General features: G+C 39.6%; 9 protein-coding genes across 25 annotated transcripts in view; 4 read left to right on the top strand and 5 right to left on the bottom strand.

Moving 5' to 3' along the window:
• The window catches only part of caln2 (calneuron 2), a 42,352-nt gene extending 39,030 nt beyond the window's left edge, over window positions 1-3,322 (top strand). Inside the window, exons 5-6 of one of the 3 annotated variants that reach the window (XM_079587247.1) lie at window positions 1-110; window positions 1,398-3,322. The exon at window positions 1-110 is cut by the window's left edge and continues 47 nt beyond it. In XM_079587247.1, the coding sequence (XP_079443373.1) occupies window positions 1-110; window positions 1,398-1,525 (238 nt within the window). In that variant the 3' untranslated portion in view covers window positions 1,526-3,322. The remainder of the gene's footprint in view (window positions 111-1,397) is intronic. The other 2 variants (XM_079587248.1, XM_079587246.1) reach the window with 2 other exon arrangements.
• A 3,885-nt stretch (window positions 3,323-7,207) lies between these two features.
• On the bottom strand, window positions 7,208-9,385 carry sdf2 (stromal cell-derived factor 2). Its single transcript, XM_079587251.1, has 3 exons — window positions 8,871-9,385; window positions 8,110-8,306; window positions 7,208-7,997 (listed from the first exon to the last, which is right to left on the bottom strand). The coding sequence occupies exons 1-3, from the start codon at window positions 9,043-9,045 to the stop codon at window positions 7,701-7,703; spliced, it is 669 nt and encodes a 222-aa protein (XP_079443377.1). The 5' UTR covers window positions 9,046-9,385; the 3' UTR covers window positions 7,208-7,700.
• Window positions 9,373-26,907, top strand: supt6h (SPT6 homolog, histone chaperone and transcription elongation factor). Of its 6 annotated transcripts, none has more exons than XM_079587239.1 (37): window positions 9,373-9,496; window positions 10,210-10,320; window positions 10,423-10,584; window positions 12,010-12,083; window positions 12,197-12,377; window positions 12,477-12,558; window positions 12,689-12,944; window positions 13,031-13,132; window positions 13,221-13,334; window positions 13,994-14,083; window positions 14,182-14,324; window positions 14,404-14,552; window positions 14,631-14,741; window positions 15,066-15,195; window positions 15,345-15,495; window positions 15,851-16,005; window positions 16,124-16,316; window positions 16,415-16,554; window positions 16,751-16,868; window positions 16,971-17,047; window positions 17,131-17,266; window positions 17,365-17,502; window positions 19,303-19,470; window positions 19,607-19,734; window positions 19,837-20,044; window positions 20,211-20,358; window positions 20,476-20,618; window positions 20,720-20,860; window positions 20,999-21,194; window positions 21,278-21,516; window positions 23,474-23,587; window positions 23,709-23,833; window positions 23,920-24,032; window positions 24,106-24,180; window positions 24,294-24,472; window positions 24,568-24,764; window positions 25,504-26,907. In XM_079587239.1, the coding sequence occupies exons 2-37, from the start codon at window positions 10,221-10,223 to the stop codon at window positions 25,691-25,693; spliced, it is 5,166 nt and encodes a 1,721-aa protein (XP_079443365.1). In that variant the 5' UTR covers window positions 9,373-9,496; window positions 10,210-10,220; the 3' UTR covers window positions 25,694-26,907. The 6 variants fall into 6 exon arrangements, with proteins under 6 accessions (XP_079443365.1, XP_079443362.1, XP_079443367.1 ...); XM_079587236.1 differs by having other exon boundaries at window positions 10,420-10,584; XM_079587241.1 differs by having other exon boundaries at window positions 9,491-9,725.
• On the bottom strand, window positions 26,867-31,703 carry rab34b (RAB34, member RAS oncogene family b). 4 transcript variants are annotated; one of them, XM_079587244.1, is made up of 11 exons: window positions 31,458-31,703; window positions 31,273-31,385; window positions 30,905-30,987; window positions 30,599-30,664; window positions 30,339-30,440; window positions 30,200-30,264; window positions 30,076-30,127; window positions 29,906-29,987; window positions 29,620-29,710; window positions 28,555-28,662; window positions 26,867-28,046 (listed from the first exon to the last, which is right to left on the bottom strand). In XM_079587244.1, the coding sequence occupies exons 2-11, from the start codon at window positions 31,327-31,329 to the stop codon at window positions 27,991-27,993; spliced, it is 762 nt and encodes a 253-aa protein (XP_079443370.1). In that variant the 5' UTR covers window positions 31,330-31,385; window positions 31,458-31,703; the 3' UTR covers window positions 26,867-27,990. The 4 variants fall into 4 exon arrangements, with proteins under 4 accessions (XP_079443370.1, XP_079443371.1, XP_079443368.1 ...); XM_079587245.1 differs by having other exon boundaries at window positions 27,152-28,046; window positions 31,273-31,336; window positions 31,458-31,671; XM_079587242.1 differs by having other exon boundaries at window positions 27,152-28,046; window positions 30,076-30,264.
• A 53-nt stretch (window positions 31,704-31,756) lies between these two features.
• rpl23a (ribosomal protein L23a) lies at window positions 31,757-34,021 on the top strand. Its single transcript, XM_079587252.1, has 5 exons — window positions 31,757-31,845; window positions 32,537-32,717; window positions 32,993-33,169; window positions 33,659-33,728; window positions 33,960-34,021. The coding sequence occupies exons 1-5, from the start codon at window positions 31,821-31,823 to the stop codon at window positions 33,972-33,974; spliced, it is 468 nt and encodes a 155-aa protein (XP_079443378.1). The 5' UTR covers window positions 31,757-31,820; the 3' UTR covers window positions 33,975-34,021.
• A 1,220-nt stretch (window positions 34,022-35,241) lies between these two features.
• tlcd1 (TLC domain containing 1) lies at window positions 35,242-40,528 on the bottom strand. The gene is made up of 4 exons (XM_079585420.1): window positions 39,881-40,528; window positions 38,983-39,065; window positions 37,503-37,585; window positions 35,242-36,628 (listed from the first exon to the last, which is right to left on the bottom strand). The coding sequence occupies exons 1-4, from the start codon at window positions 40,084-40,086 to the stop codon at window positions 36,245-36,247; spliced, it is 756 nt and encodes a 251-aa protein (XP_079441546.1). The 5' UTR covers window positions 40,087-40,528; the 3' UTR covers window positions 35,242-36,244.
• Window positions 40,529-42,811: 2,283 nt separating this feature from the next.
• On the bottom strand, window positions 42,812-48,681 carry nipal4 (NIPA like domain containing 4). Its single transcript, XM_079585150.1, has 6 exons — window positions 48,401-48,681; window positions 46,239-46,502; window positions 45,900-45,956; window positions 45,724-45,814; window positions 44,411-44,571; window positions 42,812-44,328 (listed from the first exon to the last, which is right to left on the bottom strand). Exons 1-6 carry the CDS (start codon window positions 48,450-48,452, stop codon window positions 43,730-43,732), a joined length of 1,224 nt encoding a protein of 407 aa, XP_079441276.1. The 5' UTR covers window positions 48,453-48,681; the 3' UTR covers window positions 42,812-43,729.
• Window positions 48,682-53,068: 4,387 nt separating this feature from the next.
• On the bottom strand, window positions 53,069-116,579 carry gria1b (glutamate receptor, ionotropic, AMPA 1b). Of its 7 annotated transcripts, XR_013794719.1 has the most exons (18): window positions 115,966-116,430; window positions 115,680-115,814; window positions 106,184-106,423; window positions 99,625-99,809; window positions 97,603-97,656; window positions 96,458-96,616; window positions 96,022-96,189; window positions 85,996-86,100; window positions 85,528-85,638; window positions 82,745-82,951; window positions 81,217-81,683; window positions 70,336-70,534; window positions 68,961-69,208; window positions 66,769-66,883; window positions 57,992-58,126; window positions 56,153-56,408; window positions 54,776-54,877; window positions 53,069-54,020 (listed from the first exon to the last, which is right to left on the bottom strand). XR_013794719.1 is itself a non-coding variant. In XM_079586830.1 (16 exons), the coding sequence occupies exons 1-16, from the start codon at window positions 116,045-116,047 to the stop codon at window positions 56,250-56,252; spliced, it is 2,769 nt and encodes a 922-aa protein (XP_079442956.1). In that variant the 5' UTR covers window positions 116,048-116,579; the 3' UTR covers window positions 56,152-56,249. The 7 variants fall into 7 exon arrangements, 3 of the variants coding, with proteins under 3 accessions (XP_079442956.1, XP_079442957.1, XP_079442958.1); XR_013794718.1 differs by having other exon boundaries at window positions 53,069-54,877; XM_079586830.1 differs by lacking the exons at window positions 53,069-54,020; window positions 54,776-54,877 and having other exon boundaries at window positions 56,152-56,408; window positions 115,966-116,579.
• Window positions 116,580-139,365: 22,786 nt separating this feature from the next.
• The window catches only part of LOC306984464 (complement factor B-like), a 16,578-nt gene continuing 12,162 nt past the window's right edge, over window positions 139,366-143,781 (top strand). Inside the window, exons 1-7 of the mRNA XM_079585882.1 lie at window positions 139,366-139,509; window positions 139,769-139,984; window positions 140,476-140,661; window positions 140,959-141,132; window positions 141,276-141,371; window positions 141,519-141,652; window positions 143,584-143,734. Coding sequence (XP_079442008.1) covers window positions 139,449-139,509; window positions 139,769-139,984; window positions 140,476-140,661; window positions 140,959-141,132; window positions 141,276-141,371; window positions 141,519-141,652; window positions 143,584-143,734 — 1,018 coding nt within the window. The 5' untranslated portion in view covers window positions 139,366-139,448. The remainder of the gene's footprint in view (window positions 139,510-139,768; window positions 139,985-140,475; window positions 140,662-140,958; window positions 141,133-141,275; window positions 141,372-141,518; window positions 141,653-143,583; window positions 143,735-143,781) is intronic.

The raw sequence follows: 143,781 nt of genomic DNA, 5'->3' as shown, positions 1-143,781 counted from the left end.
CCACGCCTTCAGAGACCATCTCACCATGAAGGACATCGAGAATATTATCGTCACAGAGGAAGAGAGCTTGAAGGAGAACTCAGGAAACTGCCAGGCCGAATATCAGGGAGGTAAATAGCAAAGAGAACAATTTCATTTATTGATGGATCATGCAACAGTTGTTCACAGACACTGGAAATTTTGCGAAGCTTCAATGAGGTGATGCTTAACTCTGACGGTACTCGAGAATTCAGATCTGTATGAATGCCATTGAAAATGCTGTATTTCCACCTTCACATGACAGTAGAGCACAGCATTGAATGGCCAGTTTTTCAGAAGCCTATAGATGCATTTTTTTTATTCAATTAAATTACAAAGCTGTCTACTTAATGTATTAGGCAATGAAGTACTCCTCCCACGACACATTCGGAATGAATTGGGAAAAAAATTATGGTACAATATAAAATTATTGGTTAATCATTTAGTCATGGTAACAACAACAATCGGTGTATCCAACTAGATGCTTGTTTTTTAAATGAAGCTGAAACCACATTGACTTTTGGCTTCTGCAGGAGCATATATCATCGCTTCACAATCTCAGAGCTCATTGCAGGTCTATGTTATCATTAAAAATCCATTTCTTTATGGATTTTTACTTCCGGACCCAGACTATTGAGATCTATAGGCTGCTGTGTTTGCCTAGAAACTGCCTATTTAATGAGATGAGAGGTCTGTGCTATCCGTGCCTTATAAGTTTTTAATATTTTCTTTACTCCCAGTAAGACATTCCCATTCAACCCATTCTTCACAGGTAAATTTCACCCCCTTTTGAGACATTATTGAACCAGATGTTTTCATCGGCCAACAAAAGTAAAGGGAATGAATGGAATTCAGAAACGGGGATATTATCGTAACGGTTCGTATCCAATTATGTTTCAGCAGTTCAATATTTAATCTCAATATGCAGCAAAGAATAACAACACAAATTGAATGGAATTGAATCTGCTGGGCTGAGAAAAAGGTGAATAAAACATAACAATTTCATGCTTCAAAATCCAATTAGTTTGTCACATTGTTTTAAAATATATCCTTTTTTGGCCCACACTGTGCCCTTAAACAGTTCCACCCGAATATTTTATGCCATTTGTGCGTGTGTGTGTTTGTGTGTGATCATTAGTGTGCGACGTGTGTCGAGTCCAGTAAGGCAGCTCAGCAAAGCGACACGTTTTGTTTCACTTTTGTGCATATTCAAAGCCCCATTATGCACAGAGATCAACAGCACTGCTGGATTATTGTTCGGATGGCTTATGCTCATTGTGTGCTGTCATCTCTTCTCATTGATGTCTAATGCTCCATAGCAGTAACCGCTAGCATCTCCTCTATGTGTCTTTCATATATGCTCTGTTCTACTCCACCAGTGCATTCGAAAAAGAAGAATCGTCAGACGTGTGTCCGCAAGAGCCTCATCTGTGCTTTTGCAATGGCCTTCATCATCAGCGTCATGCTCATCGCAGCCAATCAGATGTTGCGGAATGGCATGGAGTAGCCCCGCCCACTGTGAACCCCCATTGATCTGACCTCTGCTTGAGAAACATGCATTATAAACTCCACTTTCTTTTAGTTTTGAAGAGTGTTGGGGAGCCCACAGTGCAGAGGATGTGAATCCCAAGCGAGTTTTTTCTTTTATATTTATTATGTCGATTGTGATTGTGACTGACTGTGAAACAACAGTGAGGAATGTCCTCCATCAGCAGCTTGACAGGGACATGCAAGGGCTCCTCACTGAATACCATTTAATGCAATAACATCCAGTGTCCCTCTGCACTGCGCGTTTTTCTCATTCCGTGTCTTTAAAAGGCGACGACTTTGTACTTGATCCATTTCAAGCTATGTCAGATGGGAACGATGAGGAGTGACTGGCAGCCTGTCCAACAGAGCCACCGCAGGATGTCTGGCATGAAGAGTGTGTGCATGTTCATCTCAAATGCACTGTCCGATTTGTTTTGAGCCTTACTGTGTTGAAGCTCATTTCTGGAAATCTTTGAAGATATTGTTTATTGTTGAAGGGACTGTTGGGTATTTCCGAATAGCGTACGACCATACTATTAATTTTACCATATGCAGTATACTGTGTACAGTATGCAAAGAAAACCCCTATTACCAAAAAATGCAGGATACAACCTGCATGGAATACTGTATCCCACAATGCATCTGATGAATCTGATATGACGAATGAGCCAGAAGCTATTTCAGCTGATTTTTAACATCTCCTCTGTCATCCAGACTGTCAATACTAAAGACATTTTATATTGGATTAAAAATGCAACATAATAGGCCTACACCTCATTTCCAAGGTGAGGCAAGTTTATTTGTATTGCAACTAATGTTAATTTAAAGTGCTTTACATTAGCATAATTTAGAGAGGGGGAGAGGAGACATTTAAAACAAGTAAAACTAAATATTTATTGAAAGAAACAAAAAATCAAAGTTTGAAATTATAATTGGATAGCAGTCGCTGAACTAAACATGAAGTGTGGTAAAATTAAATGATAACAGCATAAAAAAAATAGTAAGACGTACACAACTGCTCAAAAGTTTGGGGTCAATAAGTTTTGTTTTGGAAAGAAATTAATACTTTGTGGCTCTGTAGTTGAATACTATTATGCGCGTCTCGTGTTTTAAGAGTAAAAGCGCGTTCTTATGCCTTTCACGTCAGACGTCAAAATGTTGTCAAATGGAACAGATAGTGAAACTAAAGTGCTTCTCCTCATGCGGGCGCAGCGTTTAAAGATCATTTCGGATGACTGACATCACAGAATTTACCGGTATTTTGGTGCTGATGCGTGAATGGTCTCTTGCCGGTAAAAAGCCAGAACGCCGTTTGTCGGCAAACAATTTTTTTCCGTGTATTAACTTGCACGGATTAATTGTTCACCACAAGACTAGTAATATCCGCTAACAAAGTAATTAGGGTCAATTTTGATTTCATGCCGACTTTAATGCTGCTCCTAAAGCTCTTGCCTGATCATAACCCTTCTTTTTCCAATTATATTCTTCTGAGTTTTTCTGTCTCTCAGCCGCCCCTTTTTTTTACAGTCTTTTAAATCTCCCTCTTGTTCACTCTCTCTCCTCCCCTATCATGAGTGGACACGCCCCCCACTGCTGATTGGCTACTAGTTTGTTGTGGTGCTGCTCACTGCTCAGTCTACTACCTTTCAACAGCGTTTTTCAGAAATCAAGTCATACGTTGTGATCAAAAGTGGCAGTAAAAACATTTGTTACAAAACATTTCTCTTTCAAATAAATGCTGTTCTGTTGAACTTTCTTTTGTCAATGAATCCTGAAAAAAAAAAATCACAATTTCGACAAAAATATGAAGCATCACAACTGTTTTTAACATTAATAATAGGAAATGTTTCGTGAATCAGCAAATTAGAACGAAGGATCAGTGACACTGAAGAAGACTGGAGCAATGGCTGATGAAAATTTAAGAATAAATTCTAAAATTTAATAAAACAGTTATTTTAAATGATTATAATATATCACAATATTGCTGTTTTACTCTATTTCTGATCAAATAAATGCACCTTGGTGACCAGAAGAGACTTCTTTCAAAAACATCTTCGACCCCAAACTTTTGAATGGTAGTTTATAGTACCGTACTCGTGAGGAGAAGCAGCCTGATTTCTCATTGTTTGCTTCATAATTAGAGTTGCAATGCAAATTATGAGTTATGCTTTGTGGCTGTACATTAACAGGGTTCACATTCTGCAAAGCAAGTGGGATTAATTAAATTCCACACTACTCCATTATGTGGTGCGCCTTGTGTATTATGTGTAAACAGAATTGTCTTTTTAGAAGTCTGTTTCGTTCATTTCATATAATCTCTCGTTTTGTGTCTACACGGAAGAAGAGAGTATAATACTCTCTTTGATATATCAAGGTCTTCTCAATGTTTGCATAATATTGTCTGGTTTAACTATATGACACTGAACTTCTGCGGAAGTGTCTCCTACATAGTTGGACTTTTTGGTCCATTTTGAGTTTTTATTCACTCTCAGGTTCAGAGAGTCAATGAATGCAACATAAATTGCTCTGAATCAACCAGAAGTAAACTGGTCAATCTCTAAAATAGCGCTTTTTCTTTTACAGTTAGAGTCTATGTGTGTAATATAAGTATTTGTCTACCTGTTTGTCTATATATTTATAATGTGTGAGCACATCAGTCTCCCCTGTGTTCCTTATTATTGTGTATACTTACAGCTGTTTGTCACACTCCCCCTATATTGCATGTGTATTTATGCATATAGTGCCACACAAGAGTCGTCTGTTTGACTGTGTCATGTTTGCATGTTCAGAACACTAATGCAGCGCTTTTTCAAGGTCTGTACTGCTTATAGGCATTTGCGGAGAGCATCAGTCTATATGTCTGAACTCCCATTGTTTCCTTCTTGTGAGCAAATCTTATCTGAAACAGTACCAGCATTCTGTGCCAAAATACACTGCAAAGGAAAAGCGGATTATTGGGAAAAGTTTACTGGACAAAGTTCCTGTCAGTTTTCCAGAATTTCACAGCACGGCTTGCTTGATTAAAGACTGGTGCTTTGTATTCTGTCAGTATTTGCTTTGGAATGAGGAAACTTTTGAATCAATGGCTCCATCTAGTGGGCTACAAGATTTGAGGGAAATCCTTGTGATGGGACAGTGGTAAAGTAGGAAACTTTTACTTTTAGCATTGTGAAGTGACACTAGAAAACAAGAAAGAAACAAAGTAACTTTTACCAAAAATAAGTTGGAAACAGGAGTGTAATTCAGTGTAAATTCCATATATATACAGTACCTGTCAAAAGTTTCGAAACAAATAGTTTTAATGTTTTCGGAAGAAGTATCTTCTGCTCACCAAGACTGCATTTATTTCATCAAAAACATGGTAAAACCGTAATATTGTAAAAGAAAACTGCATCATTGAAAATAATTGTTTTCTATTTTAATCAATTTAAAAATTTAATTTATGACAAAGCTGAATTTTCTGAATCTTCAGTGTCACATGATCTTTCAAAAATCATTTTGATATACTGACTTGCTGCTCAATAAACAATTATTATCATTATTATTATTATTAATGTTTAAAACAGTTTTCGCTGCAACATTTTTACGGAAACAATGACACCATTCAAACATTTGTTGTACGATAAAAAGAAAAAACTTTTATCCATCAAGGATGCATTAAATTTATCAAAGGTGACGGTAAAGACATAGTGTTATGAAATAAAATTTAATAAATGCTTTAAAAATGTAATAAGTGTAAATAAATGCTGTTCATTGAACTTTTCCTGAAAAAAGAATCACCATTCCTACAAAAAATATTAAGCAGCAAAAATAGTTTTCAACATTGATAATAATAAAAAATGTTTCCTGAGCACTACATCAGCATATTTGAATGAGTTCTGAAGGATCATGTGACACTGAAGACTGGAGAAATGGCTGACGAAAATTCAGCTTTGCTATCACATAAATAATTTTTACTGAAATAAATCGTGTTTACTATATTTTTGATTAAATAAATGCAGCTTGATGAGCATAAGTGTCTTCTTTTTTAAAACGTTAAAAACATGACAGGTACGGTATCAATTTAAAGTGTTGCACCTTGTTATTTTATTATGTTATTAGAGTATTTGCTATTTCTTTCAATTATCACAAAGATAGATTGGTGGACTAAAGTTTAAAAATGTCCTGCATCATTTTTACTAGCCATTATGCTGCGTATTCCTCTGCTTGTTGCCATTTTGTTGTTAGAATATACAATCTAAAAATAAAAAACTCTAGTTTATGGGCATTTTGAAAATGTAAATCGGTCCAGGTTTTATTTGACACTGTATTTTATATTTTGTTGATTAATAATATTTATGTTTTATATTGGTATTTTATTTATTTTTTAATCTTGCAAAGGTTGATGGAATTTTTAAATTAATTTACTCTCAATCCAGATCCTAACTTCATCTGAATTTGAAGCATGCCAAATAAAATTTTATATGTATGTATTTTTATGGATTATATCAAAAGAAGGATTATTAATATGCAAATACATATACATATTGCATGCAGGATGTGGATTGACAGTCAGATTACAGCAATATGGTTTCTAAACGGGTCTAAAAAAAAAAGGTATTACATGTAAAGAATATGAATAAAAGAAAATTATTTATTGAACATGACAATAAACATATCTTTGCATCCAATTATTGTTATCATCATCATCATTTTTTTTATGTAGGGTTTTATGCCAGTAGGGTTCACAACTGGATTTTCTACAAATAAGACTAAAATAAATGAATTAAATAATTAAAAAAAATATGCACTTCTCTTCTCAAGCTGTGCATATCTACATATGATAAAAGGACCATGAATGAATAAGCCAGTCTTGATTTCTTTAATTTAAAGAATCTGCACAACCATCAAAGCACAGACATATTTATTTTAAAAAAGAATACTGTTTTCCGAGGTCTGACGTAGAATGTGATAGTCTGAGGTATTAAACTCTAGAGTCTGTTTAATGAGGAATACTTCCAAATGTGTTCTGGGATATTCTCAGATATACAGCTGTGACCCCAACCATGTAAACAAACAAACAAAAAAACATTTACAGATCACCTCAATTTAACATTCTCAAGAAATCTGCTTGTATCAATTGTTTAAATTGTTACTTAAATCTTACAGCATCTATATGTAATCCAGGTAAATTAATAAAAAGTACAAAGGCACTTGTTTCAAATGTACATTAGAATGAAATGAAGGATTTTAGATGGCACTTTAAAAATTATGTTACCTACTTGATGTAAACTTAGGAAATTGCCTTATTAGGAGAAAGATACTTGCTTTCCCAGAGTGGTAATGTTCAAATGTGCAAGTTTGATACGAATGGCTGTACAGGAGCTTTTATCAGAAGTGACTTATGGCTTCCTTTAGGAAAATACACATAACTGCAAGTCTCTCAATGAGATTAATGCTAATACTGTGGCAGTGTAATGTAGCACTGCTGTTGTAGTGTTTTCACTACGAGGTCAGCATCAAGCAATTCAAGTTTGTTCTGTGAGCAATTCATTTATATTTGATAGGTTGTTTTTTCTTGAGAACAGTTGTGGGCCAATTTTCTGATTTTCACATTTCTGATTGACGCCTTATACACTACCTTTCAAAAGTTTAAGGGGTCAGTAAGATTTATGATTTATTAAGTCTCTTATGCTCATCAAGGCTATACATTAAAAAAAATACAGTAAAAAAACATCATATTGTTCCTGTAATTGGAAAGCTGAATTTTCAGCATCATTACTCCAGTCTTCAGTCATGTGATCCTTCTGAAACCATTCTAATATGCTGATTTGATACACAAAAAACAGTTGAAAATAGTTGTGCTGCTTAGTATTTTTGTTAAAACCGGGGAATTTTTTTTTTTAGGATTATTTGATGAATTGATCTTACAATTAAATGTGTAATAAGCAATTCCTTACTGAAAAAAAAAGTATTGATTTCTTAAAGGACAAAAACTGACCCCAATCTTTTGAACAGTAGTGTACGCTGTGCAAAATAAAATGATATGCTTCAAGTGTTAAAAAATGAGCATGAGGCACAATTTAATTTATCAAACTGTTTTTTCAGAACAACTCAAGGTTCCTTTTCTGGGCCAGTTGGTAAATACAGGTCAGCTTGTATGAAGCATTTCTCTAAAACTCAGTGTGTAATGGACTGCTGAAATCCCTGGATCCAGTCTCACTGGGTTTCATGAAGATGCCCTCCATCGTTCTCCAATAGCTGTGCGAGCCGCTGATCATCATGCCGTGCACTTCTCTCTGGCCGTGGATGGGCCTGCCGTACTGCTCGCCCGTCACAGACAACAGAGCGTCAGTGGACGTGTGACGGAACCGAACGGACTCCTCGCGCTGCCACACGGAGCCTGCACACAGAACGGTCCACTCGTCCAGATGGTCACCCTCGCCGTTCTCGCCAAAGGCACTGACCTCCTAAACAGGAAGAGTTTTTAAGTAAACTTGCACTGTTGTAACATCAAACTCTACATACAGCACCTTTACATTACTGTGTGTACCGGTAATAAAAAAGATGACATATTAAAACCTGATTTGAAGAAAGCGGGGAAGTAAAGTAGTGGCTGTGTAGATTGCGGCCTGTGTTCACATGGGTCAATCGAATGTTCTGTCCACACTGTACCGGATTCCCTCGATGACATGCATCGTCACCGGTCCCCCGCACACTCCAGTAACTGTTACTGTCCTCCACTGCGGTCACACCGGTCACTGACTGCTGCCCACTACCTGGAATTAAATAATCACATTAACAGATCATAGAGAGAAGGTGCATCCCTATGTGTGTACTACTTATGCACTATTCTATGCCGTTTAGCAGTATGAATGTAGTAGCATGAATGTGTTCGCACTGGAAATTCACTGGAAGTGCACTAAAAAAGTGAGGTGTTGGACAGTTCATCCATTCAACTGTCTTAGCTTTAATTGCGTAGCCTAGGGCTATCAGACTCTTATGTTGGATTATGAAATAACCTTATAACCATATTCATATTCACGTTACATGGTTGAGAACATAGTGCATAAGTACCTGTAGTGTGTCAGTTGGACACAATTAACTAGAGTATGCTTTTAAATCCCCCAGAACATCTACAAACTTATGTTTTTATGTCAAATTTCAACACTATTAGCTTTATGAAGGCATAATTATATGTACTTAACAATAAAAATGCACCTCAAACTATAATTACATTAATATAATATCAGTGACGGTTGTTAAATAATATTCTACATCAAAGTTTAAATCACTTCCATATAGATAGAGACGAACAGCATTTCTGAATGAGAGTCACTCACCAGATCCATAGCGGACATCATGAGAGTGTAATCTGACGTTGTGCTTCACATTGAGCAGCTTCACCACCGACCCGCACGTTACAAAACTCATTTCACTGCCAGTGGACAGTGTACACATACATGACAATAACACTGATATGAACAACTGGACCATCGAGAACCCCAAACTCTCCATGGCTTATTGAACCCTATGGAAAAACCATAGAGGGAAAAACGAATCTTTAAAACCCCTAACTGACGTCACATGGAGCGCGTGAATCACTAAAAGTTAGCGCGCCGTCTTCAGGTTCGGAGAAACAATATTGTCGGCTAGAAACGAGATTTAGTTCGTTATGAATATGATAATAGATTATGTGGTAAACTTGAATTCAAATTGGTAAATATTTAAATTATAACTTTAAAAAAACGACAATAACATTTGGCTCATGCCATAAACGTTCACAACGATATCAGCAAAATAATTTATCCTGACCGGAAGTTAAATTTGTGTTTACCGGAACGAGAATCCCGACAGTAACCCTCAGCCGTTTTTTGTTGTCACTATCAGGCTTCTTCTAAATTGACGCTTCGTTCTTCACCTTGTCGAATATTTTCAAGTCTTTAATCGAGCTTCCTCGCAAGGGAAAGTAAGTGCTCGATGTTTAGTTTCAGTCATGTGTTTTTAAAAGCGGCGTATAATTCCTGGGGTTGTTTTTCTTCTCGCACAGTTTGAGTTTAGCTGTTAGCATGTGGGCCTTGATCTTCCCACAGCATCGCGGACAGTCGTTTCGTGATTATTTTTAAAAAAAAAGAAAGAAAAAAAGAACGTCGTTTATCGTTTACGCTTGATTCATCTTTCAGGGTATTTCTTAATAGGTATAAACTTGGTAATTATGCGTCCCATATTCATTGGCTAAGCTAAATTATCTATCTAGTTGCATGGATATATCGACATGTGTTTTGGTCTGGATTTACTCAATTTATATTCAAATGTTATGTCTTAACATATTTAACATAAACATTAGATTAGCATATAAAGTGCTGTTTTGAATTACTAGCGTAAGAATAATCAATGTAAGCCACTAGTGGAGATTATTTGTCATGCGATCCAGTCAGTCTTTTGTTTACTGCTGCAAGTGATGTGTCAGATTAGATGTATGACCTTTAAACTGTTTTATTCTTTGCAAATTTAAGGTTACTGGTTATGACAGAGGTATTATATCATATAATATTGTTTAAATTTAACATTTCATACTTTAATACTATCAATACCCTAAACCCATTGAATGCTATTCCATATTTATCATACTATATTTGTCTCATCCCTTGTAAAAAAAATCCTGTTTCGATTTTCACATAGGCCTTGCAAACATGTCTGACTTCATCGAGAGCGAGGCTGAGGAGTCAGAGGAGGAGTTCGAGGAGAAAGACCTGAAGCCAAAGAAGACGCAGCGATTTATGGAAGATGATGGTAAGATGTTTCCTACTTAAAGCCACATCCAGGGCAGGAATACTACTAGAAACCACATTTTAGTGTACGGCTGTTTAATTAATTGCTTCATTGCCCCAGAAGAGGAAGAAGAAGAAGAGAATACTGAAGATCAGGATGAGCATGGAAACCTGAGAGGACTCATCGATGATGGTGACGTAGAAGAGGAAGAAGTGCCAGAACCACCAAGTGGGAAAGAGGACAGTGACTCCGGTGAAGAGGTCCATCATCGCCGCAGGAAACGAAGTAGGTTACTCTGATAAAGCCACATTAGTAAATCCTTCTGTATATTTGTCAGTTCACTAGTGAATAATGTTGTTCTCATTAGGGCTGGGTGAATAAAATATTCTCTAGGCCTATATGATCACTGCTATTTTGCTGAAGATAACAAATTAAGCTATGTTGTGAATATTGCGATTCTTCTAAGTGTACAGTAAGTTTCCTAAAGAACATGTCATTATAATACTGTTGTGATTAGGGTTGGGGATCGAAAATCGATTCCAATTGTGGAATCGGATACTTAAAGGGTTAGTTCACCCAAAAATTAAGACCTTTTTAAGATATTTATGAATATCAATATCTTAATTTGTGTTCCGAAGATGAATGAAGGTCTTACAGGTTTGGAATGACATGAGGGTGAGTAATTACCGGTAATGACATAATTTAAATTTTTGCGTGAACCAACCCTTTAAGGTCAACAATCGGATACTTGTGTTAAAATAAAAATTTAGGTTCCACTTATCGATTCCTGTTTTCAAACCATTTTCAAGCACAAGACGACGCGAAAGAGAACTAAATTCGGCACTCGCACCATGCACTGTTTTCTTTGCACGCGCACAGAGAGCCGCCCCTCATATAGTGCATGATACTGTACACATCTTGTGCTTGAACGCACAAATACACAATTATGTCAAAACATTCTTATAGACACAGTCGGTTATGTATTATGTGAACTTAAACACTTGAGAAAGAAAATGCATATTGGATCCTGCATGGGGCCTTAAAGTGACAGAAGCCTAATAAACCTGCCGCAGTCTGTCATTAATGTTAAAGAACAAAAGAAAAAGAAAATCACTCACTGATCTTGCCCGAATACATTGTCTAACTTTAAGTAATCTATATTTTATTTATTAAAAAAACTATGCAGTGTTATTTTACATTTGATTACAATTTTGAACCTGAACTTTGTTCAGTTGTATTTATTTGTGCCATTGCTAATTTGTTTATTTGTTCTTATTTTATTACTCTTTGCTTGTCTTTAATAATGTTTGAAATGTATATTTTATTAGTTTGTACAGTGTTTTTTGCGCTGTGGTATTTTTTTGTTAAAAATGTTAGTGTTCTTTAGTCTGCAGATTTTTTTTTTTTTTTTTTTTTTCATGGAAATCAGCTGCAACAAAACGTTTTGCCAAAAGACACAGAATAAATATGGTTGATATAAATGTTTGACTAAATTTTTTTGCTTTACTAGAATCGGAATTGGAATCACTAAAATTCTAACGATACCCAACCCTAGTTGTGATGATTCCAAGTTGAGACTTGAGTATGAGCGCAATAAAACAGTAATGGTGTCTATGATTTATATTTCAGTAGCAAAAATCGTGCTCAAGTTGGTAATATAATATATAATATTTTGCTCAGTTCTCATTAAAGAGTGTGTGTGTCTGTCAGGTTATGATGACTATCTGGATGATGATGATCTGGACCTCATTGAGGAGAATTTAGGAGTGAAAGTGAAGAGGAGGGTGAGTCACCAAAGTTTCTGCTTGTTCTAGATAGCAAGTTTTTCACTAATTTAATTGATACCAGTTAACAACTTTTAAGTTAAAATTTTATTTCATAAAACGTGTGTGTTCAGAAAAAGAAGTACTCTCGTGTAAAAACCATGGATGATGAGGGGGAAGATGATGAGAAAGACATGATCGCTGATGAGATCTTCACTGGGGATGGAGACGGAGATGGAGAGGTGGAGGAAGGAGAGGCTGTGGACACACTTCACACAAGAGATGATGAAGAGGAGGAAGATGATGAGGAATCTGGTAGAAAAGACATTTACTCTATTCATCATGGATTTTCATTCTTGTGCTACTATTCTGTGGATTTTTAGTGATGTTTTTTTTTTTCTTCAATCTTTGCAGACATTGATGATTTCATTGTGGATGATGATGGACAGCCCATCACTAAAAAGAAGGGAAAGAAATTCTCTGGCTATACTGATGCGTAAGTTCTGTAAACGGTGGTTTGATTATGTAAATTTAGACTTCCATCCTTGGTATGATGGACTAAATCCCTGGCATTCAACCATATGACTTTCTTATCCCTAGCGTTACTCTCTTTTCTGACATTCTAGTGCTTTGCAAGAAGCTCAAGAGATTTTCGGGGGTGATTTTGACTTTGCTGAGTTCGACACTGAGGCGTATGATCATGCGGAAGAGGAAGAGGAGGATCAGGATGATGAGTCATGGGATCGACCGAAGAAGCAGACCAAGAGAAGAGTTGGCCGTCGTAGCATCTTTGAGATCTATGAGCCCAGTGAGCTGGAGAGCAGCCACATGACCGATCAGGACAATGAGATCCGCTCTACAGACATGCCAGAAAGATTCCAGGTCTGGATCAGCGTTAGGCTGTGTATAAAAGTGTTTCCTTTCCTGGGTGGGAATAAGGATATTTTATAACCTATTGTCATTTGCAGTTGAGGGCCATCCCTGTTAAGTCTGCTGAGGATGATGAGCTGGAGGAAGAAGCTGAATGGATTTACAGGAATGCCTTCTCTACACCAACCATCTCCATGCAGGTAGGAATTGAATGTTTGTATATCATGATTTTTATATCATGGCACTAAGCTAACTTCTATGCTTATTTTGTTTTGGTTTGCACTTCAGGAGAGCACAGACTACCTGGATCGTGGGACAACCACTAATTTCAGCAGAAAAGGTCCCAGTACTATTGCTAAAATCAAAGAAGCCCTGAACTTTATGAGGAATCAACACTTTGAGGTATATTCATGGGGGAAAATAGGGTGTATTAGAGCCGTGACACACCAAGCCGTCGGTCGGCCATCGGTGAATGTCTGTCCAGCTAATTTTTGCAGTGTTTTTCTCACGTCAGCGACAGTTTGCCCCATTCAGCATGTTGAATTGGCGTCGGGCCATTTGTGAGAGATCACTCTGATTGGCTGTTCAGTTTAGCTAGTCAGTGCACGAAAATAATAGCAAAAGTGATGAAAGGGACCAAAGAAGTCAAGACGGTACTGACAGAAGGCTGTTCTAATTTTTATGTCATCATACCTGAGTGTTCCAATATGCAAATATTTTCATAACAACATGAGCCACCTGGAATAAAGAAAGTGATCGATGATTGTTATTCAAAATAAGCTGGCACTGCTTTGTTTACGGTTTAGATGTCTGCGGTCCTAGTTTTGGTTTCTCTGTTTGCATGACAAATATACACACTTGATACCTGCTGATATAGCTGTTATTTCCTTACACGCACGCAGGTGTAGAATGCATATGCTAGTTGACAGTTACTTGTAGTCCTTTTGGTGTGTTCAAGCACAGATTTTTGTTCCAGATGCAGTCGACACAAGGCAACAACACAGTCGGCATTAGTTGATAGACAGATAATCTGGTATTAACTTGTCCCTTCTCTCCTACAGGTTCCCTTCATTGCATTCTACAGGAAGGAGTATGTGGAGCCAGAACTGAACATTAATGATCTGTGGAAGGTGTGGCAGTGGGATGAGAAGGTAAGGGCCCAATCAAAATGTTCTCAGAATCCACTGTAGTGGCTGCTTTTTGTTTCAATTTAACAGTTAAATGTGTGTGTATGCTGTCCTCTCTTCAGTGGACCCAGCTAAAGACCAGAAAGCAGAACCTGACACGTCTTTTCCAGCGAATGCAGTCTTATCAATTTGAGCAGATCTCAGCTGACCCTGACAAGCCACTGGCTGACTCGACTCGTCCCCTAGACACTGCTGATATGGAGAGGTATGAGTACCTACCTAACAAACCTTCTAACATATTATGCTGTATCCACAGCAATCACTTGTTTCTTCTGCTTTGACAGACTGAAAGATGTCCAGTCTCTTGATGAGCTGGGAGATGTCTACAACCACTTCCTGCTCTACTATGGCCGAGACATTCCTAAAATGCAGAATGCAACCAGGGTCCACAAAAAGAAACTGAAAAAGATCAAGGAAGTGTCAGAGGAAGATGGTACAGCTGTGTTTTCTTTGAATGAGCCAATTATGGTGTTCAACCATGCATTAGACTAACGCCTTTTTTTTCTGCTAGGGGAAGAAGTAGAGGTGGAAGAGGAAGAGGAAGAAGAGGAGCAGAAAGGGCCAGATCTGAAACAAGCCTCCCGTAGAGATATGTACAGCATCTGCCAGGGTGCAGGCCTTGGTGTGTACATCCTGCAAATATAAATAAGACTTAACAGTGAATGTATTTTTGAACAAAAGAAATTCCCTGACCTACTGCAAAAATAAGTGTGTGTGTGTGTGTGTATATATATATATATATATATATATATATATATATATATATTAATTTTTAACAAATGTAAAGCGACATATTTTATGTGTCAGAAATGTTATATAATATGATAGAATTATGTAAATTGGAAAAAAAAGTTAAGGTATTATTTATATTTTATGTAATTATATGCATATAATGACAATGCAACTCCTTGAAAGTTGTGAATTCATACACTTTTTTTTTAATTAGATGGTCTTGCCAAGAAGTTTGGTCTGACCCCAGAGCAGTTTGGAGAAAACTTGCGAGACAGTTATCAGAGGCATGAAACTGAGCAGTTCCCTGCAGAGCCTTTGGAGCTGGCCAAGGACTATGTGTGCAGGTAATTAATTGATCAATGAGAACTTGAAATTGTATCTTATTTAAAAAAAAATCTGTGATACTCAAGTCTTAAACCCGCTGCTTTCTGAATAATAAGATTGCAATTTGCATATTTATTCATAAATCATACATTTATGCATGTTTTCATAGCCAATTTAGCACCCCGGAGGCTGTTCTGGAAGGCGCTCGCTACATGGTGGCCATGCAGATTGCCCGTGAACCGCTGGTCAGGCACGTGCTCAGACAGACCTTCCAGGAGAGGGCCAAGATTAACATCAAGCCAACTAAGAAGGGAAAGAAGGTTGGTACTTCGGATTTACTGACCTAACTTACATTATGCAGAAAGTGTCAGTTTTCGACCATCATTTTATTAACTGTTGTATTTTTGTTTATCTTCTACTCTTTTGCTTAACCATATTCGTCAAGGAAAGGGTATTAGCAAAATAGCAACTTTCCCATCCCAGCAGAGTTCTGTTGTGGTAGAGCTTTAGCTAGAATGAATTCTGTTGATGTATGTAGGTATTGTTATTGCTTTGCTACAGTGTTACCGTAGTGAACTCCTATTCAAACCCAGACTGAACTGATGTGCCAGTGACTGCAGTGTTTGCTCTTTTGTTAGTAATTCCACATCAGCTAATGTATGTCATGTTTCCCAGGATGTGGATGAGGCGCACTATGCTTATTCCTTCAAGTACCTGAAGAACAAGCCTGTGAAAGAGCTCAGTGGAGATCAGTTCTTGAAGATGTGCCTGGCTGAGGAGGAAGGCCTGCTCGCCATAGACATCTGCATTGACCTTGTGGGAGTCAAAGGGTATAGATGTGTCCTGATAATTTTAGCTTTAATAAAAACCTGGAAACAATTCATGCGTTGTTAAGGATTATACACAAGAGGTACTCAATTTTGTATTTTATTTTTTTCATCTCTACAGGTATGGAGATCAGACATACTTTGATGAGATTAAGCAGTTCTACTACAGGGATGAGTTCAGTCACCAGGTGCAGGAATGGAACAAGCAGAGAACACTTGCCATTGAACGTTCCCTTCAGCAGTTCTTGTATCCACAGATGGCCAAGGAACTGAAAAATAAGCTTATTGCTGAAGCCAAGGAGAATATTGTTAAGGTGCCACATTGACATTTCCTTAAAAGCTTCCCAACAGTTTCTGTGCTGAATTGTGGCCTAAAGCATATTGATTTGTGTTTCTTGTGTCTGTGGTACAGTCTTGCTGCAAGAAGCTGTACAACTGCCTAAAGGTGGCTCCTTATCGGCCTGATCAGCAGGTAGAGGAGGACGATGACCTTATGGATGAGTCACAAGGAAAGGGTATCCGTGTACTCGGGGTGGCCTTTGCTACTGGCAGGTACATATTTGTACGAAGTGAGAGAATACTTCACTTGATTTTAAATAGGGATGCATCAGCACCATATCGGTTATTGGCAAATATTTGGTATTTAATTTGCGTTAAGGTTCACTAATTCTCGCTTAAAGTGAATCACACTTCAGTGAATAACACTAATCGTTTAATAATTTGTTGCTATGTTCTTGTGTTTCTATAGAGACACACCAGTTTTCTGCTCCCTCATCAATGGTGAAGGAGAGGTTGTGGACTTCCTCAGGCTACCTTATTTCCTTAAGAGGAGAAATGCGTGGAGAGAGGATGAAAGAGAGAAAAAGGTAAAGAAACAGAAGCCCTGCAAACCATTCACTAATTACCATTTATTAACTCGGAGTTGATTTCAATATTGTGGCTTTTAAACATATGTTGTGTTTCCATAGCTTCAAGACATTGAAAACCTCAAGAAATTCCTCCTTAGTAAGAAGCCACATGTTGTTGCAGTTGCTGGGGAGAATCGGTATGTTTATTGTTCCTCCTTTTGTTTTATGTGTATAAATGCCATAAACTTTTATTGTTAATTCTGTTTCTGGATGTGTGTAGTGATGCTCATATGGTGTTGGAGGACATCAAGCGCACCATCAGTGAGCTGGAGCAGGACTCCTCTCTGCCTGCGGTGGGTGTGGAGCTGGTGGACAACGAGCTGGCTATGCTTTATATGAACAGCAAGAAGTCTGAGGTCAGTGCAGTGCGATAAAAACTCATTTGACAGATAAACCGTTGTTGAAGGTTCTATACCTTTCCTAATGTTTCTTTCACATGCTGCTCTTCTCATAGGCGGACTTCAGAGACTACCCACCTCTGCTTCGGCAGGCTGTGTCTGTGGCTCGCAAGATTCAGGACCCCCTAGTGGAGTTTGCCCAAGTCTGCAGCTCCGATGAGGACATCCTGTGTTTGAAACTGCATCCCCTACAGGTATCAGCCCATTCTTTCATCTAATGACTTACTTTCTGCCATTTGTTTAAAAACATGACAGGGGATTAGACCGATGAATTATGTTGATGCGTCGTTCCACTTCCAGACCTATTAATTACTTCTGAATTCCTCGTTGTATTTGTGTAAAGCCTTGAAATGTCTGTCTGTGTTATTAAATTATTATTTTTACATTTCTATGTAGTTTTTAATGTATTTTTATTTTAGTTTAATTTTAGTACTTAACAACTTTTAGATTCTGGTTCTTATCAAACATTTATTTTCTGTTCATTTTTAAGGTCCCATATGGTTCATTCTCAGAGATATTGGGATCTTAATGCGACTCCATGTGCAAATTTTTGAACTTTACCCATTTTCAATGGTTGAAAACCAAATATGGGTAACTTTTCAAACAGCTGATACTTATTGTATTTAAAGGAACACTCCGACTTTTTGGGACTTTAGCCTATTCACCTTATCCCCCAGAGTTAGATAAGTCCATACATACCTTTTTCATCTCCGTGCGTGCTATAAGTCTGTTTGACGCACCCACCGCTAGCCTAGCTTAGCACAAAGACTGGATGTAAATGGTTGCAGCTAGCATACTAATCCAAATAAGTGACAAAATAACGCAAACATTTTCCTATTTATATGTTGTGATTTGTATAGTCACAGAATGTACAAAAAACAAAGTCACATGAGACACAGACATATTTTAACCGTATAAATACTGGGAACTATATTCTCTGAAGGCGAAGCACTGCTACTTGGGCGGAGTGATAACCGCAGCACCTGAGATGTCACGCTGGTTTTGTTGACCGGAGAAACAACGGCGTGTCTCAGGTGCTGCGGTTATCACTCCGCCCAAGTAGCAGTGCTTCGCCTTCAGAGAATATAGTTCCCAGTATTTATACGGTTAAAATATGTCTGTCTCATGTGACTTTATTTTTTGTACATTCTGTGACTATACAAATCACAACATATAAATAGGAAAATGTTTGCGTTATTTTGTCACTTATTTGGATTAGTATGCTAGCTGCAACCATTTACATCCAGTCTTTGTGCTAAGCTAGGCTAGCGGTGGGTGCGTCAAACAGACTTATAGCACGCATGGAGATGAAAAAGGTATGTATGGACTTATCTAACTCTGGGGGATAAGGTGAATAGGCTAAAGTCCCAAAAAGTCGGAGTGTTCCTTTAAGGAGGAATGTCTCAAGAACAGATCATGTTAAAATTAGAAATCTGTATTCTATCAAAACAACTGCATAGAACATACCAATTTTAACAATAATATTTTAGTGCCAAACATACACTGAAATGGTCAAGTTGAGGGGAATAGTTCAAGGGATTTTGTTTATTTTTACTGAATGTGATGAGCATAAGTGTCCATTGGCATATAATGCAACAAAGATTGCTAAAATCAACCGATTTTACTAATAGACCTATCAATCTCTGTGTAAAAATAAAATAATAATACTGCAATACTTTTGACTACAATGTCATTTTTTTCCCCCTGTAATTTGGTGTTACATTTTATGTGAAAATTGCCATTTTGAACCTCTACAAAGTAGTGGATTACTTAGTCTTTATCCATGGCATTTCATATTTTGGCTTTCATCACTGTTTATGGAAGTCTTTCTTCAGATTTCTTTTAAACAAAATAAAAAATTTGATTTTGGGTCTTCTGGTTGAATCGACAGAATTACCCTATATTTTGATTTTTCTTTCATCTTTTTCATCAGGTTTGAGATGAAGGCTATTTGTGAATCAATTCTCATGTATTATCATTGAAATGTTATTCAGGAGCATGTAGTGAAAGAGGAGCTGCTGGGCGCTCTCTACTGTGAGTTTATAAACCGGGTGAACGAGGTTGGTGTGGATGTGAACCGTGCCATTGCTCACCCATACACCCAGAGCCTAGTCCAGTACATCTGTGGCCTTGGATCTAGGAAAGGCTCACACCTGCTCAAGGTGAGACGTTCTTCAAAAATCTATATTCTCACTTTTGGTGTTCACGCTGTTCTCTATTTGTCTGGCTAAAGGGTTAAGATGTTTTGCTAGAACTAAATGTTGAAATTATCTTCTGCACCTTCCCAATGTTCCTCAGATTCTTAAACAGAACAACACTAGGTTAGAGAATCGTACCCAGTTGGTCACCATGTGCCATATGGGACCCAAAGTCTTTATAAACTGTGCTGGCTTTATCAAGATCGACACTGCCTCTCTTGGTGACAGGTAAGATGTTAAACATAATGTGTGTGAATGACCACCAGCTCACTCTGAATTATGCTGCATACTGCCAGACGAGATGAAAAAATGTCTTCTTTCACTCTGCAGCACTGACTCCTACATTGAGGTTCTGGACGGTTCCCGAGTGCACCCTGAAACGTATGAGTGGGCGCGTAAAATGGCAGTGGATGCTCTAGAGTACGACGAGTCGGCAGAAGATGCCAACCCAGCTGGAGCGCTAGAGGAGATCCTTGAGAACCCAGAGAGACTGAAGGACCTGGATCTGGATGCCTTTGCTGAGGAGCTGGAGAGACAGGTGAGCTTTTGGTCTTAATTTTGGATAGTATGCTTATGTTTGTTCTGTTAGCAGGCGCATTTTTCCAAAGCGACAATTGAGGAATACAGCATAAGCTGTTCAACCATATACTTGACTGAACTAAACCTTTTTCCTGTAACCATATCATTTCTTTTCTTTCTTTCAGGGTTACGGCAATAAGGGAATTACGCTGTATGACATCCGAGCAGAGCTCAGTTGTAGATATAAAGATTTGAGAGCCCCTTACAGACCTCCTAACACTGAAGAGGTCTATAACATGCTTACCAAGGAGACGCCTGAGACCTTCTATATTGGTAAATACTACCTGAATGTTTTGATCTTAGAGTAATATATAATTATAAACCTACAGATTTACATATATTATAGTTAATATAAGTTGGATATAAGTTTGAATCTTATTGCACATATAGGTAAACTCATCACCTGTGTGGTGACTGGCATCGCTCACAGAAGGCCACAGGGTGAGAGTTACGACCAGGCCATTCGTAATGATGAGACGGGACTCTGGCAGTGTCCTTTTTGCCAGCAGGACAACTTTCCTGAGCTCAGTGAGGTGGGAATCTTTTCTGTTACCTTTCAATGGAATGGTATCATGGAAATTTTAACTTTTGCACATTTTGCCAAATGTTCATGTCATGATGTTGTTTTTCTCAGGTGTGGAATCACTTTGACAGCGGCTCCTGTCCTGGTCAAGCCATCGGAGTGAGAACCAGGTTAGATAACGCCGTCATGGGCTTTATCCCAACCAAGTTTCTTAGTGACAAGGTGGTCAAACACCCTGAGGAGAGGGTCAAGGTGAGCTAATCTCATATTTCCTTTTGTTACTTTATCTGTCATTAATTTCTATGCAATATACATCAAATGTCGCCTTACAAAAGTCCTCGAAGTCTGAATCTCCTTTTGACATGCTTATGCCTGGATCTCCACTTATAGGTTGGCATGACTGTGCACTGCCGCATCATGAAGATTGACATCGAGAAGTTCAATGTGGACCTCACTTGTAGAACATCTGATCTGGGCGACAAGAACAATGAATGGAAGCTTCCCAAAGACACCTACTATGACTTTGATGCTGAGACAGATGATGTAAAACAGGAAGAGGAGCTTAAGAAGAAACAGCAGAGAACCAGTCAGTATTGCACAAAATCTCTTTTTGAGAGCATTTACCATATTTAAGTGATGCAGGTATGACTTTTGTTTTCTTTTCACTAGCTTACATTAAGCGTGTGATCGCTCACCCGTCCTTCCACAACATCAACTTCAAACAAGCGGAGAAGATGATGGAATCCATGGACCAGGGTGACGTAGTTATTCGACCCAGCAGTAAAGGGGAGAACCACCTGACGGTCACGTGGAAGGTGGCTGATGGGATCTATCAGCATGTGGATGTGCGTGAGGAGGGCAAAGAGAATGCCTTCAGCCTTGGACATACTCTCTGGATCAACAATGAGGTGAGCTGTTGCTACGTCTCGCACATACATCACCATTGAAAAGTTTGGGGTCTAAACTAGATTTTCAGGTACAGAAATAGTAATCAAATGTAAAATATCTGTATAAATATATAGATTAGGTCAAGAGCAGTGAGGTTTTTTTTTGGTCCCTGTCTGTTGTTTGAAAATATAAAAACAGACAGTGCGGATTAGCCTGCACGGATCAAATACACTATTACACATGCATTTTATTTCTCACGTGTTTGTTCACTTAAGATATAACCGACTATGTTTATGATAATACTCTACAAGACTAATTGTGAATAATTTTGTGTGAATATGTCTGTTTGAAAACTAAACTTTTTTTTAACATTGGTTTTAGGGTTGTGCCGATAGACGATAGTATCGTGTATCGACGATTGTCAGTGATATTGCCGATGGCAGATGCCTTTGACGATATCAATACGATAATGGGCTCGTTTTCTTAATGTATTCAATTATTTTTATTATTATTATTATAATAATAAAAATAGTATTGTTATTAAATTAATATTAGGAACTACAATTAATTTGCCTTGCCTAAATTTAACGACATCACCTCGTAGCCTAATACTTGCGACATCACCATCACGCGCGTATGACGACTCCAAGATTTTTTTTTTTTTTAAACAGACACAAAAAACTACATCCACATTAAAATTGAATTGCAAGGTGATCCATTCACAAATTGTCACAAGTGCTTGTTTTAACGGACGCATCATTCTTATACAGATCCAAGATGAAAACGGCATTGTTGTTCGTCAGTAGGCCTATTGTTTCCATAGCACATTATGGTTACACATTTGTTAGTTAACAAAACATTTAATGACATTAATAACACTAAAAACAATACAATTACAAAATATTAATAATAACATCACTAAAATAGCCGGCGGCCTAATAACATGTCTTTAGATCACGAACACAGCACAACTCTTTAAACACTTGTTTAACAATAAAAATTCTTCAAATTTTTTCACTGTCATTAATGTAGGTCCACAAGAGAAATATTAAGGCAGTAAATTAAGATAGTTGCTATACCGTTATATCCATCGTCGTCTCTGAGAGGAGAATGTGGCGTTGACAGATGCCAGCGAATGAGTGCGTTTACAAGCACATACTTAACCTGATCATGCTGAATAAACTGACAATCCATTAGGTCATATAAACGCATTAACTGTTTTCCTTTATCGGAGTCAAGTCAGAAGTTTGAGTATAAACCGATCGACTCTGTTTGCCCTTAACTCTGATTTCTCCCGGCATTTAAAACACATTAACCCGCGTTCGTTGCGCTTATTGAAGAGCGCATATATGTGAAGTGCATCCAGACAGAGAGAGCACTGGTAGGAGGACATAATCCCAAACTCCGATCTTTCCTGATCCAAGAAATTATTAAAACGTGTTCTAATCTCATGCAGAAATAGCCTACAGTCAGAATGCTGCATCTGTAACGGCATGAGAGGATGTGTGTCCGTAAATTTCCCGCTGACATTTTGAAATACTCTGAGTCAGATGAGTCAATGATTTTATCTTTTTTTTATCTCACTATACCGGGAAATAACCTGATTTAGCCTATTAATAAACACTCCACCTTTACCAGCAAAATAGAAAAAGATTCTCATATATAAAACGAAGTAATAAAACAAGCAAATTAATAAGTAAAAAAGCAAGTTAATAAGCCCCGCCCCCTCACGATAATATCATGTATCGCCGATCTCACAGGCTGACGAAAGGACGATATGAAGATGGAGCATATCGCCCAACACTAATTGGTTTCAGGATTATTTGATGCATTTGAAAGTTCAAAAGAACAGAAAACATTTGTAATATAAATAATAATATTATAATTCTAAACCCTGAACTTTTCAACTATAGTGGAGAAGCACAATTCGCTCATGCAGTATATCTGAAATCTAATGGTAGTCGTGGTTATCTGCAGGAGTTTGAGGATCTGGATGAAATAACAGCCAGATATGTCCAGCCTATGGCTGCGTTTGCACGAGATCTGCTCGGCCACAAGTACTTCCACGACTGCAATGGAGGTGATAGGAAGGTATGTTACAATTCTGAGGAACTACCATTTTTCTGTTCTCTTAATCTTGTTTTACAGTATGAAATGTCCTCTGCAAATTGTAGTTGAGTTGTGCATTTTATCCTTTCTTGCATTTGTACAGAAAATGGAGGAGTTTCTCATAAGGTCCAAAAAAGAGAAGCCGACATTTATCCCCTACTACGTTTCAGCTTGTAGAGACCTACCGGGCAAATTTCTCCTGGGTTACCAGCCTAGAGGGAAGCCGAGGTAACGCTCACTACCCAACCGCAACAGAGCTCTAGACGCGTAAAATAAAATTAATAGCGCTTTGCTTTTCTTGTTTTGTTTTGCAGGATAGAATATGTAACCATCACTCCAGATGGCTTTAGGTATCGGTCTCAGGTGTTCTCTACGGTCAATGGTCTCTTCCGCTGGTTCAAGGACCACTACCAGGATCCTGTGCCTGGTTAGTATTCTCTATCTAAACCCCAGCTCTGGCCTAGCATCAGTATTAATGCAGTGTTGTTGTCTTTCTAAAGGTGTCACACCAACCAGCAGCAGAACGCGAACACCAGCATCAGTGAACGCCACACCTGCCAACATTAACATTGCGGGTATGTCAGACATGCTGACTTCTCACCTGAAAATAACAGGGCTTTCTAAAGCTTCTCAAATGATTCTTCTCATGAATGTATTTTAAAACGCATACCTGTCCCCTCGCTCTCAGACTTGACTCGAGCCGTCAACGCTCTTCCACGAAACATGACATCCCAGATGTTCAGCGCCATAGCGGCGGTTACAGGGCAGGGCCAGAATCCCAACACAACGCCAGCCCAGTGGGCCTCCAGTCAGTATGGTTACAGCGGCGGCAGCAGTGGAGGAGGAGGCGGCAGCAGCAGCGCTTATGTACGAGACCTGCACCTATTTGCTGCTTTATCCAACCGAGTTAAAACGGGGCATGCTAATATTCAATATTCTTTCCTTGCCTTTCCATATTTAAGGTATTCGCAACCCCCCAGCAGCCAATGGCCACACCCTTGATGACGCCCAGCTACTCTTACACCACACCTGGCCAACAGCAGGCCATGACCACGCCCCAGTATCCCAGCAGTACACCACAGTCCTCACACGGACACCATCAGCATTCGTCCTCCACTCCATCGTCCTCGTCATCGAGAGTGCGGACACCACAGCCCAAGTGAGTGCTAATACACAGAACCATGTTAGCCACATCACACAAGTATCTCACACCAAGTTTATTTTATGGAGAGGTGTTCCAATCTCTCTTCCATCGCACTTCAAAGAAAATTGGCCAACCAATAAGATTCCGGCTTTGTCACATGACCAGAGCCGCTGCTGTTACTTGCAACTACAAGTTTGTGGCGCTCATGAGTATTTGGCTAAGTGATCGTGAATGACAGAGAAAGAATCTGGAACCGGCTCTCTTGTATTTGGTGTGGTTTGATAAACACCATATCGCAAACAAAAATCCGAATGGCATTTGAAAGCGTAAATACCGTTAGACTTCCGTTTTGAATCAAAGTTGCGCAATGCTTTGTGTACCAGATTAACTATATTTCTGCATTTCCATAACCACCATCTACTTTCAGAGTATGAATTAGCATTTTCTTTAAATCTGTGACATTTTTTACGCATTGGAAATTTAATCTCAATAGGAATCCGTGTGTTCTGGGTTTTTGCGCAAAAACGTTTCCCACACAGATTTAGCTAATGTTTAAGTTTGTCACGTCAATTTGCTGTGCTGACCAACCGAAAGCTCCTTGGTTTGAAAGAGACTTCTGTGTGAGCAGTGCTTCATACATTGCTATGCAATTGACAATGGGCATTTCGCAAGATTTTTTTTTACTTCTTTTTTTGTGTGTAATTATATTAATATGGGCTACTATGTACTAAAATTCCATCTGTGTTCCCTGCAGGACAAGTTCCCACACTGCCGTAGATTGGGGTAAGATGGCTGAACAGTGGCTGCAGGAGAAAGAAGCCGAGCGGCGAAAGCAAAAGACACCCCGCATGACACCCCGACCTTCGCCCAGTCCCATGATCGAAAGCACGCCCATGTCCATCGCCGGAGACGCCACTCCCCTCTTGGACGAGATGGACCGATAGGAGGAGAGAAGGAGGGTGCTCAGACATCTAAATATAAAACCCAATCCATCCACGTCCCATCTCTCACCCTACGTCTTGCTCTTTCGCTGCTAGAAGTATTTCTTTGAGTCATTCAGAGCTACTGATACTATGACAAACACTTGAAACATGATGACAAGCCGATTTAGGAAATGGACCTACAATATAAGTTTGTCACAAGGGTTTTCTTTTCTTTTTTTAAAGTGTGTGCAGAATGCACCCCCTTTTTCATTTTGTTTTTTAACTAAATTTAAAAGGAAAGGCTTAAAGCATGAGGCGCTGCATGATTGTGCCCATGGGAGTTGGTATGCAATTCATCGTAAGATCATTAGTTCAGGCCCACTCAGAGACCTTTTCTATTTGTATCTGGCTTAAACATCTAAATAAAACCCTGTTTCAGTATGAACCAGAGCACTGTAATGATTTAAAATCTGTGTTCTGTTGAGCTGTTACACAAAACTCTGAGAATAAAGCACTCAAGAGATTTGTAAAGCTGTTTAGCTACACGTTTATCTACTCTAAAATGAAGTATGTGACTTCAAAAGACATCTTGTAAATGCCATGTTTTTGTGGACCATTACAGTGATCAAAACGTATGCATTTTAAATTCTAAACGTTGAAAAATGATGTTTTTAAGGTTTGCCGAACCTATTAATTTTGCTGTTCATTTTTGAAGCTACAGAATCAGATGTCACTGCTAATAATGTGCTTATACAAGTAAACTGAACTATTGTGCTATAAGGTATTGAGCTTTTTCAGTTTGGATGCTGTTTGTGTGTATATGAATGCATCTTTGCTGGCCAGACTTCCTGAAGGTGTTTGCACACATGCTGTTTGCTTTGTCTTCTTTCCTTTATGTACAATCCTATGTATCACTATAGACAAAAAGTGTGACATTTAAGCAAAGAGAACTTTATGGACAGGCTCCTTATACTGTGACAATATTTTCACACACCAAACAGTTATTCGTATTATGACCTCCCAACCCCCACAACCCATTTAGTGAATCTTCCAAGCTCTGGGAAGAGTTTCTGACCTGATCATGTGTTCTTTTAGCACTGAGGCTGCACTATGCCTTTAGGTCAGGAAGTGAGCTCTAAGTGTCTGTTCTGTTCAGTGTATTTCACTGCTGACATCCATTTCATTTCTTTCTTTGATAAAGTTGTCAAAATTAAACTTCTGATTCGAGTGTTTTTATTGAAGTAGTCGGTTTCTTATCCTTCTATAATGATTTCAGTTAGTAAAGATGTTTGAGTGTTTGTTTGGGCTTAGATAATTCATTTCAGGCAGCTGTGATTTTAAGATATGGTTAAAGAGGCGGCATTATTCCCTTTTCATTGACATTTGTTGGGATTTTAATGCCTCTGATGCTTAAGAGACTACCAACAATTTCTAATTTATTTTGACAATCCATACTTAAAAAAATTCCTTTTTTATTTTTATGTTAGCTTTTATTGCCTCATGAATCAAGACTTCAGAACAGAATACAACACTGTATACATGTTTGTCGAGTTGCTCATTTTTGCTACGTCTAACAATCCTTCCATTTAGCTCACAGTGGGAGTCTTGTGTCCGAGCAGACGGCAGTAGAGCCTGTGGTCATGAGTCTTGGCATATGTATCATATTAGCCAAAGAAACGCATGATGCAATGAAAACAAGGGCTGCATTTACAAATAAAAAATCCATTCAGAACCACCAGGAGGGCGTTTAGTGACCTCTTAAGTACACTGCACTGTACACTGCTGTTTGCCTGCACAAAAATGATTACCTTCAAATCACAGGGATTTGCATCATTTAATCTAATACTGATAGACTGAATGTCAGTAAATGACACCGAGTATTTATAGATTCTAGATTAGATAAATTTCTATATGGCACTGCTTGGGTCAAAAAATTAACACATTTATAAACAAACTAATCCTCACTTAATCATGGTTAATTGAGAATCTATGAAAACTTACTGTGTATCCAAATAATCATGTAATACAACTATGATGCAGAAAATGTAGTAAAAGTAGTATTATTCATATTTAAACAAGTGAAACATCATTGCATTCATTAATACACATCTAAATACAGTCTAAACTTCACTTTCAGATGGATTCTTGTTGAGATTCCCTCATTATCTGACTGGCCAAGTCTTCTGATTGTATTATTTTCTTCTTTGACCCAGAGATTTGTGTCAGGGCATTATGGGACATCATCCCGAAGTCTGTATTCAAGGCTCACTTCAATTCCCATTTGTTCAGATCCATTAAAACATGTTCCATATGTTCAGTCAATGACAGCAGTTTGATTGCCTCTTCTTAAAATTTCCATCACAATTAGAAATTTCTGTGGAGTGAACAAATTATTTTCCACTGTAAGACAATATGACCATGGGGAAAGATTTTTATGGTAAAACTGAAATGAAATGTTTGAAATAAACCCGAATGTTGAATGTTAAAGGAATAGTCCACCCAAAAATGAAAATTCTGCCATAATTGACTCACCCTCATGCCTTTCCAAACATGTATGACTTTCTCACTTCTGTGGAAAAACAATAAATCATATTTTGAAGAATGCTGGTAAGCAAACAGTTTTGGCTCCAATTGAAGTCCATTATGGTCAAAAAACATAATGCAAGTCAATGAGAACCGAAAATGTTTGGTTACCAACATTATTCAAAATATCATCTCAGAAATATATATCAGAAAAAAGTAATAAATGTCATACATGTTTGAAATGACATGAGGCCCAGGGTGAGTAAATGATGACAGAATTTTAAAAAAAAATTGGAGGCAGGGAAGCATTTTAAGACATTTGTGATACATTACTTGGACTTTATTGAAAAGGAACTTACTGACAATATCACCAACTTGTCTAGAATTGTTCCTCTCCAGCTCAGATAATACAGTCGCCTCAAATGTAAGTGATGCAACCCGGAGGAAGAAGTCTCTCACACTTTCCCCTATGGAGGACGACAGAAATGATACATCTGATGTCATCAAAAGTATGGAATCATTTGGAATTGTTGAAAGAAAAAGTAGTCTCTTATGTTTACCAAGACTGCATTTATTTAATCAAAATACAATATTGTGAAATATTATTATAATTTAAAGTTAGTGTTTTCTATTTTAATAAAAAATTGAAATGTATATTGCCATATTCCTGTTATGGCAAAGCTAAATTTTCAGCATCATTACTCCAGTCTTCAGTGTCACATGATCCTTCAGAAATCATTATAATATGCTGATTTGCTGCTCAATTATCAATTATTGGTGCTCAGTTATTAATAATGGTCCTTATAATTATCAATGACGATTACAGTTTAGCTGGAAACCATGATAAATTTTTTTCTTATACACTGTAAATAAAGTTTAAAAGAACAGTATTACTGTCACTTTTGAACAATTTTGAACAATTTAAGTTTTAATTTATTTTACACACATACAAAAAAAAAACTTACCTAAACCTTTGAATCGTAGGGAACACGATTTCCCAAAAATATTTATATATATATTAACTGTTTTCAGCATTGATAATAATCAGAATTTTTTCTAGAGCAGCAAATCAGCATATCAGAATGATTTCTGAAGACTCACATGACACGTGACTGGACTAATGATGTAATGAGTAAAGACTGGAGTAAAAATTTAGCTTTGCCATCACAGAAATAAAGTACTGTTTTAAATATATTAAAACAGAAAACATAATATTGATGAACATCATATATAATATGATGACATATCCAAAAAAATCTCTTGGATTGAGCACTGCAGTGGTGGTTTTATACAGACAAAGATGTTTAGTGAGATTATTACATTTATTACAACACATATTTCTGGCATATTTCTGGCATCAGCTCACACATACCAACTAGTTTGATAGCATTCAAACCCCCTGCTGTTAAAAGTCTTTACTGTACCTGACAGCGCAGAGACGGCCCAATATTCTGCTCTGATCTCTTCAGAGAGTCTAACAGCCTCTTGCTCCATTTGGGCCAACTGATCTGGGTGCTATGGAGAGAAATACTCACCAAGACTAGTTATCTCAAGGAAACAATATTTTGGGATTATCAGTACAATTTCATGCATCCTTATCCATTTTTTTCGTAAAAAAGTTGATGATATCCCTCTAAGCCAACATCGTGTGAAAGTCGCAGTGTGGCCATGGCTTTTTAATATCTTACAGGTGATCATTTGATAACTCACACTAAGATCCTTCTTGGTTCCCACGAGGAAGAGGAGAACACTAGAAGGGTCATTGTCTCTCATGGCATCTTCAAGCCACTCTCTGAATAAACAGACATGTGAGAGAAAACAGACATGATTCATGACTATTCAGACAAGTGTTTCAAAGCAAATTAGTGATCATACCGTACCTCGCATTATCCAAAGAGTTATAATTGCTCAGGTCAAACACAACGATGATGGCTGGAAACAAAAGACAAATTGTTTTTGCACAATCCACAGAATGCGTATGCTTAATATAGTCTGTTTTATTACCTTGAGCTCCTCTGTAGTATGTGGATGCAATGCATCTAAATCTTTCTTGGCCCGCTGTGTCCCACCTGCAAATGGAAAGAGGATCGAAGGATGCAACCATACGAATGACTGTTCAACCTATAAAATTCACAAAACTCACAACTGCAAACTGAAGGGCACCCCGAGGACCTCAAATCTCTCCATCTCAAAATCCACTCCAATAGTCGCCTTGTACGTCTTGCCAAATGTGTCTTTGCAGAATCTTCAGGTCAGAAATATTAACAATTATAGTTAATCAAGCTGTTTGTAATTTATCTTTACACACTGTTGTTGGGATTCATTAAGTAAAATTGAAATGTTTCAATAAAAGCACTATGAGATCTGAATAGAGAATAGTACATTAACATTACAGACTCTTACCTATTTATTAAACAGGTCTTCCCAACTGCTACATCACCAACTACAATGACCTTGGCTACATTCAGTCTGAAAATATAGTGAACATTTACAGTCAAATAATGTTCGTTCATGCTGCACTGCACATTTGTATCACATATACAATCTGAACCAATCTCTAGAGGATTTGAGTGTGAGGTTTTGCCTACATTGTGGGGAAAAGGGCTTAATAAATGTTAATAGAAAATATCAAAACAACAGGGTTAATGGAAAGCCTCCACCATGATAGCAAAAAAGAATTGTGTGTGAAAGAGAAAAAGAGTATCTTACCCTGATTTCTGTCCTTGACATGCGTCTCTAACAGTAATATTAAAGCCATCTTTGGTGTGCACTGCAGCGTCCCTTGTAAAGTACTGAATAAATAAACCGATATATAAATTAGTTAACTTAGGTTAGGCTTTAAAAAATGTAAACAAAACAAAACAACAAAAAAGATCGTTTTACATAATAATCTGGTCCAGTTGAGTCTGGTTTATAGAATTACACACAGTAGGTAATTCAACACAATAATCCTCTACTTGTTAGCCTAAGTGTTGTAATTCTGAGAGAGAGAAAGAGAGAAAACTAGGGAGAAGTATAAAGATGTAAAAGTATATAGATTGAAATGTAAAACTAACTAAAAATACATAAAGTGTTACCAAAGGGAGTTCACAGATGATCCTGTCTTCTTTCACAGGGGGTAGAGAGCTCATCATGTGAGAGCTTTAACGAGACCACACCAATACAAACACTGAACCATTCTGTCCTGTGACTATAGTGGGATAAGCAAACATAAAACATAAACATATTAATAAATAAAAATAAATAAAAAATGTCAACTTACCTAAGGCAGATTATTTTTTTACATTCTACAAGTAGCCTATTTTAGACTTTTCTAAATTCGCATTAGGCTATTATTTAGTCGACACATTTTTGTTGTTAAGGCAACTATTATTTTGCGGCAAATGCATGAAATATATAAACAAGTAGGCTGGTCGTATTAAAGTTTTACTGCGTGACTGTGCTCTGCTAAACACAAGCACTCTCGCCCCTGTATACTGTGGCGGCGGCGGCGCACGACATTTACAGTGCGCAATTGAACTACAGAACCCATAATGCCTAGCGGTGTTCTCGCGATGACTGCATCTGTTAACGTGAACCCCTGTGATATACTGAAGGAAACCCTTCTCGTTCTTCCTTTCCCAACATGGCCCCGAAGGCGAAGAAGGAAGGTGCGTTCGTGTTATAGGTTTTACATGATAAAAATAAAGTTTATTCTGATATATACATCTACATTTACGCTTAGATGTAGTTGATATAGTTATGTTTGTGTCTAGTGGTTTTATTGGGCGAATGGAGTGAAGTAACATTGGTTTTAATTCAATAAGTGCCGGAGTGAGACGTCCTTAGTCGGCTTGGCGGTTAGCAAGCTAACATAATTGAGCTGCATGCGCTCTCACTGCGTCTTTCTGTCAGTTTGGCTGCGTGTTAAAACTATTTACCAGTTGGCATAAACTGGTTATTTACCGTACATTTGAATTGAACGGAGTAAAACACAAGTATGACACCTCATTAGCTTGTCATCGTTAGCAAGTAAACACACGTGGCTACCCATATCCATCTATTTCTTATTCATCATCTAGTCAGTTTAGTGATTTAAACAGTCATTAACTCAGCCTCGAAAACGAAATCATTGTTAAATATCAGCAACTTTGTTTGATGCATTTTATAGCTGCTAACGTTACCTTAATATTCATGTAACGTTACTGATGTGACTCTGGAAGTCCATTACCTTTAATAATAAAGCAATAAAATGCTTATAATGGATGTGAATGCAGGTTGGAATATTGTAATCATTCAAGGTGCGTCATGTAGACTGCTTTGGTAATATTGTATGGTCATATTTTGTATTTCTTTCTACAGCTGTCCCGGCCAAGACTGAGGCCAAGTCCAAGGCCCTTAAAGCCAAGAAAGCTGTGCTGAAGGGTGTCCACAGCCAGAGGAAGAAGAAGATCAGGACCACCCCAACCTTCCGCCGGCCCAAGACCCTGCGTCTGAGGAGGCAGCCTAAGTACCCTAGGAAGAGCGCTCCACGCAGAAACAAGTGAGACCCGCATACTATTTTGTGCTTTGTGACTCCCTTAAGTCCAGAGTCCATTTGTTACTTTGCTGTGTTGAATTGTAGTTGACGAATGTCAGATTGTCTTAAAACCCGATGTTTTAGGATGCAAATGATGGGAATTGCGATCAAAGCATGAAATTCTGTGATTACAATTTTTAAAAAGCTGATGCATCATTTCAACATTGGAAAAAGTTGAAACTGAAGCATAAATGCAATGCAGAGCTTGCATGAGTTTGACATCTCTCTCATTCTGCCAGGCTGGACCATTATGCCATCATCAAATTCCCCCTGACCACTGAGTCTGCCATGAAGAAGATTGAGGACAACAACACTCTGGTGTTCATTGTTGATGTCAAGGCTAACAAGCATCAGATTAAACACGCCGTCAAGAAACTGTACGACATCGATGTGGCTAAAGTCAACACACTGATCAGGTAGAACTTGGTTTGTTTTTTAAGTCTTTTAAAGCAGTGGTTCTCAACCAGGGGTGACCTCCGTGAACTTCCAAGGCAACCTTAAGATGACAAAAAAAATTACTAGCTTAAGCCTTTTCTGTGAAACCAGGGGTTAAAATATCAATGTTCCCAATTTCTGGGAATAAAGTTTTAAAAAACGAAAGAGTTCGGTAAATTACAGCAGAAATACTGGAAATAGCCAATATCTGGAAGCCTTTGAATATTGTTGCTAATAGAGGGGCTTTGAGTCAAAAAGTTTGAGAACCACTGTTTTAAATCGATGCTTTTCTAGCCAATGAAGTCAACTAGAATGATGGTCATTGTGGGAGAAGCCCTGCTGTGCAATGATGTAAAGATAATTTCTCTGAAATTTGATGTTATCAAAGGAACCTCTGATGCACAGGAAGAGCATTCACAGATTTGTGAAGATGCGATGAAATGTTCTAAATGCTGTATTGCTCCCTGCAGGCCTGATGGTGAAAAGAAGGCATACGTTCGTCTTGCACCAGATTACGATGCTTTGGATGTTGCAAACAAGGTGAATTTTAAAATGTGATGTTCACACATGTATCAAACAATAGATGTATTGTCAGTTTCATGTAGCTAGATTGGCTGCTGAGGGAACTGTCGATCTCTGCAACTGATGTAAACTTTGTTTTTGCCTGAATTATTCTGATGCATTCAAAGGAACCACTGATGCTTTGTCATCTTTCTTTTGTGAAATGTTTGTGCTCTGAACTGTGCTGATTGTCATCATCTTTTCTTACAGATCGGCATCATCTAAAGTGCTCTTGGTCAGATGTACAGAAGAATAAATGTTTGTAAAAACTATTTTTGTTGTGGCTTCATTTTTGCATAGAATTAATCTGTGGTGTGAGTGGGTGTTTTTTTTTCTTGTTTTTTTTTCAAAAATGTTCATGTAAGCTATATTATAAGCAGGTTAATATTCTCCTTATAATTTAATCATTAATTTAAGATGTATTAAATGTGAGAATTACTGTAATTTGTACATAAGAATTGAAGTTTGTGCCCATGGTTTATAGATTGATTTAATTCCATTAAATTTCCATTAATTCCATTCAAAGATTTAATTCCAGTTTCCTGTTCCATTCAACCTACCCAGTTAGGTTCAGAGTTTTTGGTGCAGCCTATTGAGTGCAGGGCAATGTTTTTAGGTTGATCTTTAGGGGAGATATTAAAAATGGCAGTGACTTACCTTAAGTTTTCCTTGATGTGAGGAGAAATGGAGAGGTTAAAATATATTTTCCAGTTATATAATAATAATATATTTTATTTATAATGCACTTTTACTGAATTTGACTGAATGAACATTATAGGAAAATGAAATGGTGCTCCATTTTTGCGATTTCTGCAGAACGGAGGTTGCTGTGTTTGCTGAGAGCTTCATGCCTAATACATAATTTATTATGACATACTTAATACTTTGTCATTTGATCATTTTCTTTGAAGAATGTGACACCCTACAGCTACCATTTTGGGAAAGTGCTTTAAACTGGCTAATTCAAATAATTTGTCGTTTAACAGTTTAAATTAAGATGACCCTTGCCTTGGATACACTACAAAAATATATTTTCTTAGTATTGTTTAGTTTCCGAATATAAACATCTAAACCATCTTAAAGCTTCAATATGTAAGATTTTTGTAATAAAATATCCAAAAATCACTTGCACAATGTGATAGATTTCCTGCAGTTTTGTACTTCCAACATCCCAAAAGTCCCCAAGATTTTTAATTTCAGAGAAATTCCAATTTTTAAAAATGGCTCGTCCATGTTCACTTGTCGCCTGTCAATGACGTAATATCCACGTTATCCCTGGTTTCCGCTGGTACTGCCATAGTAACCATGGCGACAGACGTGGACAACTGCATTAGGGGCACGCACACTGTTGTTGTTTCGTTCAAACATTATGGACTATGGCAAGCAGATTTTGTGACAAAAGGAGAACTAAAACGAGGATCAATATCAGCGTAGCGTTTTCGAGATGCCGAGACTCCACGTCCTTGACAAACTTCGACTTGACAGAGACGGTACTCTTGCATACATGTACTTTATTAGACAGGTTAGCAAATGTAACTTACATAAAACTAATCAATGTTATATAGCTCAATATGATGAAATGTTAGAATATGTTCAGTTATGTTATTCTAATGTTGATCTAGCTTACTGCTAGTCTCATACAGACAAACTAACACATAGAATAACATTATAACTTTCAACACACTCAAATGCAGTTTAGTGTGATAGTGTTAGACCAAGTGAAACAGCGCTGTGTTACCTCACAAGTTTCATTCGTCTAATAAACTGACCTGTGTGAGAATTATTTCAACACTTGCGGGTAGTTCGGTAGAATGAAATGTCCTTATTCCAGTTATCGCTCTCTCATTAGCAATCGCGACCTGCTTTATACCACAGTCATGTTAAAAACATCAATGTATTCACTCATCCATAAACATTAGATCCATCAGCATGAACCTAACGCCTTTGTTATTGTAAGAGGATAGCGATCCCTAGTGGCGAAGAAAATGACATTGTAGCTTTAAATAAAGATACATTAATTTGAGGAAAAAAAATGACATTAAGTCTTGTTTTCTGAAAAGAAATCTGCCTGTGGGGAAAGAAAAGAAGTTTATTTTTCTTAACACATTGGCATAATGTTTTTCTTGTTTTTTGCATAAACACACAATTTTGATTTTATTTTTAAAGAAAATATCACACTTGTCTCAACGTCATTTTGTTTCTCAAGTAAATGCTTCGTTTGCAATATTTATACTGGGTAAAAAAGGCAAAAGTAGTGTAAAACCCACCTGTAACAGATTCTTAAACAATTGGCTACCAAGAATCTTGTTGAGTTTAAAGTTGTTTATTGAGTTTTTTTTAAACATAAAAAATAAAATAAAAAATAAATATATGTTTTATTCTAACATGTTTTAAATGTCCCTGATTGGCAACAGACTGTCTGGTGAGGTCTGTCTGTTCAGTACAGATATCCTATGGATAAATTGATGGACCGATAGACATCAGCATCTGTTAGTTTAGTCCTCAGCAAATTTAGGAACGCTGTTGTGAGGACGCCTCTTGTTGAAGAAGTCTGTTCGGAGGAGGCGGTAGAAATAGATGAGAATCATAATGTTCATGAGCATCATGGTCATCAGGAAGTAGAGAGCATGATCCAGCGACGAGTAGTGATGCATGAGGTACCAGGTGAGGTAAAACTGTGCTCCAAGCCGGAAGGTCACGTAGGTCACCACATTCAACAGTTTGTTAACGGTGTAGATGAAAGAGTTTTGGGCCACCTTAGCCAGTTTGAGCAGTAAACGTGTGTGCAGGAACACGCTGTTCACCTCCACAAATAAAGCCACCACTGCACCCGCCACATACTGATGTGTGAACACGGCGTACAGGAAACACCAGATCACCTACAGGAAAACATACAAGAGACACCCCAGGTGAATAGGGGTGAAAATCAAAACAATATTTCCCCAGTTGCTTGATTACATTAAGAATTGTGAACATTTTATACGTTAATGGAAATGTTTAAATAAGCAATTATCGAATTAAATATATACTAATTTGAATATATTTCCACAGCAGAAATCTGAACATTGGATAAAACCATTTTGTGGTACTTATGTAGAGGGAGTGTATTTTAGGTGTTTGTTTTCTATTCCCCTGTCTAAAACAACACGTTGTGGAAAGCCAAATAGGCCAAAATGTACAAGTACATGAAAAACAATGTTTTTGCCTGTAGTGTCTTTCAACCTAGTTTGCTGTAGTAAATATATAGCTACACATGAATGAATTAAGCCAATCTTAGTGATAACTGAGTAACACTTTCCAAGTGTTTTAAACTCTTATTTGTTGTTTATGGTGTCTTTCTGGCAGGATTGTTTGTCATTATTAAACATGGTTTCAACTTGCTAGAACTGCATGGATTTATTTTTTCAGGATGAGGCCTTGCCAAATAAGGAATCAATTACAAAAAGTAAAAGAAACCCACACACACTTACTGTATGTACAAAGTACAAAAGGCCAATTTCCTTGGAGTATACTGGGAATGATGTGTAATCGATCATTGTGTCTGTGTGTGCACACACCACTTCAGGATTGAGTTTGAGCCCCCTCTAATCTGTGTTCAAAATCAATAACTCCATTGCTTTGTTCTGAATCTCAAGTTTTTTCTGGAACAAGTTGTGACATTATCCAGGTCTAAATAATAGACTTTTATGACTTTGCATAGCACTTCAAACATTTTTAATAGCCTTGTATGATAACCCGTGTGTATTGACTTACCATTACATGGTGAAGTAAAAACTCCCAAGATGCTTTTGCGTGCCCACTAAAAATAATGTCACCAGCATCCTGAATGAAGTACCCTGTTGAAAGAGATCAATGCTGAATTAATTGACAAAACCCTTGAAAAAAATTATTGTAAGAGGGTTGCATTTTACATTTCAATTGAATTTTACAATTTCCAGTCCCTGTGTGTGATTTAGGTTCACTGTATGTGTCCCTCCATCAGTGTCAACGTTTGGCACGGTTTCTATTCTCAGGTGAATATCTGGGGTTTCAGTCCTTTCAACGTTGTTTGTACAACACTTTTCTTTGACTATAATTATCTTTTAATTAATAAAAGTCTGGGGTCAGTTTGAAAGAAAGTAAAGCAATAAACTCCTTGAAGCTAGCCTGGCTCCGCCCCTGAAGCCGTGTTTACAGTGAATTTAGAACAGCTGAGGGGCGTTGTGGTACGACGTCGTAAGTAAAATAAGTCAAACCTTATTGCTTTTATAAAACGGTTACTCCATAAAAAAATTCATTTTAATATTTATTTTATTCATAAAATAAACACCAGCAACAAAAAAATATAACGTTAATAAGAAATAATTTATTTCTCCGCCAAGCAATGCCTAGTTCCAAAGACGTTGGCAAGCAACGCATGCAGCAACAAAGAATCACAAACGGCAGTTGCGCAGTAATACCTTATATAGGCTAGGCTACTGAGTAATACTAATGTAATGCGGTCACACAGGTGTGTGTTTGTTGAGGAATTTACAACGGCTTGAACGCGGCTGCAAACGAAGGAAACGAGTCAAGGACCGGAACTATCCGTTTTATAATACTTTTATTCAGCAAGGACAGGCCTACATCAAACAGATCAACAGTGTTAGTAAAGACCTGTTCTTTTAAACTTTCTATTCACCAAAAAATATGGGGGAAAATTGTTTCACATATTTCACAAAAATATTAATTAATTTTCAACACTTATAATAATAATAATAATAATACATGTTTCTTGAGCACCAAATCAGCATTTTATAATAATTTCTGAAGGATCATATGACACTGAAGACTGGATTATTTTTTTATATTTCACAATACTACTGTTTGTAGCCTACTGAAATTTACCCTTGGTGAACATGAGATATGTCTTTCAAAAACATAAAAAAAAACCTGACCCCAAATGATTGAATGGTTCTGTATAATATGCATACATACACATCTATTCTCAAATACTCACAGTATATATAATATAGGCCTACACATGTATATACTATATATAGGCCTATGCACAGCTTTAAGGTGTTAATTATTTTCTACAACATTATTCCAAAAACCTGAGTCGCAAAACAGCTTCAACTCATCATTAGATCACAGGCAGGACATGTTGTGTTCAAGCATATCGAAAATATGAGCATCAGATAAATAAGATGTGTGCAGCATTTTACTGTATGTTAGTGCAATGTGTTCCTGATATGATGACGTGTTTACTTACCAGATGAGACGATGACTAGCATGTAGGATGAAGGGGTGTAGGTTGAGTGGATTTCATGCACCATCACAGGATGCTGAATAACACTGTCGACACACACACACACACACACACACACACACACACACACACGAAACAACAGAAATGTGCTTAGTAACAGACAGATAATTTCACACAAATAATCAGATAGAGTAAAAGAGTGTGTATGTGGCGTGCTCTCCGAGGGGGGAATCCATTGCTGATAGAAACTCTTGCTTGGGTTGTGTTATGAAGTGATTCATACTCTGTACAAAAGTAATTGCAACAGCATCATAATTGTCTATCACTCGTTCTCTCAATCCATAATGCCGGTCCAGCAGGTTCTTCCTGTTTCTAAACCGAAATATCTGTAACTAAAGGTTACGTGCTGTTTATGAACATTCAATAACTTATGTTTATTCTTAGACGGTGCTATTAGTACAAACTAATTGCAATGTCTAACGATAAACAAGTTATTACGATTTCAACACAACTATAATATGCTTTGATTCTGTATGTACTGTGCTGAACCTGTGCCGTGTCTTATTCAATATTTTGCCTTGTAAAAATATTTAAACATCCTTAAAATACACTAAACGTAATTAGATATTTTAAAAAAGTCTAATTAAATTGTAAAAAATTCTAGATTCTAAACAATAAAACTTGTTTTGAAGAATATATAATTATATATATACATATATATATATATATATATATATATATGTAGAGAGAGAGAGAGAGAGAGAGTGAAGATTTATTGTCTTTTTTGCTTTACAGAGTTATTTAGATGCTAAAACTGCATTTAAATTGTGTGGTGCTTTGTTGCTCATATTGTAAAACAATTCAATGAGCAAAATGAATGAAAACTAAAAGTGCATCTCACCAGGCGACGGCCCAGATGCCGGTCAGCAGTGAGTGGACGAGTGACACTGAGAGGTTCCTCCATCTCCACGTCTTCCAGGGGTCTGCGTCCACTATGCCGGGGCAGGGCACAGTCTGCAGGAACCTGTGAAGAATCCTGAAGCTTACAGAACTGCACAAGACATACAGGGCTGGATGCTTCTGGACTTCATTCAGCCATGTGTCCATCCTCCACACTTAGTCCTGTGTCTCTCCCTTTCTCGGACAACGGGTCCTTGTTATGGTGTTCCCTTGCTGATCTAAACTTTCTGTGCCCTTTCCAACAGTGTCCACATGAATCGCAGTCAGATTCTTGAAGCAGCGCCTGTTTTCTCCCACTTTTCCTTTGAGTCTCAGGCTCTTTATGTCTATTCTCCACCTTCTCGCTCTTTTCTCCACGTGCCGGTGCCTGTCATAGGTGTGGTATCTGTCACTACCTGTTTGTTCAACACTGATTGGCTGATGATGAATATATCTATGGTACAGTTGCTACAGGAAATGATGGTTATGTCTCTTTCCCTAGAACTTTCTGTGTCCATCTCCCTGTATTCCACAATCCAGGAAAAATTCTCTGTGCTTGCAGTGATGCAGTTGTGTCAAGTGTGTGCGCGCGTGTGTGTGTGTGTGTGTGTGTGTGGGAACACAATAGAACAAAAGAAGCCATTTAAACTCACAGTCATACTGCTGTCCCTAATAAAAGAAATGGCCTCTGTCCTGCAGCTGAATCAAATGACTTCACTCACACTGTCACAACAAGGAGGAATGGCTTACAGAAAACACTTTGTTGTGTCAGTTGTGATGTGGGATATATTATCTCTCTACCATGACTCAATTCATGTTTACTGGCCAAACGTTTGATGTATTTGACTTAACATTGTGCTCAATGTCATATAAACTGGCCCCAAAAGCATTTGGACATCAATTGGGACACTTTAGTCCCACATAAATGTTTAAATGTCACCGCATTAGATGCAAAATGCCACAACCAAGTGGTATCTGAGAACAAATGATGCAAAAAAAAAAATGATCAGAGGTAACTTAAATGTATGTAAATTTATTAAAAACAGTTCAGACTGAGGCCTAACCTTAACCCTTAGGATTTAAAGGGATAGTTTACCCCAAAAGGAACATTATATAATTAGAACAGCATATATACTCAGCATATTTACACATATACTCGGTTCAAGTTGTTCCAAACCTGTATACATTAACCTGTATATATTTTGAAGAATGTCGGAAACCACCAGAGGTGGATAAAGTACACAACTTCCTTACTTGAGTGAAGTACAGATACTGGCCAAATATTACGCCGTTACAAGTAAAAGTAGTAAGGACCGATTTTTACTTGAGTAAAAGTACAGAAGTATTTGTTTTTTAAAAGAACTTGAGTGGCAAAAATAAAATGTCAATGCATTGTTTTATTATTGTTGCATTGTTGTAATACATACAGTACCTTATGCCTCTGAATCGATGCCTGCCTCATTTCAATATCAATTTTATTTTAGAACAGTTCCAGTAGTGGGATTGAATGTGAGATTGAATAAGTGCACTCAATAATGTCCACAATGGTTCCCTCAAATAGTGCCCTATTTAAAGTTGTTGGGCTTTTAGTATGATATGTTAGCCTTACTGTTATCTATAAACTAGTGTGTTCCAAAACAATGACAAACCCAACGTTGAAAATGAAAATCAGGTTGATGTCAGAATCCATGTCAGATTGACGTTAATCTCCAACGTTGGACAGATGTTGTATTTTTGTTGAAAATGAAAATTGAAAACCAACCAAAATCATCCTGACTGACTTTCTACTCAAGGACCTTGACATAAATGTAGTGGAGTAAAAAGTACAATATTTGTCTTTCAAATGTAGTGAAGTTAAAGTAAAAAGTTTCCAGAAAAAAATTATACTCAAGTAAAGTACAGATTTTGGTTGGAAAATAAAGTCAGATTGACGTCAACACCCAACGTCGGACAGACGTTGGATTCTGTTGGAAATTAAAGTCGGGTTGACGTCAGAACCCACAGTGGATTCTGACATCAACCTGATTTTCATTTTCAACGGTGGGTTTTGTCTTCTAAATGCGAATTTTGTCATTGTTTTGGAGCACACTAGCTTATAACAGTAAGGCTAACATACTAAAAGCAAAAAAACTTTTCATAGACTTTAAATAGGGCACTATTTGAGGGAACACCCATTTGGGTGTCCGAAACCATTGTGGACGTTATTGAGTGCACTTATTCAATCTCACATTCAATCCCACTACTGAAACTGGGTTCTAGAAGGAAAAAAAAATATGTATATGGGCGATTTCGGACACAACCAATATCTGATTAACGTGAATATTATTATATCTTCTCGACTAGATGTCATCCTTTTTTTTCTACCTTGTAGGATGTTACAAAAGAAGTCCCTGTCAGAAGAAAGAAATGTATACAGGTTTGGAACAACTTGAGCTGAGTATATTTCTTTTTTGGGTGAACTATCACTTTAAGCATCTTTGTATTAACCCACCATTTTAGCATAGAGAGCAATTTGATTGGCTAAAAGAGGCAAACTTTCAGGCACACCTATGCAAAGCTCTGTGCAATAGGTTGTTTAGGCAGATTGGAGACCTGAATGCCAGGGTGATGATGTGGGACTGGTGTGTAGAGTTTGCCATCTACTGGTGAAACTGAGAAAGACATTTTTGCACTATGAGCTGTTGTTCTTGCAATGACCTCTGGGAGATTAAGATTTTGTGTGGGAAATCTGCCTGTGTTCTGCTCCAACTCCTTTGACTGTGAATGAATACTAGAGCACAGAGAGAAAATAATATGAATTTTGTATACTTTACTTTTAAAATATATTTCTTTAGCATTATTCGATATTTTTCTTAATGTTTTTCTTGAGTATATAATAATAACCTGAACTTTAAATTCTAATATGCAAATTGATTTTAATGCATTTGACAAGGATTTCTCAGAGAAATGTCATTGTAATGATTAATTCAGTGATCACTAAGTGTAAAGGTTTTTAAAAAAGAAATAAAAATAAAAACTTAAAAAATCGTTATCTAAAAGACTTTGATCTTTTCAGTTCAAACCAAATGTTACTTTAGAGATACAGACGGTCACACAGGCTCCAGTTCTGTTGACAGAGTCATTGGACCCAATGCTCTTCAGGTCAATGATTTAAAAGGTAAATACAGTCTTCTCAACTTGTCTCTCTTGCTGGCAACACAGTCTCAAATAACCCACAATGCAGAGGATGTCTGTTTTCAAATCTGAAAAAATATAATATGGAAAGTCAGGCGCTGAATGTGATACTGCTTTATAGTAGAAGCAAAAAAGCATTATCAAATTACCCAACATTCAATATTAGTTTTTTAAAAATGTTTTGAACTTTACACTTTCTTTCAAGCCAAGCTACAATAAAATCTTGTGAAATGTTTTTTTTTTTTTTTTTACATTCTTACATTCTACATTCTTTTTTACATTTTATGTAAATAAATATATTTTAGTTGTTTCACTGCTGGTCAACTTCAAGATATTTATCTGGAAAGATTACCTACACAGATCCAAGAGAAAAAAAAAAATAATCAAATGATTAAAAGCAAGATTTGAAGTCCTGCTGCCTCATGTTCTGTATATGCTGTTTCAATCTTTAAATATTTCCAAGTTCGTTCAATCGCAACAGAAACAAAGAACAAAGAAAATGTCTGCGTCATCACTGTACTCGGCAGCAGCCAATCCAAACTACTGTGTCATATAACAGCCTTCAGCAGAGGAAACGAACGATTAAAACCGTGAGGATATTACTAAACTGCATATTCCAAATGTATTTGATGCAATCTCAGCTGATGATGAAGACTCTGGGCCCTTCCTCTCTCATGGGCGGCAGGATGTCTATGTTCTCTATGAGGATGTGCTTGTCCTCCCTCTTCGACGGGCTCGGCTGACAGAGATTGCTTCTCAGATCTTCAAAACATACGTTCAAGTCTTTGAAGAGGTGCAGCATGCTCACCCCGACCACGATCACCAAGAAGCCCCCGATGGTGCCCACCACGTCCACTCCTGACATGGCTCCCCACTCTTTAAACAGAATCACAGAGGTGCTCAGGACCACGGTGGTGAAGAACACGTAGTAGATGGGGTACACCAAGAGCGTATTGAAGGTGTCTAGCGACTTATTCAGATAGTTGATCTGGATGATGACGGATCCGATTAAAGTCAGCAAAAGAATCCAGGTGAGAGGGTGACGGACCACCGAAAGGTCGGTGAACATGGTGCGGATCGCAATGCCGAGGCCCTTGACCGAGGACACGGTAAACGCTCCGAGCAGAGAGCAGATGCTGATGTAGACTAATATGTTGGATTGACCGAAGCGAGGAGAGACGTAGAAGATCAGGATCGTGCAGGCGACCAGCAGGATGCTGGCAAACACCAGAAACCCTTCAGGAGAAGCAGAAAAAAGCCGTTGTTATACGTGACAACGTGCGTTTGGTTCAGTAACTAAAGGTGTCGTAACACTAACCAGGATCTAGCAGTTTCTCTGTCATTTCTTTAAGCGTCGTCACTTCTTCTTCTTCGGGTGCATGTATAACCATTAAAGTGCTTCCCAGTATGCTGAGCAGGCAGCCAAGTTTTCCGAGCAGATTCATGGTTTCTCCGAACAAGTGGGAGGACAGCACTGCACTGAAGAGAGTAAATAAACATTAACATTAATACCTTTCCATTTAGTTCCAATGGAAACACCAGAAATAAACACAAAAGGCCATTACTAGAATTCTCTCATATTGAGAGAGGGACATTCGAGGGATTCAACTATCGTGTGACTTCAGTAGGTAAAAGGTGGAGATCAGTGCATGAGATATTCTTAGTATGTGTTTATAATAATGATATCTCATGATGAAATGACTGTTTGTTATTGACATTGTCAATTGACGTGTTCTTAGACGGTATCTGTTAAAATTACATTTGCCAGAGAAATTGCATCATTTGAACCGCTGACTCTGTTAACCCTGAAATGTTTTTTTCAAAGCGACAGTGAAGACAATCATCATTGATAATAATCATAAGAAATGTTTCTTGAGCAGCAAATCAGCATATTAGAATCATTTCTGAAGGATCATGCTGAAAATTCAGCCATCAGAATAAATTACATTTTTCAATATATTCAAATAGAAAACATTATAATATATTTTTATTGTAACGATATAATCCTGGAGGCAAGTTGAAGTGAACCCAAATGCAACTTTAATTAACAAAACATGATCAAACTGGAAACAAGAACATCGACAAGAAACATACAATACTAGACAAACACACAGGGAAAACATGAGGGCTTACATACACAGACTAGTTACAAGACAAGGAACACCTGTGAACAAATGATCAGACGATTAACCAATGACAAGACACATGACAGGATAACATGACAAACAGGGAATCACATGACAAGAGACAGAAACGTGACAAGAACAAGGAACAAAACCCAAACCGTGACATTTATATTGTATGATTCACTATATTCCTTTTTTTTCTGTATTTTTGATCAAATAAATGCAGCCTTTATGAGCATAAGAGGCTTCTTTCGAAAAAATATTACAAATTCTTACAGACCCCAAATTGAAAACAAAAGCAATGTTTCGGTCTTTGAAAATTAAAATATGAAACTATCTTATTTTAACCCCAAATTGTTGAAAAATTACATTTAATATTCATAACTCTACAATCCCACAAGAGTCAGTAGTGCTTGGGTCTCAGCTGGGTGTTTACCATGTTTACCATTATAGTCATGTTTATTTACACGGTTTGTTGGCGAGTGTAAATAAGGGTGTGCCGTACCTGATAAGAACACTGAGAGCACCTAAAGGGGTCACCACTGTGGCTGGAGCAAACATGTACGCTGTGAAGTTTGCGGCTTCACCTCCACCCACTTCAAAAGAAAAGCAGGATGTTAACCGAGTCTGTCAGAAATCATGACAGGAAGAGGATTTACTGTTGCTTTGCATTGGACTTACTTGTCAAAAGGCCTCCCCACCACATCCAGTCCTTCAGGTACCCATGACCTCCTTCAGCTGAACAAGCATCAAACAAACATTTAGTAAGGATCATGAAACCGAGCCTGCTGGTAATTCTCTGAGTATTAGCTAAGCACAAACAAAGAAGGAACCGGTTTCAACCAATTTTGCAATTGCTATTCAGTTAAGTGAAATAATAAGCCCGTTGCATATACATAACTAGTCACTCCAACGGTCTGAACATTGAAGCATAAACATCAAACAAGCTTTATTTTGTCCAAAATTGATGGAGCTTTTAAAGTCGTTGTATTATGTAAATACTGATGTAAATGACCTAACCTGCTCTCGTCTCCCCAGTACCGGCCAAGCGCAGCAATGCTTTCTTTTTCAGGATAATACTTCCACCTATGAGGAAAGCTGAGAGCACGGCCAGGGTCAAGCCCATCCAGAAATTGAAGTTGTTCCATTTGTCGATGGCAAGAACTGCGGTGTCGACTGTAGAGTTTTTATTGGAGATGTCAACACTAAAAGACGTGTTGCCAACACCCGTGTCAAACACACAAACAGAAGCAGACGTGGGACAGAAGATCCTTATTACTGAACCTGATCCAAAGAAGAAAGAGGAACGGAATGTTACAACAATAGGCTAAATTGATTAGTTAACTTTCACAACAGCTTATTCACATTACTTATATACATTTTAGTGACGTGAAACAGCTAAATCAACATTGCTAAAACAACAGCATTTTGTCTTTGACAGCATGGCAAACAAGGGCAATGAACTTACTACAGTTTGTCATTTTGTTCATTTTTATTTCACATTTTAAAGTGTATGCATGTATATATGTCAAAAAAAAAAGTATAATTATATATACACCGGTATATATATATATATATATATATATATATATATATATATATATATATATTTAATTTAGCCTATTTACATATTATTAGGTTTATTCTTAGAAAATTACAGAATTTTCGTTTGATTTTTATTCAGGTTAATAAAGGATCTAACAACAACATAGTACAACATACACAACCGTCACATTTAGGTCTTGTTTTGGTTTGTTTCTCATTGTTTCCTTTGTTCAGTGTTGAGTCTCGTTTATGTTAATGTTGTATGTGGTTGTATTGTAATTCCTGAGAACACACTTGTTGTTTTGTGTATTAAAGAGTGTTCTATTATATCCTTATCGTTATGCACTTCATTACAGCCACTAAACCACAACAGCAATTTTAATAAAAACAACAACAACAACAACAATAATGATCATCATCTGATTTCTAAAGCATCTACATTTCTAAAGCACTTTTTTTAAAACAGTGTTTACGTGGTGTTTTATAGGTAACAATGCAATCAAATTTGTCAACCGTCATGAAGTGAAAGGCTGACATCATACATGTTTGTCCTTTAAATAAATGATGTCATATGTTAACAAGCAGGATGTCATTCAGCGGTAACACCGCTAGAATATTGAATATTTAGAATATTGTTCCATCATTAATCAAAAACTACACAGGAACAAATGAGTAATTCAATATTAACACTCTAGTAACTACTATCAACTAACAAGAAACTCTGATTAACGAATTAGTAAGTAATAGTGCTTAGTTGAAAGAGTTAGTTCACTATTAGCTAATCAATAATACTATTTTTTTTCATACCTCCCAGAGGACTACTAAGAACTACTATACAGGTTCATAATTAACATGAATAATGCATAATGTATAATTAATTCTAAAGTAAAGGTCATCGTAACCCACTAGTAATTACTCATGTATCAAATCCTTTTATTTGGACCTGTAAAGTGAAAAGCGTGATAACTCCCTATTATTGACTGAAGTCATTGCAAGCTTTCAAGGTTTTTGTAAGTTTTTGGATAGTAATTACTTCCAATGGATTTGGTAACACTTGAGTCATTACTAGTGGGTTACCATGATCTTCACTTTAAAACCAAATAATTAGTAGTGCCTTTACAAGGGTGTAGTGACACTTGAGTCATTACTATCCAAAACCTTGCAAAAACCTCAACAGTTTACGATGACTTATTAGATTTAGATTTATCATGTTTTTCCACTTTAGAGTAGGCTACTGATACAAATAATAAGAAAATCCTTCTAAAGGACTTTATTCACATTAATTATAAACCTATAGTAGTTCTTAGCTAGTTCTCCGGTAGGTAGCCTATCACAAAAATAATATCCTAGTTATTGATTAGCTAATATAGTGAACTACCATTCAACTAAACACTATTACTTGCTAATTTGTTAATCAGAATTTGTTGTTAGTTAATAGTTACTATGTTAAGTGCTTTACTCGTTTGTTCCTGCGTAGTTATTCATTAATGATAACAATATTCTAAAGTGTCACCAAAGCAGCTTTGAGCTCTAACAATACGCACAATCACACAAATAGCCAACATGAACACAATTGTTTTTGCTATACAAGTTATATTACTGACGGTAGTTATTAAAGAAACAACAAACTCTCTTACCATTGATGCATGAATCGGATGGCAGGTGTATGTCTTTCATTGTATTGCTCATTTAAACGACGGGTTAAAACTTATCGAAATGAAGCCATTTAAAAACAAAACAAAACCATTTTTTATCAGAATGCTACGAAATTTCTTTCGTATTTCGCCTCAGTTTATTTGAATTCACCAGAATAAACTTTCTGCATCGGTGCCCTGCGTGCGTAAATTCATGGAAGATATGACACCTGAGATGCGCGCGCACGCAAACACGGACACGAGCAAAACAGGTATCTACTGCCACGCCCGGCAGCGCCTTGTCTCAGGCACACGTAATAACGCGCGAGCCTCGTCAATAGGAATACACAGTAATAAACTTCCCTGTAATACAATAAACGGAACTCAAACACGTACAAATTCCTATTTAAACATGACATTAATATTGGTGTGGGGGGAAGACACGATGTTTTGTCACGACTCACGAGCTGCCTACATTTTTACAATGTAAAGTATTATTGTAGGATAAATAATAGATATTAAATTTGAGAGTAGCTATAGGCCTATGTTTTGAATGAATGAATGAATTCAACATTTCATCTCAATGTTGTTGTAATCATACTTTTCTTTCATATCCTATAATAAAACACTTATCTGCAGACACCTGATACTGCGGTGGTGATGGTGTTGGCTGACATTGACGTTTCTCCCTTATAGCCGGAGAACCAGTTTGGCTTATAACGGGGTTGAGCAGAGATTAAGAAAGATATTCGTATGTTCACAGTGAAGTGTTGTTTATATTGCCTATTAAAAGAGACAGTTTAGCTGGCTTACTATATTTTGATCACTGCATGGACCTAAAAACTCATTAAACTTGAATCTCTCTGTGCTATTTGATATGTTTGTTGTTTTGCAACTATTTGTTCTTCATTCCGTTTAGAGAAGGATCGTGATATTGATCACTGGTTGTTGAACTAAATCAATTTCCAACATTTCAGGAACACGATTGGTGTAACCTGTTAGAACGAGATTTGTAGGCAGTTATTCTGTTGCTCGGGTGTGTAAAAATCTTCTTCTTTTTTAAATGGCGAACATGGGGCCGTTGCAGACCGCCTGAGACTGGTTACCTAGAGCAAGTGTTCTCACACAAGTCCCTAGACACTGGCTATGACAACCTCATGTTCCACTGAATTTCACAAGGTGTTTTTTTAAAGGTTCTTTAGTCACAACACAACACAACACAACACAACACTCCCAGTTGCAAAATGCAAAAAAGAAAAAAGAGGAGGGAAAAAGGTTCTTTCAAGTCAATTCTGTAAATGGCCAGCTGATGTCACTGCAGACTAAAGGACAAAAACACAGCTTCAGCCTTGCTATTCAACTACTGTCGAGGAGAAAATCATCTTAAGTCAAACCAGGTGATACAATTGTCTTGTTGTTGAGAGATTATCTTTAAACTATCTATTTTAAAGGTCACATGGGGTGGAATAGGGTTTTGTTCTGCTCTGCGGCTCCATCTAAACAGAATGTTTAGTGTGATTACATGAATAAAAGAAGGTGCTGAAAAACATTTTAAAATTCATTAGAATCCAGACCGGGGATAAATAAGCTATGTTTATGCTGTTTGAGTTAAAAGGGCCAACGTCAGTTCAGTTTCATTCTTCAGCTGTAGAGTCTGTCAAATCAATACTCCAAATGATAGATGCTTGAGCCTATAACCCTGTCATTTTATTTCTCCTCTTTGACAAACAACGCAATCCTGTGACATAGTTGTTGGCGTGGTCCCATCATACCTTTTCTCTCCTGTCCATCTATTAATGCTCATGCTGTAGGCGAAAAGATAAAATGTCAGATTAGCCAGAGATAGAGAATGAAAAAAGCATGTCACTCATAGTAATGCACTGCTTTAATTTGTCGGTGCATGCTCTATTTTCAAGATGGCTTTTGTTCAGTGTGTGCGTTGCACTAATTACCATGATCATTCAAAACGCAGCACTACTCTTGCTCGCAGCCTCCCACACAAGCTCTGAAAAACAATTCATACTGCCACACAGACAGATGCACAGATGACATCTACTCTTAGGACAGATGTATAGCAAACATAATTTCAATAACAGAACAGCTCTGGATGAGGTTATTATTAGCAGGTCAGATGGCAATGTCAATCAACATGAATTAACATCATTAATGACAAGGGCACTAGACAAATGATTGTCGTTAGATATCAGAACTCAGTGTGCTTGTCATCCATTGGAGGTCTGATGTCTGTACCCTATGCATCCATGACTGATCATTACCAAACACGCTGAAGTTGGTCACTTTGATATTAGCAATCATGTTTTTGTTTTCACTTAGCTCAAATGATTTGAATGCAATCTGCTCGTTTGAATATGTGAGGGGGAAATAAATGACATGAGAAACAGCTTACGGACAGAAGTTGTAACACTGAGGCTCTTTCCCAAGTTAAGGCATGGAATTGCATGGGTTGGCATGGCAACAGTTTTAGGAGAGGGGGGGGGGGGGGGGGGGGGGTTGCTTACAGAATGGTGAAGTTCTGAGTGAGGCATCAGTCTGGCTTAAAACAGCTCTGTGTTGCAACCTTTGTAATATAGATGATAATATAATGGTATTCAAGCCATGATATGTTGCTATCGCTTTTTACACATTGCATTAGAGATCAAATAAAATCCCCCCCCCCCCCCCCCCCCCCACAGAAAAAAAGTCTAATCTTATAACACTATACAATGATAATATTGCATTTGGCTTTTTAATAGTTTAATATAATATATATATATATATATATATATATATATATATATATATATACCCTATATTATATTATATATGCACGCACCCTGCCCCGTTTCATGCTATGGAGAGTTAGACAGACGTCAGTCACGCACTGCAACCGAAATTCATTATTATTGTAATATTATGTGCTTTGAGACATGAGGTAACGCCATGAAAACTTTGCTGTGTGCGTTCATGTGTTTCGAAGAAGGCGTAGCTTTGGAGACGCTCTGAAGTGAAGGTGAGATCTTATGCTTTCAAAGCTAACTTGCTATTGCTAGTCGCTCCGAAAATTGCTTACCCTACCTTTAACTTCTTTGACAATGACAAGTGTGTTTCAAACATATCCACCTAAAGGATATTACGATTTAAACATGATCTCTCATTCGATTTTAAAAGGAAATGGATGGGGATTTTGGGGATGCTAAATTCACCCCGCAACAGAAGTGGTAAAGTGAGTTTTAGCTAACTATAAAGGTTATGGAAAAGCAAACAATGTGTGAAGCTCCGTCAAGTCCATAAGAGCTGAACTGTTTTGAGCCCAATAAATGTGACGTACCATTTCAGATCATTCACTTTACAATTAAACCTTGAGGCTTTTACCCCCAGAACGGTGTAGTTACAGTATCTACCAGCAAGGGCTAACTGTGTCATACTAACCAGCCAAACCTTGACCCTTAATTACGCACCTCCTTGGTAAATACATGCGTGAACAGCATAATTAAAGCTCACTCCTGCAGACACATGGTTTCTGAGGAGGCGAGTCTGCTTATGATTGTATTACGCTGTTCTGTTATTGTAAGTGACTGTGGATTGGCGTGTTTAGGGGAACATTTGGGGAATCTGTATCAGTTTTTTCTATTCTGATGCATTTAAGAAACTTTGAGAACAGGACATGATTGAGTGATTGAGAGCAGGATGTGAATTAATAAGTGAAATTCAAGTTTTCCAAGAAGTCTAATAGACTTTTTTCACAGCACCACCATCTTTGATTTTTAACGGGAATGAAAGCGAGGCTGTGAGGGATACATCTTTTCAGTGGGTTGTTCTGTTCTTTAATTTCAGTAGACAAAAACCCCCAGACAACATGAGCTGTGGAAAATTATAAGTGATCTAAGAGCATTATACAGCTTTTTACAGCGGATGCCATTGAAAGCACGGTATAAGTGTATCCCTCACTGCCAGTGCCTCGCTTTCATACCCGTCATGGCACAATAAGGTCTATAATGACTTCATATCTGTTTTGTAGAGTTTGAACAAATGGTTAGATAATGTTTTCAAATCTAAATCCAAGCAGATATATGCAGACATGTCCAAGTCTTTTGTTTAGCAAGTGTTTCGTATGCCAATTGTCGCTTCAGCCGCATTAACGTCACCAAACAGAACTGCAGCTCAAGCTGGGTCTTAAATTTAGACACCTCCTCAGTAACCATACAAAAATGCTCCGCTTCAGCTCTCCGAGATGAACGCATACCTGTAGGCACACAATTAGCTGAGTTCAGATAGTGCTGAATTTCCGAACACTTGCAAATGCACAAAAGCCTCTGGCACTTTCTATGTCTTGAACATGAGCTGGGAGTGAGTGAGTGAAAGGCCAGGCCTATGGGGGGAAACAGAAGGAAGAGAACAAATGTGGCATTTATCGAGATCAATACAGCACTCCGAGAGCCAACAGAGCTCAAATAAGATGTTCTGAATCAGTGCAGCTCAGTCGTGAACATGAATTCATCTGATGACGTTGAGCAGAAATACAGAGATTGATCAGTTGGCTGTAGATTCTTGTATCATTCCTTCTTAAAACATATGCAAACATTAACCAAGAAGAGAGAAACAAGAGAAAAGATAGACATACTGTATATTAAAAAAGCAAAAAAATTGATAGAATGCAAAAAAGCGTTCAGTAAGAAAAGTTTATTTCCGAATACTCCTCATCAACATGTTGGTTCTTGCCATTACATCTTGCTGCTGTTTTTAAAAGGTATTTTGTGAGGTGAATGTGAAAAATAGGAGATTTTTGTATAACCAGGGCTGTCAATGTGATACGTTGATTTAGTGTGATTAAAATAAGCAATAATAAAATAAACATAATGAAAAAAACTTCCGTTTCCTGATTGACAAATCAATTGCAAAATGAATTATGGACTAAGTGCTTATGCTCAATGATATGGAAAGAAACAATATGACTTATTGACAATATATAAATTACTTTTTGTAATGTCTATAACGCTGCCATGCCACAACAATGTTGTACTTGTAAACAATTAATTGATTTAAAATTATTTTTTATTTCTCAGCACACATGGAAATACACAGTATGCTATTAATTCGATTAATTAATCAGCATATCGTAATTCATTCGATTAAAATGTTTAATCGATTGACAGCCCTATTTAAAACTAGAAGTGCGAAACCAACAAAAAAAACCATCTAAAATACAGAATTTCACTTTAAATACAAGACCAGAAATAATTCAAAATATAATAAACGAAACAAATAACCCATATAATGGAAAACAAAGGCCACAAAGTTCTGTTTTGTCAGCACAAATGTTCCACGTCATGTCATGGTTGATTCTCTCTACTTTGTACAAACGGAATCGACAATAAAAAGGACAGACGGCGTAAGGACTGCGGAAAGTCCACTGGCAAAGTATGGAGGAAGGATACAAACAGAGAAAAGCTCCACCACAGAGCCTCAGAGAAAGTTCTCCTGTATGGCTGAACGAAGATCTTGTGCTTAGAGTATTGACATTCAGGTTTACCTGCGCTCGTTCATAGTTACTGATAATCAGGTCCATTAGAGCTCATCTCATCCATCTCGCGTCCTGTCCTGTGCTTGAATCAGTGCGTCCAGTCTGGTAGAGAAACACAAGGCCTGATGTGGCACCTCAAAATGATAAAAGTCAGTTTAAGATGCAATAGGCTTGAGTATCATCATTTGCTAATGACATCATTTCTTTCATGTCTATGTATCCAAAAGTGTGTTCATTTTATTGGAGCATAAAGCAAGGATCGTAGCAAACAAGCCGTCGCTAGCGTGCTTTGTTCCTCTCAAATGGACTGTTAGAGTCAGGCTATTAATCTCACAGCACGAGCAATTTATGTTGTTGTCCCTGTGTCCGCTATTAGGCAGATTTCCATACAATTATTTTTACGGAATCGTTGTTTACGTGTCAATATTTCAACTGTTATTACAATGACAATATTATTACAAACAGAAGTTTTAGGGTTTCTAGGTAGACGGTCTGCTGGGTGCTCATGCTGCCCTTGAATCTGTTAATACTGTCACAACTTAATAGCCATTCAGTGTGGGAATGATTTACTATACATATCAGCTACATCAAAAGAAAAATGTCATGTAAACCAGGAAAGGAAGACCGAACAGAAGTGGCACAATAACAATAACACAAAAAGCAATAAATACAAAAAGCGTAGTCTACACCCCCTTTTCTCTCTCTGACTTCTGTAACTCTCACTCTTTTGGGCAGCATGGATAGGGGAAGCGGTGATTGATCCAAAGTGTTCATAAGTGAAGGTTGAGACTGTGAGCTACAGCAGTAACAATGACAGGACTGGTAATCAGCCTCTCCGCACCTATGGAAGAACTCACCTTCCCTAGAGAGGCTTGCCAATCAAACCCGTTGGAAAGGAAGACATTTGTAGACTGTGCAATGAAGCTGACACACTGATGTAGCACACTTCCTAGTTTTTCCTGGGACGACATCAAACAAACATTCATTTCATTCATCATTTTTTACTTAATTTTCATTTTCATTAAACTATCACTTTAAGATTGAAAAAAATTATACACTTCACCTTTGTGTCAACATTTACTCAACCTCATGTTGTTTCAAACATGTATGGCTTTCTTTCTTCTGTGGAACATAAGAGAAGATATTTTGAAGAATGTTTCAAATTAAGTCCATACAATGACAGTCAACGGAGATAAAAAAAAACTAGGCAAGCACAATATATCGGCCACCATATCGGTATCTGCCAATTATGTTAATTTTTAATGCTAACGTTTTCAGCCAGATCAGAAAATTTGGCCAATATATTAAAGCTGATAAATAGTGGATTATTTCCTTTAGCTGAGACACTTCAGATGCACACTGTTTGCCATTATGGTTTTGAAATGCTTGAAATATGATTGGAATCACTTCAAAAAAGAAAAAAAACGGTTAAGTCTGTCATATAGGCTACATAAAATTACAATGAGAACATTATAATTGTGTGCTTGGGACAGGGATTTAATGGTGAGACTTTTTTTTTTTTGTAATCGGGCTCTTAAAAATATGATGGGTGTACCCCCATCTAAAAAAAAAAGAGATGTTCAGAGGAAATAGAAAGCCATACAGGTTTGGAACGACACAAGGGTGAGTAAATAATGACATAATTTTCCTTTTTGGATGAGCTATACCTTTATGATACTTATTCCTTTGCCAGATTAATATGCAACTATATGTGCATCATAACCCACCTGAATGGGGCGGGCTCTGTTTGTCTGACCAATAGCATAAAAAGGTTATTATTTTGCAATTCTGCTTGGTGATGCTAGTGCAGAAATTACACTTCACCTGAACTATTTGATAAATAATGTTGTGTAACTACGGTTGAAGAAAAATGTTGTGTAAAAATGTTCCTCTTACAGAGATGGTGTCAAAGATATATCATAAGGCAGAGGAAAATAAAAAAATGAGCACAGCTGGAAAACTGTGATTTGGGGGAAACGAGACAATAAAGAAACATTGCAGTTCAATTGTCAGTAATTTATGAGATTGAGGGACAACTCAGTTTTTCTCAAAAAATGATGCTTCATACAAAAACACCTCACGCATGGTCTCCTTATTGCACTGGAGAAGTCCCCCCCCCACCCCCCACCCAAAAAACAAACAAAAAAACATATTATTAGAAAAGTAATTTTCCTCCATCTTTATCTAAATTCATTTGGAGCCCAAAGTGTGTCCATGAATCCATTTGGCAGTACTTTAGTGGCAGGTGAGCTGTACGCTGCAGTGTCTCTCACGTCCTCTCCCACTCTTGGTCTCCTGATGTCCCCTGATCTCAGAGAGGCTGATGGCCGTTTACATCCCAGTGGTGCTGAGGCCCATGGCGGCCGCCTGGCCCATACATGGCAGAGTCTGTGCCCCTTTGGGGAAGTCATGGGCCATCACACGTCCGTTCTCACCTCCGCTGCCCATCCTGGTCAGAGTGGAGCTGAGCATGGCTGCGTCAATGATTTGCTAGGAAGAAAAACACAAAGAAGCTGCTCAGCACATTGCACAGGCATTGCAGCACAAACGACAAGAGAGAGCTTTTTTAAAGCCGGCTAACTGTACTCACCAGCTCTGACCTCAATTACGCGTAAACATATTTCATTTGATCTAAGGATTTGCTCCAGTCGGTAAAGGCAATGATTCATGATAAGAAATGGTGAAAAATAACAGCCATCAAGTGCAGCAATGATGAGACCAGTGCCACACTAACTTGAAGCCACTCTCTCATGTAGCAATTTTACATAATGAAACCCTGTAGGCTTGAAACTGGAGCTAATGATGTGGATGTTGGCTTGCACATCCTTGACGAATAAATGATTTAAATCCAGCACACTTCAGTGGATTGCTGGGGATTATGTTGCTCAGGCTCATGCAGACTAATTGGCCTGCAAGCAACAGCGATTTGTTGCTGTGATATTTTAAATGTGGCTGTTATGCGATTGTAATGTCTTAACACTTGAAGAATGAAGAAGAATGTCACATGACACAAAAAAACAAGGTGAAATACATAGTGTAAAACTTAAAGGGATAGTTGATCCAAAAACTACAATTCTGTCATTGTTTACTCGCCCTCATGCCGTTCTCATGTTGTTAGCTTTCTTTTCTCTCCAGAACACATATTTTGAAGATTCTTGCAATTATTTTTGTCCATTCAGTGAAAGTGACTTTCATTGACTTTCAATAAAAAAAATAGATTTTTTTAAATATCTTCTTTTGTGTTCCAGTGAAGAAAATAAGTCATATTAGGTATGTTTTTATATGTCCCACCAAAATGTACTGTTTCAGTAAGAAATACATAAACACAGGAAAAGAAAATGTACTCAAGTTATCATGGCAATCTGGTTGAGGAGATTTCCCCTTCTATGTAAAGCGCTTTGAGTGCAGAGAAAAGCACTATATAAATGTAATGAATTATTATTATTAATCTAATCATTTTAAATACACTGTTAACTTTACCCCTAACCGTAACACAACCATTACCCCAAAACCTAACCCCTATAATCCTAACCTTAACCCTACTCCTCAAACTCATTAACAGTAAATGTGTTACACAGTAAATCCATAGTCTTGTAGGTATTTGATGTTATTACATAGAGGTTAAGGCTACTTAATGTAAAGTGTGACCAAAATTGCCATCTGAAAAGTATATTTAGGCAACGCTGTGTGTTTCGTAAACCATGTCTTAAAATTACCTCTCAGATTTCCCTTTGAAAGACCTTAAATGAAAATTATGAGTCACCACATGGGTTTGTGGGTAATTGAATCTATATAAGTCACTGTATTCTTCTTAATTTTGTAAGCATTCGAGAGCAATGTGCTCCAGGATTAGAGAGAGGCGCAGTGGGTGGTATGATGTTTACACCCACCCACAATTACCTCTTAAATGCCAACACGTTCCTCTGCCAGATCTCCCAGAGGAAGTGAGGTCAGTATACGATAGAAGTTATAAAACATTATAAGTGCCAAATGCAAAGCCCATAATTAAATGTGTATGGATCTAAATACTGCACTTTACTGGGCTGTAGATGCTTGTAATGGTTGTTACACACCTTCATCCTTCGAGACTCGATTCTGGATTTGTAACAGAACTCAACAAGGGCCACCAGCATGGCAAGCCCAAGCCCACCAATCAGAATGTAGAAAACTCCAGCCACATTACTGAGGCTCAGAGCGCTGGTCTTATCCTGCAGAGCAGAGGCGACAATCAAACACTTGAACTGTGATCTGTCACACAAACACATTAACACACACAAATCTACAGGACAGCAACAAACATAAATGATCTCTTTCTATCACAGCTATTAAATAAACACACAGCATGATATTTACAGCTATACGATATAATGTACACAACCAAATCTAGATACTTATACATTCGCTATACATTTATAGTACGATAACTATTCATTCTGTCACAGTATTTAAAATGAATCCGCAATAAAAAGAGCTGCCTAAATCATGCAAACACATGCGTCAGCTTGGAACAAACAATCTTTCAGAAATTTCTGACTGTCTTGGCATAGTGGTTTCATTTTTAACAAAGAATTAGAAATAAAATATTAATATTTAATAAAATAATAAAATATGAATAAAATCAAAGATATCTCCCTGTTTACATTTAAACTATATCTACCGCTGATATAAAATATATAGTCCTTATTATTTCAAAACATGCAGGTATAAACCAAGTTCCCTTTCGTAGTCACTTCGAGTTACGTCGAAATGACGACGAATGGGGTTCGCTTAGAAGCCTATCCTCTTCGAATATTAATAAAACGAGCCAATGGCAAGCAAATGCCATGGGTCTGCTGAATTTGCATAGCGTAACTCCGCCCCACAGTGTGGGTATATAAGGAAGTGAGCCGGCAACATGCAGATATGTTTTCGCTTTCGGAGCCAAGTTTATCCTTCACTCCACAAGCCATCCTGAGTATCATCTCTATTCCTCTTCGAGACGAGCTTCCCTCCAGGTGTTGGTGTGACAGCGAGTTCCAGCGAGTGCACATTCCCTGCGATCTGAGCAGTGATCTGCCAGTGTGTGTGTGTTCTCTCCCTGGTCGCTTCAGCATCTGCGGGGATTTCTCCTTCTCTCTAAAAGAGCAAAGCGCGTGGCACGTCTTTTTAAAGATGCATCGCCCGTGCCCTTCTGGTTGTGGTCACTGGCTGTCTGATTTAGATGGGCACAATCGCTGTTTTGCGTGTTTGGGCTTAGAGCACGCCAAAGCAGCGCTTGTGGATGACTCATGTTTTCATTGCGGAAACATGACCATCGCGACACTACGGTCGAGACTCAGTGATCTCGAAAGAGTGAGAGTCCCCTCATCCACACCCCGATCTACCCCCTCTAGTAATAGAGCTGGTACTTCGGCTGGTGGCCAGGGTGACCTGAGGGTGACGGTGTGGCAACAACAACCGACGATTCGTCCTCGGGCCACATCCCCCTCTCAAGTGCCGCAACCCGCGAGCCGACCAGATGATGCGCTCGATCAGTCCCGGCCAACGGTCGGCGGCGGACCGAGTGCGCCGTCTGGCGCTCCTAATGACGATGCTATGTCGATCACAGCATCACAAGGTGGGCAGGAGTCCTCGGGAGATGAGGGGTCGGCTGTGCTGCCGCCTCCGGGCGCGTCAGCATTGCCCGATCCTGATCCCGAGCTGACGGCCATGCTTTCCCGGGCAGCCGCGAGCATCGGGTTAGAGTGCAATCCGCCACCCTGCCCCGAGCGCTCGCGTCTGGACGACTGGTTTTTGGGCGCGGCCGCCGATTCACGTCGGCGTCCAACCCCAATGCCTTTCTTCCCGGATGTGCATGAGGAGGTCTCGAGGTCCTGGAAGACACCCTTGTCTTCCCGTGATCGCTCGGCGACCTCCTCCGCCTTTCCTCCTCTCGATCAGGCGGCTGTTTACGGGTACACTGGGGTGCCTATGGTTGAACGCTCTGTTGCGATGCAACTGTGTCCACAGAGTGCTTCTTCCCGTGGTGATCCTAAGCACCCCTCCAAGGCCTGTAGGTTTTCGTCGACCCTGGTGGCGAAGACCTATAGAGCTGCGGGGCAGGCAGCCGCCTCATTGCATGCCATGGCCACTCTGCAGGTCTACCAGGCCCAGATGCTCAGGGACATGCACGAGGGGAGGACTGACCCAGGGCTCTTCAATGAGCTGCGTGCCGCCACTGACCTCGCTCTCCGGGCGACGAAAGTGACCGCACGCTCCCTGGGCCAGGTGATGTCCACTAGTGTGGTCCAGGAGAGACACCTCTGGCTCAACCTGGCCGATATGAGGGACGCTGAGCGGACTCGTCTGCTTGACGCCCCCATATCCCAGGCTGGCCTCTTCGGCGGAGCGGTTGAAGATTTTGCCCAACAGTTTTCAACCGCCCAGAAGCAGACTGAGGCTATTCGTCATATTCTGCCCCGACGGCCCGCTGCTGCCTCCACCCAGCCGTCGGTTCAGACGCCTCAGCCTGCTCGCCGCCGAGGGCGCCCTCCCGCGGCTCCCGCCCCTCCCGCACGGCCCCAGCAGCAGCCTTCACCCGGGCCGCGTCGTGGAGGACGCCGCAGGCAGGCGCCCCAGCCCTCTCCAGCCCCGCGCCCCGCTAAACGCCAGGCCAAGCGGCGCTCCTGAGACGGGCTGCTCAGAGATGGCCATCAGTTCTTCTCAGGAGATGGTAGCAGGACCACTCCTTCCCCCGGTGGAGGGCCGGGGGAGAATCCTTTGTTCTCCACTCCCCGCTGCTCACCCACGGGTGGGCAGCACCCTAATGTGGTTAAAGAAAGAACTGATATCCCCATCTCTGAGCCCCCAGAAGGGAATGACAGTGCGCGCCGCCCACGGGCCCCGCCGCTCTCATCCCCTTCTGTCGCCAGACCCCTGCCAGAGCACGCCCCCGTGGAACGCTGGTCCTTCCCTGGCTCCCTCTGGCAGGACGCGGCTAATGACCGTGCCCCCACACCGGGCCGCTATGCCACCCACGTCCGGGCCGGTCATTCCGCTTCGCTGCACCCCCGCGGGGACGTCTGTCGTCCGCATGACCCCGCTGGCACAGTCCTTGGGAGCCTGGTTAGAGCTTCCCAACCTGTCCCGCTGGCTCGCGCGGACCATCAGGCTCGGCTATGCGATTCAGTTCGCGCGGTCTCCTCCCCGCTTCAGGGGAGTCCGCTTCACTATGGTCGGTGGCAATGCCCCTGTCATGAGAGCGGAGGTCGCCACCCTGCTGGCGAAGGGTGCGATCGAGACTGTCCCTCCAGCCGCAATGAGGTCCGGCTTCTACAGCCCCTACTTCATTGTCCCCAAGAAAACCGGTGGGTTACGACCAATCCTGGATCTGCGCGTCTTGAACCGTTCCCTTCACAGGCTTCCGTTCAAGATGCTCACGGCCAAGCGCATTTTCGAATGTGTGCAGCCACAGGATTGGTTTGCAGCGATCGACCTGAAGGACGCCTACTTTCATGTCTCCATTCTTCCTCGACACAGGCCGTTTCTACGGTTTGCTTTCGAGGGGCAGGCATACCAGTACGCGGTCCTCCCATTCGGGCTGGCCCTGTCTCCTCGCGTCTTCACGAAGGTCGTCGAGGCAGCCCTTGTGCCGCTACGGCAACACGGGGTTCGCATCCTGAATTATCTCGACGACTGGCTAATCCTAGCTCACTCTCGGGACCAGGTTTGCGAACACAGGGACCTAGTGCTCCGGCACCTAGTCCGTCTGGGCCTTCGGGTCAACTGGGAGAAGAGCAAACTTTGCCCCGTGCAGAGGATCTCTTTTCTCGGTATGGAAATCGACTCGGTCGCCATGTGCGCGCAGCTTACGAGCGAGCGCGCGCAGTCACTGCTGACTTGCCTGAGACAAATCCAGAGCAAGAGTGCGGTTCCACTGAAACTTTTTCAGAGGCTCCTGGGGCATATGGCATCTGCAGCCGCGGTAACGCCGCTCGGATTGCTTCATATGAGACCGCTTCAGCACTGGCTTCACGATCGAGTCCCGAGGTGGGCATGGCACCAGGGCAAGCTCCGAGTACCAGTTACTCCGACCTGCCGTCAGACCTTCTCCCCGTGGACGAACCTCAGCTTTCTACGGGCCGGAGTGCCCTTAGAACGAGTTTCCAGGCATGTTGTTGTGTCAACGGATGCCTCCTCCACGGGCTGGGGTGCCATGTGCAATGGACATGCTGCCGCGGGCTCCTGGACAGGACCCCACCGCCTATGGCATGTCAATTGCCTCGAGTTGCTGGCAGTACGTCTCGCTCTGCACCGCTTCCGGGCGCTGCTCAAGAACCAGCACGTACTAGTCCGATCAGACAATACCGCGACAGTAGCGTACATCAACCGACAAGGTGGTCTACGCTCCCGCCGTATGTCGCAACTCGCCCGCCACCTCCTCTTATGGAGTCAGAAGCATCTGAGGTCGCTTCGAGCCATTTATATTCCGGGAGACCTGAACTGTGCAGCCGACGAGCTCTCACGGCTTCAGCCTCTTCCTGGAGAATGGAGACTCCATCCCCAGGCGGTCCAGCTGATTTGGGATCAGTTCGGGGACGCACAGGTAGACCTGTTTGCCTCCCACGACTCGTCCCACTGCGCCCAGTTTTACTCCCTGACCGAGGGCACGCTCGGCACGGACGCTCTGGCGCACAGCTGGCCCCGGGGCCTCCGCAAATATGCGTTTCCCCCAGTGAGCCTTCTTGCACAGACCCTGTGCAAGATCAGGGAGGACGAGGAGCAGGTCATATTGGTTGCGCCGCACTGGCCCACCCGAACCTGGTTCTCCGAACTTGTACTCCTCGCGACAGCACCTCCCTGGCCAATTCCTCTGAGGAAGGACCTCCTTTCTCAGGGACGGGGCACCCTTTGGCACCCTCGTCCCGATCTCTGGAACCTCCACGTGTGGCTCCTGGACGGGACGAGGCAGGTTTGAGTACCCTACCACCAGCGGTGGTGGCTACCATCACTTCCGCTAGAGCGTCGTCCACTAGACATGCCTACGCGTTGAAGTGGAACCTCTTCGTCTCTTGGTGCTCTTCTCACTCAGAAGACCCCAGATCATGCCCGATCAGTGTCGTGCTTTCCTTCCTGCAGGATGGGTTGGAGCGAAGGCTGTCTCCCTCCACCCTGAAAGTATATGTTGCCGCTATCGCCGCACATCACGACGCAGTTGATGGTAAGTCCGTGGGAAAGCACGACCTGGTCATCAGGTTCCTGAGAGGAGCGAGGAGACTACAGCCTCCTCGCCCTCCTCTCGTTCCCTCTTGGGACCTCTCAGTGGTACTAACTGCCCTGCAGAGTGCTCCCTTTGAGCCTCTGCAATCAGTGGAGCTTAAGTTCCTGTCAATTAAGACAGCGCTCCTGGTTGCTCTGGCCTCCATCAAGAGGGTAGGGGACCTGCACGCATTTTCTGTAGACGAAGCGTGCCTGGAATTCGGGCCGGCCTTTTCTCACGTGATCCTGAGACCCCGGCCTGGATATGTGCCCAAGGTTCCCACCACTCCCTTCCGGGACCAGGTGGTGAACCTGCAAGCGCTGCCCCTGGAGGAGGCAGACCCAGCCTTGGCATTGCTCTGTCCAGTACGCGCCCTCCGTGCTTACGTAGACAGAACGCAATGTTTCAGGACCTCAGACCAGCTCTTTGTCTGTTATGGTGGGAAGCTGAAGGGAAGGGCTCTCTCCAAGCAAAGGTTGTCTCACTGGATAGTGGACGCCATTGCTTTGGCTTACCAGCAGCAAGGTCGACCGTGCCCCCTTGGTGTGACGGCCCACTCCACCCGGAGTGTGGCCTCCTCTTGGGCTCTAGCGCATGGCGCCTCGCTAACAGACATCTGCAGAGCTGCAGGCTGGGCGACACCCAACACATTCGCCAGATTCTACAATCTCCGAGTGGAGCCAGTGTCCTCCCGAGTACTCGCTTCAACCAGCCGGTGCTAGGACCCGCTCAGGTGTCTTCGCTTGCTCGCCATTCCACTCCACGGACTGGATACGTGCGATATTCTCCTCAGGTGAGCCTGATAAGCCCTGAGTTCCTCCAGCGCTGTTGACGTCAACGCCAGAGTTATGCCTCCGGCAGCTTTCGCGTTGGCTAGGTGCCACCATGTGCATGGTTCCCCCGCTGGGCGACCCCCACGTGTGTATTTCCACTGTAAGCCTCCTTCGAGCATGTGTCTTTCCCTTGGCAAGCCAGTCTGCCACCCCTGGGGTTGAAATACTCCACCCTACGGGCTGGACACCCCAGTGTTATCCGTATGCACCCCCCTCCGGGTCATATGTGTTTTCTTAAGTCCCCCCCCTTCGGGCGGGCACTGATTGCATATTTCCACTGTGATATGCTTCCCAGTGTACCTTGGTATTCCTGTGTTAAGTAGGAGTCCTTCGTCCGTGCTAGTCTCACGACAGGGAGCTCAGACTTACGCAGGGCACTGGAAGACAGCCGAGGTGGCGTGATTGGACTGGGAACCCCATTCGTCGTCATTTCGACGTAACTCGAAGTGACTACGAAAGGGAACGTCTCGGTTACGGATGTAACCCTCGTTCCCTGAGTAGGGAACGGAGACGTTACGTCTTCCTGCCACTTCCGCTGTACCGCTGGAACAGCCTGAGTTCAGCTTGGCTCCTTCAGCGAAGAAACATATCTGCATGTTGCCGGCTCACTTCCTTATATACCCACACTGTGGGGCGGAGTTACGCTATGCAAATTCAGCAGACCCATGGCATTTGCTTGCCATTGGCTCGTTTTATTAATATTCGAAGAGGATAGGCTTCTAAGCGAACCCCATTCGTCGTCATTTCGACGTAACGTCTCCGTTCCCTACTCAGGGAACGAGGGTTACATCCGTAACCGAGACGTTTTTTGTCTTGTTTATGGAATTTCTTGGCTTCCGAGTTAATATTTCTTGCCCAAGGGTCATAACTGAGACCCTTCGGCGTCTCTCTCGGTCTCTGGTTGCAGAGACGTCACGTCAGGGGTGGTGGGAGTCAGGGACATGCATCTGTTTGGTGACCGTACTGAGGTCTCATCCATTGGCATGCACATTGTCTTTGGACAGAGACAAGACAGCATTGAAGGACTCTAAGGGGAAGAGCAATCCTGTTAGAGGGCATTCCATGGCAACGCTTTTCTCTCCAGACTGCCATTTACTCATGCTGAGATGAATGGGTGGCTTTAGGCTTTATATGTTGCTGTTGTTGTGAGGAGGACTTTAGGAGGAAGCAGATACCATGACAAAAATAAAAAAAATACCAAACAGCAACTATACTGAGCACCTCAGGGTTTCATCTTGTTTTTTCTTATTGAAATTCTTTGGATTTTATATATTGTCCATTTAACATGTAGCCCTATTGATCAGAATATATCTTTGCTTATTACATATTCACTAGAGTGATGGAGCTGAATAGATTTAATATACCGGTACTTAAGAAATTAGCATAATTCAAGACTATAATAATAGTATTCAAATGTAATGTAAACTAATTAAGATGAGCTACTCTTTAATAGTAATATTTTTGCCACTAAAGGTTAATAGCTACTCATTATCCTGACCTCTCTTTTCTGAAGTATAATAGTTTATTAATGTAATATCTGAATAATAGTTTAAAACAGATGTGACTGCTAAAGTTTAAAGTATTTTTATATATATATATATATATATATATATATATATATATATATATATATATATATATATATATATATATATATATATATATATACACACACACACACACCGGTATATATATTATAAAAAAATGTTATATTTGTTATAATATAGTACAATACAATATAACCCTCAAATCCGGAGTCCATTAAGCGAGTGATTTTATTGATTAACATGATTTACGAGTGAAGAGGTTTGAGTTTTACACATGAATATGTACGTACGCACGGTTAGTGAATGCGACCAAATGAGCAGGAAAAGCTCAATAATTTGTAAATGCGGCAAGCTCAGAACCAAGCACCGAAGTGAGTGAAAAAAAAAAAAAACTATGTTGACTATTTCTATAAATACACCACAAGCATCACATCTATTTTGTAATGTGGGAAGTAATAGGGGCCAGACAGCAACATGATGACAGTGCGCACGAGTCTCTTGGTAAATGGCAGATTGGAGACAGAGCGTTGGCTGTGGTGCGTGTTTGAGAGAGAGAGGAGGACAGGGCCTTTAGTAAAGCGCTAAAGCTGTATCTCTAAGTGAGGGAAAGGACCAATGAGTGAACTGACCTTTCTGGCGGAGTCCTTGCTTCCACACTCCCCCTTATCGTACCACCATTTGTTTTTCAGTTTGTCTAAGACGGCTTGCTCATTGAGTTTCAACACCGCTAGGTTTACGGGGATTCTTCAACCAGGAAAATAACATAAATAACATTACCCATGTTATCTTATGTTATTCAGCATTTAAGCAAACATACACCCATAATTACTTTTTTGATGTGTTCTACATGTCTACAGATAAATAGAAAAGAAAACTAACAAAACAAAAGCAGAAAAAAGGAAAGAACAGCACAGTCACAGAGTTTGAAAACTGTCACTGCCAAAGTGATATGCATTAATACTCCATCTAGCTTTTGTGACCTTTCTCCCTACTGCAAGATGTGTATTACTATATCACTTTGGGTAACCGGCAAAAGAGATCGAAAACACTCGGATTTGCACAATCTTGAGTATGATACTCAATGTTATAATTGACTGTCAGTCATTTAAACGCCTCAATCGCATTAAACAAAAAACGAGTTGGAATATGTTCAATTGGTGTACAACTGCAGCCGAGGTGTTTGTTAACTGAGGTTGCCGGTTACCCCCCCCAAGGTGGTGGTTACCCGCTGGATAGCTCATATTGGGGCTGACCTTGGAATCACCTCCTCCGCTGCCACACTCTCCCTTGTCGTACCACCATTTGTTTTTCAATTTGTCCAACAGGCCCTGCTCGTTCAGTTTTAACACTGCCAGGTTTACTGGGTTTCTTGAAATGATAATAAAATAAGCTGGGTCAGCATTGGTGATATGATACGGCGAGGCAGAGGTTGTGTCAAATAAAAGTGAGTCTATTAAGTCGTAGAGGAAGTGAACAGAACATAAAACTGATCTGACTGTGTGCCTGGCTCTGCTGGGCTTGTTGATGTAATATTAGTTGTCTTGTGTTGTGCTAAAGTGTAAAAAAAAAAAAAAAAAGTACTGTGACCAAATTATGAGAGATTTTACTGAGCAAGACCTCGGATTGTGGGAGAGGAAACGGGACGAATTAGCAATGCTCTGGATTTAAGCCCTTTGTCACAGCGTGGTCTGAGTAAGAGGATTCCCAGATAAAGTCAATATTACTGTAGATTAGCTCTGGAAAATCTAATACGCTGTGGTTGCGTTCCATATTTTGGGAAATCCCAACACTGCAATCAAACCCAGAGCGCTCTTAATGCGGCCCATTCTCATATGTGTGTCTTTCTCTGTAAAATCCCTGACTTCTTTCTGTACCCCTCGAGACAGGGCGAGAAAGAGGCCGATGTGCTTATGGATGACTAAAACAAAGCCAGACTTCATCCATGAACATTAATCTGAAATCTGCAGAGTACACAAGACAACAAGGATGTCAGGGAGGATAATGATAGGTAAAACCATCTCAACATCTAAAATGGAGCACATGAGAGGAGAATTTGAGAGAAAAATGGTGAAAATGCCAGAAGTTTATGGTCAACATTTACGTTCATCAGCTTTGGAGTAGTGGGAGAGAAACATTTGTGTTACTGTTTGAAAGGCCTTTATGAGTCATAAGAATGCAATTTATGTGTCTGTGAGACAATATTACATTAAAACGGATAAAAGTTGAAAAATAAACTGCTGTTCCCTTTCGTCCTGGGAACTCCGACGTGTCGTCGGGGAGTTCCCTGACGAATTGGGACGACACGTCTCCGTTCCCTGTACTCAGGGAACGAGGGTTACATACGTAACCGAGACGTTTTCTATTTATCAAAGAATCCTGAAAAAGAAACAGTTTCCACAAAAATATTAAGCAGCACAACTGGTTTTCAACATTGATAATAATCAGAAATGTTTCTTGAGCAGCAAATCAGCATATTAGAATGATTTCTGAAGGATCATGTGGCACTGAAGACTGGAGCAATGATGCTGAAAATCCAGCTTTGCCATCCCAGAATAAATAACATAATATTAAAAAAAGAAAACGATTATTTTATATTGTAATAGTATTACTGTTTGACTGTGTTTTTGATTAAATAAGTCTTGGTGCAGTCAAAAACATTAAAAAAAAATATTACCGACCCCAAACTTTTGAACGGTAGAGCATGTATTGTCTAGATGTTGAAATCAACTCTTACGAAATGTTTTCTATAGTTGAATGCTACTGAACAGGCACACAGCTCTTATTCAAATCAGAGTTTAGCATTTAAAAAAAGCACAATGGGCTTTGTGGGCCGCTGCGGCCATTATTCTCAAGGATGTGTTTTTTGATTTATGTATAAAAGAACAAAAGTATTGAAATGCATTTAGTCAATGTGGTGAGATGCAAGTATGAGATGTGATATTAACACATAAACATTAAAAATAGCTATCTTGATGATGAAATCATGTTAAGCAGGAGTACACATTTTGTGGTAATGAGAATTGATGGTACAGAACATAAACAGACAATAATAACTCATTTCAGTCAACACATAAAATCAGAGGTTACAGAGGAGATGCTTCTTTGAAAAACGATAAGCTCGGTCCTAAAGAACTCTTAAGCTAAGACAAAGTCTTATTTAACTTTACTTGTGGCTACTTTTTTGCATAAATTAAAAAAATAGACATTAAAAAAATTCTATATTAATTTTAAAGCTAAATACTTTGGATACTTAGAATCGTCTATGCATATTAAACTGAGTATGGAGAAACATTTTAAGTAAGCCACCATTTGTAGGAGAAGCCCTTACACACTTGTAATGCCTTCAGAAATATCTCCATTGTAAACTCTCATACTTTTAACGATTCATAATCATTGTCAAAAAAGAAAACATTTTTGGTTGAAGTATTAAGGGGCTCAGGTGTACCTCAGGGCGGATCCTTTGGGTGTGGCTACTCCATAGCCCTTTGAGTCCAGGTTTCCTCCCACCTTCATGGTGTCACATGGTTTGCGCTGTTCAATGTATTCATTCATAGTGGATTCCAGCAGATAAGCATACTTCCCTTTGGACTTCCTCACCCGCACGACACCGTCGTCTGTCGTCTTCACAAACACAGAAGGCTCTGCGGACTTCATGTAGGACCACATCTTCTCAAATACTGCGATCTTTGATCTCTGAGGAAGGGGGTTATAATGAAGTCAGGTTAAGAAGTCAGATTTCTGTGTTTGCCTCAATATGATTTGTGTACACGATGCATTGATCAAAAGTAATAGTTCAAAAGAACTGCTGTTTTGTACCATATTTAAAAATACACAACAGTTGGGGGTGATTTAAATAAATAAATAAATAAAAGTATTACTTTTATTCTGCGAGGATGCATTACATTGATCAAAAGTAACAGTAAAGACTTTCATAACTTTACAACTATACATTTTCTATTTTAAATAAAAGCTTCTTTTTAAACTTTCCATACCTCAAAGAATTCTGAAAAAAGTATCATGATTTCCACAATAATGTTTAGCAACACTGTTTTTAACACTGATAATAATAAGAAATGTTTCTTGAGCAGCAAATGCTGAAAATTCAGTTTTGCCATGACAGGAATAGATTGCATTTTAAAATATATTTAAATAAATAAAAAGTTATTTTAAATTGCAATAATATTTCACTATATCAGTTTTTACAGTTATTTTTTCTTGATAAAATATGTGCAGCCTTAATGAACATAAGAGACTAATAAATCTTTAACCCCAAACTTTTAAACGTAGTGTACATGAATAAGGTTTGAAAGATGTCGATTATAATTTAATAACATCTTAAAACATAAATTTCTGGCTTTTCCTCACATAACAGTCTGTCTATATACTCCCACACAGAACTGAAGACAGCAAATATACCACGTGAAACACAGACATAGACAGAAGGCGTCCTTTTTATTTACATTTCTAAACTTGAATTTAAAATACACAAAGTACCTGATATCGTGGTCCTTCAGCGTGTCAATTCAGGACATTTAGATCAACTGTTTGTATTCTTGGTGTATGGATAAAATGTGCAAAAACTTTACCTTTAGGGCTACAAAAGCTTCTCACCATGGTTGTACCCTCATATTTGTACCTTATCTTCTCCAAAGGGTGCATATTAATACCTTAGAGGTGAATATTGGTACATTGAAGTATTAATATGCACCTTTTAGTGGTAGATAAGATACAAAGCTAAGGCACAATCTTTGAGAGTACTGATAGAAGCAAAAATTTTGCACATTTTGAATAAGAGTATAGTAACATACTTTTTCTCTTACCCTGAAGAACTCTTTGGTGGATCCTCCATCCAGAGTTCCATAAGCAATCTCTGTTTGCTTAGCTAGATCCTCGGCACTCTCAATGGGTGACACCATCCTTTCCACAGTGAGGAAGGCAGCCAAGTTGGCTGTGTACGAGGAGATGATAATCAGAGTGAAGAACCACCACACACCTCCAACTATACGACCAGAGAGAGATCTGGGGGGGTGGGGGGTACAGTTTAACAACAAACAGGTGGTTAATTGTCTGGAATATTGCAGTGATCCCTATCAAATTAGACTCATAATGAAGTGTCTGAGTTTTAATATGATTTCCATTTCTAGCTGTGCACACGGTGGAAAGATAACAGATTAATTAATAAATTAATAACTTTATCAACAGGCATATATGATGGAAAAGGGTCTTCTTATTGGCCAATCTAGTCATAAATCAGATCTGGATCAGAGTTTAAACAAAAGTAAAGTCATTTATAGTCTTTGTATGGCAGAATTTAATTATCATCACAGCTCAAAATGTCTGAAATATCACATATGAGCTTAATGAACAGACCGGAGGACTGCTGAAGTTACAATAAAACATCTTTGTAATATATAATTCTGTTTCTTTCCTGAAAAGGAGCTCGATGTAGTAAAACTGATCCTGAAACTGAACAGTTTATGAGAGTCGGTATGCAAGAAAAATTCCCAGTATTTTGAAAACACATTTTTTTTTTTTTGATGTTATTTTTCATTTTGAATATATTAAATTGTGCAATAACATCAACATCAAAAGTGATTTAAATTGAGAAAACAGCTTGTTTCAGACAAGTAATGCACAAGCCAGCATTTTTATGCCGAGTAAATTAAAAGTATGAAAAAAAAAAAGAAAAAGAAAAAGTTAAACACTAAAAGTTGACTTTTGCTTGTATAACTAATAACAATAAAAATATTTAAAAAACATGATATAACCCCTCATGCTCCTCATGACTTGGTTTGATCTGTGACTTCTCTATGCATATGTCCATTAATCCGACTGTCCTCAAATGTTAAAAACATTGTTCATCTTTCACCGTTTCCTTTGAATGAAAGTCTTAAATTTAATCAAAGATCCTGTTCTGCCAAGCTTGCACTAAAGTTCTGCTTTCCAATACACGCTGCGCACAATTCCGCCCTCTTTCACTTTCAAGGGAAATATACATTCTCTTCACAGTCTCCAATGATATTATCAGTTATATTAAAGGGGCCCATAAACCACTTTGAATTTTTATAGGAAAGTGAAATGTCCTGCATTACAAAGTTGTTGGAACACATTGTTGGAATGTTAATAGATCCAAAACAGAAATTATAGTTCATGCTTTCTAATAAAAGTCTGCATTCAACTTAACTGCCATTAACAGAACTATACCTTCTATTATCTTGGAAAAAACAGAACACATTTAACTTTAGCATGTGAAGAGTAATGGAAAAATGGATGATGGTTATTGGTATATGCAGGTCAATTACTTGGGAGGGTCTTAATTTTTGTAAAAGATTATTTGATCAAAAATACACTATTAAACAGTTATTACACTGAAATATTATTACACATTAAAATAATATGTTCCTTCAGAAATAATTTTATTGTGCTGATTTGACGCTGCTCTTATTTCTTGAAACATTTGTTATTATTATCACTTTTGAAAACAGTTGTGCTGCTTAATATTTTTTGTTGAACAAAGAACATCATTTATTTGAAACAGAAATCCTCTGTAACGTTATAAATGTCTTTACTGTAACTTGATCAATATAATGCATCTTTGCATTCATTTCTTTAAACTTTTGAACTGCAGAGTATATTCAAAAATGAATGACTTGTGTCATTCAATATCAAAGATCACAGTATGTGAGAAGATGTGATCCTACAGAAAGTTTTAAACCAATTTAATGTGTCCTGCTTAGTAAAAAAGTGTATGTATATATATATGCTCAGCTGTGAGGAGTGTGTTATGAAGTTGACTTCCATTCACAGCACAGCTGTTTTGTGAGGTACGTCCACCTTTATAATCAAAGTCAGTATTGTGTTTGCAAACAAAATTGTCGCCATAAAATCATCATTGTTCATTGTTCAATCATTGTTGTATCTGATCTTTAAAAAAAAAGCAGAATAGCCAAAGGATATCTGTATCTGCATTTTCATATGTGAGAGGTCATGTAACACCTTTAAGAAACTATTACGGGGCTCAACAATATTTGAACACACAACGTGCGCATTAAAATAATACCATGCAAATCCCCTAATGAATACTCAAAATGAATTATCAATCTAATCCGTAGAATATGGGTCACTCCTACACTGAAAGCACAGTAAAAGGTTCTCGTGGACAAACACGGTTTCAAACACTCTCTATCACGTCTCCATGGAGACACGACGACTCACAATAGAGCTGTAACCAATAGAGCTGTAACTAAAAATAATAGTCTCCTTGTTGTTCTACATTGTAATGTTGCAAAATGTCCGTTCCATTACAGAAACTCTGAAGCGCGCTGTTGGGAACGTTGTGACATGCTGATCATCTCTTCGTACTCTGGTGTCAAAGTCCCGTTAAACACTGCAGAACATCTCCAAACACTCGGGATGGCAAGGTCACCTCGACAGTGGGAAAGGCCCGAGCAAGACCTCCCTCCAGGCTTCTGTGTGTATGCGTGTTTGTATTGTGAAATTACACTAATGTGCTTGTGACCTAAACGTAATGTGTATGTGACCTGCTAGTGTCATTGCGTATGGAAGTGTTTGTAAACCGGAGAGTATTTTTGTACGGGGGAAAGGGAATCTGGACAAAGCTGAAGTGACAGTCGGAGGCCCGTGGGAGGAAGGGGGCACCACGGCGCCTGGGTTGAACTGTCATGCTCGCTGAAAGCCTGATGGTCTGACCCCGCACAAACACAGACACAAAGACACACTCCACATCTCAAATAATGTTTCTAAGGCACACAACATGTATCGCTTCCTCGGGGTAACTACTCGCTCTATTTCTCTGTCTCACACACACACTTCTCCGTGCTCATATCCTGGAGTGCTCTTGGTTTATTCTTCGGCAGGTGTGAACAGACAGATCATCGCCTCCAGGCCAATTTAACTCGTTGGAAAATTCATTGGGCCTTTATGTGACAGCTTTCTTAGGAGTCACATTTACACCATCCCTCATGGTGAGTACTCTTCATACCAAGATTCACAGTAGTAGTTCAGTGGAGGTCATTCTGTCTACAGTAATGAGGGCACTGGGTTTTACTGCTGAAAAAAACTGACATCTGTGGCTAAAATAACTTATATTTTCACTTAAAGGGGCAGTGTGTATTTTCCAAGGCGTCAATGTTTGGTTGGTTAGAACGGCTAAGTTAGCTTATATCATGTACTTCCTGGTGGTATTTCAACAACTGTTAACGTTACTTCACACTTTTCAGTGATTTCAGTGATGTAGACCAGAGAAATTAATCACATTAATGAATCTATTACCGGTAGCACTTTTTCTCAGTCCTGTTCCCGATGTACATACTTATTATAGTAATTACAGTAATATGGTAATAACTAGGTACTATCCCTAAACCTAACCCATGTAGTTACCTTATATTACCAAGTAATTTCTTAGGTAAGTACACACAAGTGCATGTACTGTAAAATTAATGTAAACGTGATTTCACCAAATACAACACGTTCTTGGATCAACATCTTTGTTGATCCTAGAACAACATTCCAATCAACCAATCAGATTTGAGGGACAAGTTTACAGTTCATGTCAAGTAAGGCTTAAGTCACGATATCAGATTTTTCACTACATGGTTATCGTGGCCAAAAGAATTCACGATAACGATGTATTACGATATCTATAGAAATCTTGCACACAAAAAAAATACTATCAGTCAAATTTAAATTAAAAAGATATTCTCTTATTTTATACAATATATACAGTGATAAAGGCTGTAGATTGGCTTTGTATAATCAATACATAATCCTCATGAAAATATCAGAGATGACTTGAACACAGTTAAACCTTAATACTGTAGCAATGGTGTTTTAATTCTCTTCATGTTAAATCATTCAAAGTGTCTCTTATATGCGTTTTATTCAGCCAAAGTGATCGCAAATGTTTTTGCCCATATTATGGATTTCCTGGAACTTATTACTCATGAGTCTCACTACGGCATAGAGTATGAATGAAACATAAATGATGTGAGAGTTTAGGGCTCCATAATGCTCACATCGTCCTATTTTGTGTAAAAATGGAAAAAAATACTGCTCTCTAAAGATATTTGAAGTAAACAGGATAGTCCACAAGTTTTTGTCCAAATGAGTACACATTTGCAGTAAAAGCCCAGAGGGATTTAAAGGGATAGGGACGTCATGGCCTAATGGTTAGAGAGTCAGACTGGTAAGGTTACGGGTTCGATTCTCAGTACCGGCAGGAAATGACGAGTTGCCCTTGAGCAAGGCACCTAATCGCCACAGACGCTCCCCACTGCTCGGAGTGTGTGTGTCCACGGTTTGCAGCGCGTGTGTGTCACACTACTTACTCCTATCTTTTGGGGCCAAAACTGCAAGATAGCGGAGGCAGAGGTGGGTGAATAGGCTGGTGGTTTTGTGCTCACTGTTGATTGGCAGGTACAGACTGAGATTATTATCTAGTTTTAAATCGGAAACTCACGGAATCCATAAAGCTTCCACAACTAACTTTTGAGCTAACTTTCTTAGAGTGTGTGTAGAGTGCCTCGTCGACATGCATTTATGCAGCAGTAGCAGTGGCGTGCTGTGTGTTACGCTGAGGCATAGATGAAGCGGAGAGAGAATCCAATAGCAAGCACTATTTTAATGCAACGAACAGGTAATCCAGGACAAACAATGGAACACAGAACTCAGGACAGGAACATGGAGCATGGAAACAGCTACAAGCAACACATTCAACGACCGACAACCAACAACTGAAACACAGAGGTATAAATACACAGACAAACAAGCTAAACAAGATAACAAGGGGGCGTGGCTAATCAGAAACACATGGGAACAATGATCAGACAATTACCAAGACACATGGCACACAAGGAATCACATGACAGACAACAACAAGGAACAACCCGCACCGTGACATAGCCCCTCCCCTATGGGCGGCTCCTGACGCCCATAAGGGAAAAAAAACAAAGACAAAAAAAACAAAACATGAAAGTTCAGGTGGGCGGTGAAGCAGAGGCGGACTCGGGGGAGGGATGGAGGGCCAGGCCCGTGGAGCGGAAGAGGGCCTGGAGATTGAGGCTGTACAGGCGACCAGGGCGGAGCAGGACGTGGGTGTGACCACGGCGGTGAAGACCCCTCGGGCGGCCACGGCGGTGAAGACCCCTCGGGCGGCCACGGCGGTGAAGACCCCTCGGGCGGCCACGGCGGTGAAGACCCCTCGGGCGGCCACGGCGGTGAAGACCCCTCGGGCGGCCACGGCGGTGAAGACCCCTCGGGCGTCCAGGGCGGTGACGACAGTCCATCTGGCGGCCAGGGCGGAGACGACAGTCCATCTGGCGGCCAGGGCGGAGACGACAGTCCATCTGGCGGCCAGGGCGGAGACGACAGTCCATCTGGCGGCCAGGGCGGAGACGACAGTCCATCTGGCGGCCAGGGCGGAGACGACAGTCCATCTGGCGGCCAGGGCGGAGACGACAGTCCATCTGGCGGCCACGGAACAGGAACGGGCACCTGCTCAGGAACAGACGCGGGCACCGGCTCAGGAACTGCAACAGACACCACCGGCTCAGGAACTGCAACAGACACCACCGGCTCAGGAACTGCAACAGACACCACCGGCTCAGGAACTGCAACAGACACCACCGGCTCAGGAACTGCAACAGACACCACCGGCTCAGGAACTGCAACAGACACCACCGGCTCAGGAACTGCAACAGACACCACCGGCTCAGGAACTGCAACAGACACCACCGGCTCAGGAACTGCAACAGACACCACCGGCTCAGGAACTGCAACAGACACCACCGGCTCAGGAACTGCAACAGACACCACCGGCTCAGGAACTGCAACAGACACCACCGGCTCAGGAACTGCAACAGACACCACCGGCTCAGGAACTGCAACAGACACCACCGGCTCAGGAACTGCAACAGACACCACCGGCTCAGGAACTGCAACACTGTGACTGCTTGTGCTTTATGACACGTGGCAACCAGCAATAAGGTGCAATACCGCCACCTACTGTTCGTCGGGATGTCAACCAGATACTGGCGCTGGATTATTTACGTGTAATATTATCATACGTTTACTATTCGTTTTAAATATTACAGTTATCGCCAATGCCAAATAACGCGATAACGATATTTCATTTTTTAAATATCACAGATTACCGTCAATACCAGTATTTTGTGACTCCTAATGTCAAGTTTAGGCTTAGGCATGGGTTACGTGCTTCTACATCAGTCCTATTCACCTACAGTATCATTTCCCTCGGATTTTAGGGATAAGTTATGGGTAAGGATATGAAAGTTGTTCCAGGTCCAGGATCAACAAAATACGTTGATCAAGGAATATTTCTTATTTGTCAAAATCCCGGTGACTCTAAACTAATGTTACAGCACTCAAGATGTGTGCTTCAAATAAAGCACACAACTCTCTGCAGACAAACACAGGCGGTTTCAACTAACAGGTGGTTTTTAGCAGTCAGAATCTAAAAAGACAGTTCACATAAGCATACTGTTTACATAGCCTAGCTGCTGCAACACTCAAATGTGCTATGAAATGCTACAGCGTTGATGCTAGTGGACGTGACAGTGAAAGTGAATTATATGCATAGTAAGCAGTCTGCAATTCCCACTTCTGGGTGAACCACTAAAAGAGGAGCAGCAATCATACCGCGTGTCGAGTTAATTTATTAACCATCAGAGCTGTGTCAGGCTGCTGGGCTTCAGCAATCCTCTACTCACATTTTGCGCTTGCTAATCATCTGTGCCATCTTCTCATGAGTTCAGATTACGGCACAGCTCGAACCGAGTTAATTGCTTTGATTGCCCGTGTGGTTACTGTAGCTTCTCTATTTGCTACCTGTCTCTAGAGACGTCAAAGAGACTTTGTTTTTGGCACCTTTACAAGAAATAATGAATTAATGAAATCCCTTCATAAGCACCTCATCAGAAACTAATCAGAATCAGAAAGGCTAGATGAGGTAACTGGGATTTTTATGAAGCAATGGCACAGATGAGCTGGAGTGAATAACAATGTGAACAGTCAGAGCTCTGAGTGGCAGCTCTGACATTTGTTGAGGACAAACACATTTTCTGTCAGAGGTAAATACTATAAGCAGCCTGGTGCCTTCTGTCTGGCCAACACAATCCTCATTACCTAAACACTCATGCCAAATAATGCCACTCTTGCGATGGTTGACAAAGAGCCTCACATTACAAAAAACACACAAGCACCTTTTTGTAAAACCATAACCGCCTGTTTCATAGACAAAGCTTAAGCCTAGTTCCAGAATAAAATGCATGTTTGAGCTGTTTTAACTGAAAGCAACTTGCACTAACAAATCTTAAAATATGTCATTGCCATGGTCTTGTATCAAGATGTACATCAGTAATGTTTTCTAAGGCAGGTTTATACAAGCTAAAATGCCCTAATTAAACTAAGGCATAATCCTTGCTTAATCTAAACCTTGTCTGTGAAACCAGGCCCAAGAGTATTAAGAAGTTCAAACTAATACAGACACAACTGCCCACCAACACAAAAACTTGTTCAATACTACTTAAAATCGTTTTCTTAATCGGCACTTTTGTCTTGTTTTCCAGTAAAAATATCTACACATCTGTCATAGAGAGAAAACATTGCCTTGAATTAGCACAACTTGCATGTGCAGCATGAATATTGTAACCATCCATCCATCCATCCATCCATCTTCTTCCGCTTGCCGGGGGGGGGGGGGACCGAGGCGTTCCCAGGCCAGCCGGGAGACATAGTCTCTCCAGCGTGTCCTAGGTCTTCCCCGGGGTCTCCTCCCGGTGGGACGTGCCGGCGTTCAGGAGGCATCCGGAACAGATGCCCGAGCCACCTCAGCTGACCCCTCTCGATGTGGAGGAGCAGCGGCTCTACTCTGAGCTTCTCCCGAGTGACCGAGCTCCTCACCCTATCTCTAAGGGATCGCCCAGCCACTCTGCGGAGAAAGCTCATTTCGGCCAAAGCTCATGACCATAGGTGAGAGTAGGAACGTAGATTGACCGGTAAATCGTTTCTTCACCACGACAGACCGGTACATCGACCGCATTACTGCAGAAGCTGCACCGATCTGTCTGTCAATCTCCCGTTCCATCCTTCCCTCACTCGTGAACAAAACCCCAAGATACTTAAACTCCTCCACTTGAGGCAGGAACTCTCCACCAACCTGAAGAAGGCAAGCCACCTTTTTCCGACTGAGGACCATGGCCTCGGATTTGGAGGTGCTGATTTTCATCCCAGCCGCTTCACACTCGGCTGCAAACCATCCCAGTGCATGCTGAAGTTCCTGGTCTGAAGGGGCCAACACGACAACATCATCCGCAAAGAGCAGAGGCGAAATCGTGTTGTTCCCAAACCCGACACCCTCCGGCCCCTGGCTGCGCCTAGAAATTCTATCCATAAAAATTATGAACAGAACCGGCAACAAAGGGCAGCCCTGCCGGAGTCCAACATGCACCGGGAAGAAGTCTGACTTACTGCCGGCAATGCGAACCAAGCTCCTGCTTCGGTCGTACAGGGACCGGACAGCCCTTAGCAAAGGACCCCGGACCCCATACTCCCGGAGCACCCTCCACAGGCCGCCACGAGGGACACAGTCGAATGCCTTCTCCAAATCCACAAAGCACATGTGGATTGGTTGGGCAAACTCCCATGAACCCTCCAGCACCCTGTAGAGGGTATAGAGCTGGTCCAGTGTTCCACGGCCCGGACGAAAACCGCACTGTTCCTCCTGAATCCGAGGTTCTACTATCGGCCGTATTCTCCTCTCCAGTACCCTGGCATAGACTTTCCCAGGGAGGCTGAGAAGTGTGATCCCCCTGTAGTTGGAACACACCCTCCGGTCCCCCTTCTTAAAAAGAGGGACCACCACCCCGGTCTGCCATCCCAGAGGCACTGTCCCCGACCGCCACGCGATGCTGCAGAGGCGTGTCAGCCAAGACAGCCCCACAACATCTTGTAACCAGTTATTAATATTATTACATGCAATTACATGTATTAAACAATTGTTTTATTTATCTAAATGACAAATCTAATAATAATATTAATGACTAATATAATATAATAATAACAATAATTACTTTTTTATTATTGTATTGTAATTTTTAATTTAAAATTTAATTTAATGTCTAAAAACAACAATATTTTTTTATAGCCTAATGATTTAGCTACTATTAATTAAGTTTAAAAAAAAGAACTACAAGAAAAAAAAAATGAAGAATGCATAAAATATACTTTTTGTAGACCATGAAAGACTGTACATGTTTCCTTGTCTCTGTCTAAAGCTCTTAGATAAAAAGAACATGATGATTCAGTTCCATGTTAATTCAATCTAAGACTTTCTAGCCATAAAATCCAACTGAACTCCCTCACGCATTGAGAGCAGATCACAGAATTTCAAATGATTTCATAACGGCCTCATTCCTACCCAGAACTTCAGCATTCCTCCTTTAGCTCAAAGGGGAGGTGAAGAATTTTTCCATGGAAGTCCTCAGCTAGCATGGAGAAACACTGTCAAGCTGAGTGCTCTGACTCAGGCAATCACATCTGTCATGAAACGCTCTCTGGCAGTGTAATCTAATTTGAGTGTGTTGCTTCCTTCCCTCAAGCCAAGGATATACATGTCCAACCAAAATGTCAAACACTAGCAGAGGAGCCAGCACACCCAGAGGCTCAAGGCCAATCTGCACATAATGAGGCTAGAAGACCCTATCAGGGGTGTCAGCACTAGCCTTACCATTGGTTACGGTTACACTTTCCTCTTGACTAATGCTAAAAAAAAAATTTGTGAGAACAAACGTCAGTTCAGTCAAAGAGACATGGCAGAATCAAATAAGGTGCCTGGAGTAGAAAGGTCAGGGAATTTTGAGCCTCAGGATGATTCCTACATCGGATGATTCCACAGAAGGTTTACTACTACCGCAAAACAAAGACCTTGAGCGAAATTTGAGAGGTAGAGACAGAAATACACTATTTTATTGGTTTCATCTTTTTAGATGCATGAGCTATATGTTTTCAAGGCCTTAATTAATCAGGCTTTGGTTCTTTAATATTGAGTGCACCAATTAATGCCAACATTTAGTGGCTCTGGATTGTTTGGATAATTACAAACAACTTTTTAAATATTGTTTTAAATGTGTAGCTTAACAATTAGACAGCCAAAAATATATATTTGCAAATATTTGAATCACAAAACAATATTGGATATATACCATCAACATAGTTATATTATATTGTAAAATACATCACCATTAGTAGTAAATGTTATTGTTGTAGTACATTGATCATGTAGTTAGTATATATCATAATAATAGTTGTGTCAAAAAGCTGAAATAAAACAAATAGTTCCTGGTTATAGGTTATCAGACACCATAAAATCTGTATCTGTATTGGTCATAAAAATCAGTCAATATCTAATCTTTACCTTCACTTCAAATAAAATCTTCTATCTTAATAAAACCTGAGAATCTTTTCACCATGATGTGCATTTCAGATGTAGTTCAGGGACGGTGTAATGCAGCAGGCGATTAAAGAGATCATCTTTATTTTACAACCCATTTTCTCTCACACAGATGTTGTTTGTGGAGAATGAGCCAAATGAAAAAGTAGCAGAGGAAGATGAAAAAATTATGACAATGCTGATCAAAATGGCTCTTTTTTTCATCTCCACCTACCTTGGAGAGATATCACATCCTTGCTGCATAAAGGCTCCCAGGGAAAACCACAGGCTGTTGAAGATGCCAAACTCATTGTTGTGTTCAGGTTGCTTCTCCTGCTTCTCCTCTCGCTGATTCTGATTTTGACCGTGTTGATTTGGTGACTGGTTGGCCTCTGGTGACGGTGGTTGGTTCTGGTTCTGGTTTTGCTGCTCCATTCCATCCTCTTCGTCATCTGCGTGCCACTCGTACGGACTGAAGCGACTCACCAAGAATAGCACCACACTCACGCCAATGTAGGCAAACACAATACACATCCAGATCTCGTACGCTAGTGGGTCCAGGAAGGAGAAGACACCTGGCTTGGACTTGGTGGGCTTCTTGATCATGATGGATATACCTAAGCTCATGAAGGGCTTGGAGAAATCGATGACCTCCTCTCGGACCAAAGTTATGGTAAGGGGGGCGACAGCTACGTCTGCTTTCTACAAAACAAAATATGATTACATCTTTAAGCATGGATAGAGTGCCCATTGTGATTTGACATTCAAGCATAACATGCATGTTTTCAACAGCTTCTCAGAAAGTGATGAAATCAAACATTTAGAATGTTTTTTCACGAGGCTTTGTGATCCAGTTTGCATACAACAAGGCTGTTCCTCTGTAGGTTTTCAGAAAACACTGGAATTACAAATCAAGCGCAAACCAACAAACAGATTTTCCACCATTTTAGAAGCAGCTGAACATATAAATAACTTCAAGTGTTATGAATCACTACAGAGTCAGTTCTACTCAATGCTGCATCCTCGAGAGAATCCCTCATACACTACGCTTCATAATAATGCCATATTTTCTTCAAGCAGAAGAGAAATCTAACGAACACCGCTTGACAACACTGAGCTGGAGTGTTCACATTTAGCCCAATAAAGACAGACTACATCTGACACTGCTTAGCATTCCAAAGCCACTAATGCTGCAGCCTTAGGGGAAAAAAATCTACTGAATAAGAAACTGAGTGCCTAGAAAAGCGAACCTCACATGCACCTATGTTTTGCTATTGTAAATTATATCGGTTTGCCTTCGTTAGCAGTTATAGGACTCTTCGTTATGTTGCAAAATTGCCAGAAAGTCCGACATTGCACAAACATGTTCTGACAGTGGGGAAAACTACTTCATAAGTGATGAGACAAAAAAACTTTTGTTCAACCTGAGGCATTGAGGTTTGGACACACTGTGTGCCGTTCTCTTTTCTGCGGCACTCTTTGCCAGCTTTGCTACTTATTTCTAAAAAGATTCCTGTCACTGTAACAAATCTTACCTCCAAGGAATGGATAAAATGCAGCTATAAGCCAAAGTGACTCTTAATGTATGCTAGAGACACAAATTTAATGTCATGTCTGTAAAAAAGAAATGATATATTATATATATATATAACAATAATAAATAAAATAAAATACAGAAAAACACAAAAAGTTTCAATTAAATAAATAAACATCCTTATTAAACCACACAGAAATGACAACAATCAGAGATAATAGCTACTTACGCCATACACTAATTCTCCAACCATCCCATTCCACATCAATGTCTCTGCGTCTCTGGCTCCATACTTTCCATCCCCCACGAGTTCTAGCCTGTAGGAATAGCCCACGTGCTTGGCGATCTCTGCAGCCAGCTCCACGCAATAACCCTCATATTTGTCATTCCCCACTAGCTGCTCATGATTCTTCTTCAGCATCACATATGGAGATTCCTAAGGATGAAGAACATGTTTCAGGTGCAGGTTATTTCCTTTTTCGTGTGGTAGCATGGGCCAGATCAGTCTAGTTGTTTGGTTACTCCATGATTCCGAGTAGTTGAAGAGGCTTGAAAGGAAATCTTGCATCAGCTACATCAAATGTTTTCTGCATTTCCTTCATATTTCTTGGCTTATACATTATTGAAGAGTTCCATTTCATATAGAATGCACAGAACAACATCAACAACAAAAAAACATCCAAAAACAATTTAGGTACATATACAGTACAGTATATATACTAGGGGTGTGACAAGACACTTAGCTCAAGACGAGACACGAGATTGGGTTCACAAGATTTGTGCACAGAATTTTTAAGAAATCATCAATGACAAAATTCATGACTGGAAAAATTGTCTGCAGGTGCTATTTGAAATGTTTTAATTAATCATCTTGAAATGAATGTCATTTCAGTTCTACATTCGGAGTATGAATAATCATATGCATTGAAAGACAACCATATCCAAGCACGGTAAAAGGTTTTGCCACAAACTCGACTGACTGGCTTCTCTACTGTATGAGTTTACATAAGTCTCTTCAGACCTTACTGTACATGAATTGAGCTTCCAGAACATCTGATTGAGGCTGTATGTGACCTCCTTTCCACAAATTCAACAAATAAGACATTTTTTATTTATTTATTTTTTATTTATACTGTTTTTATTTAGTCTTAACTACAAGTGCAAACAATAAGTACTCTCTCAATATTCAAAGAGCTAAGAGCACAACTACAACTACACAGCCCACCCTAAGATAGGTTTGATATTGCGTTTTACTTTCGCTTTCAAACATACTCCGTGTATAGGGAGCAGTGGTGCTGAGCACGCATTCTACAAGATAAGACATTTATCAGACACTTAGGCTCTGTTCCGCAATGAATCCTCCGTCATGGTCTTTCTTATCAGTCATCTCGCCTTGCTCTTGTCACGTGATTAGTGAACTGTGATTCCCGCTGCACTGTGTGCGACTGCAGCTCGTACTGGATGAGCAAAGGAGATGTTTACAATAGTTTACAATTAAGGCGACTGTTATCCAACTGAAATTAAATGGTTTTTACGTCTATAAAAAAAGCAAAACAACAGTGGAGGCAAAACATGCAGTGTCATATTCTATGCTAATTTCACCCTCACACTCCGTCATGGCGATATCGCGAGACAGCTTTTCACCTCGACGAGAAATCTTGTCACATTTAAATATCGTGAGATCTCGTCACACCCCTAATATATAAATGAAATGTGAGGAAACCCAGCTGTACATGCATGTGTTGACATGATTATAAACTATGAAAAACATAGGTATAGTATTACAAGTAAAAAAACAAGACAAATCAATACCCCAAATGCCTAACCACAGTCAAAGAAGACTCCTTAAGGGAAGAGGGTATTTCTTTTTGGAGTTCCAATGAAATAAGATTAATAGCCACTCAAAACTCTTGAGTCAAACCTCAAACTGTGCCAGTAATGAGCAGAACAGTAAACCCAGCATGGTTCAAAAGATTCACACAACCTCTCACCTTCCTGAGAGGATGGTGATTCACCCCAGAGGCAAAGAACAAACTCTTCTGAGCGAGGCATCATGTGGTGACAATTTTTGTAGAATTTGCATCAATTCTTAGTATGAAACAAGCAATAACCTACCAGGAGCACAAAAATATCACAATGTACACTGTGACAGTAATATTGTTAAGGCTTTTTATGTCTGTGTTGTATGCTGTAACGATCTTGTGGCTACAGAGTAAAATGGTAGCGAATGGACCTGAAGGAGAGCAGCTCAGAACCTATTTTAAACATAACTGAAACCCATTTCAATCTTAGTTAAAAAAGGAAATAACCATGGTTATTATAGTTACCTGAAACTAAAACCATAAAAATAATTATTGTTGCTTGAAATTAAATAAATATATAAATAATAAAATACAACTAAAAGCAGCATTTCTCATTTTTATTTAGATTAACTTGATTTACTGAAATCTAAATAAAACATTTATATAAACTGTAGATTAAAAAAAGAAAAAAGAAACAACACTTGAGTAAGACTCTTTATCTCTACCTATACATTTTACAACTTTAACTTTTGACTTATTTTAAACTCACAATTAACCTTTATATTTTTACTTTGAGGAAACAAGCTTCCATATAACATGCACAGACAGCAATAAGCCATTTGTAGTTTAAATGAACTGGTAACAATTCATAGCCTTGCACAGCAATATAGGCAACCAATGGAAAAAATTTGGGTTGAAACTATCCGTTTGGATTCGTGAGAAGAGAACTGGTGAAAAATGTTTTTGCACACTTCAGCTTAATGTTACTCACCTCAGGATCATTATGTGCTTACAAACTCAAATTGAAAACATGCACACCATTTCATCTTGATGACTTGTAATCCACACTCATGTGACACATTTCCAGATCAGAACAGAAAAAGTAAGAAGTCTGAAGAGACACTATGGCCCTATCTTTTGAATTACGCTTTAAAAGAAAAATGGATAAAAAGCATAACTAACGGTAAATACTATCTTTTCAAAAACTCACCAGGATTGTGGTGACCACGTAGGTCCGGTTTTGCAGTCCGAACGTCTCATTGAGTACGTTGTTGTAAGTAGCTGTGTTCACATATTTCTCATGTTGGTTCCAGTAGCCCACCTGCAGGCAGAAGGGAGGAATATCACAGCAGTGCACAGGAATTTCAGAGACACTATTTTTAGAATGTTAAATATTCATATTGACGGCTTAAGAGGAGCTGTAATCACATGAAATGCATACACGGCTCTTTAAGCCTTCCTGTGACTAACACTTCATTCGCTTTCACCACAGTCATGTGCTAAAGTTTCAGGCACAACCTCAGGTTAATCATCACGAATCAAATTTATGTCAGGAGAATGTCAAGCACTGATGCGTTTACACATTTTTAGTAAGATGTAAGAATGTTAGGTTATCGGGATGCATTGGTTAGTGTGAACCCCATTTGTGTGCAAGCCAAGAAAAAAATATTGTATTTACTTTCTTGGGTCCATTTGGTCCAAATTCCATCACACTGACAGTGAAATTGGTCCGATGTCCTTTGTCATTAAACTGAACATGTCCTGTAAGTCCTTCAAACTGCACCTATAGAGAGAAATCACACATAATCGGATTGTTCATAATTTCATTTTAGCACACACAGAACTTCACTAGGTGTGATATCAGATTTACATTGTTGTACAAGAAGCCAAATGACAGTTATGTGTTGCCTGCATTATTAATCAAAATAAATGTAAAACACCATATGGCTTAGGGCGATTAGCAAATTGCAAAGGCTCTGATTTAATCGAATAATTATATGCACTACGTGTTTCAGATTGAAGCGCTGCATAGTGGTATGCTCAGTAAATGCTGCTCCACACAAACTCATCTTTGCATGTGCTCGGAGTTTGGGATGCTTATAACATGCATGCATTTGGGAACGTAACATGCACCATCTAAAAATTTAATCACAAGCACAGCAAAATTGGAGCTTTAAAATAAAACCTCAAATATATTTTTTCCCATTTTTTCTGTGCATTTTAAATGCTGAATGGCCAGAGCTGGGTGATCAAATAGGCTCTGCTCAACCCCCTAAAAACTTTGTCTAAAATGTTGGGCTGTTACTAATGATTATTTTGATAATCGATTCATCTGTCGCTTATTTTTGATAAATCTGATGGAAAAAAAAAGATGTTTTTTAATTTATTATTATTTTAAAAAAATGTTTTTATTATTATTAAAAATTAATTGTAATTCATTTTAACAATTTTCTTGCTTATATTCTAAACCTAAATGCAACATAAAAAGCGATTAAATAAATTATAAACAAAAAAGCACAAAATGTTAACTTGTACGAGGTATCAAGAACACACACATTCACTCGCCTGAACAGTAATTTTACTGTAATTGTAACTTTACTGTTAGTGCTCTCATAAAGATGATTACTTGTGTTGCATGTAAAATTTTAAAACTACACTTAATTTCAAAACAAAACATATTTTAGCAAAATGCATATTTTAGTCAGATTTATTGCGCTCCTATTCTACTGCGCTCTGTCTGTCTACGGCGCTCGTTCATTGTGAAGTTTAACAAGACTCGCTTGTTGTCAGAATATGCTAAATGGAAATACTCACGGGACTTTCTAACATTTACAGATAAGGATATAACCATAAAATGTAAGTTATGCGCTGAGGAAAACAAGCGACTGGCGGATGTTTCCGAGCACAGCGCGCAGACGCCACTTTTCATTACCGATAATACTCGATTTGATCTTACTAAAATGATTGTATTTACAAACAACATATCTTTGAATGATTGCCGAGAATTTCATCAGATAAACGAGGAAACAAAAGCAGCTTGTGATTGCATAAACACGCTGAATCAAATTACTTTGGATGTTAATGTAGCAGTAGGGGATTTCCCCTTTCCTGTTTCTTTTCGTCATTGCCCTTATATAGGAATGGGTGGATGAGGTAATCAGGGCCAGCGTATTTAAATGTTTAGACAGGAAGCCCTAGAATGTAGGCTTGGTCACACCCACCCCTCTTCCGGTTTCACTATAGTTCAGGTAAGCGACGGAGATTATGCACGGTTTTGTGTAGTTTTAAAGTGTTTAGACTGTTTTTATCTTTGAAGGATCGCTGTAACAGTTTCGTCTGCGTACCCTGGGAGTTGCGTCGAGCACTCATAGACAGCTTTGAGGTATGACGGCGATCACGATCTGTTGTGATGTGGGTTGTATGGGGTTAGTCAAGATTAATGGGGGTTATTGTGTGTTTTAGTGGAACATTCGCGAGTGCATCCTGACATCGTGATGTGTGATCCGTGATGTGTGTGTGATTTCTCGTGTGTCTTCCGCGTACCACGTGATTTAATTCAGGTCGTGCTGCTGTTTTTCTATGACTAGATTATTCTTTTGTCCTTCGTGAACAATTATTTTGTTAGGTTTTCATGACTTTAATAGTCGCTGTGTGTTTTTGATTTAATTTTATGGTTTGGGTTATTGCTATTTCTATAATTGAGTTGGACTGATCAGTGTGATTTGGGCCGTAGTGCCGTGTGGTGTTATATTAGTGTCTATCTAACGGTCATCCATTGAGTATTTTGGGGTCCTCACTGCCAATGAGGTTGGACAGATTATTTATCACCTGTGCACCACCTGATCTGGTCAATCATCATAATTGTGTCTGATGTGATTGTTGTGATTATTTTGTATGTGTATCTTCCCTACTAATCTTTCTTTTTTGTTTCTTTTTCTTTGTTTCGAGTCAAGGCTGAGTGTGCCGAGGGGGAGGCTAGTCACCTGGGTGAACACATTTGCTGTGAGGTTGGAGCACCAGGGTTTGAGCACCTCTTCATATGTAGTTTGCCGTGCACACATAAATGGTTGAGAGCACAATTGTTTACAGCTAGCTTGCCACCCCTAACGTAAGCTTTAGCCTTGCCGTTACATTCTTTTTGTAGTAATTATTTTTCTTGTTTGTTTTATTTTGTGGGGACGGTACATACATTTTTGTTTGGTTTAATGTTACTCCGTGCTTGAAAATCAGCGATGTCTGGAGGAATGTTCTTTTAACATTTGATATATTGTGTATTGTTATAATAAACTTGCCAGTTATTTATATTACAAACAAATGGTGCTAGTGGGATATTTTTCCTTTTAAATAAAACCATTAATTTATTGGATGAAGCGACTCTGTCTTTTCTCTGCACCACCGAACCTGGGTCCTTTTTATATTTCCTTGGGTGCAATTCCCAGGGTGGCGTAGTCTGTGCTCTCTGGATTTAGTTATACTAAGAAAAATCATACCCCTCTCGTCACAAACTGGCGTAGTCGGCAGGGTGGTTGCATTGTAAAAGCAGAGACGTGGATTCTGTACTCTCATATTGATCATTTTGTTTGAAGTTATTTCCTTGTTTTCTTTTTTTTTGAGTATTGAAAAACAGCAGCCGACTCGGATTCTGAGGTGATGCCCAAGCCCTGGACTAATTGAGGTCCCTTCTGAACGAACGTCTTCCCTGAGTTTTTCTGTGTAGCTGTGCTTTGTTTTTTTTTTCCTTTTGTTTTTGTCCTGTTTTTCAGTCATGGAGGATGAACTGATACAACTTAGAGACATTGTGCTACAACTGAGAGCCGAAAATGAACGTCTGCGCCAGGAGCCGGTGGCAACTGTGTCAACGGACTCTATTCCGGCTCTCTGTGACAATACTGCAGCAAGGCCATCTACCAGTGTGGCTGCGGAAGGTATTAGAACTGCTACTGAGAGACTTGTTCTTATCCCACGGGATAGAAAGTGCCCTATGTTCCGAGGCAACTCTGGCATGAATATTGATGAGTGGGTCGAGGAGGCACGTGCATGTATGCGAGCCCGTCATTTGGCTCCTGTTGATCAAGCTTTCTTTTTGGTTGATCACTTGGAAGGTGAGGCCAGGGATGAAATTAAATATCGTTCAGATGCAGAGCGGGGAGACCCGGAAATCATTATTAAGATCTTGCAAGAACTGTATGGCTGTTGTCAATCATATGTTGCATTGCAGGAGGCTTTCTTTTCCAGGAAGCAGCAAGAGGGGGAGAGTCTTCATGAGTTTTCTTTGGCTCTGATGCGTCTTCTGGACCTGGTAAAACGTGTTGCACCAGCGGGCATGTTGAACTTTGAGGTGCTATTACGAGACCAATTTATTGAGTATGTTTCCGACTGTTCACTCCGCCGAGAGTTAAAGCAACTAGTGCGTCGCCAGCCCGAAGTTACCCTGTTGGATGTCAGAGGGGAAGCTATTAGGTGGGAGCGGGAGGGCATGCCTGGGGGGCATAGGGGTCGTAGTCACTCTGTTCCATCGGTCTATGGCCTTCAGTATGGGGTTCAGGGAGGTTCCTCTACCATGTTGGGTAATGGTGCATTAGGAGCAGAACTGGGGGATCTTAAAGCTATTCTGAAACAACAACAAGATCAGCTTAATCAGTTAACCCAAAGTATCGCTCTACTTCAGAACAACCAGAGGCATGTTAGACCGCTCCGTGATGGCCCTGTAATTTGTAGGAGATGTCAGCGCCCGGGGCACTTTGCAAGGGATTGTGACGGTGCAAGGGTTCCTTTTCGCTCCCGGTCTCACTCTGTAGCTTTATCTTCCCCCACTAGTACTGGACCATTGCCCTCCCAACAGGGGTCGGAAAACTAATGCCCACCGAACCGTTGAGCCACAGCTCGGGTGGGGCCCTTATAGGCTCTTGTGTTGTAAGTAGCGTAAGCACCGCAGCCAATTTAATGTCCTCTTGCCCCCATATAGACATTCTTATGGGTGGACATAAGGTGTCCTGTTTATTGGACACCGGTTCTATGGTGTCCACAGTTACCGAGAGTTTCTTTTTGCAACACTTTAAGACAGGGAGTTTACAGGCTTGCCGTTGGCTTCAGCTTAAGGCTGCTAATGGGTTGGCTATTCCTTATTTGGGCTATCTAGAATTGGATGTTTTCTTGTGTGGTAGGATTATACCTGGTTGCGGCGTGCTTGTAGTAAAGGACCCTCCTGGTGGTGCTAGTGTCCCAGGGGTCCTTGGGATGAATGTAATTAGCAAATGCTACGAACTTTTGTTTTTTCAACATGGGCCTGCTTTATTTGAGTTACCAACCGTGTCTCAGGCACCTGGTCATGTGTTCCAAGCCTTGCAACAGTGTTATCAGGCAGGTGTTGAGCCCCCCCCTGATGTGAAGAATGTTGTTAAGCTAAGTCAGGGGAGGGTTCAGCGTATTCCAGGGGGTGTGACCAAGTTTGTCAGGGCAACATGTTCAGATCACTTATCTGGTAGTACCGCCTTATTTGAGCCTCTCGACTCTGGCCTACCTGGTGGACTGTTGGCATCTCCTTCGTTAGTCCAGGTGTTTGGGGGTACAGTTTACGTTCCTGTTGTAAATGTTGGCACTACTGATGTCTTGCTTTACGCTCGTACCCAGTTAGGTTATTTGCGTGGGGTGGATGTGGTCAGTTTGCCTAAGGGCGTAGCTGAGTTGAGGGCTATTGAAGTAGCTGGTTCATCTCCCAGCTCAGTTCGGAGCCAAATAGATGCCCTTGATTTATCCGACCTTAGTAGGGAGGAGGCCCAACAGGTTAGGACATTGCTGGTTGAGTACCAGGCTGTGTTCTCAGCTCATGAGGGGGATTTGGGCTGTACCAGCCTTATATCCCATGAAATCCCCCTGTTAGATGATGTCCCTGTCCGTCAACGCTATAGGCGGTTGCCCCCATCTGAGTATGAGGTTGTCAAAGCCCATATCAATCAACTTCTTGAGGCACAGATCATTCGGGAGAGCTGCAGTCCCTACGCGTCCCCCATTGTTCTGGTGCGGAAAAAAGATGGTAGCCTTCGCCTCTGCGTGGACTACCGCCAATTAAATCAAAAGACTCGTAAAGATGCTTTTCCGTTACCACGCATTGAAGAATCGTTGGACGCTCTTTCCGGGGCCAATTGGTTCTCTACTCTCGATTTAGTCAGCGGCTATAATCAAGTTCCTGTTGCCGAGAAGGACAAAGCTAAGACAGCCTTTTGTACTCCTTTTGGATTATTCGAGTTTAACCGTATGCCTTTCGGACTTTGCAACGCCCCAAGCACATTCCAGCGCCTCATGCAACGTTTGTTTGGGGAACAGCACTGTCAATCTCTGTTACTTTACCTGGATGATGTTGTGGTCTTCTCTTCTTCCATTTCACAGCATCTGGAGCGATTAGAGGGAGTGTTAAGCCGACTGGGACAGGAAGGACTCAAAGCCAAGCTGGAGAAATGTACCTTCTTTAAGCAGGAGGTTGGCTATTTGGGACATGTGATCTCCAGCGCTGGCGTCTCCACGGATCCTGGGAAAATCGAGGCGGTAGCCCAGTGGCGACGTCCCACCCAGGTGGCGGAGCTGCGTTCGTTTCTTGGCTTCACCAGCTACTACCGTCGCTTCGTGGAGGGCTTTGCGAAAATGGCCGCACCCCTACATAAGTTAGTAGCAGAGTTGGTTGGAACAAAGGCTCGGAAAAGGAGCGGACGGGATTTCGCTGCGGCCTGGACAGAGGCCTGTGAGCAGAGCTTTGAAGGACTGAAAGCTAAACTCACCTCCACTCCAGTATTGGCTTATGCCAATTTCGCATTACCTTTCATCCTGGAAGTTGATGCTAGCCATAGTGGCTTGGGGGCAGTTCTATCACAGGAACAGGACGGTAAAATCCGACCTATAGCCTATGCAAGTCGTGGTCTTCGCCCCCCTGAACGTAATATGCTTAATTACAGTTCAATGAAATTAGAGTTCCTGGCCTTGAAGTGGGCAGTTACGGAGAAGTTTCGTGAGTATCTCTTGGGACAAAAGTGCATCATTTACACCGACAACAATCCTTTGAGTCATCTTGCCTCCGCTAAGTTGGGAGCAACAGAGCAGCGATGGGTGGCCCAACTGTCATGTTTCGATTATGAAATTCGATACCGGTCTGGCAGAGTAAATAGGAACGCTGATGCTTTATCCCGGCAGTATGTACCAGAGAATACCACCACCTTCGTTCCAGAATCTCTGCAGCAGACCGGAGTTGGACTACCATCCCAGGTAATCCAAACAGCCATCTTTGCTTTACCCCATCATTCTGCCTCTGATATATGTTCTCTACAGTGGTCAGACCCAGATATTCAAGCTATTTGGACTCTTCGCAAGCAGAAGATGTACCCTAGTTTGGTGATGCGTCAAGCACTATCCACCCAGTCATTGGCGTTACTACGGCACTGGGATCGACTGGTGGAGACGGATGGGGTATTATACCGTCGCACCCTTCGACCTAATGGGGGTGAGGAGGTATTTCAAGTAGTTCTACCAGCAGTGTTAAAGCAAGATGTACTCACCCAGTTACACCATGACCATGGGCATCAGGGGGTAGAACGGACTATGGAGTTGGTTCGTCGACGCTGCTTTTGGCCGGGAATGGCTGTGGAAGTGAAGCGCTGGTGCCAAGAATGCGAAAGGTGTCAAGTGGCGAAGCATACGAATCCGGCTACTCCTAGTTTCATGGGACATCTTTTGGCTTCACGGCCCAACGAGATTTTGGCCATGGACTTTACCGTCTTGGAGCCTTCACATAATGGCCTGGAAAATGTGCTTGTTGTGACAGACATTTTTAGTAAGTTTACAGTGGCTATACCTACCCGGGACCAGAGGGCCTCTACTGTGGCCCAGGTTCTCGTGACGGAGTGGTTCTGCAAGTTTGGGGTGCCTAGTCGTCTCCACTCCGATCAGGGTCGTAGTTTCGAGGGCAACCTGATTCAACAGCTTTGCTGTCTTTATGGGATTACCCGATCACGTACCACACCTTACCATCCTGCTGGCAACGGTCAATGCGAGCGTTTCAACAGGACAATGCATAATTTGCTGCGCACCCTACCTGCCTCAAGAAAGAGAGACTGGGCCTCCTGCCTTCCGCAGTTAGTCTTCTGTTACAACACCACCCCACATCAGTCGACTGGTGAGTCCCCACACTTTTTGATGTTTGGTCAAGATCCCCAACTACCAGTAGACTTCTTGTTGGGCAGAGTGCGGGAGTCAGAGGCTGGTACGGTACATGACTGGGTTCGAGAACATGAGGCCCGACTGCAGGTCGCCTTTGAGGGTGCTAGAGGGAGACTAGCAACTGCTGCTGCACGCCGCAAGGACTATCATGATAAGAGGGTCAAGGAAATGCCACTGTCTGAGGGTCAGCGAGTTTACCTGCGTAACGTGGGTGTAAGGGGACGTAACAAAATTCAAGACCTTTGGAGCTCTGTTGTTTATCAGGTATTGAAGGCACCCAAAGAGAAGGGAGTGGTGTACTCAATTGCACCTGTGAACGATCTGGGGAAGGTACGACATGTACATCGGACGATGCTGAAAGCTCAATTGCAGCCAGAGCCCCAGGACATCCCCCAGGATCGACCATCAGTGACAGTTGGGCCACCCGAAGAGGAGTTTAATGATGATTTGTGGCTTGTAGTACCTACCAGTTCGGTTGGTCCCAGTTCAAGTGCTGAGTCTGCTGACCCTACGAGATATTCCCGTACTCCTTCAACAGTACCAGAGGTTGCCAGGTCGCCTCTGGTTACTCCAGATGCCCAGGAGGCAAGGCCGTTGACCCCTCCGACTGCCCTGATTGATCATCTAGGTCCAACCTTGTCGGAGGAGACTCGACCAGCTTTACGACGGACGGCTCGCTCGACTGCCGGCCAACACTCCAATTTGTACCATCTTCCGCAGACTGCACAGGGGGTCGCTGGTGGGACTGTTTGCTCTTCTAGGGTTGTGTCTCAGGCTGTTCCGGCTTTGTTTAGGCCCTGGCATTAGCCTGTTGGCATTGCGTAGCAGTCTGTCTCTAATGTTCATATTTGAGTTCTTATCGTCGGGGCGCCGATAAAAGAAGGGGGGGGTGGAATGTAGCAGTAGGGGATTTCCCCTTTCCTGTTTCTTTTCGTCATTGCCCTTATATAGGAATGGGTGGATGAGGTAATCAGGGCCAGCGTATTTAAATGTTTAGACAGGAAGCCCTAGAATGTAGGCTTGGTCACACCCACCCCTCTTCCGGTTTCACTATAGTTCAGGTAAGCGACGGAGATTATGCACGGTTTTGTGTAGTTTTAAAGTGTTTAGACTGTTTTTATCTTTGAAGGATCGCTGTAACAGTTTCGTCTGCGTACCCTGGGAGTTGCGTCGAGCACTCATAGACAGCTTTGAGGTATGACGGCGATCACGATCTGTTGTGATGTGGGTTGTATGGGGTTAGTCAAGATTAATGGGGGTTATTGTGTGTTTTAGTGGAACATTCGCGAGTGCATCCTGACATCGTGATGTGTGATCCGTGATGTGTGTGTGATTTCTCGTGTGTCTTCCGCGTACCACGTGATTTAATTCAGGTCGTGCTGCTGTTTTTCTATGACTAGATTATTCTTTTGTCCTTCGTGAACAATTATTTTGTTAGGTTTTCATGACTTTAATAGTCGCTGTGTGTTTTTGATTTAATTTTATGGTTTGGGTTATTGCTATTTCTATAATTGAGTTGGACTGATCAGTGTGATTTGGGCCGTAGTGCCGTGTGGTGTTATATTAGTGTCTATCTAACGGTCATCCATTGAGTATTTTGGGGTCCTCACTGCCAATGAGGTTGGACAGATTATTTATCACCTGTGCACCACCTGATCTGGTCAATCATCATAATTGTGTCTGATGTGATTGTTGTGATTATTTTGTATGTGTATCTTCCCTACTAATCTTTCTTTTTTGTTTCTTTTTCTTTGTTTCGAGTCAAGGCTGAGTGCGCCGAGGGGGAGGCTAGTCACCTGGGTGAACACATTTGCTGTGAGGTTGGAGCACCAGGGTTTGAGCACCTCTTCATATGTAGTTTGCCGTGCACACATAAATGGTTGAGAGCACAATTGTTTACAGCTAGCTTGCCACCCCTAACGTAAGCTTTAGCCTTGCCGTTACATTCTTTTTGTAGTAATTATTTTTCTTGTTTGTTTTATTTTGTGGGGACGGTACATACATTTTTGTTTGGTTTAATGTTACTCCGTGCTTGAAAATCAGCGATGTCTGGAGGAATGTTCTTTTAACATTTGATATATTGTGTATTGTTATAATAAACTTGCCAGTTATTTATATTACAAACAAATGGTGCTAGTGGGATATTTTTCCTTTTAAATAAAACCATTAATTTATTGGATGAAGCGACTCTGTCTTTTCTCTGCACCACCGAACCTGGGTCCTTTTTATATTTCCTTGGGTGCAATTCCCAGGGTGGCGTAGTCTGTGCTCTCTGGATTTAGTTATACTAAGAAAAATCATACCCCTCTCGTCACATTAAGATGACCCTGATGCTTTGTTTGTGGGCAGGTTATATAGAAGCGTGGTGTGTTATTTCATCATTCGGTCCTTAAGTCAGTAGAAATACAAGACCAGTTCTGAGGTTTACAGGTCCCCCGAACAAGTACCAGCTCTGGCATGAGAACTAGCATTCTTTTGGTGTAAAAAGGGGGCTGGTTACCTGCTGTAAAGCTCTCTGAATGTCGATGCCCTGGCCCCAGGGTGCAGGAGGGTTAGCCAGACACTCTCCTGCATTCCCTCTGCGAGATATATCAATGCGCTGCTTTCTCAGGTTCTGGAAAGCAGTGGCCATGACAGTCACCCCGTCATAAGTGAGTGCTCCAGTGTACTGAGACGTTCCACAGACACGGGTTCAAATGAAAATTGAGGGGAAAAAGAAAGGAATTTATTCCCAACATTTGGATTTTGCAGACCTTGCCCTGCTGAAAAGACCCGCATATGTTGGTATGTTTGTTTAGTATAAGTAGCATTCAGAGATGCATTACCTAGGCTGGATCAAAATGGAAATTCAAGGTCTTTTCAGCAGGATACATAGCTTTTTAAGTCCATCATGAGAATATATTTGTATGACTCATACTTTTAAGACCTTGCTTTACCTTGAGCCTCCTTTTGGGACTTTTCAAGTCTTTGCTGTCAAACACCAGCCAGTCCTGTATTGTCCTGCTGACAGTAGGATCTGTGTAGTTCATGAGCTGGAAGCCTGTCACATTGGCACCTCCCTTCCTGAATTCTGTGAGATTAAGATCCAGAAATCCCTGAAGACAAACACATCAAAATCTCCATTTATTCACATTTTTAACATCCATTTATTCACATACCATTGTGTAGCATAGAAAGTTTCAGGACTTTGTGTACTCTAATGAAAAAAGAATAAGCCAATTCAATAATCGTATTCTCAGAAAACTGTGTTAAGAAATGGTTTCAGGGTATTATGACTCTTGTAAAGCGAGTTAGAATCTATTGCAGCAATAAGTACAATTTTACAGAAAATAGTCAAATAGAGCAACAAAACACAATATGAACCCATAATTAAAGTCAGAACACTTTTTAGACATAATTACATCCTCTTAGACTAAATTACAGAAAAATACCCAAGGGCTGTATGGTTATCAGTATAATATGACATGGATACAAGAGAGTCAGTGCTAGAGCTAATGATACAGTGACTGACATGCATAGACACACATAGCATGCTGGGTAAATATCATATTATCTGTGTGATAACAGCTAATTGTATCTGTGTTTGCGTGCATGTTTGCTCATTTGGGTGTCCCATGCAGCGGTGAACCCCAGGGGACTCTATCATGCAAAGTGTTGCATCCTTGCTGCTTTCATCATAATTGGTTATGGAATGATATCTTTTTTTTTTATCATTGCTGAATTATGCACTTGGCAAAAGAGTGTTGCAGTTTGGAGTATTTTCTTTTCTTCCCTCACAGAACCCAATTATAAATTTACAATGCTTCCTGTGAAGTCACAGTTCATGAGTGCTGTATTACAGTTTCTTCAGTCAGCCAATTAAACTATTATTTTGTTACTCCACTGAACTGCTTAATAATGCAGAGTATTAATTATATTAAAATAGAAACATAAAAACTGAAGCTAGGAATAATACAATAAAATGTCTGAGCGTTCCCTTGCGATTCCAGTCAATGCGCAAGTGGTTAACCGACAACACATCTTAAGTAGCCTCAAGGCTCATAGTTCATTTATGCAGTAAGAGACATGATGCTTCACTTACCAGGTTTGCTAGAATGTAGTGATAGTTCTTCATGTTCTTTTTTTGCGCTGCAATCTGAAAGACAAATGCAACATGCATAAGAGCGTAAAAGAGCACCTCTCCCTCACCATCAGCTAATGGCAGGCCTCTTTCATTCAGCGCCAGTTAAAGTATCATTTTTAGCCTGGCTCTCTAAATAGAAATGAATAGGTTCGGGAATAGTCCCATCATTCGAGACTTAATTGTACACCCTCCCAAGCTCACTGAGTGTGGAATATCTGTGATCAGAAGGGGCAGTCGGAACTACACGAGAAGGAAGGGAGGAAAGAAAGATTTGGCATCTGTCACCATGGGAAGTCCAATTATAGGACTTAATGACTACATGTGCATGAAGACCACAGGAACACCTGTGAACAGCAGCGGCCTCTGGAAGCGCACCGTCAGGGTTAATTGTATCGGATACTGATTTCTGATCATTTGGTTTGGCAGTGGTTTCTTTGAGATCTTGACAGTCTGGATGGTGATTACTAGTGAGAAGAGTAATTGCCTTGGTGTGCCTGAAGGAGGAATTCATTGTTTCTCAAATCATTTTCTCGCCTCTCTGGGAAAGGCATGACGTAACTTTAAAGTGTACAGAAATATCATCTGCTTCTTAAGACGACATGTAATGTTCTATAATTAACTCAGCATAAAATTTCAAACTGTCTAAAAATGAACTGAGATGTCCCAGAGTAACTTATTTAGCCAATAAAGTCCAGTGAATACACTGTGCATTATAAAAGATAAAAACAGAAATGTCCTAAGAAATGAAATGGGGATAGAGCGGATAAAATAAATGCTGAACAGGGGAATACATGTAAAGCAGTACAGCATTGTAATAGGAAGCATCTTGATATGCGTGTACATTTTTTTAATGTTAAAAAATAATTCAGTGTCCTGCTTTGCTAAATGTTAAGGTCAGATGAAACTCCACAGAAGTTTCCACCCTTTTCGACCAATGAATTTCCATAACATTCACTTGTGACATTTGCCCATTGATTGTGATTACTAGACAAGTTTGTTTTTATTGTAATTATTTTAATAAAAAAACTAAAATCACATGATCCTTAAAGGGATAGTTCACTTTAAAATGAAAATTCTGTCATCATTTACTCACCCTCAAGTTGTTTCAAACCTGTATGAATTTCTTTTTCTGCTGAACACAAAGGAAGATATTTTGAAGAATATCAGTAATCAAACAGTTAAATGGTCCCATTAACTTCCATAGTAATTTTTTTTCCTACTATGGAAGTCAATGGGACCAGTTAACTGTTTGGTTACTGACATTCTTCAAAATATCTTCCTTTTTTATTAAATAAATGCAGCCTTGGTGAGCATTAGAAACCTCTTTCAAAAAAATGTTTCCAAACATTTGACAGGTACTGTAATTTTATAAATTATAAACATTATAATTATAATTAGATATATTTTTATTTATTTATTTATATAATCGTATTAATTTATTTAATTAAATTTACATACAGTTTTTTTTCAATGGGCCTCATTAACTATGCATGTGCACGCACAAATTTGTGATTGTAATCTGCGTACAAACGTTTTCATAAACAAATCATGATTCATCAATAACTTTCGTTCTTAAATCTATTCTAAATTTATGTGGGGGGGAGGGATGTAAGCAACTGAAACCACTCAAAACCCAAACATCACATACTCTTGGTGGCCTTATAAACGTGTTAAGATTAAATTCTAAACAGATAAAGATCTTGAATATATATATACATAGGCTATCAGTAAAAAGTAATAGCGTTATAGCTCAAGAAGCGAGGTAGCTCTGCATAAAGACCAGATATGCGTATGTACAGCTGGCTAATCAGAGATCTGTATAAAATGTGTTTATTGTGTTTGAACTTGTTTTGAGGATGCCACTTTTAGCATTTAGAGAGCTAAATATCATATTTGCTGAGAGAAAGACGAAAGAAAAGTGTGTGTGTAATGCTCTTATATGGACATGGGGCAACCCTAAGAAATGTATGAAGCATTTACCAAGTTTAAAATGGAATTGAGTCTCTCCAGCTCACAGTCCAGAATGATCTTGTACTCCTTCTTATTTTCCAGATCTTGGATGGTTTTCAAGAATGCCGCCTCTGTCAGGGTGTCAAAGTTTATGGATGTCACCTGCCAGGTCTTCTCGGAAGCAGTGTCCAAAATCTTCTGCAGCACTGTCAGACCTTCAAAAAAACAAAAATCCCAATAAAAAGACTCATACGTCTATAATTGAATATTTCTAACAGGCAGCTGCTTGCATGGATACATCATTTGTTGCAGCACAATATGTTGAAGCATCTGTACCTTTTCAAAATAGCAGTATTTTAAGACAGTGATGCAGCTCTATGGATATCACTTTAGTGAGGTACAGTACTGTAACATTCTGGGAAGTAAAGTCTTGATTTGGTAAAAACCCACATCCTCCGTTGAGTCACGTACTCCTGAGGAGAAGCTCTGTCTCCACATTCAGCAGGGGGTCTACACTGTTCTGCTCCAGCTCTGATGAACATCTGCTTTCATATCACTTAGAAACTCCTACTTAGAATTATGGACAGCTAAACACTGAACTTCAAATGTTCCTTCTTCAGCTTAGAGAACATTCTGGGTGTTTTTGTGAGGAGGAGGACCAGTAGAGACGTGTTTGAAGTTGTTTAGTCTGGACAGATTTAGAAAAACCTTGAGTGATCATAGTTAAATTAAGTATTTAGATATGCAACCTTCCTTTTTTTCACTAAACAGTGCTCAACTATTACTTCTAGCTTGCTTACGCCTGATTCTCAGCATCACATCCTCTTATATCCTCGGATGTTTTTCCTCCGGTGCTTATCTTTTCAAAGAAAACAGAACTTCACGTTGAGGAACTGCCTTTTGTAATCCGGTAGATCAAAGCCACTACCACCAATTGTATAAATTAAGATAGCTATGCTTTTCTTAGAGGAAATTAAACAATTTGATATTAATGGACAGTACTCTGCTGAGAGTCAGCTTTTGGATGGCTTGCTGTGAATTTCATTAAATCTGAACTACCGATTTTACTGTATGTCTCTCGCCATGCAGAGATGTAATGTATGAATAAACATGCACCATTTTAGATCATTTGACTTTCTTTCACGCTGTTTATCAAGTACCGGTACCCGTTTGTCTGCATGTCACGTGATGGCATCTTGCATACTGAGAGAAACTAACACAAGAAAACTACTGATTGCTCCTCAAAAAGGAACCGTTTGAATCTGACAGCTTTTTTTCCTGTGTATCAGACACATTGATAGGTATAGTTTAATGAAAGATGATCGTTCCTCAGTAGCATTTGTATTCTTAAGGCGAGTGCTTCCCTAGCCTCCTCAGATCAATTGATTTTAACGATTAATTGAACAGAATTAAGCAAATTCCTCCTTTTATTAGACTGTTACCGAGGTCAATGACAAATCACAGTTTCCCAGATTAAGTAAAGGAAATTAGTTTAATATACAAAATGTGCCAAGCTTTCAGAAATGTTTTTGCATTCATAGTATTTCATAGCATTTTGCATTCAATATATGGTTTTGTTAAACATTTATACCACTTTCAACAAAAGTTTCAATATATTTTTTTTTACATAACCATTATGTAAAAAGTCATGGCATTTTAAAATTCCTCACAAAACGTCAGTTTCTTCAGCATGAATACTTTTATAAATTTTATTGACCAATGTCTTTAAATCCCCATCAATAACATCTAATAGAAAACAAAACGCTGCTAAGTGCAATCGAAATATTTCAGCCGTTAAAAGTAATCTCATCAGTAATACAAATTCTGATCAAAAGTGATACTGTGTTTAAAAAGAGATCTGGGTGGTCATGCAGCACTTACTGTAACAACTTCAAAAGACAGTCTCATTCAGTCATGCTGACTGAGTTAAGTTCCCTGTCCCTGTCCTTTACATAGAAGAACAGGATCAAAGCCTGTGCATTTAAAAAAACAAAAAACTAATTATGATCCTTTGAAACAACGATCAGCTTTATGATAAGTTTACTGGTCAATCTGAAGGACGAATTCAGCAGGCAGCAGAATTTCAACTTCAAAGACATCATCAAATCTGCAATTCAACCAAAGGCAACTGCTTTCAAAGCAAAAGCTAGATCAATGGGGACACCTATCACACATCAGTGTTCGAGGAGCACAAATGTAAAAAAAAATAAAAAAAACCGACCAACCTCCTAATAAAGCCTGACTATGCATTCAGTGGAAAATTAGGCCATGCAAAAGTTCAGCAAGTGAGATGTTCTAATGCAATCTAGCTGGCACATTTAAATGGGTCAGGAAAGCAACATAAACTCAAAGAAATTAATCCAAGACAGCGTTAATAAGCAAATTTATGCATTTAAATGAATTAGCATTTATTGTGAATGCTTGGTTGCACTTTCTGTCATGGGTTTGGCTAATAATCGGTGCTGTCATCACATTTGCTCGTACATTACGACCCAGTCTCCAACTATGAATCTTGGTGTTAAAAAAAACATGATGCATTTTGCTTCACTGTCAAAATATGTATCAAAATTTGTCCATTTGTGTTAACACCATCATGTCTTTTGAGCAGCTCTCGCATGATTTTTTTTCCCAAATGGAGCAAAAAAATGTTTTTGGCGCAGAGTCAACTATATCTAGAGATGAGCAGATAGAAACATTATAAATATAGACAGTGATCTTGGCCCACTGCATTCTATTAGCATAATATGTTAACAATGCATATCGTTAACTAAAACAAGACTACAATCTGGACTGTAGCAAACGTAGAAAGATACGCTTGGGACTCTGCATGATATTCATTGAAGCTTTAGTCATTAGGATGAAATTTTGTATAATTTTGCATACTACCTACACTCTTCACTTCACTGCTGTCAATATTAGTCCAAAGAAATCTTTCATTCCACACCTCTCAGTAAAATAATAGATTAAAAAGAGATTTTCTAATTATAGAATCAGTACTTGAATTATTATGCAACAGACGCCCGAATTAGGTTTGTCATTGAAGGAGCGGTAAGACAGCCATTGCATTCACTGGCATTCATTAAAAGACTGTATCAGATTGCCTTTCGAAACGCCTCTACAGCCTTGGCCACACCAACGCTCTACCCTCTCCTGACGCCGGCATCTTGGCAGCTATGAAATTGTCTCGTGCCACAGAGCAAACCGGCTTTATCTCCCACCGAGCAGCACTAACCCTCAGATAAGGAGGAGGGAGAAACGGACAGTGCGTTCTGTCCGTCTCCTGTTAGTGTCGTCTAGCGCGACTGCGCCGTTGATGATAAGGCAGGAAACGGGAAGGAGATGAAAGTATGGATCGTCTTGGAAGAGCAGAACTGGCTTGATATCACCGGTTCTCCCTGTGCTTCCTCAAATATCTCACGTACAGGAACAAATTGAATTTCCCTCCGTCTCCTTTTGAGTCCAAAGCAGTGTGTTTTCCTCGCCTTCTTCAGCAAAGCCGGCTGTGTGTTTACAGGCCCTAACTCTATTATCTGGGTCTTTGAGGAGATAGCGCACATGCGCCCGGCTCATCGTGCTTCAGCTTGGTAAACATCTGTGTGAGTTGGCAAGGGCAGATTTAGGGGGTTGTGATCACTAAACTGCTGCTAGCTCCACAGATGATGCTCGTCCCATCTGCAACGGCTTTGAGATGTCATCTCTGAGCACCTTGACAAATGATGCAGTAAACATTTTAGTGTGAGACCAGGTTATTGTAGCAGTGTTTACGCATGGTAACAGAGAAAACACAACACCTCGTCTGAAACACCTTTTTGCACTGCATTGCATGTTGAAAATATCTATTACAGACTTGAAGCGTTTCTAAAGGTTGGACTATTTTAACCATGACATGTTGGATTTATATAAAAATGCAGCACGCTAATTACAGCACTGCCATAAAAAAATCTAGATGAACATGTCAAACTAAATAATAGAAAAAAAGGATGCTGAAAACAGTGATGCACAAGCGCTGGACAAAGACGACCATCTGGATTATGTACATTAAAATAAATATGGCTGAATTAGGAATGTATGGTATTCAAATTCCAGCCGATTACTGATAAGCATAGTTATTCATGTTATGGCTAATGACCAATAATGGCTGATATTAAAATTCTATATTGTGTCTAATAGAGATGAAGTACAGTTATGATTATATCCACCATGTTCAACATATGACATAAACATTTTACGTGCGCGCGCACACACACAGAGTTACTTAAAAGGTTTAAAATAACCTAGAGACTGAGTGAGTACTGCTGTATCTAGGCAACAGGAGAGCAGTGGGGGCTTCTGGAGGTAGTAGTTGTATTTGTGTGTGGATAAAACACTCAGTGACCTTGTGTTCCTAGGTCTGGCAAACATCTGCATGACATGTGAATCAATAACGCGTGTTTCATGATTGAGATTTTAATTTCCCGCAACTTTATTAAGTTAAGTTTATTAAGAGTGGGGGGTGGGGTGTAGAAAAATGTAATATTGTGTATTATGGGGGGATTCATTATGGGGGGATTCATTTGTTATTTACACATGCTCTGTGTTGATTTAGTGCTGATTCACTAAAGGAATTATGCAAATCAGATAATGGCACAAATGCTGCCACAAAATCTGAACATCGCTGTGCAGCATCTCTCCACCACTGCAATCCAGACACCTGAATTTTACTATTGATATATGGCTGCCGCTTTTTCTCCATCATTGGATGAGTAATTCCTGCCATAATGAATAGACAATGCACACAGATACCTGTTTTAAATTAATATCTGTGTACCAACTGCTTTCTGTGAATAGTAATGATGGGATGGGAAGTTAATTTCACCATGCAAACAGAGCTGTTTAGTTTTTAGTCTTAAAACCGGGAAGAGAGTTTGCATTTTCTAGTCATGGGGTTCCATGAGAACTTAATTTAGGTGTGTAGATTAGTATTTAATTTTAGTAAAACAAGCTCTGCATTTAAGATTATTTAAGTCCATTTCATCAGGCCTGATTTTTGCATGTTGATACATGTTTATCTAAATGTATTTATACAATTTAATTAGGGGTGTCACGATATACTGGTATTGACGATAACAGTGATATTTTTGAAAAAATGAAATATTGATTATATGTTAATACTACACATTTGATAATATTGTAAATAATTTAATCTGGTTTCACCTGGTTTTACTTTTTTATTGATTATGATTTTCGCTTACAGCTATGCATCATAATGAAAAATCAGCTATGAAACCCTTTTCACAATATTCTAATTTTGAATTTGGGGTTTTCATAAACTGTAAGCTATAATCATCAAAATTCTAACAAATAAAGGCTCGAAATATCGCACTTTGCATGTAATGAGTCAATATAATATATTTGTTTCACCTTTCAAGTTGAATTACTGAAATAAATTAACTTTTGCACGATATTCTAATTTTTCGACTTTCACCTGTAGAGGCTTCAGAATTCACATGCGAGTTTACATGCTTGAGGGAATGGACAACTGTTGTAGTCCTAATATAGAGGCTGAGGTCCGACTGTGTGTAATGTATACTGTAGAACAGAACATTAGAGTCTCTTCAAGTAACATGAACCACAGACCTTATTTTACTCACAAATCGAAGACTGTTATTCTAAAACCCCTTTAGGAAATTCCCAAGGGAAGCCATGGTGAATTAGTCTTCCAGGTTGGTCTACATATTGATTTCATGACTGAATAGTTCTATAGCACTGAGTTTTGTGAATAGGGCGCAATCAATAATGAGCCTAATTTACATAGAAATGAGGCATGTTTGTGCAAAAAACAATGACTTTATTTAAATATGGCGCTACGCTGTTCCAATGCATTTAGCACCTGGTTAAACTGGATTGTGGGTGGTTAATGGATTAGTCGCAGGTTTTTGTGCAGAAATACTGGGCACGACATTGGCACAAATGTTAAATCGATTCGCTCACTTCCTATGGTCTGATGCTCTCATTTGCATTGCACTGTTCTGGTCGTGGGGATCCGTAAATGATTGCAGTAATGATTTTGAGTTATTCTCTAATGACAACATGGCAATTTGATAATGATTGGATATGGCAAATATGATGGAGCACCACACACGTGTCTCCACTCACAGGAGAAATATGGTGCAGCCAGTGCTCGTCCATACTTAAATCACAATAGAAGATCTTTCAGTGAACTTCAAACAGATTACAAGAACAATCCTGCAGGAATCAGGGAGCCATAAGTAAAATTACTACACCCGAGGCACTGGAAATGTCAAACTATAACCCTATTACAAGACAAGCAGAGCACCTCAACAGGATTATACCAAAAAATCATCACGTTTTTCAAACTTTCCCAGCAATATCCTCTAAAGCTCCTAAATCACAAATCACTAAATCATCTTCGTGACATCCCGAGCAACCTTACAGAGTATTACTACTATTTAATCACAACTGCAACTGCAGTAGCAATGCAGATACAGAAAAAAAGCGAATGAAATGTTTACCTCACCCTGAAAACTTAGAAATTCAGTTTCCGTTATTGTACTTTTGAAACGGCACGTTAGCAAGATAAAAAGCCAACCTGAGTCCGAGCTGTACATGTAGACGAACTTAGTCCACTTGTAGTGCTCGACAAGGGCGATCAGAGCATCCTGGAGCTCAGGTCTCAGCTGGATCACAAACTGGTTGTTGGTATCGATGGGGAAGCTGGGCGTGACGAAGCACACGTGCAGAGCGCCGCAGAACGACATGAGCATGTTCATGGTCTTCCTGTCATACAGACCGATTATGGCGTAGACTCCTTTGGAGAACTGGGAACAAACTGGGAAGAAAACAGAAGAAATGTAAGACTAATGTAATGGACATGCATTACATTGATGATACAAAAATGCATTTTTGAAGAATGTAAAAGTAAGTTGTAAAACATTTATAAAAACGTTTTGAGTTTTAGAACTGTTAACGTTAATGTGGTAATTTAGGATATTTCATTTTAAACTATTTTTTTAAATGCTGCTTTGAAACGATATATGATGTGATAAGAATTTTTAAAAAGTGGGTAAAAAAAAAACGAAGAAAAAAAAAAGATTCAAATGTAAATATTTTCCAGATCATATTTTAATAACTTGGCCTGGCTTTACAATGCCAACATACAAGTCAATTATATATTTTAAAAATATATATAATATTTCAAGTCTTTATAATTGAAAATAATTTGTTTAATTTTGTAATTTATGTTTAGGAAGGGGTAGCTCACAAAAAGCCTGTTCATATTTGGAGTGCTTGGCATTAAAACCTCTAGGGGGGGGAAAGTTAACATTTTGTTTTAAGGATGTTTGGGTATTTTTGCTGCTACTACTACTACTACAAAAAAAATTATGAAAATTGCTGCTGATGCAACTGCATACATATGAATTAAAACATCAGCTCATCGACAATATAAAACTTGTTAGCACTTTACTGTACTTCCAACATATTTCAATCAATACCCAGGGTTTACACAAGAAAGCAAGTCAATGTTATCTAAGATTCTGTCATGATTTCCCCCCCGACCCCCCCCCCCCCCCCAAAGCACTTCCTCCTGAAAAAACAAGACCTCAATATGTCTTGCCCTGCATTCTTCTTTGTAATTACAGTGACAGTGAGACCTCCACCCACCAATCATCTCTCCTCCAGCCCCCTCACAGCCGGCTAAACCCTGTGTGTTTAAGAAGCACATGGCAATTGATTTGTATTGCAGTACTCCAGAAGGGGGTCCGTTTCATTTACTTGTGAGTCTTTTGTTGCAGACAGTGTCAAATCTGGGTCTTCTCAAACAGAAAAGCTCCAGAACACCCTGGAAACATTGAGTGTATTGAATTTCCTACATGTTCACCTCAACTCCAAACTGTATCCTATTTCGTTCCCTTTACTTATATTCTGTAATTATATAAATGTTCCTCTGGGACATTTCACTGCTCCACTGTCTCTTTTAAACCCCTGTGCACCGCATTCATTAATAATAATGCAGGCGTTTTTAGATATAATTATTGCGCATTTATTATAAAACTATATGAGAGCCTAGCTTACCATAAATGTAAATCTCAGCAGCTAAAATTCAAAAGTGTTTCCAAGCCAACACCTTCCATTGGTTCCAGCTAACGTATAATTCCAGGGAAGATACGTGCCATTTGCATTCAGACATTGGTTCCCTGGGGCTTTGAGCATGTGAATGAGGGATGTGCCACAGTTGTGACATTCTTCAGCTCCAAATCTTCCCCTTAGGCGAGCAAACTTTCAAATCAGCCTCAGAACACAACCCAGAAGGCAGATAGCTTTCTCTGCTATGCATCTACAATAGCATGCACTATTTAAGCTTCATCCCCCCATAATAATGACCCTCATTCTCCCCTCCACACAGCACTGATAGTGAGGATTGACAAATGTACTGTCACTGCAAGATATGTATCTTTTAAAACAGGAGATAAAGAGTCAATGCAAGGCTGCACAATGCATTTATCTCAACCATTTGGAAAGATAACGCAAGATTTCTGTGTGCACATCTTCTTTATCAGCGTTCTTCATGCCTACCGCAGATAAAGGGGGGGAGAACAACGCATTTTATGTAGTGCTGCTTGGAAGGAGTATCAGGGTTTGAATCTCTGTGTTCGGGTACAGAGCATGTGTATGAATGTATAGTCAGGTTGGGGAGGAGAAAACAACTTTTCTGCCTGCGGTGATCTCCAGGATGCTGAAAGATGTTTGTGACAGGTGGGTCCAGTATGAGTGATCTCGTCTGATCTTCAGTCACTGCAGTGAAGATGAGAGGAGCTCTGCTGCATCAATCTGTTCCAGCAGCCTCTGTTCTCCTCGCCTTAGGTTATTGAGAATCTGAGGTAAAAAATGGTGTTTGAACTGATGTGCAGTCCTAAGGGAGCTGTGACATGGCTGATAAACCAAAATGGAGACAGGAGCCATTCGTGCCAGCCATGGTTAATCAGAGATGTGGGTTTATGCTGATGATATTTGAACTAAAATGAGTCATTGCTGAGGAAGGTATAGTTTACCCCAAAATTTACATTTTGGCATTAGTAACCCTCATGTCATTCTCACGCTCAGGCAGAATGTCCAAGCTTCACCATCTGTTTTCCTAAATGCGGATGGTGATTTTTACTGACAAGCACCAAAAAGGACAAAAATAAAGAACCATATAAGTGGTCCATATGACTCATGACTATATTTCAAGCCTTCTTAAGACATACAGTACTATACACTCAAAAAAGTGTAACAGGCAATTGTTACCTTAAAGGGTTAGTTCAGCCAAAGTTTTAATTCTGATCTTAAATGCACATTTTAAATTCTGTCATTAATTACTCTCCCTCAGGTCTTTCCAAACCTGTAAGACTTTCGTTCATCATCGGAACACAAATTAAGATATTTTTGAAGAAATCTGAGAGCTTTCTGTCCCTCCATTGACAGCAACGTCATTGAAACTTTCAAGGCCCAGAAAGGTAGTAAAAACATCTTTAAAATAGTCTATGTAACTACAGTGGTTCAACCTTAATATTATGAAGCAACGATAATACTTTGTGCGCAAACAGTAAAGTCCACCTTCTTTGATTTGATTGGTCATCTTAGTCATTTTGACATTGACGAGTGCAGGGCAGCATCAAGAATATGGGGCGGGGGGGGGTGGGGGGTGGGGGGGGGTTTGCTATCATTTCAAATTTGCCCATTTCTTCCTCATTTTTGGCGGGAATGCCTATGGTGGTGGTTACGGCCCTGGTACACACAGGGAACGATAATGTAGGGAATTCACTCCTGAAGCTTGACTGTGTGCATCTATGTGGGCAATTACCATTTTTTGTATAGAAATCAGAAGCTTGTTCAAGATTTCCTTGCATGTTTCACAAAGAACATAATACAAGGTTGAAATGTCATGAAAGTGAGTTAATGCCAGAAATTTCATTTTTAGGTAAACTGCTCCTTACAATAGAATGAAAAGGTGGCAGCTCATCCTGAATTCTGTAACATTAGGGCCCAGCGTTTCACTGAAAATACCTAGATCATTTCAGAGATTACAGCCAAGCGGGCTCTTTTTGTCACCTAACAGAATCAGATTTTGTCCCTGGTGTCCTCTAAGCGGCTTGTAGCCTCAGTCTTTGCAAGATGATATATCTGATAAGGTACATTTTTATCACTGTATCATTCCAGCCCAGTGAAGGTCGGGGAGCATGTAGCCCTACAGGCACATATCCTGAAATCACCACTGCTAACCTCAGTGCGATTCCCTCTTAACTGCATCCAGTTCCTAACGGCTAATGAAGCTAATGACATCTCCGTCATCTATAATCAACAATCAAGCATCCCAAGCTTACTGGTATCAAAAAAGCCATGCGTATTTCACAATGCATCGCTTTAAATCCGTCTAACGGCTGGAAGTCCTTGCTAATGGCTATGCAGCTGCTGCTAACGTGGCTACGGATATTCAAGTAGGAGCTTATTGCCTTTAAAGTCTTCCATCACTTGTATATAAAGCTTCAAATTAAGGCAACCACACAGGTAAAAGCTCTTCAGAGATCTATGCGAATTCCACAGGGAAGACACACAAAACGGTGTTTGTTTCTGAACTCGCTGTGACATGAGCTTCAATGGGTCTCTTTGGAGCTCGCCTGATTGACATGCTGTGGACATTTGGCCCGACTGCATGTCAATGTGATGAAAGGACTGATACATGCTGAAAGGAGGACCACGGGGCCGAATGGGACTAATGCCAAAAACCGACTGTCATAAAGGCTTGTGATATGGCAAAAGCAGAAACGGTTCTTAAAATAATTCATGTATGGAAGAAAAAGGAATCTGTCCTATTCACAACAGACAAAAGCCTGTTTGCCAGATTTAAAATGATGTGATGATGGGTTTTATTCAACTAGAGAGGCGAGAGGAGAAACACTCATCACCATCATGACAGACGTTGACTGGTTATTTCAACGGTCTTGGAGAGGTCGACGTACTGCATGTAACTCACTATTCATCAGTGCAACTGACAACTCAAATCAAAGGTGCATGCAATTCTTGAACATGAATATTGTATGGCAATTTTAATGTGGTCTGATATTCCGTCTGAAAACATCTAAGGGCCCAGACAATTCTGATAAACTGTTTACTGTGAAATAATGTGATGCATTCCAAATGAAAGCTGAAATAGCATTCAAACCGATGGTCACATTAAAGGGATAGTTCACCTGAAAATGAAATTTCTGTTTTATTCACAGATGACTTTCTTCTGCTAAAAACAAAATAATGATTTTGAGGAATGTTTCAACTGTTTTTGTCTTTGGAGTATAAGTCCGTGGGAACCAAGCAACATTGGGCTCTATTGTATGGACAAAACTTTTTTCACAAATGTATCTAGACAGGTTTGAAGCAACATGACAGGAAGTAAATGATGACAGGAGGCTCACACTGCCCTATATAAACATACTACATCATGGGACCTCTATCTGAGCTTTAATTTCTGTTACCATCAGCACTCTCACTATTCAATTTCCCTGTCCTGAAGACATTTTCAAAACAGTATTCTTTGATATGTCCACTGCAATCTAAGCTTAACACTCCAGTAATCTTGATTTTACACTGTACATTTAGTGTGATGCCATTTATGTTGGATAAAGCCCACTATTATGTGGTCATTTGGGGAACAATTTTCCTTCCCCAGAAGAACACCTGTCCAACTCCAGCTAAATATTGTCAATTCCCTCCCAGATAAGTGGATTTTTCATGAGAACTCCCATTGTGGCTCTGCTCCCACATGCATACATCAAAACCCCTGAAAATAATCACTTTGGCTATGATGCAATGAATAATAGATTAAATGAATCTATTTGAGCTGTGCTAAACGGTTACTGTAGCTCTTCGGAGTTAAGGCATCTTCGGAAACTGGTTCAGGCGCATATCTAAGAAAATAAGAGTCTGTACTGCTCTGTGTGCCATTTCTGCCATGCATGTCATCTATATTTGTATTATAAATATGATAACAGATAATGATTCACAGTTATGGGAACACGTCTAAATGTCCTATTAATAAAATATAAAGCTCTTACGTGTGTGACAAAGAAATATACATATCTTGGGTAAAAAATTACAGGCTGTATTTTTTCTTTGCTCTTTTCAGATTATCTGACAGTATTAAAAAAAAGAGAAATGCAAAGTCTTACACTATAACAGATAAAGTGGACATGATATTAAACATCAATTTCAGCTGATCTGATTAGCAGCGGAAACACATGTGACCACATTGCACTTGTAGTATAGACGCTAATCTGTCCTGATGTCACCCACAGACAACAGCAAAGGACCGCACACTCACCTGTCAATCAACCATTGCACTAAAACAGTGGTTCTCAGTCTCAGCTGACCACTTGTGATTGGATGACTCAAGACATAAGCTAATTCGGTGAAAACAAAACTTAAGACCATTGTGCCATTGTCGAGATGAGCACATTAAGAGTAAACAGGTTCAGTCTGCTTAAAGGGCACCTATTATGACATTTAAAATGTTCCTAATGTTGTTGTGGGAGTCCCCAACAACAGTTTTACATGCATGCAATGACAAAAAACACTTTTGTTTTCGTATAATATGCATTTATTTTTACCTGATTTGCTCACCGACTCCCAAATGATTCGTTCAACGACTCGTTTTTCTAACCCCTCCTTTGCGCGACGCTAATCTGCGTTGATTGGTCAGATGGCCCAGCAGTGTTTACAGAGATAATACTTATTTTTAACACGGAGTGCAATGATGCTTTTATCAATTAAATTGTATTATAATAATGATTATAGTCCACTGCTTTATAGTTTGTAGTAAAAAACGAAAAATAAGATAAAGAATTTAATGTTATGTTAGCGAGCATAGCCCAGAGTTCATATTGTAAAAGCACAATCAGTCTTTGTTTGCATTAGCCCGATGCATAAACATAACGTTTTTACAAAAAAAAAAAATGCAGTTACGTTACTACGAGGTATTACTCTATTCTTTAGACAACTCCGAAAACAACGACAAACACTTCACATATCTCAATACAATTGTCATTGAAGACCTAGAAGCTAAACGGTGCTTACACAACAAACAAAATAATTATTAAGCATGCTACATAAAATATAAAAGCAAAAATTATTAATAACACTTACAGGTTGTGATACGGAGGAGGAAGCTGATGCAAATACACTTGGAACTGAACCTTCCTTCAATATCAGCCAGCTCGCGAATCCAAGTTTGATTGCATTTAAAAAGCAATCGTCTTCAAAATGACGCGAACAAAGTACAAGGCTCGGACTACACTTCTGTAGTATAGTGAATTGTAGCCACTTAGTCTTCAAATGCTCCTCCTTGGGCAGATGAAAAAAGTTTGCTTTTGAGCCGCACTTTAGAACACAGCGTCTCGTCGCCATGATGTTTCCCTGGCCTTGGAGCGCAATAAGTGGGCGTATCGTATTCAAATAACTTTACAAGTTGACGTCATCTAGTCAGAGAAAAAGCTTCGGTCTTCTAACGATTCATAAAAATGACTCAGAGTCGACTCTCACTTTTGAAAGACAATAACTTTATATACGGTGCACTTTCATATTTCAAACTTTGCAGGATGTTTTTGTTCACTTAGATCTATGTTACACACTACATGAAAGGTAAATTTCAAAATTCCATAATAGGTGCCCTTTAAAAAAGATGCAATACAGCCATTTGTTGTCCTGGTATATTTAGCTACAAAATGCATTTTGTTACTTTGGTCTGCATCACAGGCTCCATCCTTTAAAATGTGGACATCACAAATTGCTACATGGTTACCACTTGAAAAGCTTACCTATGATGAACATAAAAAATTTGACAGATTCTGGCTCATATGGTCTCCCCTTTGGGAATATATAAAGGAACTCCCTTAACAGGCATACCGGACCGCTTCTAATTTCTGCTAATTTTCTTTGACTTCCTATCCAAAGGATGCTTTAAGTCAGTGTGACCTTGTTTATCTGTGGTTGTTATTATTTTAATTTTCATTTCTTTCACTTATTCCTTATGTTTTGTACACCCTATAACACGAATAGAACTTTATGTTGTAAATGTTAATTTTCTACTGTGGGCAAACAATAAAAAAAACAGGTTGTTTGTTTATGTTAATATTTTAACGTAAACGGCAATTACTAATCCATCTATCAATTATTGGGCAAAAATGGACACTTAAGAAGACCAAAATGGGCTTGAAATTATAAATGAACTTGTCTGCATTACTGTATTGCCATTACTGCAGGTTGGTAATTTTTAACAAAAATGTACTCAATTCTCCACAGTTTTCATGAACATATCAATCAAGTGACAAAAACACTGATTTTCTTTTGTTCTGTTTCTTAAAGACCCATTCATTGTTCTCTATAGTCCTGGTTTTTCGTCTTGCAGGCAAAAGAGGAAAATGATCAAATTATAATCAAACTGAATATGGTTGCACTTTCTGCCACACAAACTGCTCAAGTGCTCTTGGGTTTAGTTCTGGGATGGTGTATACAGCGATTAGAGGATAAGACAGCAGCCATGCACAATTGCCCCAGATGAGCCAACTCTCTGCATGCAGATGTAATTAGCTCCATATAATTACTTTCACACTTCCCTGTGACAAGAACATACGTACTCAGCCCTTACGTTAAACTTTCCTTTGATAGCCTCCCAAGACCCTCTCCGATGTCACCCTATAAAAATGCCCTAAGGAGTCCCCAAAAATGGAAAACATTGCTGCAGCCCCAGTTTCTGTGCTCAGCTTTCAAGTAAACAGCATACTCTGCTTTGAGGCGCTGAGACTCACTTAAAAAGGCACCAGTGATGTGTACATGAGAGAGGTTTATCACACGTACTCATCTGGGAGAGACTATATAACCCATATGGCTTCTCTGAACTTCTGATCAGTCTACTCAGCTAGTGTCGAAGTATCTCGACACTAGCAGAGTAACATCTGAAATATCTTCTCTCTCTCCATCAGAAGCTGTCTGCATGCTAAGCTTTATGTTGAACGACGCTGGCAGGGTTGAACACAAACATGGAAAGGTTGCATGTGTCAATCTCAGACATCAAAGGGCAACATTTGTGATTGACAGCCAGCTGAGGCAGGAATGAGGATGTTTTCTCTGTTTGTCTAAAAATGTGCATATTAGCAATACGTTTCATATTCCAATTCATGACAGAAAATATGTTGTCTAATCTGCTGACACACTCTAAAAAAAACATGTTAAATGTAACAACTGTGGTGCCAGAAATTTGCTGTAAAAAAATGTGGTGATGATGCTTCAGGCAATGTTTCAACAGAAATAAACTAAAGCCAAAAATAATGCATTACACAACATCAAATGCATATCCTTACAAAACTGAGAACAAAAATATGCAGAAACATAACCATTTAAAACATGGACTTTTGGGAGTGCATTCTAATTAGTTACAAAGACTAATAAATAAAGATGTTTACAATATTTTACTGGAAAAGTAAATGTATTGCCAAATATAATACTGTTTTGTACAAGAAATAAAATGGTGCAAAAATTAAATAAATACATGCACCGTTGTGTTAAATCTAAACGTTTTAAAGTATTTGGTAAGGTAACTGCAATTTTACATTTTACATTAAAATTACAAAAAATAATGAAATTAAGAAAGCATGATAAATGCATAAATATATTTTGTGAACACGTAAAGAGCACATGATTATGAAAGAAGTGAAATTGAACAAACTACTGTGGCAAATGAAGCATCTGGAAATGTGAAAAAACACCATTGGTTCGTGTCACTGTCAAAATCAACCTCAGGTGTTCTAGAACATTTTGCCAGCTTTGCAGTTCCACCTGACAGTAATCCAGCTGGGTTTAAGACTATTAGTGAAGACACGTTTACAGCACGTTTACTCAACTAAGCCTGCACTATTTCTCTGGCACAAATCATCTGTGCAGAGTCGGAAATTTAGCAAAGCAACAAGGTTGATAGAAACAGGTCGCGTGCGCACTGCAGATGTTTGGCTTTGGGAAGAATAACAGACAGACCTATGATTATATATTAATACAGAACTTACAGGCGTATGTCATGGCAAAGCTGCTCCCCGTGTCCACCATGTCCACTTGTGGTACCAGTTTAGGAACATCATTGTGTTGAGAGAGCGCGAAACGGAACACGTCGTATTCATGGGAGTCGGTTGGAAACAAACCTCCTGTCGAGATTACAAAAAAAGTAATTCAGGGAAAATAACAGCAGAATGGGAATATTCAAACCCAAAAGGCTAACTGTACCTCACCCTGTGCGACTGAAACTTTAAATCTCAGTCAGGACACGGTTATGAACAATAGCCGCCGAGTACTCACCTATGTTGATGTTACTTGGGAAACTTGAACATGAACACAACCCAAGCAAACCGGTTAAGAGAAAGACGAAGCTTTGCCGCATATTTCCGTTTGCATTTGAGAAACTGACCAAATGCCAAACATAAATGTATATCCCAAAGTCTTTGCCTCTTCACTCACACTGAGCCCATAGCGGTAACACACAGAGCCAGCAGAGCGCAGTGAATCCCAGTCAGTCCTGTTGGCAATAGCGGTGGTGACTGAATAAGCGCGTCTCTGACAGCTCTACTTACAAATGAACACAACACTCTCTGTAGTGTCAGCAGAAGAAAGAAAAAGCGCTCTTGATCGCTTTCTTAACATCACCGCGCGCTCCCGGTAGCTCGTTACACTACTCCGAGTAGAAGAGCATATGACTGGGTAAACTTGAATCCGTGCGCAGACTGTACCATTTTATAACAGCACGATTTTCTCCAATTGGCAAATGTGTAGCTATGTAAGATTATTAGCTATACTTTAATTTAAACTGCATAAAATAAATATATTGGGATAGGAGCCTCGAGTCTGATCAGTTAAAAGCTTCGGAGTAACAGAATGGTGCAAACAATATTATCCAACAGGAAATCAACCACCACATTTTTTTCTGTATATGGATGCCAAATATGAATATGTGAGGGGATTTTTTTTTAAACGTGTAACAAGTTCTTAAAATGAAATGTGTCATCATAAAAACGTTTAAAAATGTTTTTACAAACATTTTGAGTTTACTTCTTTTTTTAACTTGATGATTATACTTTACTTGACGTTGACATGCAATGTCAAGTAGTCACCAAGTAAAAAAGTAACACTTTAATTGCACCTGGGTTTACACAATTTAATTATTTCGACATACTTTTCAATGTAAAACTATTTTTTTACAAAAAAATTTTTTTGTGAAATGTGATATTTTGTCATTGCATGTCACATATTTGACATGAAAGATGACATTTACCTTGACATATGGGGGTCTAAAGGAGTTCTCTCCATTTGATCAAATTCCCTCAAGTCCACATTTTTTTATGGAGCTATTTCCAACATTTAGTCCAATTAAAGATTTAAATCTCTGTAACTCTGTTTATCGAAACTACATTTCAATAGCACATTCCAAATCAGGAATAAAATCTGACAAAAAATGTAATTCATATTATTAATCTTAAACTCAAATTACCCTAAAGTTTACATTTACATTTAAATCTAAAGTAAACAAACAGGCAATAGGTTAGGTTAACTGTAAGCCACACTGAGTTTAGTGGAAAAAACACACATCAAGACATCTCATCAGTTAGATTATCAAGACCGTTATCTTGCCCCTTTAGATTTATTCCTAAATTCTAACCAACTAAAGGAAGGCAATTATTTTTCTGTCTGCAGGTCCATCACTCTGAGTCAGTGCATTGAATGATCTCCCTGACCCAACATCTCTTTTCACAAAACACAGTTTCTTTTGGAATAAAATCACATGGCTGAGCACAAAACACTCCACTAAAATGAAATGATGCTATGAAACCCCTCTAATGAATCTGAGGTTCGTATAATTGCATTGCACACAAATACAGCAAAGAATGGAACAGATTGTGCCTTTACCATTCCATGAATTAATAAATAATATAATGCATATTGTATTCACATCTATATTACATGCATTACAGACTGAATCTGTCAGCACTTTCTGTATTTAGGCTTTTTTACACTGTTCCAATGAAATGTACGAGCAAAAACATGGCCCGCCTTATATATACTCCATGTTTTAACACCTAGTTTTCTACACCTTTTATCTAATTCATATTCAGTCATCCAAGTATGCTCTTAAAACAGTTGTTTAATATAATCATAACATTGGGCTGAAGATGAGGACTGTCCACTGAGATTACATTAACAGTGACATAGCCCTATATAATTAAGATGACTTCATCAACTTCAGGATGTAATGACATTAACATCCATGACACAGACCAATTATAGTGTGGTGGAGCTCCAGTCCCCTTGGCATACCAACAGAAGGAGGAACTCCGCTACTATTCCCATGTTTTTTTTGTGTTGCACTGGCGAGTGCCGAGAAAATGCCTAACGGGAATCGGGAACACGAGGTACTTCAAGTTAGTTGAAACAAAAAATAAATAAAAAATGAATTATTGAACATCCATAAATAAAACATTAATGTTGTAAATAAAATAAGTGAGGTTTGCTATGTTATGTTTGTAAACAGGGGGCTTCAGAATTTAATTAGCTTTGTGACAATTTCAGTGTCATTTTTATGCATTGAAATGTCTTTTTTTTTATAGGATTGTTATGATGTACTCTACTGTGTGTGTGTGTGTGTGTGTGTGTGTGTGTGTGTGTGTGTGTGATTTTCTGTCTTAGGTGCTGTAGGTTTGCAGAAATATGCAGTAGGCGGAACAAGGCAACGTTACAGGGCCACACGAAGCTAGGCCTGGTGGATCTAAACGCTACGGAATCAGAGCAGCACATTTACACCCTGGTTACAAGAGGATCCATCCTCTAGATATTCTTGTAAGCGCTGGAACAAATATTAATGCTGCTCTTTGATGTTACTCCACATCTTAGAAAATCAGCTAAGAATATGTACAGTCAGTGAGCTTAAATCCACCACGCTTTATGATTGTCCTAATCTTCATTCAAATACCTGTGAACCAGATTTAGAGAAGAAGAGAAATGCACATTCAGCTTTTTCCCGACAGCATCCCTATCTCCTGGCGGTCTAGAAAAGAGCATTATTTGGTTTATCCATCTTTAGGCACTCGGACGTCTTCTGAGAAGTCAAATTAACCTGACAAAGCATTGTTAGTAATCAAATCAATTGATCCTGAAGATCTTAATGCTAATGAATAAACGGTGCCAAAGCTATATTGGATTATTCGTGAGAATGAATAGCCAAGGTATCCCACATTAAAAGTGCTATGTATGCAATTTGACTGAAGTTCACAGCAATTCTTTGACATAAAGGTACAAGTGAATTAAATATTTAGTGAGTGAATAATGCAGCAGAACCTGAGGTTAGTTGACACTTACTATTACAGAAGCCTTGATTGTGCACTTGTGTTCTTAAAGGGGTAGTGCTCTCAAAGAAAGACCCATTTGAGCCCAGGTACAGCCCTCAGTCCAGAACGTTTCTCTCCCCATTAGTTGTTAAAGGTGATGAGGCATAGCTAATTCAGCAGCACTGGAAGTAACATTTGTGTCTCCATTATACCTTAAAAGCTTTTCACCTTTGAAAGTCAGACAGTGAAGCGAGAGGTCTTTCAACAGGAAGCACTGAAGCCATTACCATCATTATAGAACAAAGCTCTGTGGAAACAGGGGGGAAAAGACGTCATTCATTTCATTTTAATTTGGCCAGTGTCTTAACTGTCATGCACTGTTTTCATGAAAGTTAAGGGAAGAGGCAAGTGTTTGACCCAAAAAGATGAGAGTCAGTTCTTTTTTTTTAATAAGAACTATGAAAGATTTAGATTTTGTGTTCTGTACACTCAAACATAATTCTGTTAATTTAGTTGGCTGCACGGAAATTAGTTTTCTTAACATTAAATTCAACCGTGAACTCTATTCAGAGGCCTGGTGTAGCAGCAACTAAATTATAATTAAAACAATAAAATTAGACGTCAATTTCATCGTCAATGGATTTCTTGCAGTTAGCTAGGGGTGTAACAATATATTGTGTCACAAAATATCACAATACAAAAATGTAATAATATGTATAATGGAAAGTGACAATCTGTATTGTGTGTAGTTCGCCCAAAATAAAAAAAAATCTGTGTGAGAAAAATGTAAATTTATGGAGTTTTAGTGTCAGCACTACATTAAACTATTGAATATAATGTGAGTTATCTTATAAAAAATCCTGGAGTAATAAGAATTCTTCTTAAAATTTTAGTTTAAAACAAGAAGGATAAAACCTTATAATATAAACAGCATGTGTGCTTGAATTCAAGTGCAGTAACTGAAATAGGTCATGTTTATCAGTAAATTCAGCATCTTCCTGACCAAACTAGGAGTTGAATGCTCTCGTTTCATGTTTGATTTTCCTGTCATACTGCACATCCTCCGAAATGTTCTGTTAATCTTTACAAGCGGGCAGGGATGACAGTGTACTTAACAGGGCACTAGGAACATCAAATTATGTGGCTGATGGAATGAGACGGATGCAGCTTTGTCAGCATTACTCCAGCAGGTGTCATTCTATGGAACATGAGGCATGAATCTGGCCGACTGCACAGGCTTAAAGGTGCCATAAGCCATTTCTGTCATTTTTCTAACTTCCACCAGACTTAGCCACTGTATTCGACCACCCTCCATCTCTTCAATTATCCCCAAATGTTAGCCAATCCGATAACAGCAGACCCAAATACATAAAAAGCAGAGTAGCACAGATTTTCTTCTGATTAATGTATTAAAGAGGCCACATTATGCCTTTTTACAAAGTTTTGATTTTGTTTTTAGAATAGTTTTATATGTTTGGATGTTAAAAAATAGTTTGCATTGTTGCACCACCTCTCTTCACAGTCTATGAGTAATGTTCTGTTTAGTTCCAGTCTCTATGAAGCCCCTCCTTCGCAAAGCACAATGTGCTCTGATTGGTCGTTTGGACCAGTGTGTTGTGATTGGTCAACCATTCGAGTGTGTCTTGGAAATGTCACGCTTCTTACCATAACGGCGTTTCAACCATGGATGGACGACGCACCTTCACCATAGACAGTATATAAGATGGACACAGCGACCCCATAGATTTCAACGGAGAAAAGTGAAGCCCATTTGAAGCACTCACTTCCTGATCGCCAGGCGTACTGCGCAGGCTCAAACTGAGCTTGAACACGTGAGCAACAGGTCTGACAGGTTTCAGTCTTCTAGTAGCTGTGCCGAGAGAAATGTGAATCATTCCCTTCCGAATCTCGCAGAGACGGAAAACGTGAGTATTAGCTGTCTATGAGCTAGCAGCAGGATCAACTTTATCACTCTCTATGGGCTTCTCCCTTGACTTTATCGGACTTTATGCCTCCACGTCCCCCCGATTGCTTGCGAGCTTCTCCGCCGGTCTATGCGGTAATTTCTCTACTGTGCGACAGAGAGTCGAGTGGTTATGACGCAAGGCCCTGCGCACACTCCCGCAGAATCAATTGCAAGCTCATTATGTCGGTGTGAAATAAACAGTTATGGAAATGTAGAAATTTAAGTTAAAGCTCGTCCTGAAGATCCCGAAAAAAAGTCAGTTGGTGCCTCAGTAACTACTTCGCTCAGGGAAGCTGTCAATCATGACGCCACAGTCCCGTTTTTACAGCAGCCAATACCTAACTAAAAACTAATTTAAAAAAACAAGCACTTGAATTTACGTCAGCGTGATAAAAATGACCTAAAATGACAGAAACCTTCTTTGGAAAAAATGTATCTGAAGTGTAATTTGATTGTTTAGATTGTCTCTTGTCCCATTAGATTACATGGAGAGAGTGAGGTTTATGACCTATACTGCATCCAGCCACCTGGGGGCGATCTAAACGTTTTGGCTTCACTTTTCAGGACTTGTGCGACAGGTTTCAGCACACTACAGAGCGAGGGAAGTTTATGTGGATAGGCCCTCGTCCCCTCGATTTTGACTACTCCGATGTACTTTTCAAGCAGCTCTAGCCTATATCCCACAATTTAACCCAATTGTGACATCACAGATTAATTGTAGTTTATTTGTAGTTGTATGATAATGAGAATTATGAGAATTAATCGCATAATAGTGTATAATATATTAATTATGTTGAGATTTAATCGCATAATACTCGTAGCTACCTTACCTTACCTATACTATTGACATCTTATTTTGTGTAATTTTAACTTGTATGCTAGAATGGTGCATAAAACATGAAAAATCCATAAGTAAAAAAGGGGTTTAAATAATAAATAATTTCCATCAGCTTAGTGCCTCCATTTAAACCTTATGCACAAGTTCCGCCAGTAGTAGGCACTCGTGCAACATAAGCAGTGACGCATATCCAAGTCCACGAGACAGAGGGAAGTTAGCGAGTGAAGGGCATACACATTTGGAGTGGAATGCAGCCTATCAGAGCACCTCAACCAGGCCTCGCCCCTTTTTTTAGCATGCTTTGGGCGGGAATGATTTAATTAAGGAGTACTGTGATGTAGCTACTCAAGACTAGCGTTTCAGGGAGTTCAGCTTTGTTGACCTTTTTCATGCTCAAACAGCAACATCACACACTAAAGAAAGTTGAACATGTAAAAAAAAGCATAATTGGTCCTCTTTTGATCAAGCTTTTTTATATATATATATAATTTATTAATTTATAATATTTGTGGTTTGGCAAAAGTACAGCAGAGATGCTGAAATCATGATAAAGATTACCAAGTGAAGATTTACAGAAAAGAAAAATCAGGCAGTCAGCATTATTTTCATATGTATCATTTAATTCTTCATTAAGTCTATTCGCTCTCTTTTTATACTTGCTCAAGGCACCCTAAAACAGAAGCCTTGTTCATTTGTCAGCACTTTAGTCTTGTTACATGGGATGACGCACAAAGAGATGAGCGTGTAAAGGATCACTTCAATGCATAGCCGAATTGAGAGGACTATGTGCAAACTTGGATCTGCCTTTCCTACTTAAATCATCCTTAATTGCTTTTATTTCAGTTGTCATAGCAACTGAGCAGCTCTTTTGTGGGTTCGGTGGGGTTGTAATGACTCTCAGCTTTATGGGTCGACAAACATACTGTGAAGTGCAGGAACACAAGCACAACACATCAAGGGCAGAGAGACTAATGTGCCGAAGAACTGCTGCGTGTGGAGGAATGTGAAGACAGGCTGGTCTTGGTTTTGAGAGACTCCCTTTACAAACCTCTGTTATTTTATTTGGAGGCTGGACCATCATTTGTTAATGTGGTAGGGAAAGAAAGTACAGTGCATCCGGAAAGTATTCACGGCGCTTCACTTTTTCCACATTTTTTTATGTAACAGCCTTATTCCAAAATGGATTAAATTCATTATTTTCCTCAAAATTCTACAAACAATACCCCATAATGACAACGTGAAAGAAGTTTGTTTGAAATATTTGAAAATTTATTAAAAATAAAAAAACAAATAAAATCACATGTAGATACGTAAGTGTTCACACCCTTTGCCATGACACTCAACATTTACCTCAGGTGTATCCTGCTTCCACGGATCATCCTTGAGATGTTTCTACAACTTGATTGGAGTCCACCTGTGGTAAACGCAGTGGATTGGACATGATTTGGAAAGGCACACGCCTGTCTACATAAGGTCCCACAGTTAACAGTGCATGTCAGAGCACAAACCAAGCCATGAAGTCCAAGGAATTGTCTGTAGACCTCCGAGACAGCAATTTTATGGAGGCCCAGGTCTGAGAAAGGGTACAGAAAAAAATCTGCAGCATTGAAGGTCCCAATGAGCACAGTGGCCTCCACCATCTGTAAATGCAAAAAGTTTGGAACCACCAGGACTCTTCCTGGCTGCCCGGCCAAACTGAGCGATCGGGGGAGAAGGGTCTTAGTCAGGGGAGGTGACCAAGAACCCGATGGTCACTCTGACAGAGCTCCAGTGTTTCTCTGTGGAGAGTGGAGAACCTTCCAGAAGAACAACCATCTCTGCAGCACTCCACCAATCAGCCCTGTATGGTAGACTGGCCAGACGGAAGCCACTCCTCAGCAAAAGGCACATGACAGACTCTCAGACCATGAGAAACACAATTCTCTGATCTGATGAAACAAAGATTAAACTCTTTGGACTGTATGGCAAGCTTCATGTCTGGAGGAAACCAGGCACCACTCATCACCTGGCCAATACCATCCCTACAGTGAAGCATGGTGGTGGCAGCGGCAGGAACTGGGAGACTAGTCAGGATCGAGGGAAAGATGAATGTACAGTCTGTACAGTACAGAGACATCCTTGATGAAAACCTGCTCCAGAGCGCTCTGGACAGGACAACCACCCTAAGCACACAACCAAGATTAACAAAGGAGTGGCTACGGGACAACTCTGTGAATGTCCTTGAGTGGCCCAGCCAGAGCCCAGACTTGAACTCGATTGAACATGTCTGGAGAGATCTGAAAATGGCTCTGCACCGACGCTCCACATCCAACCTGATGGAGCTTGAGACGTTCTGCAAAGAAGAAGGGGAGAAACTGCCCAAAAATAGGTGTGCCAAGCTTGTAGCATCATACTCAAAAAGTCTTGCGGCTGTAATTGGTGCCAAAGGTACTTCAACAAAGTATTTAGCAAAGGTTGTGAATACTTATGTCATGTACATGTGATTTTATTTCTGTTTTTTATTTTTAATACATTTGTAAAGATTTCAAACAAACTTATTTCACGTTGTCATTATGGGGTATTGTGTGTAGAATTTTGAGGAAAATAATGAATTGAATCCATTTTGGAATACGGCTGTAACATAACAAAATGTGGAAAAAGTGAAGCGCTGCAATACTTTCCGGATACACTGTATCAGCAACATAAGAAAAAAATAAAAGCTGTGATGACTTTCACCCCCACTGTGTCTCTGAAGAACATGGCAGCTTGAAACAAATATTACAAAGTGATGATACAAAACTGCTGGTTGGAGCCGAAAAGCCCAAATGCTCATCGTATTTCACTGGAGCCCAATTAATACTGCACGGAAGAGTCAGCATTTCCTCAGCATTCAGATACCAGCTTGGTTAATTCAATGAATTATGAATCATATTTTAAAAAAATGATTAGCCAAAACTGCTGCAGCTTTGGACTTTCACTAATTGCAATGTGTTTTCACTAACTCACCCACTGCTTATTAATGCAAATTTAAATGAAGAATATATTGGCATGACATAAAACAGGTGCGGTTTACTGGCAGGAACAAGTGCTGAAAAGGGTGAAAATCAGAACAAAAAAAAAAAAGTACCCTATATATAATTAAATGTATATTTTACATTTTTACATTTTAAGGCCCATTCACACCAACAATAACTTTAAATGCTCGAGTTTATTACAGAAGGATGGATTCTGATTGGCTGTGAATGTTTTAATGGTTCATCAGCAGGATAAAATCGTTCTGAAAGTGAATCCAATGATATCGTTTCTCTGTGCCGTTATCGTTATAGCTGTGGTGTGAACTCTGCTATTCTTTAATATTGAGAAAGATTTTTAGAACTTTATCTTCTAAACATTGGACGTCAGATAGATGTGCAGATCATGTCTATATTGGGTCCGTCGGTCCATGACCAATTCTGAAAATCTATTCGACGTCCAAACTAGGTCCACTATTTGGATGTCCAACCATGACCCAACTTGGAAGTCATATTGACGTTCAACATTTGACCTTTGAACTGGGTCATTTTTTGGACGTCTATGACAGTTGCAAGAAATTTACATGATTAATATGTAATATTTTTTTATTTACAAATATCAACATTGTTGTTATCAACACTGTTGCCTTTGGCTTGCTCAGTTGGGGATATTCAATTTAATGAATCAATCAATATTACTATTGATTAGCATTACCAAACATGGACGTTTTATTATTATTTTAATTTAATACTGTGAAGCTGCTTTGATACAATCTGTATTGTGAAAAGCGCTATACAAATATTCTTGACTTGACTTGACTTGACATGATTAATACATATGAATAAAGTTTATTTATAATTATTTACGAATAATTTGGAATAATTTTCCAAAAACTCCATTTGATTGTCTCAGCAGCAGGTGATAACTGGAGACACAGTTAAATACAGCTTTCCTGTAGCTCAAACAGTAGAGTGTTGGCGCTTGCAATGCCAAGACCATGGTTTGATTCCCAGGGAAAGCAAGAACTGATAGGAATGTAAATGTGTAATGCAATGTAAGTCACTATAGATAAAACCGTCTGTCGAATGCATAAATGTAAACGTAAATACATGGTACAGAAAACATGTCCTCCACCCTTTTGAAACATGGGACTACAGTTATAGAAGAAAACTGCATCTAAAATTAGTCTAAATTTAATGTTGAAAAGACGTCCACAACCGACCACATTTGGATACATTTGAACGTCAACATTAGACGTGCGGTAGACGTCGAAAAAAGACATCGCCTGGCGTTTCAAAACAACCCCTTCAGTGGACTGAAATGTGACATTATACAGTTTTATTCAGTAGGTCAGCATAACATTTCTGGACCATTACCACAAAGCATGACACTTAAAAAAAAAACATTACAAAATACAGAATGTAATAGGCTTTACCAGTTCAACAGTTAAGAGATCAAGGGCCCTATCTTGCACCCAGCGCAATTTACTTTGTACACCGACACATGTATCATTCCTATTTTGTATTCCTATTTTCGCGGTTCAGCAAAAAGAGGAGTGTTCCGGCACAAGCGTTCCCTGGTGCTATTTTGCAGTTTTAGAAAACAATTCCGCCACAGACCAGGAAAAACCTAGTCTTGAGTCAGTGGCACTGTCACGGGTTGTTGCAGGAAGGCAGATGAAGATGATTGATAGTTTCAAAACGAAGTCTAATAAGAATAATACAAATACTACACAGACAGGCAGGGCAACACACCAAATAACGTTAAGACTGAACAACAACTGAATGAGAGGGATGAAAGTGGTTTGTCTGTCAAGAAACAAAATTCTGAAGACTGTGAAATCACCTTTAACCTTCATGTAAGTTGCGCCGTGCGCCTGGCAAATCCGCCATTACAATAGCAATCCACCATGGAACAATGGCCTGCTCTTAAAGGGAATGTGATATGACGCTCTGATTGGTTTATTGCACGTTACGCCCAAACCACACCTATGAGTAATGTAGTTACTTCAGACCAACCCATTTTAGATTCGTGTTGAGTGCAAGAGTCATTTATCCCGCCGGTATAATAGCAACAGCGCCCGAGATCCGCCCACAAAGTTACTTGCGTTTTTAGAGGTGGAAATAACGAAGTACAACTACTCACGTTACTGTAATTAAGTCGTTTTTTCGGGTACTTGTACTTTTTGGAGTATATTTTTGAATCTGTCATTTTACTTGTACTCAAGAACATATTAAGATAAGTAATTTGCTACTTGTAAAATCACATTTCGTTACGGAGTACAATTTGAATTTATATTCAAATCTTTGACCAGCATTTCGGTAGCCAATAAAAATATCCGATCGTAAACGGACCAATAAAAACCCTGATATTTGGACTGAAAAAAAGCAGCCGCAGGTTTCGAGTGAAGAGCTGATCATAAGGCAAGGAGCTCAAAGTCCATCAAAGCGCATCTATTCATGATTAAAGTGCTCGACACGGCTCTCCGGGGGTAAATAAAGGCCTTCTGAAGTGAAGCGATGTGTTTGTGTAAGAAAAATATCCATATTTAAAACTTTATCGACTAAAATAACTAGCTTCCAGCAGACGACATTTATATAGGCCTAGCGCTAACTTAACTATTGACCTGATTGCGCTCGTGCGGATTGATATTCCAGTATCATCACCACTAATTAATGTCCTTTGTCAATAAGGTAAAAATGTGTTAAAAGTAGCTATTTTCTACATAGATCTATGATTTGATTGAATATTTATTGGTAATACATTAACTATTGCCGGCTAAAAAGTAATTAGTAACTAGAACTCCGAGTAGTTTTTGAGAAGAGTAATTTGTACTTTTACTTAAGTACTTTTTTGTACTTTTACTAATTGAGTATTATTTCAGCAATGTAACAGTACTTGTACTTGAGGACAATTTTTTTTTTTTGTCTTCCTGCCTCTGGACTACAGGTGAAAATTAGCATTTATGCTATAACCTGGCTCATTTACAGTCTGTACAGAAATGTTAGATTGTTCATTAATGTGCACTGTCCCGAATTAATAAATAAATAAATAAATTTTCAGTACTCTTTCCACCACTGCGTTTCAGTTCATTAAAACAGGGCCCTAAAAGTTCACGTGACAGCCAGTTATGAAGACATTTTGCAATATGCTTTTTAAGACATGTAATTGGAGAGTTTTTGTGCATAGTGTCATGTATATTTCAGATTCAACTAATGAAGTGTTACAGTTTAGATGGAAGGACATTTAGAAAAGGTGATGGCTTGTTCTGGTTTTATTTAAATGGAGGCCATTGATAAGCAGGCCGATATACTCATGGGATGGCTACAACTTTAAGGATCTGTCAGCAAGGCCAATTAGAAAGCGAGCAATGGCACTACTGAGAGTGTTTTTATGCTTAGTTCTCCAGCCTCCTCCAGCGAAGCTGTCAGCCCTGTCTGTGCGAGAGATGGGCTCGGGCACACCAAAGCTCCAGATCCTTCCCTCGGTTCCTCTCCGCAACTTCTGCTACGTGTGCATATCTAATGCATAATGCATTAAATAATGTGATGAATAATTTGTAATCTGACAATTAGTAATGTGTTTCTCAGCTGAAAAGGATGAAGCCCATGTTGAGGTGATGTTATTTTTAATGTTATTTTATTCATGAAGCAACAAAATGCAGAGTTGTGCAACCAAAAAAGGGAGAGACCAATGAGAAACTTCCATAAAAATAAAAAATGCAAAAATGCAGAGCAAAGTTGCCATCTAGTCTGTTGGGAAGGTAGTACACACACACACATACACACACACACACACGCACTATGGGTGAAGTGTGTCTTCAAGAGCTTTCTTCACGCATCAGCGGTGTCACAAAAACTTCTGTGGCAGTGGAACAGATAATGTGTGTGAATGCATAATGCATTAGAGTACACATACAATGAATGGTAGTTGTATACGCACAGCAGATTCAGACATAGACCACATTTCAGCTATCATATTACATCCTTCATAAAAGCTTAGAAAAAAAAATGCTTTTGATCTTAGCCGTTTTTATCATTTAACTAGGCATATATAGTGTTGAAACAGGCCTTTATTCCATTAAAGAGAGTGTTAAAAGTAAAAATATGATGCATATGAGTGTTATTTTAGAACATTTAGGACAACAAGGAGCATCTGTGTGTCCTAATGGTTTGTGTTCAATCTAATCCAATTTGCATGCTCAACAGTGCATAATGCAAACAGAGTAGAAACAAGAGCAACACAACATAAGCTAGGTGCAGTCACTTATTTAAACCTTGTTTTTTTCTCAGCTGTTGACAAAAACACTGTTCAGACATCTCTCACAACTCCAGCCACGGTTCAAGACATTTGTGCATGAGCATATGCATATGTTTTTGTTGCATAAGTCATTTTTCGCACACCCTTTTGTTTCTTTATTTTTTTATTTATCTTATTTTGCAAAGCTACTAAAAGCGTGTTTTCTCTCACATATACTATAACAAACCATCTGTTTGTTTGGTAATTAGTTTAAGTTTAAAACAGGAGAGTCTCATGGTTTTTGCTAATCTTATTTTTTTTAATGAACAGCAAAACTGCAACTTGACAACCAGTGATCAACTTGCATTTTCGTTGTATGAAACGGCTGCCCGTGACATTTAGTTCCCAGTGAAAAAGGCACATGACTTTGGAGCGACATGAAGGTGGGTGGATGATAACAGTTTTAAGTTTAAGCAAATGATCTGTGGAAAGTGCGACTATTTTTGAAAGTGTTATGTCAGCAACAGCATTTTAATTAAAACTCTGTTTTCACTACTGTACAATAAAATCAAAAGATACAAAAATCAATTTGCCGCAATCAAAAAATAAAAAAATCTTAGAGTGATGTTTGAGTGGGCATTACACTTCTAAAGTTGGGTGTTGGTGAAGGACCACACACTTTCCTCCATGCAAATTCCCCAATATTTTAGAAAAATTAAGTGATTAAACAAGCCTTCTGCAGCCTAATCAGTTTAATTGGAGCATGTGTTGTATAATCAGGTCATTAAAACTATAGATCATCTGTCATGTGCTTCTCCTTCTCCAATTGTGATCTTCTTTCTAATCTCTTCATCCACAGCAGTTTTATTCCTGATAGTTCTGCATTCCAGAGAGCTTCTAATTAACCAGCATTAGCAAGCATGCTTTGAAGTTAATTACACTTCCAGAGACCCATTACTGTACACAACCTCCAATATAGCGTCATGCCTGTTCCCATTCACAGAAATATCCTAGTTCAGCACAAGTTAAGCTTATCGACAGTATTTGTGGCATATAGCGATCACCACAATATATATATATATATATATATGACTCATCCCTCATTGTCTTTAATGCACTTACAATGTGTAAATGGGGCCAATTTTCATAGGAAGTAAACAACTATATAAAAGCACTTAAATTAATTCTTCTGAGGTTAAAATGTGTGTATTAGCCTATTTGAGCTTTAAAACTGAAGCCAGTGACTACTGACTATATTGATAAAGTTATGAATATGGATATTTGCCTTACAAAATTGTTGCATCGCTTTGCTTCAGAAGGCCTTTATTAACCGCCTGGAGCCGTATGGATTACTTTTATGATGCATTTTTTGGGGGTTGCTTTAAAATCTCAGGCACTATTCACTCCTATTATAAAGCTTGGAAGAGCCAAGACATTTTTTTTATATAACTCCAATTGTGTTTGGCTGAAAGTCATATTTACCTAGGATGGCTTGAGGGTAAGTATGGGATAATTCTCTAATTCTCTAAGTACACAGTCTTGTACCTTTGTTTTGTTTTGTTTTCTTCAGATTTTCTATTTATTTGTTGTTGTTTTTTGCTTAAAATCAAAGTTTGTAATGTTGTGATTCACCTCCTAGCTAATTGTCTTGATTCATGGCTTATAACTCTTTAACGAAGACTATTGTAAAATCCCTATGGGGAAAAAAATGACAAAAATCCTTCCGGAACCAGCACCACTGAAAAAGGGGGCAGGCACTGGTGCACTCAAATTTTGCAGACAACATTTTGTCATCTTATAGATGTGGAAAAAACGCAAATTTGACATTCCTAGAATTCCCTGTGTGACACTTCACATTTAATGTTTTTTCATTTAAATTTGTATTGTGGTTGTCAGTATATTATAAAGATACAAAACAGATTAAAACAAATAGTACTTCAGTAGACTGGTATATTAACATTATATCAGCCACTTTTTTCAATCATAAAAACCTAAAATGTTGGTATCGTTATTTTTTTCCTGTAAAGTTCTACAACACACCTGATTTTTTTACTGACTTTTTTTTTTACTGACTTTTTTTTTTTACAGTGTAAGTGTCCCACTGTAACCCTTTTTTTTAAAGAATAGGAGGGACAAAGTATAATTTTTTTTTGTTATAATCAACATTATGCCACAAATGCTGTCAGTTGAGCTTCACTCGTAGTGACCTGTACAGTAGACTGAAACAAAAACACGTTCTGTTTTCACCCCGTTTTTGATTACTGTAAGAATCCGAAATTAAATTTCCCCATGGTTTAAAGTGGAGCTACTCATTAACCTTTTGAACGTTCAGCTGTGAACTGAGATTTTAAAAGTGTTGACCACAGGGAAACTTGAACTTGAGGCTTTAGTGAATTCTGTTCAAACTCGGAGGTCTAATTAGCTCTTGCTGAACAGTGCAACTGGCACTATGCATTAAAGCTCGAAACGCTTTTCTGCTAAACTCTTCTTGTCTTTTAGTGCAGTAAGTGTGTGTGTGTGTGTGTGTCTATGTGAAAGCACAACTGACGAAGGGCCCAGGGCAGAGCAGAAGCGCCTTCCAGCTGTGAGCCCGTAGGCTGGGCTACAGAAGCAGCATTGAGCTCCTCTTAACCTTCCTCCCTCTTCTCTTTCACTCTCTGCTTTTACTTCTTTATAATCTATAGTATATCTTGGGGGGGGGGGGGGGGGCAGTGGTTCCCAAAAGTCTGAAACCACAAGGGGAAATTATTATATTTTGCAGCTTTCTAATTTAATGAAATAACTTTTTTAATTACAAATTTTATAAGCAGCATAACTTTAACAAGTTTAATTAAGAATTGAACATCAATTTCAGAATATTTTGCTTTATAACAGCCACACATAATCTAACATGAATTGGACTAATCATCATGTCCTCCAGAAGGATTTGAGAAGAGCACGTTCTGCTTTAATCGAAGCAGGATCATCTTACCATTTGTACAAAGGATCAATGGCATCTCCGATTTTTGGACCCTATTGTATAGGTTCGCTAGCGCACCTCTTGAGGCCAGGGGAGTGAGGTTTACACACACAATTCTTACGAAAGTTACACTTGCAAAAAAAAAATAATGCCAATATTTATATTTTATAATTATTATTAATATTATGTTACCTGCAAATACCTTGCTAACAATTGTTTACAAACTAGGTCTTTGTGTATGTAATTTGATTGGTTTTATTTATAAGATCACCTTCATCTGTCCAGTGCCCTTTGAATACATTTAGTGTTGTCAGATTTTGTAGAAAGCGCAAATCTGCACATCACAGACAGGTACCGAGCTGTTCGTCATCTTTCGCTTCATGGAAAACAGATGGATGATTTGAGAGAAAGTCTGTCAGACCAAATGATGAAAATGAAGTTAGGAGGGAAATGCCTTCCGCTGTTTTTGCATTTGCTCTACCCAGCTGTACAGGGACAGATTGGTTAAATTGGGTTAAGGGTGTATTTTCACTCAAAGTCTGTTCTTAGAAGTCTGAAACTGCTATTTCTTGATGCCATTTAGTCAAAGGTCAGTACGCTACTTATTTTTGTGTTGCGTTTCGGGCCGAGTGGAATTTGCTCATTATTGTGCAAGATATAATAATCTGATTCTAACGTGATTAGGTAATGCGTGGCACATCACAGAGCTAGTGCAAGATGAGCAGTTGTGGTTAAAAAGTATATACATTTTTATTTTATTTTTGAAAATGACAGATTGTTTCATAAGATAAGATCCTCATTCCTTGGCTGGGATCATGTAGAGCCCTTTGAAGCATTGAAAGTGCAATTTGGACTATATGGAGAAAAATCCTGGAATGTTTTCCTCAAAAACCTTCATTTCTTTTCAACTGAAGAAAGAAAGACATAAACATCTTGGATGACATGGGGGTAAAATATCAGGACATTTTCATTCTGAACTGAACTAATATTTTTGTGGAAACCGTGATAAAAAATGTTTTTGAAAATAATTTATAAATGTGTGTGCAGTCACGTTCGATGTACTGCAAAGAAAAAAAGGCACATGCCTGCATACTCTAGGTTGAACAGATAATTTTTAGGACCATCCAAGAATGCCTACCATGCTTCATTTAAAGAAGGACCAAGACTGGAAACTCATATGAATCATGTGGCATATGAAGATGAGACCAATTAAGGAACACATCCTTTGCACTTTATTTGGCTCATCAGCCTCTGTCAGATGTAATTTCCTTTCAAGCCATCTGCATACAAGTGAGTTAATCATTTTTACCATGACAAGGCAGATTTGCTAAATAGAGACAGCTCTCGTCATACAATGCATGAACACCTTCATGAATCTGAATTTAGTATTCACAGTCCTCACTCTGCCTCTCATATCAAACAGAGGTTTAAAGTCAACCTCAAGGGAGCTAAAAAGGACATTACAAGAACAACTCCTTATGCATTTAAAGGGATCTATTCCCAATTTATTATAGTGCTGAAAAGAAGAGATTTACTCTATTTATACCTCATCTATCAACTCACTCTTCCTATATCCCACAAAAGAGAGCCTACCACAAGAACAAGCAGCTGTCCGCCTTGCGAAAGCTTTCCTGGATTGTGTCTGATTTGAGTCAGTTCTCTGGGCAGAGACCCAGGGAGAGACAGTCTTGTCTGCACAAGCATGTGGGACGGAGCTGAGTGGGCTTTCAGTCACGGTGAATTGTCACAGTGATTCACCCTTGCAGCTCCGCCAAGCGCGGCGCTATCTCTTCTCCACAGCGCTGTATTCAGGACCACGGACAGGGACAGTCACAGTCACAGTAAGACAGAAGAAGACAGTAAGACGTTACAATGGGCTGCCAAATCAGGAGCAAGTGTGACATTCTTATGAAAGAAATTCCAAGAGTATCTTCCATAGGGGGTCCTATTCTCATCACGCAACCCACTGCCGGAACACAGGGTGGAAAAAAGACTTTGTGACAACAGCTGGCCCTGTCTGTGGGTTGGCAGATATACAGATGTCGAATTTGAGCTTTTATATTCTAGTGGCAGACCGGCTTATATGGTTTTTAAAGGGTCTCTTTGGAAAACTTTCATAAAGTCTTTGTTTAAAGCTGAAATGTGTCATTTATGTGCCACTGGTGTCAACAAATGGAACTGCTAGAGATTATCACATTCAAAAGATCTTCTGAATCCAGTATTTTCTACAGCAGTAGCCAGTTGTCTATTAAGATCTATTTTATTGTCTTTTTTCTACAGGGGTCAAACTGACCCTAAACAGAAGCGAAATTAGAATGGGATAATAGTCACATTTATGAAACATGCATGTTTACTTATATGACAAAATAATTAAGTAATTGAGTATCAATAACTGTCAAATTAGGTCAGAGGGAGCTTAAAAGGAACATAAGAGGTTCATTTTCAAATTACCATTTTCATATTTTCATACTGTAAGTGGGACTTCTGGGACCCCAAACACACACACGCGCACACACACACACACACACACAAAACCTCTCAAAGTTTAAGGTCTGTAAAATTGTCTCTTATGTTCACCATGGCTGCATTTATTTAATCAAACACAGAAAAAAAACAATATTGTGAAATAATATTACAATTTGAAAAAAAACGTATTTTTTTTAAATAACTAGTATTTTATCTGAATTTACTGTATTTTAAAATATACTGCATTACTGTGATGGCAAGGGTGAATTTTCAGCATCATTACTTCTTCAGTGTCACATGATCCTTCAGAAATCATTCTATGCTAATTTGGTGCTCAACACAGTTTTTTTTCTCAAATCACTTCTTAATATTATCAATGATGAAAACACTTGTGCTGCAGCCTGCATATATAGACAGATAGTCAAAGAGTGAAATAAACAAGGCCCGGTTCCCCAAAACGTTCGTATCGCTAAGTAGTTCTTAACCTATTCCTTAACCTTTCTCTTAACGTTATGGCACGATTCCCGACACGTTCGTACGCTAAGTATATCTTCTGTAAGTCACACTTTCGTAAGGTTGGTCTGGACCACTCTTAGCTTTGCCTTATCACTGTTGCAGGTCTATACGAATATAATTCTGAAGTTTTAATACACCCAGACAGTATTCAGTTAGGCTAATTCAAGTGTTTTCATGCAAAGAATAAAATTGTCATTACACTGATTGTTGTTAGATTTTCAATTATATTATTATTATTCATTTAATTAAAAATGCGTTTTGTAAGGCCAGTGAAAGCATAGGCTACTGTCAGTTAAGTCCTATTCGGACGCTAATATTGTTTCTCATGGGCTTGTATGGTATTTTAAACATTTATAGCCTAGGGGGTGAGTCTGTGATTTTAGTGCCGTCCGAATCCATAATATCAGTGTTTTTTCTCACCCAGCCCGCGTAAAAATCCCTGGCCAAATTAGTACCTACTGTTTTTTGACAAACAGGTCGTGTGGTAATTTAATTGCCGTCTGAATCCACATCTCTGAGTTTACAAGAAGAGATTCAAAATCCACTGTTTAAACCCTTTTTGATCACTGCCGAGCACCGTACTTAAGATGTACACTTTTATGACTGAAATGCTGGAAAGTATTTAAAAGAACAATATTTCATCGCAGCTCCACTTCAGCGAACAAAAATGGGAAAGAGAAGAAAGCATGTACAAATTTGAAATGGTTATTGTGGCAGCAATATATGATACAATTAAAAAATATGCAGGCTAGGCTATAGGCTATTATGGTTTGGATTATTTTTTATAATATCCCATGAGTCCTAATAAATGCAATTTCAACTATTTCTGAAGTGCTTCTTTTATAAAGAACACCGCTTTCTCACATAAACAGCCCCTGCACACGAGAGAATAATTGATTCTCAAACCATCGATATCAACAAATTCAGCACCATCGCCACGGACAGCACCGGGTAACGTCGTACGTAAGAAGGTATATCTTAAGCAGCTTCATAAGGTAGGCTATAGCCCCAAACCATTATCTCATACTTGAGATGAATATGAGCAGAGGTGGACAAAGTACTCAACTTCCTTACTAGAGTGAAAGTACAGATACTGGTCCAATATTACTCCGTTACAAGTAAAAGTTCTAAAGACAGATTTTTACTTAAGTAAAAGTACAGAAGACACTAGTTTTTAAAAGTATCAAGTATCTTAAGTATCAAAAGTAAAAAGTAAATGTCAATTCATTGTTTTATTATTGTTGCATTTTTGTTTGTAATATGTACCTTGCCTCTGAATGTATGCCTACCCTTATATCAATATCAAATTTATTTCAGAACCCAGTTCCAGTAGTGGGATTGGATGTGAGATTGAATAAGTGCACCCAATAACGTCCACAATGGTTTCGGACACCCAAATGGCTGTTCCCTCAAATAGTGCCCTATTCAAAGTTTTTTGGCTGTTAGCATGAATATGTTAGCCTTAATCGTAACCTTGGTTCCCTGAGAGTAAGGGAACGAGTATTTGCGTAGCCTGCCGCACTACTGCACCTGTCAGGTTGTCGCTTCAGTCGTTTGACCTGATTTCTCTGGCCATATGGGCTCCTTTTATAGGCTTGGGCCATGCCCGTTTAGGCGCGCTCTGACGTGTTATGGTGCCAAGTTTCCTGATTGGTTTGTGCGTCAGAGGCGCTTGGCCATAGGATGTGCAGTTGCCACAGCACAGCCAATGGGCGAGCTAGACGCTCTACTGTGTCTGCTGTGCAGCTGTACTGCGTTTTAAATTATTTGTTTTAATATTTCTCGAGGAAAGGAGTCCCCTCCTGTCACAGTGTCTGGTGGTTCCCTGGGTTTAACACTAGAGGTCTCAGTTTTCACGGTGTCTAGGCATTTTCACTACATTTCCCATAATCCTGTCTGTCATTGATTGTTCATTTCCTTCAGCTGTTTCTCGTCACCTTGTTTGCACTTGTGTATATATACCCTGTCTGTTTCAGTGTTTGTCACGGAGTCCTTGTTTAATGTCCCCACACTTCCGTTCCTGTTGCTGCCCGTTTGTTGTTCATGTCTTGTGTCTTTGGATTGCTCTACTGGATTTTGACCCTTGCCTGGACTGGTTTTGTGAGTACGGATTTCCCCTGATAAATACTGCGCCTGGACCTTACCTTTTCCTGTGTGTGTGTTGTGACAGAAGGATTCCGTCAAACACAAGGATCCAGCAGTATGTTCGCCAACTTCTCTGCCCCAGCCACCGAGCGGGAGAGGAGAGAGCGTTTTGAGGGAACCCGTCTGGTCATTTTTCGTGGGACACGGGGAGGTCGCAGAGGAGTGGTTGGTAGAGAGGGAATCCAACACCACTCTCCACCATGGTCCCCCTTCGACTCTGGGCTGGTGAGGGACGGGTCGGAGCCACCGTCTTGCCGTCATAGACGGAGAGGGGGTAGGAGACGCAAGTCTGCCAGTCCGGAGACTGATCTCACCCCAGAGGTCGTGCCAGTGCAGCCTGCTATCATCCCAGAGGCCGCCCCCGTGCAGCACGCTGTCATCCCAGAGGTCGTGCCTGTGCAGACCGCGGTTGTCCCGGAGGCAGTGCCCGAGCAGCCCGCTGTCGTCCCAGAGGTCGTCCTGGAGCAGCCCAGCATCAGTCCTGCCACAGCCAAGAGGGCTGTCTTCCTTTTTTATGTGGGGGTTGTACTGCAGGCATGGAGGAGACACGTGAGCACTGCCGATCCAGAGACCGTTCCAGTACCAGAGGTCGTCCCCGAACAGCCCGCTATTGTCCCAGAGGCCGTCCTCGAACAGCCCGCTGTCGTCCTGGAGGTCGCCCCGGGGCTGTCCACCATCAGTCCTGCCACGGCCTATAAGGCTGTCTTCCTTTTTTATGCAGTAGCAGTACTGCGTGCTTGGAGGAGACACAGCATGCCTGGCGAGCCTGAGCTTCACGTCACGCCTCCAGTTCCTGAGCCGGTGGTGTCTGTTCCAGTTCCTGAGCCGGTGGTGTCTGTTCCAGTTCCTGAGCCGGTGGTGTCTGTTCCAGTTCCTGAGCCGGTGGTGTCTGTTCCAGTTCCTGAGCCGGTGGTGTCTGTTCCTGTGCCATGGCCGCCCGAAGGGTCATCTTCTTCCTGGCCGCCCGAGGGGTCGTCTCCGCCCTGGCCGCCCGAGGGGTCGTCTCCGCCCTGGCCGCCCGAGGGGTCGTCTCCGCCCTGGCCGCCCGAGGGGTCGTCTCCGCCCTGGCCGCCCGAGGGGTCGTCTCCGCCCTGGCCGCCCGAGGGGTCGTCTCCGCCCTGGCCGCCCGAGGGGTCGTCTCCGCCCTGCCCGCCCGAGGGGTCGTCTCCGCCGTGGCCGCCCGAGGGGTCGTCTCCGCCGTGGCCGCCCGAGGGGTCGTCTCCGCCGTGGCCGCCCGAGGGGTCGTCTCCGCCGTGGCCGCCCGAGGGGTCGTCTCCGCCGTGGCCGCCCGAGGGGTCGTCTCCGCCGTGGCTGTCACTGATTGTTCATTTCCTTCAGCTGTTTCTCGTCACCTTGTTTGCACTTGTGTATACCCTGTCTGTTTCAGTGTTTGTCACGGAGTCCTTGTTTAATGTCCCCACACTTCCGTTCCTGTTGCTGCCCGTTTGTTGTTCATGTCTTGTGTCTTTGGATTGCTCTACTGGATTTTGACCCTTGCCTGGACTGGTTTTGTGAGTACGGATTTCCCCTAATAAATACTGCGCCTGGACCTTACCTTTTCCTGTGTGTGTGTCGTGACACCTCCCCACTGCGTATAGCTACACAATACTCGTTCCCTTACTCTCAGGGAACCGAGGTTACGATAGTTACAGAGTACGTTTTGTGATCCAGGGTCACATTTAGTTCCAAAGATGAATCTATTGCCCATAGCTAGCTTTTACAAAACTATTTAATTATTAGTTTAAAATTAAAATAAGGGTTTTGCATAAGTTTGTCATAGGCCTGACAACAGTAGGCTACTAAATTATTTTCCCTCCATCTCTACCAAAAAATGTCCTGTCATACCTTTAGTTCTTTGATAATATACTATGAATATCTAATTATTATTATCTAATTAATATTCATGCATTAAGCTGGTGTTAATGTATGGGCAAGGAGTTTAAAAAAGTAGTGTTCTCAGATGACCCTTTGAGTTTGAGCTGCTCTCTGGACCCAAGAAAAACAAATGATTGTGGTGTTTAACTCTAAAAATATTCAGTATTCCCAAAACAAATGTGCTTTTTTCTACATCTGTATATTTGATGAAAAATTGCTCATATCCATGATAGTTGGAGATGAAGATAATTGTTTTTTTGTGTGATTTTTGAATATATATTGATGTACTGATGACGGTTATTATTTTGTTCTGTGTGCCGGGAAATTGATTTGCTTTATTTGACTTAAGGTTAAACATTGACCACTGAATGTAAATAAAACAATCTAGCTGACCCCACTATAAAAAGATGTCCCCTGGTCCATTTGCTTCAGTTTTTTTATTTATCTCAGCTGAAGAACTGAATAAACAGCATGGAGTGTGAGCAGCGGTTGAATTGGTTAATCCTTGCAATGATATGTCCTCTTATTGCAGGTAAGTCTTTTTGCTGAATGAAGATAAATACATTCTGAAATTTAGAGACAAAACATCGTTTAGCATGAAAGTATATTAAATATATTTTAAAAAATGAAGGTACTTTTAAAGACTTTGTGATAGACCGCTCACAAATAATTATCATCTAAATCTGAATTTTGGCTTGGATATACTGTATACGCATTTTCTCTGGAAATGAAACCGCAACAAAAGTGGTTATTTTTCTTGTGATCTCCTCCAATGATCTGCTTGTCTCTAGGTGCTCCATCCTCCATGTCCAAAAGACACGGATCATGTCCCGAGGAGAATCTAAACATTGATGGAGGGAGCTTTGTTCTTTCAAATAACTATTCAGATGGGAGTTTTCTAAGATACATCTGTCCGGATGGATATTACCCATCTGTTCAGTCACGTCTTTGTCAAAATGGACTTTGGACCCCAAAGACTAGTGCCAGAAAACCCCCAAAGTGCCAAAGTAAGAAACAAGACATTATCATGTGGTTGAATGTGATTTCACCAAGTAAAACATGTGCCTTGATCAACAGCTTTGTTGATCCTTGAACAACATTCCATTCAACCAATCAGATTAGAGGGATACGTTTAGAGTTTATGCCAAGTTTAGGCTTACAAACCAGTTTAGGTGCTTCTACATCTGTGTTATTCACCTATAATTTCCCTCTTATTTTAGGGATAAGTTATAGGGTTAGGTTTAGGGGTAGGGATAGGGTTAAAAGTAAGCTACATTTTTGGACAGGAATATTGTTCCAGGATCACCAAAACATGTAAATCCAGGAACAGGTTATACATGGTGAAATCACGTTCACCCATATGATCACCGTGATTTTGAGTCCTTATTTCATGAATAAATGCTGGACTATTTTGAAGCAGAGTTATGTTGTTGTTTTTTATCTGAGGCTGTTTCAAAACATCTCTTCTACTGTATGTTTATTCATGCTTTTATTCTAGAGGTCACATGTCCCAATCCTCGTGTTTTGGAGAATGGAGAGGTGACTCCATATAAAAACAGGTACTATGTAAATGACACAACCACCTACTCATGTCATTACGATTATAAGTTCCGTGGCACGGCGGTCCGTGTTTGCAAGCCTAATGGGAAGTGGAATGGAACCACACCAATCTGTGGACGTGACTGTGAGTAATTGCCATTATTTTCAGTAGTTTCCATGAACTAATCGGATATAAAAATGCTAATTTAGTTCCTGGTATACTATCTTGGGTCCTTGGGTTTAGCTTAAAAACACTTTATACTGATGTGTGATGTGTATTCTGTTGCGTTTTTATCTGATGTCATGTGAGTTCAACACAGTTCCAGCAGAAATTTCATCGCAATCATATCAAATTTCATCAGAAATCTCCATGCATCTGCCTAGATCAAATGGAGGTCCACAGATCTTCACTTCCATTTGTCTCTTTGTTACTTCCTCACAGCTGATCACTGTCCTGATCCTGGCGTTCCCCCTGGTAGCAGTCGAACAGGCCACAGGTTTAACATTGACAACAAAGTCACGTACCGCTGTGACAGAACATTGACTCTGATTGGTTCCAAAGAGCGAGTCTGTCAGGATGGTGGCCAGTGGTCAGGGACAGAGCCGCAATGCTACGGTGAGTCTTCTGATCGCTACATTGAAGCTACAAAATAATGTGCCTTGTATGGACTTGTGTTCTCAAAAATAAGAGATTTTGCTTTTGAAATGTGGCTTTTCTGGATAATGCACCTATAATGTTGTTGTGTAAATATTGTGCAGCACATTTCACATACGACACCCCAGAGGAAGTGTCAGAAGCATTCAGCAGTGCTCTAAAGTCAAATCTAGCAGTTTCTCAACAGGATGAAGGAGGAGGTACTGTAAATTTTGTGTGTTTTAAAGCCTTAATAATATTTCTACACAAACGCACACGTTTTTTCATCGCCATTAATAATTGGTGTGCTCAGAAAAAGAAAATAATGTGAATCCATAACGTGAATGCCTTGTTCCTTCTGTCTTCAGATCAGCAGGGGAAGAAAATAACTTTGGATCAGGGTGGAAAACTTGATATCTACATTGCTGTGGATGCATCTAACAGCATCGATAAGGAAAATTTTTACAAGGCAAAACATACCGTGAAACTGCTTATAGAGAAGGTATGTCCCCAAGAGGTTAATGTAATAAAGTTGTAATACCACTTATTTTTTAGGCTACTGATGTAGATAATGAAGCTTTCTTAAATCTTACTTAATTGCTGTAAAATTTTGTTAAAGGTTCTGTAAAAATTCATCAGTAAAAATACCAATAATTGAAAAGGAATGTCAATAGTGAACTTTTAACCTCACATCCTTGTCGTAAGCCTCCAATATGAGCCTTAAAGGGTTAGTTCACCCAAAAATGGAAGTCGTTGATTACTCACACTCATGCCAGTCTAAACCCGTAAGACTTTGGTTCATCTTTGGAGCACAAATCAGCATGAGAGGAGACATTCGAGTATGGGGTCTTTGCGGAACAAAAGTGGGCATTTCTAAATTTGTGGGTGTTTTCAAACTGGTGGGTGTATATAAATAATGCAATGAAAATTATGTACAATTTTTAGAGGAGTACTCTGAGTTCGGGCCAAAATACAGAGCGTGAAGCCCTCTCCTCGGACAGCACACCAAATATGCATACTTTTTTTTCATCGCTTTATATGATGAACTGATTGAATTTAGGCTTTTATTCTCATATAAACATTCATCAATTCACAGATCAGTTGTGGAAAACGGAAACTCAAGCATGTTCACTTAACATACGAGAATTCGTTCTCAAGAAAGTACGGTTGAGCTTCTGTTTATGTTCACTGATCAATGTTTATATGTAAATAAAAGCCTAAATTCGATCTGTTCATCATATAAAGTGATCTTGTCTCTTCAGAAAATTTGGACTAAACCGCTCAATTCATATGGATTAGTTTTACGATCTCTTTATGAACTTTTTGAAGCATCAAAGTGGTAGTTGCGTTGCCTGTCTATGGAGGGAATAAAAGCTCTCAGATTTCATCAAAAAGATCTTCATTTGTTTTCCGAAGATGAACGAAGGCCTTACGGGTTTGAAATGACATGAGGGTGAGTAAAAGTCAGAATTTTCATTTTTTGGTGAACTATCACTTTAAGCCTAAATTATACTTCGGTTAAGCATATTTTAAGAAAAAAAAAATGCTACTCTGAGCAATGCCTGAACTTTGTATTTTGAGCACTTCTTGCGTTATTTTTGCCTCTTCACGATGACTTGCTTGCTGTAGTCCTCAGTTGTAAGTCGCTTTGGATAAAAGCGTCTGCTAAATGACTAAATGTAAATGTAAATGCATACGGGGTCTACATACAGTGCACGTGATGCAAATTTTGTCACCACCTGATTCTTGTTGACTTTGTATGTGTAGGTTGCACATGCACATGCGCATTGTATTTGTTTTGCACTAATCAGTTGTTCAACAACATGACAACACTGGCCCGGGCCGTTTTTTCACAGTAGAAAACAAAATACAAACAACAAAATACCGGAAATTGCAACAACAACAGACGCTCGCGATCATAACTTCTGGAGAAAAATAGCGCAGTCACTTGATGAATGATGAATCAATGATATCTTTCTAGAGCGCATGTGTCGACCACCTGCATTCACGCACATTATTAAATGGAGTATATTTTGAAAGGCTACACTTTCGACTGTATACGCACACGTTGGCCTATACTTTGGCCTTTGATGTTTTTCAAGAGGTAAAGTAGTCCCCTACAATCCACAGTAGCCTATACTTGCATTCCGCTCTGGAACGGTCACGGTTCACAATCCAAGCAATTACCGGAGGATGAAATCTGAACACTGTATTAGATCTTAATGAAAATCCTGTTTCACATTATGGAAGCAAAATGCATATGTCGTTTCAGGTGGACTTGAACTCTTTATGTGTTCATGCTATCGTTTACATCTTGCTATTTGTTCATGCTATCATTAATGCTAACATAACCACATTTAAATCCAGCATTTTGATTGGATAACCGACAAATGTTGCTTCCAACTCTGAATTCTTATTGCTCTTTCCCAAAAGATTAGTTATTACGAGGTCTCCCCAAACTATGAGATCCTGATGTTTGCTACGGACGTTCATCCGATAATCACTATGAAGAACTTTAAAAGTATTAAAGATAAAGATAAGATAACAAAGGTTTTTGAAGATCTGGACAATTTTAATTATGAAGGTAAGTACGGCTTTTATTGTCATACATTACATACATGAGTCTTATTG

This window comes from Phoxinus phoxinus, assembly GCF_949152265.1.
Source record: "Phoxinus phoxinus genome assembly, chromosome: 17".
Lineage (NCBI taxonomy): Eukaryota > Metazoa > Chordata > Actinopteri > Cypriniformes > Leuciscidae > Phoxinus > Phoxinus phoxinus.
This window is presented reverse-complemented; position numbering and strand designations above follow the sequence as displayed.

Excerpts from the sequence above, each read along its gene's own strand:
- sdf2 (XM_079587251.1), bottom strand. The coding sequence starts at position 9,045 with ATGGAGAGTTTGGGGTTCTCGATGGTCCAGTTGTTCATATCAGTGTTA. Across the intron at positions 8,307-8,870 it reads TGATGTCCGCTATGGATCTG|GTAGTGGGCAGCAGTCAGTG; the intron begins GTGAGTGACTCT and ends ATTTAATTCCAG. Across the intron at positions 7,998-8,109 it reads CCCCGCTTTCTTCAAATCAG|GAGGTCAGTGCCTTTGGCGA; the intron begins GTTTTAATATGT and ends CTTCCTGTTTAG.
- supt6h (XM_079587236.1), top strand. The coding sequence starts at position 10,221 with ATGTCTGACTTCATCGAGAGCGAGGCTGAGGAGTCAGAGGAGGAGTTC. Across the intron at positions 12,559-12,688 it reads TTCTCTGGCTATACTGATGC|TGCTTTGCAAGAAGCTCAAG; the intron begins GTAAGTTCTGTA and ends CTGACATTCTAG. Across the intron at positions 17,048-17,130 it reads GCAGTTGCTGGGGAGAATCG|TGATGCTCATATGGTGTTGG; the intron begins GTATGTTTATTG and ends GGATGTGTGTAG.
- rab34b (XM_079587242.1), bottom strand. The coding sequence starts at position 31,329 with ATGATGAGCTCTCTACCCCCTGTGAAAGAAGACAGGATCATCTGTGAA. Across the intron at positions 29,711-29,905 it reads GAACCAAGAAGGATCTTAGT|CACCCAGATCAGTTGGCCCA; the intron begins GTGAGTTATCAA and ends TTCTCTCCATAG. Across the intron at positions 28,047-28,554 it reads ACAAGTTGGTGATATTGTCA|AAATTTCTAATTGTGATGGA; the intron begins GTAAGTTCCTTT and ends TTCACTCCACAG.
- rpl23a (XM_079587252.1), top strand. The coding sequence starts at position 31,821 with ATGGCCCCGAAGGCGAAGAAGGAAG. Across the intron at positions 31,846-32,536 it reads CCCGAAGGCGAAGAAGGAAG|CTGTCCCGGCCAAGACTGAG; the intron begins GTGCGTTCGTGT and ends TTCTTTCTACAG. Across the intron at positions 33,170-33,658 it reads AAAGTCAACACACTGATCAG|GCCTGATGGTGAAAAGAAGG; the intron begins GTAGAACTTGGT and ends TGCTCCCTGCAG.
- tlcd1 (XM_079585420.1), bottom strand. The coding sequence starts at position 40,086 with ATGGACACATGGCTGAATGAAGTCCAGAAGCATCCAGCCCTGTATGTC. Across the intron at positions 37,586-38,982 it reads GCTAGTCATCGTCTCATCTG|GGTACTTCATTCAGGATGCT; the intron begins GTAAGTAAACAC and ends CTCTTTCAACAG. Across the intron at positions 36,629-37,502 it reads TTTTACTTCACCATGTAATG|GTGATCTGGTGTTTCCTGTA; the intron begins GTAAGTCAATAC and ends GTTTTCCTGTAG.
- nipal4 (XM_079585150.1), bottom strand. The coding sequence starts at position 48,452 with ATGAGCAATACAATGAAAGACATACACCTGCCATCCGATTCATGCATC. Across the intron at positions 45,957-46,238 it reads TACTGGGGAGACGAGAGCAG|CTGAAGGAGGTCATGGGTAC; the intron begins GTTAGGTCATTT and ends ATGCTTGTTCAG. Across the intron at positions 44,329-44,410 it reads AGAGAAACTGCTAGATCCTG|GGTTTCTGGTGTTTGCCAGC; the intron begins GTTAGTGTTACG and ends CTTCTCCTGAAG.
- gria1b (XM_079586830.1), bottom strand. The coding sequence starts at position 116,047 with ATGCGGCAAAGCTTCGTCTTTCTCTTAACCGGTTTGCTTGGGTTGTGT. Across the intron at positions 96,617-97,602 it reads ACTACATTCTAGCAAACCTG|GGATTTCTGGATCTTAATCT; the intron begins GTAAGTGAAGCA and ends GTTTGTCTTCAG. Across the intron at positions 86,101-96,021 it reads TTCAGAGAGCTTTACAGCAG|GTGCAGTTTGAAGGACTTAC; the intron begins GTAACCAGCCCC and ends TTCTCTCTATAG.